This window comes from Siniperca chuatsi, linkage group LG21 (assembly GCF_020085105.1).
Source record: "Siniperca chuatsi isolate FFG_IHB_CAS linkage group LG21, ASM2008510v1, whole genome shotgun sequence".
Classification (NCBI taxonomy): Eukaryota; Metazoa; Chordata; class Actinopteri; order Centrarchiformes; family Sinipercidae; genus Siniperca; species Siniperca chuatsi.
Genome location: NC_058062.1, coordinates 13589606 through 13731996, shown reverse-complemented (window position 1 = coordinate 13731996; position 142391 = coordinate 13589606). Strand labels below are relative to the sequence as shown.

The following is a 142391-nucleotide window of genomic DNA, read 5'->3' as shown; positions in this document are numbered from 1 at the left end:
GGGTCTTAATTAGAAACATGAGAGAAAACGCGCCTCCGTGCACCAGATACCTGTTTCTGTGCGTTAATTGCGATGTGTGCACACGATTGTCACCAAAAAGGCGGGATTCGTTTGAGTATGTCACATTTATAGCGTCAAAAGAGAATGAAACAAGCTAAAACCCGATGCTTTTCTTGCTCTAAAAATAATTCAGCACCACAAGGGTTAAAATGAAGCCTCTAAGCAGAGCTGCAGCGGCCAACCTATTAAATACAGGCACGATATATCTCTGCCCTGCCATATAAGGCAATGGACAAAAAGTGCCGAACTATTGCACTTTACACTCATTAATTCCCGAGTTTTCGTCTTGAATTGCGTGCAGGAGGGGGTTAAGACTCTGTCTGTCGCCAACACGCTCGATTAAAACTGCGTATTTTCGCCCTATTCCTGTTTTTTCCCTGTGCCCTTCAGCCGCGGCCAGGGAGCGAATACGCCCTGCTTCCCTAGCAACAGCATGAAAGGAGAGAGACCGAGAGAGAAAGACAGACCCAGAGAGAAACAGAGAGAGAGAGAGAATTTAAGTTTGTGACAAACAAACGAGCTTTTGATAAAAAAAAAAAGGCACTAAGGAGTTGTCGTTTCTTCAAACATTATTATGTCTGAGTAGATCTTAAAGAATCGAAATGCATATTCAAAAGTAAAGAAGCGTGAGAGCTTTATAGAGCAACATTTGGAGTTGGAGGTATTCACTGTCAGCTCTGTTTACTCACCAGGTACCCAAAATACTAATTATGTATCCTTTTGTGTTTGTACTGATGGGGATGACGCCTGGAGTCTGCGTCAAGACAAGAGATCATCATTTAGAAAATCATCCGTCTCAGCCTGTTTGTGATCTGATCACAGCTCGATCTAATATTAATATATTTGGTAATACTTCCCGAAACCAATAGCTTATATCAGAGTGGGCTTCAATCATGTGGCAATCCTCTAAAGTGAAGCAACGTCACCAACACGCAGAATGGCGGGTTTTTTCCTTAATTAAACAGCTCTCAGGTTGCACATCAGGTATGAAGTTTGAGGAATTAGAAACTATTCGTTCGCTCTTTAAAAATGTTTTTTTCGTCTCTCTGAAATTGGTTTGCTGAGGAGCTGTGTGTGAGATCCATACTGCCCGAAGCACCTTGGTAATTATGGGAAGGTATTCATACCCGGACCAAATCATTTGAAGCACTAAGATACGCCTTCACTATATCTTCTTCTTTAGCTGTGAATGTTTGCAGTGTTGTTGTTCCCAGGTCTTTGCGCCCTCTCAGGAATGCGCTCAGGTAAGTTCATGTCCCCTTCACGCTTGTTCACCTGTGACTTTTACATTCAAGATGCTGATAAACGTCGCTGGCTGGAAATCAGCCTGTTTTCCTGCGAGTTTCGATTGCCGACAGCCAAATGCAAACTCTGCAGGCAAATAAAAGGACACAAAAAAATCAAATGAACACGTATTTAACAGGGCGCTGATCAAAATCGAGGTCATTTGGTTGTGAAATAGCTGTGAAAACTGCTCGATCCCAAATTTAACAGTTCAGAGACGCTTCTGATGTATTTCTTCCCATTTTTATGCCGTTATCTGCGGTGTGAAACTGTCCCTAAATGAACACCAAACACAGATATGCAGGCTACTTTGTAAATGTTTTCCTATAACCTTTCAAAACTGCCCTTGTCTTATACTTTCTGAAATTCAAATTTGTAGACTTCGTTTTTTTTTTTTTTAAATGCTCCATGTAGAAACCTTTCAACGTTTATTTTGCCCTTTCTGCCCCCATCAAGGTCAAATGAGCTGTTATCTAAAACATGAGGATAAACTCAGGGTCAGCCAGTCTGTTTTTTATCTCCTGTTTGAAGGGACTCTTTTCAAACAACCTATGGCCTCATTTCATTTCAACAACAAGCTCGTTTTATGTGCCAATGCTTCATAATTACACATACAGAAAATATATTTCTTTGAGACATGTAAAAGCAGGAAATATAGTTACTTTAACTTTGCAACTTTTTCTGTGAGTTAAAAGGAGATTGATAGATTTGAGTGTGATTTCTACACAGGCAAGGAGTGGAAACAGGATGATTGTGAGTGCATGAAAGAATGTTTGTGGAGCTATATTTATGTGGGTGTAAATGGGTGCCTGTAGGAGGGCCAGGGACAGGTTAAGTCCTGATCTCTGGTCCAGTCTCAGCAGGAAGCACAGGGAGCTCAGCCTTGTGACCTTTTTTTTTTAAATTGCAACACCAATTTCTTCATTCTCCCTCTTTCTGTCTTTCACACACACACTCTCTGCATGCACACAGCTGGCTCGCTCGAGAAGCAATCCACAAAATGGTGGCTCATGGGGAAGCCAGGAGGCCTCCCCTCCTTGGCACCTGCCACCTACAGTGCCAGGAGTGCCAACTGAGGGAATGGAGAGATGAGGGGAAAGGAGGAGGGAAGGGGAAGCTGGGAAAGTGTGATTGATGCAGACGGCAAGGGAAAAGAAAAAGGCGTGGTGAAAAGAGGGATGAGAAGGACAAAAGAGAGACAGGGAGAGAGGAAAGAAAGAAAGAGGGGTAAAGACGTCTGCATCGAGCCATAGCCAAGCATCTGATTCATTCCTCCACTGCGACGAGGAAGAAAAGAGTTGATTGGTTTAAGGGACATAATGCAAGGACAGGGTTTAGAAGAGGAGAAGGAGGGGGTATTACAAAAATGTTAAGAGGGCCCTACAGCCATTCTCACGGCGCTCAGCAGGCGGTCATTAAGCTCCACTATCAAACAGCCTGATGTAGCAAGGACAGATGAAACATGCACACAAATGGCCAGAAGACAGAAGAACCAAGGTTCACACTGTTGCTGAAAACACAAGATGTAAACTGTAAATTTACTGAAATAGAAGCTCTTTAATTAGCTAAATATGCAGTATGATTACAATATACAAGTCTATTCAGGCTAATTATGCTGTAACAAAAGCTATCCCTTTCCAGTGCCTGCATCCCCTTGTGCTTCAGGTGCTAACACAGAAATATCCCCTTTCCTTTGTCTGCCCCTGACATATGTTTAATTATGATAATTGTAACAAATGAAAGCTATTAGGAATCCATTCATCTTGGCGCTGCAAATTTGAATGCGCTATGAAGATGGGGTGTGGGTGGGGGTGTGTGTGGTGGGGGTGGGGGTGGGGGGGAGTGGGGTAGCGGAAATTCCTCCTCCAGTGTCATTGTCACTGCCATTGTTGCACCAAGGCGACAGGTTTGCAGAGAGGGGTGCTCCTCTGCCAGGGTGGGCTCTCCCTCCCTCCCCTCCCTCTCTCCTCTTCCCCTCTGCGCCCCACCGCCTGCTTTGCCTGCAAGGCTGCCGTCGTGTGGGGTTCACCCCCACCCACCCACCACCACCACCATCACCATACGCTTCCCCCATTGATCCCCCCTGACCCAGGAGCCTGAGCAGGAGGTGGGGGGGCTGTGAGAGAGGGAAGAGGAGGAAGGGGGGTCTACACGCAGAGCACCAGGCTTAAAGGGGGGTGGTAGGGGGTGAGAGCCAAGGCCAAGGGAGGAGGAAGGAGGTGGTGCAGTGGAATTCTGGCAGAATGCGGCTGAATACACGACTTGTCGATACTGTATTGAGCTGCAGCGCGATGGAGGCAAGCAGGATAGCGTGGGTGTTTGACCGCTGAGTTCTTGCATGCAGCACAGTGCTACTGTACGTTGAAATTATTTACTCACTGCCATCAATGATGGATACTCTGCAGCTTTGTGCAGGAAATCACAATAGTGAGCTTGTACATGAAGCACAATAGTAAGCACACAATGGTATGCCTCAGACAACAATAGGTGAATAATCCACTGAATAATTGTGTGGATTTTTCTCAGCTCTAAGGCAGAAATGATTCCCTCTGCACGGGACGTGGTGGTTGTTTTCATCGACATGGAGACCTTCGCAGTAGCAGACACAGCTCCTGCTAAATGTGCCTGTGACCCAGTGTTCAGATTTAGCTCCCTTCAGTCTAATGCCATGCTAATGATGAGTGACGCAGGCCCTTATCCTGAGAGCCCTTTCCTCGCTTTCCTCCTCTCCTCTCCCCTCCCTCTTCCCTTCTCCATCTCCCGGGAACAGCTTATTTGCCTGTTTTTAATTGCGTTTTAATTTACATGTAAGCCTGGAAGCACTGTGATGAGGAGCTGTTTTTATTGTTTCTTTTTTTTTTCTCCTTCTTCTTCCTCTTTTTTCCCCTCACCACAGAGGAATCGGAGGAACTGCAGCTTTTCCAGGAGGGAGAAGAGGCCGGATTGAGCAATAACAACCTTGAGATTACAAATGAACACTACAAACCGTGGCAGGAAAACCAAGCGCAGGTTCCTCTTTAAGGGGTCAACACTGGTTCAGAGCCAATCAAGTGTCCAGGGCAGATAGAAACACGACACAGAGAGAGAGCTGGGAGGGGTAAAGGGGGTGTTGGAAGTTGATGATGTAGATGAAATGGCCATCTCTCCATCAAAATGTAATAAGAGGAAAAATGGACAGTGAGCTTGCAGATAGACAAGTTTAATGTGCTCGTCTATCTATATGGAAATTCAGCCACACAGGCGTTCACCCCGCTGCTTCTCTTTTTTTTTATCATAATTCACTTTGGGGTTTTGATTGGCTGTGTTGAGAGCAAAGAGAAGGAGCTTCAGAGGAGGAACTGGGAGATAAAGCAAGCTTTCTTCACTTGAGCAAAGAGCACAACAGGGATTTAAGATTTGTATTAAATTTAGAGAGATAATCGAGCCGCCATGGAGTGAAAAAAGGCGACAATCACTCAGAAACTGCCATCCACTGCAGTTTTAAATCGCAACATAAACAAAGACTTTGCAGCTCAATATTATCCATTGTTTTCCAGCTTGTTGTTCTTATTCCTTCTTTGTTGTTCTTTCTTTCTCAGGCTCTGCATTCAAAAACAAAATTAACTGTCTCACTAGCTTGGGCTGTTCACCCATCTTCTGTGCACTCATAAGTGAATAAAAACATCCCAAATTATAGAAAACTTTTCAGACAATAAGCCGTAACACCCACATAACTGTATAATCACCTCTCACTCCCACACTGATGGCCTACGGCAAGCCTGTCAGGACTCATGTAGGCAGAGCTGGCTGTGTGTGTGTGTGTGTGTGTATGTATGCGCCTGTATCACTCATCACCCTGCCACGTGCACCACACATCATACACTCAACGCAGGAACTCGGTGTGTGTCACAGGTACTGCAGCTCGCCACATCAGAGCGAAACAGGCCTCTTCCTGAACACAACATCACAAACAGCCCTTTGTCTGCTGCATGTCCTGTATTGTCCCCTTCTGCTGCAGTCACTGCACCGTGTGTGCTTACACATTAGAAAGATTTAATGTGGAGAGAATGAATGGTGGAAACACACGAATCATCACATATAAGATCACACATGCACAAACCTCCACATATGAACACATTTACTTGCACATTTACATACAGTATGTTGTACATGTAATTCTGGCATGTTTTCTGTTTCAGTTGAAGGATTTAAAGGCCCCCATTTTCTCAATCGTCTTCTTACTATGAGCAATGCGGATAAGCAGAATTGAGTGTGGCTTAATTAGTGATAAAAATTAAATTTTATAGAGACATACTTACGATTTTTAAATGTTTTCAGGGGCTTTCATGTTTCTTCATGGGCTGAAAAAAGTACCATGTTGGGGTTGGTTTAAATAAAAATATACTTTTAAACCCATATACACAAACTCAAAAATGTATGACTGTCCGACTAAACACAAGCTTTTACTCATCAACACCCAGTGAGCATTGATTTGTTGATTTGCAAGTCAAAAACACATCTATGCTTCTAGTTTAAAACTGGGATACATTTGGTTTACTCACGTGCCCTTATGTGTATTGAAAGAGCAATTAGTTGCTGTAGTTGTTCCTCTTCTCCATACTGGCTCCAAAGAGATCCCTTCCTAACAAAATACAGAGCCCTCATTCTGTGCAAAAATGCATTCTTAAGTTTTGCCAAAGCTAATATAAAGCTTCAGCAGTCTGCCTTAGTCAAATCAAGTAGGTATCTTCAATTATTTTTAGTGAAAAAGTCCCTCTTTTGCTTCCATAGACTGTGTTTCCTTGCTGAACTCCAGTGGAGGGATATTAACACAAAGAGAGAATATTGTTCTAAAAACACAGTAATTTTGGAAGATACCCATTTCAGACTGCTGAAGCCTTTAATTAGATTTGGCTGAACTTCTAAATGTCTTTTTGTATGGAACAAGGACTGTAGATCCCCATCTCTTACATTGAAATCACATTAGGAACAGATCTCTTCATGGCCAGTATGAAGAGGCGGAACAATTACAGCAACCAGTAACTCTTTCAATGTACATATGAGCATGTTCGTATGTATTGTTTTAAGACAGACTTGAAAAACTGTGAATCTATCGTTTAATTTTATTTAAGTGTGAAGCAGGTCCTAACTACACGTTGAAATTTAGTGATTGAAATGCTGTTATATGACAGTTATATGTAACCTCGTTGTTTAAGAAACTTTCACTTTTCTACCAAGTTTAGCCCACCAGCGTGAACATATCTCCATCTGACCTCAGATAGCAAGTGCACCTTGAGTTTAGATTCCTTTTGTGAAACTACTATTTCCAAGGTCAGGAATGAACTTTCATGCTTGAATGTAGCCCCATTTAAAAGTAGACCAAAACCATGCTTACTGAGTGATATGAAAACATGCAGATTTGTCGTGCAGCCTAAATGTGAAGAGGAAACAACGACACACACAGATCAGGGTCTCTACCAAACGCCTGATTCAGCAAAGCTTAAGATAATTCACCAGCTTCGTCTTTGTCAGGCATAAGACACACAGAGAAGATTGCCTCACTTACACTGCGCATCCCATGTGTTCCAATTCGATACGGTTTCTCCATGATATATCTCTCTTGTCCTCATGTGATGGTTATTTAAAAGGAGAGCCATGGATTTTCTCCCCCATACAACATAATGGCAAATCAATAACGCAGGCCATACAGGGAGAGTGGGCATTTCATAGAGCGGCCTAAAGGATGGGAGGCCAAATTGAACTGGAGTTCTGGCAAAAAATTGATGGATTTTTAAACTACATTATAAAAATAAATGTTTAATCATTCTAGTCATTTATGGAGGTGAATACAAAATGTCTTATAATCATTATGTCACATGTTTGGCTAAACACAGAGAGATTTGCCTTCCGAAAGCAACAAATAAATCCACTGCATCATTTTAAAATGATGCATTAAGTTTTTTCTCAATGGGCTTCCTTTGGCGTATGTGCAGTTCAATTACAGCTGTGGATGTGTATTTAGCGTGTGCTTACACATGTGGAGCATGAGGACGAGTAGCCTGATGTGCCTGCAAGCTCCCTGTGGTGTGTGCACACACACACTTAAACACACTTATGTGTGTTTTTCCCATGGTAAGACCTGTCAACCAGCAGACGTCTGACATCATGCTCTGAACGAGGAGGAGGTTTTCCACTGCCTGTGTTACAGTGTGTGTGTGTAGGAGGGAAGGAGGAAGGCGGTTGTTATCATGACTTATGGATTGGACAGCAGTTTCCTACTGGGCAGAGAAGACAGGAATGGTTACTCAGAGGAATGCTGTTTTTTTTCAGAGCGGGAGGGGGGTTTGCAGGAAGGAATGAGAGGATGACAAGAGAAGAGAATTCAAGGAAAACAAGGAAATGAATCTCCACTGACCACCAGTAAAGACAAAACCACTGGGAGAAAAGAGACAGAAGACGCCCGGAGGTCCTCTGTGTTTACACTTTCCATTCTGTCAGTCAGCTCCACTCCATCGTCTTTATCTCTGACACAGCTGGCAATCCCTCAATGACTCACCACTCTCTGAAGTGCTGCGGACCTGGCTTTGCTAGAGGAGGAGGGGAGGGTTAAGGATCGACAGCAAATCCTGCTTAATCATTCCCGCCACCACCACCATCGCAGCCGATAGCCTTTGGGTATGAAAGGATGTGGATGCTGTGGGTGGGAAATAAGGGAGTAACACTTCACATCCAGATATGGTGACAGCTGAAGTAACAGTTTGTGACTGTTCAGTTTTACCCACGCTCCCACACTGACAAAGGGAAGGTTGTCTTCCTTGTGTCCCAAGTTGGAGAGCCCTTGTCAGGGTGAAGCTCTCGCCAAACTCCTTGGGTCGAGGCAGGGGCTTGTTTTCAAAGGGCCTCTTTTGTGTTCGTGCAGCCTGAGAAGACCGGATGACTAACAAGCTGTCATTGTGATCCAGTTTTCTCAGTTTGAGAGTGTCAGATCAAACCTGATGAGCCTCTTATTCATGTTTTCATTGATCTGTGGGAGTGGAAATGGCTGAAACAAAGCATTTCTGCACATGGACAATATGCTGAAAATAAAACGCCCCCTCCTCCAAGCATATACACAAACAAAAAAACTAAAGATAATACACACACGTAAACCTACTACACACACAAACCCCCTCCACACACACACAAACAAACCACAGTGGCTGATGAAGAGCTGAAGTGTTATTTTAAAGACAGCATTGTGCCCCTTTTCACACCTTTGCAAAAAACTGCACACATACATGTACACTGTGTGTGTGTGCATGTGTGTGTGTGCAAGACTGAATTTATACACACACACACAAAGCCACACACACACACCGGTGCTGGGGCTAAAAGTGAATTATGGAAGTGATCACAGTTTCATGGATGTTTCCCTAGCACACACACACACACACACACACACACACACACACACACACACACACACACACACACACACACACACACACACACACACACACACACACATTTCTGCAGATGCTGTATTGCCTGGGTTGAGTCTATCAGAGCAGTAGATGTAAGAGGGCTGGGATGTGTGATGTTAATCTAACACTTTTGAGCTTGAGAGTGAATGCAGTAGCTGAGCTCACACTCACACCTTTTATCTTCCCGCTGAATCTGACTTGTCACATGCATGCACACAGTCATGCACATAGAAGGGCAATTCTTAGTATATTTGTTGCTCTGGATGTCATTACTAACAAAGACTTGAAGCTAGAAAGCTGAAAAAAATCTTTCAATAATTCCTGTTGTATCTGGATGCTGCTCACTGATTGGATAGAGAGGTGTCTTAGAGAGGTAAAAAAGGACAGCAAAACCTTCAAAACAACACTCCATGGTCCAGACAAAAACACACACATCTTGCCAAACAATGGATGCAGCTACAGAGACACAACCAAGCAAGCTGTGAAAAAAAAGGCTTCATGAATGGGTGCCCCCCAAGATTGGTTGGACCCCTAGGCGGACCCTAGATCACTTATTCCACGAGCCGTTATCAAGTATACAAGTGCAAACACAGACACTTGCTCTCACTAAACACACACACACACCATCCTCTTTATTATACTAGTCATCTGCTCTCTCATATTTCTGCAGAACTGCCAGATCGTGTTGTTTATACCAGCTCAGCTCAGCACACACACACTATGAGCTATGAGCACATGTTTTGAAGCTGAAGAGAGGAAAGAGGTCGTTTAGCGCCGCATACACAATTCTGCTCATTTTCTAGAGTCCTTTATAAAAAGTCAAAGGCTTCCGATCAGAAAACCAATGGATGCTTCATAGTTGTGAGGAAACAGAATGATTCTGCACACATCATAATTATTTCCACACCAGCTCCAGCCAAGTGTCAACATCTCAGTCAAACAGCTTCCTCGAGACAATACCAGCTCTGTAGATGTCTCCCTGAAGTCCCTTAATGTGGCTGCTTTTTCTGTAGAGGAGCTACTTCAGACAAATGATGCTGTTAAGAGCAAAAGGGAAGGTGCAGCTCTGGAAATGAGATTAGAAAAAGTAGGAAATTAAAAAACAAACAAATGACTGGAACGGAGGGATGGAAAAATACAGCATGAGGGACTTGGAAAATAGACTGAGATGCAACATTTTTGTGTAGAATGTTGTAGAATAACTTTTATTATATGAAACTGGCTCACTGGTATCTGCCAATCAGTCATCAGTAAATTTAAGCCAACTGGCATGAAGAATCAAAGACAACTGACATGTTTTAAAATAATCATCAATCATTAGAATCATCTTTAATTTAAATAAAAGCTCTGAAGAAAGCATGTTGATATAATAAAGTCTGTTCCTGCTTTCAATTCTTTAATTATAATTATTATAACACATAATGTTTTCTGCCATCTTTAACTAAATGAAAAATAACTGAATCACCCTCCAACAGGAAGTGCAGTCGCTACATACAGTCTAATGAATGGCCTATTTAACCAACAGATTGATAGTAAATGGCTGGTGTACTCCAGATAGTAAAATGAACGGAGTAACGATGCCATAAAACTGATGTTAAACCTCAAACGCATGACCCAGAGTTTACAGTTCTCTTGAAGGTATTGATTGAAATGGCCACATGAATGATTGCATCAGTTGGATTATTGATGGACACGTGGAGAAAGAGCGTGTAATTAAACAGTCCCCCGTGTGTGCTCTGGTCACCCTGATGGCTATCAGCAATAAACACGAGATGGACAGAGAGGGGACAGAGATCAGTGTCTGAGTCTTCGATTTCAAAACAGGAAATTATGGCATGTGACATGAGTTCATGGAGAGTAAAGGTCCATTCTGTCTTTTGTGTGTGTGTGTTTATTTGAACACAATTTGTAAATACTGGGATGTTAATCTGAAAAGCCAAACTTCCAATTCTTCGTCTTATAAACAAATTTTCTGTCATGTTTTCATGTCACATATGTGTCCAAATCTTTTTCCCTCTGGACCCATATGTGGTGACCTCTTCCATCATCTGCAGCATGAGAATGACTTTGATTCCCATTTCATCACCTCGTCTCATCCATCTCTCACAGCTCTCCATTGTCTGAGGCTGCATTTAAATGACAGTGATACATACGGCACATTACAAAAGACAAAAGGTCGACAAGGCCCAGTTTTTGCTCGCGTAAGAACCGTGACAAAACCTAAGCCACGGCTCGCCCTCGTGGCGCTGCATGAAAAATTCACGGGCACCGGGAATTTATTGGCCTCCTCTTTAATGGCGGCATCCAGAGAGACTTAGCCGGCTGAGGTGTGTGTGAGGATCCCATTAAAATGCACTACAGAAAATGAGATTTGGGGGAGCCCTGTGAAAAACCATGCATGTAATCATCTCTCTTCCCCTCTCAGTTTATCTGTGAAGGATTTGGAGGAGGCTTTGGTTCCCCACCCTCCCTGCCCCTCAACCTCCCCCTGTACCACACATTAATATTCATGGAGAAGATTCTCTCCTTGCTGTCTGTTGCTGCCTGTAGCCCACAGACTTGGCTTATTAGGAATCTAAAATATGGCAAGCAGACTCTCTGTTGGGAGAGGCCTGCGTGGACTGATAATGTGAGGGCGATACATGCCATGAATCATGTTATGACTCCACCGGACTATCTGTGTTGTCGTAATTTTTTTTGTGACTCTTCAGTTTTAGTAAAATATCAGACTTTATTTGTTTAATTGGTCTGTTGTGAATTTCCTGCCTTGTGCTGAGCAATAGCAGGTTCACGGTTCAGTGCTGCAGCGTGAGTTCACAGGCTAACTGGTTGATCTTGTGGCTTGTTTTGGTCAAAGCCACCATGGTGGAGTGAGTCAGAGTGAAACTCAGTGCTACAGTTTGCCTTTCCTGCTTCGGTTCACAATGAACATTAAAGAGAGAGAGAGAAGGAGGTGACTCATGCCTCCCATGAACAGCCTCAATAATTACATGCGCAGAGTCATTAAATCCACCTTGCAGATCTGTGAACAACAAGCACCGCAATGACATATTACAGTATTTCTTCTCCTCTTTTTGGGGTGAATTTTGCCCTTATTTGACTAGAGATAGACAGGAAACAAAACAGTTCACATGCAACAAAGTTTGTGATGACATGGTGCGTGTGTCTCAAACCACAAGCCACAAGGGTGCCCAATCTTAAAGGTTTTTAGGCACACTGGCTAGAAGATGCATTGAAATTGCATGTAATATGATATACTGCAAGGCAGAACCCAAGTCAATAACACACATAGATATACGTAAATGTTGGTCAAAGCTTCTGCAAACATTTGCCTGTGCCCTATCTGACCCTCTTCTCCAGAATACACTAAAGTGAGTAGAGTGCAGTGGAGTGTAGTCTCTCTCTCTCTCTCTAACCACCCTCCTCTTTCACATGTAAATTAGTCTTTAATCTCCGCTGCCCTAATAGACAACCATGGCAACGAAGGCAGGCCTAATGAGGCAGAGGCGCAGGTTAAAATCTCCCCGCATGCTACCATCATTCATACGATCAACAGTTGAAATGCACACACATTCACTCATGCGCAAGCACATATTCTCACATGCACACACACACATCTATGTATACATGCAAACATCGCACGCATGCATATATTCGCTCTTGCATCGCTCTTGTCCAGCACAGGAGAATTACTGTATAAATTAACGTATCTCTTACATCGCTGCATTATTAACAAAAAACAGATGGGAAAGCCCTAAAAGCGTTCACAGCTGTAAATGTTGTAGGTTATGAATTGAGAAATAAAGGGCGATGCAGACAAATTGCAGATCAAATTTAAAGCTGGAGCCTTTACAAGTTATTTGTGTTAAGCAGTTGTCTGAATAATTAGACAATCCATTCAAATGAAGCATGAAATGAATCATAGACTGACAAGAAATCCTTGCAATCTGTATGAAACAAAGCATGAAAAGTATGATAGAAAAGGAATCATAAAAAGAAGTAATCTTAAAAATATGAAAGAAAACAAATACACACACATAACAGACCCTAAACACACTCAATTTAGCTCGCTCAAAAAGCGTGGAAATGAAGATCCTGCACACACACACACACACACACACACACCACTGATAAAGATTTGAATACAGCGTTAAAAGGCACTCAAGTAGTGCTCATTTCCATGTGAGTGGTACTGATGCTTCAGCACTCTGTTGACTGTAATTTACAGCCGTATTAAATCCATTAGACCAACATGTGTTTTCAGAATAGTTCTACCCACAGACAAGCTTTTCAGCGTGCTGCAGTTCCAAACCTCAAACACACAGACACATGCTTTACACAGGCAGCGAGTAAAGAAGAACTTGGGTGGATGTGTGGCCATGTGGCTGTGTGTGTGTGTGTGCTGCATGAGAGCTACAGTGCATTGCAATTCTTTCACAAGAAGATCTTTATTGTTCTTAACCTTTAAATCCTGTTTTACTGGTTGCATGTGGAACATAGCTTTTTAAAATTCCTGACTGTCACATATTGCCTGCCTCACACACACACAGAGACACACACACACACGTTTAAAGTACATAAAGGTAAAGCTGTCTCTGGAATGAGAAACATTACTATATGACATATAATGAGACCAAAACTGACACTGTTTAGCGTTTCATCGCTTTCCATTTGTTTTTTAACTCAAAATGCATTGCTGGTGCCCTGCTGACCAGCTGGAGGATGTGGGTGTACGCAAATGTGGTGGTGGGTTTTTCCCAAACATTTCATTAGTTCAGGGATTCCTCCTGCAAAATGTTCATTTACATTTGCTTGTTTCATCATGACTTTTAAAGACCTGAAAACTGTGTTGCTAAAATGTGTGCAGAAATCTAAAAAGAAGCGTGTATACACAAGTCAAATGATGCAGTTCACAATAATACAGGTAGTTGTTATACAAGCTTCTATGTAAAGGAAGGAAAATGTATGTATGAAAAGGTTTATACAATTAAATATCCTCTCAGTTCTTGCTCTAAAATCTCTATATCGACTGTACTGCAGCAATTGACCCATGAACAAATACCACTGTGCCAATAAGCGCAATCTGTCACATTTGTGAGAGCTCCTCTTTCTTTTCCTACAGACACACAGGGAGCAGATGTTGACACGCTCCTACAACACCTTTCATTGTAATTATTCTGTGTACCGACATAGTGCCATCACCTCACACAGGGGTCTGTTGCTACACCAGCCTAATTAGCAATTAACAGTCACTGTTGGGATTCACTGGGGGATATAGGCTGTAAATAAGAAAATGAAGAACATTTGAACAAAAGAAGTGTATAAATATCTTTTCCATAATGCATATAACATATAATGAGTAATCATTTTAACATTAATACAGGAGATGCAGAGTGTTTTATAACTGTAACATGATTGTGTTGTCTTGACAGAAAGGCGTAGGCTGCTGAAAGACAGAACACACTGTCGGTCTGTCTGTCTTTGGTGCAATGTTATTTTTGCCCTGAGGCCCAACACAATTAACACCCACTGCTGGCTGGTATGTTGTGTGTGTGTGCGTTGTGTTGTGAGTGTGTGTATTCATGTGTGTGTACGTGCATCGATGTGTCTGCTCTAGATACATAAAATGGTTTAATTTGTTTATTTATTCAGGCAAAAATTACAGTTTTCCTGACAAAATGTGTGTTTTGCCATAATTACACATGCTCATACATATAGTATCTGCAGCTGCATCATGAGGGAAATTTCAGTTTGATTGATTTAGACTTTCATAATTTCCAGCTCCTAATTAATTGCTCTTCAGAAGTTAATTTCTCGGTAAATGTAAAATAAACACGCAATAAAGCTGTGTTTAATTTGGCACACAAAGAAGAAAATTACAGCAACACACACACAAACATGCTCCGCTTGCCGTACAGTATCTGTTAAAAAGAACACATATCTCCCCAGATTGATCACTCTAAAGCAAATCAATGACATTTGGACATTTTGGAATGTGTCAGTAAATCAATTCAACCCCCTGCAACAAGAAACAATAAACCTTTCTTCAGTGGTAATAAAAGAGTACAGCCCCTTCCATTAATTTATTGCCCCCCCCCCCTGTGTGTGTGTGTGTGTGTAAATGAAATATGAGTGGATAATCACAGGCCAGGAATTCTTCCGGCGGTCCAGCAGGAAGGTCGGTATGGCGTGTAGAGGAATGCGGAACCTGGAAAGTCAAAACAATGTTGGGTAACAGAATGAAGGAAAAATGACGAAGGACGTGAGGAGGGTTCTGGAGGACAGGAGTGAAGGAGAGGAAAAAAGGAGTGGCCAAGAGTAGGAGGAGGAGGAAAAAGAGGAATGAAGTGGGGAGGTTTTTATCAGGCTGGAATGAAAATATTCCTCCAACCTTTTTGTGGAATCCAAATCTTTCAAAGTAATGGGAGAGCTAGAAGTCCAGATTTGAGGCATAGCTTGAATTTAGACACTCCTGGAGCAAAAAAAATAAATAAATAAAAAATCCACCCTGCCTTGAGTAAACATGCTTTTCAAGAACCAAAATATGCATAAGCTCTCTATTTAGGTGTTCTGTTTATTATGAAGCTCCAAAATCCCTCCATAAAGGGGGTTTACCACAATAATCACTCTTATTCTCCACCTTCTCCCTGCCTCATCCATGTTACAGCCTCCCATGCCCCATCCAGAATCGCTCTAAATCTGTGTAAATAAGGAAATGCTCCCATTTCGATGCACACAGCAGAAGAAAAGATGCATGAAAAGATGCATGAGCCCCGTAACACAATACAATTCAGAGGTGTGGAAATCTCCACTCCTTAATCCAGAAATCAGTGCAGTGGAAAGAGGGATTTGGGGCTGTCACTGCTAAGCTCCTTGTCCCTGGCGTATTATTGGAGCTGTGGCATAGAAGAGAAACACTGGGAGGATGATGCCGCTGCTCACTGCATTGTAACCAGGTTTCAGTGTTTGGGAAATAAGCATCTTGCCATAACCAAATTTCCAGGAGCAACGTAGGAAGAATGATGGCATCGTCGGCAGCAGACGATTATCTCTGTGCTGCATCTGCGTACATACCCAGCTCTGACTGCCGAGCCGCAATCTTTAGATGAATATACAGTATTTGCTGGTGTCTGGTGCAGGAAAAGTGGGAGAAAATGTGTGCAGAATGCAAATGAGTGCAATTATTTATTAGCAGTTTCACACGTTATCATTTTCTTCAGCTCACCTGAGATAAACTGCTGTTAATTAACTGAGAGATGTGTTCACATTATTCGAGAACTGTGAAATTGTGCCTTGAATCTGCACATTCAAACCATTATTAAATACATTATATTGTATGTAAATTGTGCAGTATTTTTTGGAAACTAGGTGTCGTAGCAGAACTCCAGGCGAGTAACAGTAGAAATAGCGCCTGAGAGATTCAACATGCAGGAGCAATGTATAAGACAGCTATGAGCTATGTCAGGGAGGTGAGTGGGTCGCAGCTCCAGCCCTGCGCTATTCATAGACCCTGAAGATAACAGGTTGACTGGTTCTCAGGGAAAGCAGCAGGCAGGGAGGGAGGGGGTAGACGAGAAACAAAAGAGAGAGGGTGCAGGAGAATTCACCTGTAGAAAAAAACTGAGCTGAGGAAGAAATGTTTTAGGGTTGAAGAAAAAGGATGAAATTGTGGATGATGAGGAAGCATCCTGCCATCCACCCACACCTGCACTGCCAGCACACGATAGTTTCACGTCTGATTATCGATGACAGCGACGGAGAAAAGAGGGATTGCCACAGAAAGGGTTGATTAAGATGGAGGGAGTGGAAAAGAAAAGAATGAAAAGTTTCCACCCAAACAAACATCCACAATTCAGTCGCATTTCAGTGTAGGCCTGGAGGAAAAATGTGGAGGAAGCATCGTCCCTGCTCCATCTCTCCTTGTGTATGTATGAAATTAACGGTGTGAAATGAGATAACAGTGAGGACAGACGCAACACGGAGCCACACAACATATCAAACCGGCCTCATTCAGCAGTGGCAGCAGTCACGTTGGCCTAGTGTGACTAACTACAATCATGTCATCCCTAAACCCTGTGACTGCACCCTGTCTGTCTGCAGCTGCAGTTTCACACATACTCTCACGCTCTAATCTCGGACCTGAAGAAATTATGGAAAAAAGAAACAAGAAATACAGAAACAGGTCTTTCTGTCCACACAAGCTACATCCCAGTCTGTCCTGAACCTACAAGCCAAGCTGTCTTCCTTCCTGTTGGTAATTTTTTTGGGGTCACTTTTACTTAAGTAAATGATCTGAGTGCTTTTTCCACCACTGGTCCACGTGCAGTGCAGATCCTGCCGGCTCATCATTTATACCGTCTCACCTGTAGTCAGGAAGTCTAGAAATCCACGTTAGAGACTTTGCTCTGTTGATTTTGCTGGCGAGTATCTCGTCAATCAGTGAAATCACCCAGTGTTTTTTTGGCTCCCATAACTGCTTTACTCCATATCACAGTGTCCATGGTCTCACCATCGAGAAACTCTGCCAACGTAGCCAAGCCCTCATGCCAACGGAAATGGCTGCCTCTAATTTAGCTGAACCGGCTGCATTCCTCGCCTAAAACAAAGCCGTTGCTGTTCACCATATTAAAGCGATCTTGCAACAGATACCAGCTCTATGTTGAAACGGACTCTAATCCCTCTTTTCATGCTGACCTCTTGGTCCTCATCCAGTTGTACTACAATTGACAAATGAACTCCCTCGGGCATATGCAGTCTCATTTTTTTCTGGCCTTAATAACAATAGCGATAATGCATTTTTATAAGTAACACATGTGTCATTAAATGCAAATCTTAAAGGGGAAATAGGAGGGTAGAGCCCACAGTAATCAAAAGCAGGTAAAACAACAGGGAAAAGGCACAATCTAAAGCCATGGGATTAGAGTTAGTGGTTGGCTTTTAAGTGACTTAGAAATACTGTGATAATGTAAGAAATGTTTCAGGATTTCTTTAAATGATTCCAGTGTCTGACGTGCCCTCAGGTGGTCGGGAAGTGTGTTTGAGAGATACAAAGCAGCTCCTCTGGAAGTCAAAACCCCCTGTGGTTCATGTTAGTCCTGGAGCCCTGAACCTGATGGTGCAAATGGAGGTCTTAGAAGTTATTTCCCTCCTTTCTTCATGTTTACATCTTTCTGGCTAAATTTCCCTTATTCACACTTCTCATTTTCCTTCCCTTCTCTCTCCCTCTCCCTCTCAGTCTCTCCTACACTCTCTCTGCCTGAGCCTGCCCTAACCCAGACGTCTGTTCCCTGTCTGAGCTCCTGCCAGATTCCTGCAAGGGCAGGAATGCATAAGAGGGCCTCGCCGAACCACAATTAACATTTCGTCAGTGCTGCGCCCACACCTATGCATGGTGCTTAATGATGGCATATTCATGAAGAGCAAATATTTGCACAGAAAAGCTGTCTCCCAGCGACCGCCGAGAGGTAGGGGAAGATAATTGAAAGGAGCTTGCGGCACAAGGGGAGATAAAAAAAAAAGGAGAGCTGAGATAAATGGAGGGCTGGGCTTTAAAGAGACTGTTGGTAGCAAGAGGATACCCTGTGAGGAGTGTGTAGTGACAGGAGAAAACCCTCTCTGTGGGGGATGGCAGCGCATGCTGAGAGGACACCAGCAACAGTGGGGGAAAAATCCTGGCACATCAATGTGGAGAGAGAGGGAGAGAACAGGAGAAGGCAGAGGAGGAAGATAGGGCGGGGGTGACAGGTAGAGTGAAATATATTTTAGCAGGTTGAGAAATCAGATACAGTAAAACAGAGATATGTTTAAAAAAGAGAAAAAGAAATTCACAGTTGACAAAGGATAGAGAGAAGGAGAGATGATACACTGCACGGTTTTCCAAGAGGAGCAGACTGCATACCGTCCTCCATTTCCCCAAAGAACATCCCTCCCTACTGCTGCCCCCAGCTGGGAGCGCGCACACACACACACACACACACACACACACACACACACACACACACACACACACACACACACACACATCCAGCCCGGCTGTCTGGTTGGGGGAGGGGTACAGTGAGATGCAGGGAGACGGCGAGGGATAGTGATGGAGAGGGGGGAAGAGAAGAGCAACACAGAAGGATGCAACAAGAAGGGGAGGAAGGGAAAGGCTTGGAGGGAAAGAAAGACGGGTTTGGAGAAGAGAAACAGAATGAGCGCAGAAGAGAGGACGTGGAATGCCAGCAGAAAAACAAAAGAGGAAGAGAAACTTTAAGTTACACATTGTGTGTCTGTGTGTGTGTGTGCCTCCATCTGCACTGCAATGCTTACACTGTAAATCACCCACCTGACTCAGCATCCCACACACATACACACACACGTTCAAACTCACACACTCTCTATTCATCATCCATGTTCTCCTGCCCGCCACCACACACACAAAATTCCAACAAAAATCCCCCTGCAGAGAAGTAATTCAGGAGTCAATAACGGTACACATGCACTCACTCACACACAATGCCCCCCCCCCGAAAACACACACATACATGCACTATCCCCCCTCCAAGCACACACATATACACATATATAAATGTACACACATGCACACACACGCAGTCCTAAACTAGACAGCTGGAGCTATCAAACCAAAGCCTGAGAGAGCCAGCTTTCTTCAGATGGATTTGAAATGTGGGCTTTACCGTATCATCTGCCAGCACGCTGCTGGGAATGAGACGTCACATTCATAACAGCCTATTGCCTTATAAGGCAATTATCTCTCTCTTCTCTACTCCTCTCTTTCTCCCCTTCAGTGGGGGTAGGGATGAGTGGTTTCAATTATGTGCAACAAAGACCAAATTAGGCACCTGGCAATTTCAATATGGCCTCTTTCTCTGCATTAAGTTGATAGGATGTGGTTTTGATGGGGAGGTAATGTGGTTAAATGCATCTCAGTCTCGTGGATGAACACATACATTTGTTTGCACAGTGATAAACAAATTGCTTTGGAATTTGTGAATAAGAAGAGAAAAGATCACATTTCCTAACCTTGCAACATTTTGCAGAAAAATGACCAACAATGGACAAAAATTTTAAAAGAAGTTCTTTTGTTCTTATCAAAGAAAACAAACACTGCTGTGCACATTCCATTATGCCAGTCACACAAAGGCTCAGCAGCAGGCCATGATCGATTCGCCCACGGCAGCTTTGAGGGCACATTGAGTCTCTACTCTCATTGACTACTTCACAATCAATAGTAGCTGATTATTGGCTGGAGAAACTAGCTGGGGTATCTGACGCTGCTCTGCTATGCTGCAGTTGTGCACTTGGTTTCACACACAGACCACAATGAACATAAGATATACAAATGCAACCAGTTGCTGCTCTCAAACACCATTTCTCTCTCACCAGCACACATACACACACACACACCACACACTATATAATATACAAATGCACATCCACACAGAGTGTAATGTAGATAATCTCTCTAATGAGGGATGGCAGGTTGCAGCTGTATGGAAGCTGTCATCTGTCGGACTGTGTGGCCTTGCACGGGGCCATGAGATATGGATTTGATTGCAGAAATAGCTACAAATTTTTCATTTAAATTTTCTTTTCCTCAGTTTAGTTTAGCACCATCCAGCCGTAAAGCCAACCATTATCTCCTGACACCATATTTGAACACCCCAAGTCAAGAATGGAAAAATCAACTCTTCACCGTGTATGAGTGCGCACTCAACCATCCCCTTTTTTCCATCTCCATGTATGGTGCTGCTGTGTAGCTGTGAGGGGACCGGCGAGGTTCTCTGTTCCTCTTGGTCTCTACACCTCACAGGCAGCTTGGTGTCTGCACGGCTCTAATCCACTGAGCTGCTAGGGAAAGAGTGCTGACGGTGCCCTTTTCCACCGACTATCTCCTAATCCAGCTGGCTGTGGGTCTGGGAGAATAATCCTGGATTAGGAACTCCTCCCCATGGAGCGGCCATAGGGTCCCTCGTGGGGGCCCCGTCACAGTCAGCTGTGCCTGAGGCGCCGTGCCTTTCACATCGTGAGAGAACATAACAGCCAATCCAAAAACAGACACACAGTGTCTGTGATTAGGATTGAATTGCATCAAACCTCTCCTCTTGTCGCCCTGAGGGTAGCTGCAGTGCTTATTGGAGATGAATAATAGCAAAGAGGGATAATGGGGGATATGTCTTGTGATGTTACAAGTGCTTTTCATTTGAGGTGACAAAGATTTGGATTCAAGAACGGGAAGAACTGAGCCCCCAACGAAGCACTTTGTTAGCACAGGATACAGTCTAATTGGTGCATTGTTGGAAATGACAGCTATTGTCTTAATGAGAACCCTGACGTGTGTGTGTGTGTGTGTGTGTGTGTGTTTTCCCACTTTAACCTTCCTTAACATAAGTATTTTCAACAGAGAAGAAGAAGTGTTATCACAGCCACATATGATCAGCAAAGACACAAGGATGTCAAAAGCGGAAAAAAAAGAAGGTTGCATTGGCTCTAACTGGATCAAAAGCACCCGAAAGAACTCATAACACAGTCATGGTGATGACACATAGCTTATTTACACACATTTCAGACGTCAACATATTTCAGCCCTGAGTCAAACAAAATACCAACATAGCTGGTTCACAAATAAACAAGCTGTGTTGTCCACAGTTTGGGGCGACCAAACTGTCCGCTGAGAAGCCACAAATATTCTCCAGACATCAACATGGAGTGACAAATCATTCGTGTTACACTGAGCTTGATCCAACACAGACAGATATATCATTATCTTCTGACCAAGATAAGTCGTGTCAGAGCCACAGAGAGTAGAGATGTTGTTACATATTAAATAACAGGAGAGTTTCATTTTCTTTAAATTGATCAGTAATTAAGGTGAAAGACTCTTTTCATCATCTCCTATATTGAAACCAATGACTGGATGCCAAGCACACATGTGGATGCAATTAAATACAAATTAATGATACTGGTCGGAGGAGAATTTTCTTGCATTTGTATTTCAGTCACCGTATTAAAGATTGATCCAGAGCTCATCTTGAGGCTAAGAGTCCAAACATTATTAGCGCAGCTAGTCGATCAGTAATCAACAGGCCTTTTCATCTGTGCATGTGACGCCCTCCCTCAGCACACAATCACCAGTTTATTTACCTGCATGGCTGCCCAAGAGAGACTGGAGCTTGCATCAGTGCACATATCCCACGGCCCCAGTGAAGCACAACAGGGAACGACGGGGAGGCTTAATGCACCGAGAGTGTGTGGACACATCATGGCAACATCACTAATGGTTGTCAAGATTACTTTGAGTTCCAAGCTTTGAATTTCATCACCGGTTGACTGTAATTAGAGGGAAAAATTATTTTTTTCATTGTACGCTTACATCGAATGATAAGTGATTTGTTTTCACTTGCTCACTTTTGCAGCCATATGTTATAGATAAAAGGACAAGACTGGTGTTATTCTATATGTTTCTTATTGTCAACAAATCCCATGAACTGATGAAAACCAACAATGTTTTAGTTCATCTCAATCCTTTCTGAATACTTGTCTGTGGCACTCAGCACATTCTTCTTACTGAAGACATAAATCTTAAAAATGACTCATAAATATATAGTTTAATTCTTTAAAAAGGTTCAGTCATTTTCTAAAACAGCTTGGCACTGTAGTTTCTAGCAAATGGTACTCTAACAGGAATAAAGTGTGCATTTGATGGGGACAAGGTTTAAGTAGCAACAAAAAGCAAAATGTACATATTTTTAACATCTCTTCACATACTGTTGAGTACCTCTTCTTGTCTTGCTATTAGAGATTAAGGCTGACATTTTCTATATTTTGTTATTATCAACAAATCTCATAAATAGATCAAAACCAACAATTCAATAGTCCATCTGTCAATACTTTCTGACTTTCCTACCCTGTCTGTAGCACTTAGCCCAAGCCTGTTGCTTCCTACTGAAGACGTAAATCTTTAAAAACAGCTCATGAGCTCATTTTAAGAAAAGGGCGATGTTACAGATGTTACTCAAACAGGATTAAATAGTGCATTTGTTGGGGACTATTTTCAGCTGCAGATTAATACACATTTGGTGCTTTAGTGAGTGTTTACAGCAGCAGGATGGTGTGTGTGTGATTGAATCGAATAAACTACAGTGTGTGTGTTCATCATAATGAAGGAGCATGTCACCAAGTGCAACTATGTGGCTCATTATTGTGTTTTTAATAGTTTTTGGACAACAATGGAGCTCCATGGCACAGAGGAATAAAATACATCAGGCTTTGGATAAACAGACAAGACTTGTTACTAGGATGGATTAATTGCTGGTTTCGGTCTTTTCAAGAAATTTGTTGGTAATTAGAAAAATATAGAACATTGGCAGATTGATTGAAGCACTGTGAAGATCATATAGCTTTTATAATAATAGAACAAATGCAGAGCTGTGTCTTAGTCATTCATTTCCTCCCTTGTTCTGCCTCCACCAAAATATGCAAACACACACACACACCAGCAGAAAGACTGACTGGGGCGAGGGAGGGGATCTGAAACACACACACACACACACACACACACACACACACACAGACACACACACACACCTGCACTCTCTCTTCGTGTGTCTCACACTCACACGATGTAAACCAATTGCAAAGTTAATGTGGCACATACCGCTCTCTCCAAGCCATCATAACACCTGTGACATATCTCAGAAGCATTCAGCGTGGCAAAGACTCAAAACAACCCGTGATCTCTAAAATACACAGAAAGTCACAACATATATCTTCAACCTTGTCACCCTCAATCCTCCGACCACCAGCTTCCCTCCGTCTGCCTGCAGCTATTTTGAGAAATGCCTCATTTTCATTTCAGTCTTCTGTATGAGAGAGCACGGCTGCCATAAAATAACTCCTTCACCTAAACGCCACTAACAGTTGAATAGAGCACAGACGAGACAGGCTCGAAAGAGCGACTATTGTGATGATAAGAGGCCAATTCAATCTATTTGCATTCAAGGGTGAAAAGATATCTATTTTTATCTACATGAATAGAAACGAAGAGAGTGGAGGATACAGATGGCTGTGGTACCATGAAAGCAGTGATCTATGCATGTCTTCACTTCATCACTTAGTATTTTAAAAGATATCAGTACCTACAAGCAAATGACATGCTACACGAAGAGTAGAATTTGTATGAGCAAACTCTAGTAGTTTTCTTTCAATGCTGCATCTTTTCTGAATAGACTGCATTGAATATTACAAGGTATGATCAAATTAAAGCAGATGGAAGTGAACTTAAACAGAGCAATGAGAGCAGATTCGTTCTTAATGCCGTTACAGATCCTGGCTGTGGAGGGACATGGTTCTCATACTTGTTTAAAAGGTCTTTCTGAGTAAATTCATTAGGTGATGACGCCACATTTCCCATCTGTAAACCTGCTCCGCCCATCTTGACTTCTCAATAGATACTCCAGCGTTATAGTATCATACTTCAGTAAAGTTAGTGGACTTGCAAGATACAGATTTTTTAAATTATTGTCAAAATCGACCTTTAGATGCCGCTGCCTGGTTTAAAAAAAATATTACAAAAGGGACAGCACATATCCAAAGGCTGTTCACCTCCTTCACTTCTAAAACGCAACTGGTGTTATTATTCTCATCCACAGGACACTATAATGGTATGTGCACAGTGGTACACATCATGCTGGGTTTATGGTGCTGATAGTATCTCCATGGGAACACTTGCTTTATCATTCATTTATTCAACTTTTTAATGTGTGAATGTGGTTAGTTTATGTTTTTATCACTTGTTTTATGTCTTCAGCTTGGTTATGTGATGTTCAGGTTTTTGTTTTTTGTTCTATGTGAGGTCACCGAAGCAAATTCCTTTCAACTATGTTCAAATGGCAATAAAGCATCGCACATTTTGAATCTTTTAGTTCGTAATATGGGTCAAGCTCTAAGCTCTTAAATTACACCACATTATTCAAACTCCACGTCTCCAGTTTGTAACACGGCCTTTCATTTTAACAAGATCTGAGCCGAGATACTCAAGTAATGTCACTTCAATCATTTTCTCAGACTTTAGAAAGCACTTTGAGAGCCACAGAAAACACTGTAGAACAATTTTCACAGGGTGTGCAGCACTCCTTGTGACTATTACATTAACTTTAAACTATTAGAGCATCATTGCCCTTTCATTGCAATCTGTTTCAATAACTAACCAAATATCTCAGAAATAGTTCAACTTCTTTTTATATATATTTTTATATGCACCTATTTCACCTATGTACGTTTTTTTTTTATTTCTTTGTTCAGCTTTGTTGTCCTTGTTTTTAGCTGTGTGTCTGTTTATATAATTGTTTTGTGTGTAAGTAAAGAGAGCATCTTCAAACCAGAATGATATTCTTTGTATGTGTACACATACTTAGCCAATAAAGTTGGTTGATTCTGATGATCTCTTGAAATTCAGGTCAGAATTAAAAGATTCAAAGCATTGAAACTCAACATAAAATAAAATATATCTATACTGGCGTTAAAATCCCAACAGCGGTGCAGCATGAAGCTCATTCTATTATCAGGCACTGATGGATCAGCCTGCTGACTGTAGCCCTGGAAGGCCCATTAACACCTCCAGAGGGTAGAGCCCAGCCCCCTCCATAAACAGCCCAGCCAGAGGTCCATCCTAATGGGCTAAGCTCATTCTCAGCCTGGCCTGCTCCAGGTGTGGAAGCAGAGCCCTGTAATTGATAATTAGGGGGCAATAACCCAGCGTTCAATGCAGGTCTCACGACAGGAGAGTAGCCAGGCCCCACACTGTCACTCAGTCAGAGTCAGGGGAAACCAGAGAATTGAGGAGGAGGGGAGGGCTGTAATTCAGCAAGGGGGGCTACCGGTGGGTGGTAGGGGATTGAGGAAAAAAAAAATGGTTTCTTGGATGCAATAACACATGGTGTGTGATGCACATGTAAAGCCTGACAGAGCAGAGTATTTGAGTACAACTCTAACACAAAGAGCCTCCACAGAGCTCGAGTGGTTTGCGTAGGTTACTGATAGTGACCGTGGTGCTTGTGATACCGTAGGTAGCAGTATGAGGTTGTAACACACCAGGGACAACAGGTTGGGCATGTCACTCCACACACACACACACACACACACACACACACACACACACACACACACACACACACACACACACACACACACACACACACACACACACACACACTTTTGTCTTACTGTTAAACCACAGACCTTATCAATCATAATGATAATACTAAAAGTTCTCTAATCTAAATGCTGTGTAGAAATAAGCAAAGTGCCTCCAACGAGCACTGCAGTTCTCAGGCAGACTTTACAACAGGGTGATATAGTTTTTATGGTGTTCAGTGGATCCATGTGTTGCTCCATCATCCACATATACAGTCATTTAGTTTTTTATGTGGATAAAAACTGCATTAGTCACTGAAATAACGCAACAAGCCTAAAGATTTGAGTAATGAGAAGTAGCGTTTTATTCATTTATGTATTTATTGTCATTTTCCCTTTATCTTGTTTTCTGCTATAGCAATGCATTAGCCCTCAGAGAAGCTATCAATCAGGGGCTAATGGGTTGTAATTGCAGGCAGGCAGGCCCCCACATCAGAGGCAGCGGGGGTACAAGTACAGTAGAGAATTGCTTACAATGGATTAGGTCCCCGGGCGGTCTCGAGGTATAGGTTAAGGTAATTTCCAACTCATTTTCAAATTGAAAACCATAATTCTCTTCCCAGCGATGTCTTGCATTAATCAACAAGGTTAATATAGTGAGGGGCTAAAACTGAGAGACAAGAAATAAATAAAAGGGAGTTTCAGATGTCACTGGGAATGAAAAACTCCAGACAGTGGAGTCACTGGATGTGACTATACAGTCAAAAAAATACACTCATAATATGCCTGGGTCTTACACAGAAAAATGTTTCACATTTTGTTTTCCTGGAACCACTCCGAGGGACTGTGCTGCCATTCCCCAAAGACTTTCAAGGAGCCACCTGACGATGGTGTCTGATGCTATCTCCACAGCTGTCTGTGACAGTCAGTTGATCGCTGTCAAATGACTGAGCCATCACACACACACACACACACACACACACACACTGTCAAACAGCCACAACAAACAGCAGAGGCTGATATGACTGTGTTAGATCGTTTAGGGTTAAACTCTGGGAAACATGCCATCTGGTTTGCTGCCTTTTCTCATGGGCGGCCTTATATATGTTTGTCAGAAAACTGGAATGGAAATCCCCTGTGAGGCAGAATTCACACCTCATCTTTTTCATCTTTGCAGAGTTAAAGGAAGGCACACTACAAAACAACATCTTATTTTATATTAGCTGCTTAGGGGAGTGTCAGTGTTTTGGATTGGAAGTACCAAAGCTGGTCAGGTGGATTTCTGAGTATTCCATGTAACCACAACTGTATTAAAAAAATTTCCACAAGCTGAGGTAACTGCCGCTACAGACAGAAAATGCAATTGACAAAAATGTGACATTTTCAAAAATATTAGTTTTTGAGGGTGAATCACAATGCCTTGCAGAGGAGAATATGTCTTGGCTCAAAGAACAGTGCGAATCACAAAAATTCAAACCTTTTGTGCAAACACGAGAAAGTCTGGACAAAATAAACCATTATGCACTGTTTGAGCCATATGTGCATTTTGCATCTGTTGGGCCTGTGCATGGTAACAGTCTTTTTTTGTTGAAAAGGTTGAAAAGTTTTTTTTCTTTTTTTGGTCAACCTAGTTACATCTTCTCACCATCTGCTGTGGGGCCAGTACAGGTAAGTTAGTTAGCTTTGTGCTAACACAGCAGTGGTTTTCTGCTGTCTTGCCTTGAGTTCCCTTGGTTATTGACGTATGGGTTGCTAGAAAACCAAGTAAACAGTTTCAGAAAGTTGGAAAGGTCTTACAGCTTACTTCTAGTAAAACTGGTTCACAGAGCTGATGTATTAGTTATGAGGCATTATTGTTAAGCATGTTGTTGTAGTAGTAGTAGTAGTAGTAGTAGTAGTAGTAGTAGTCTTCAATTAAAGGGAAACTCCACCCAAGAATTGAATTTACATATTATTAGTCTCCTTATATGATGTCAGCACAAAAGAAATCCTGCAGCTGCTATTGTGTGTATTATAGAACAACTTCCTGGTCTGAGATATTACTGACATGGACATGGACATTTATTACTTAAGATGCTAGAATGACACAACGCGAATTCTGTTTTTAGGTGGAGTTTCCATTAAGGTTATTGGATGCATACAGCAAACTTTTAGTCACTCGAGAAAATCTGGACATTATAACAGTAAAAATGGGAAAAAAATATCTTTATGCCTACAAAGTAGGGAAGAACAAACTGATCGCCAAAGTATTAGTAGAATTATTATTTTATTATTGCCAACAAAAAAGGTATTGATGCTATAAAATACCTCCATTTATCTTTGCTTCCGTATATTTTTTCATAATTTACAATAAAATCTACCAAACCATATACCACTACAATTTGCCACAATTTTACCATGACTGAGTTATTGATAATTTTTGGTTATTTGGTAATTATGAATGCATTTTATTTTAATTTGTGATTAATGATAATCTATTAACATTTCATAAAATATTTTTATTATAAACATCTTTCTATATTAATCCTGATGCGCGTTTACTTAATAAATTTCAAAACAATACATAGTCTTCACGCTATTACTTGAGCAGTGTTTAATAATAATATTGTATTAGTATTGATGGTGTTAAAAATCCCAGCATTGTTTTTACTTGTTATCAGATCACAATCACAAGTCACGATGTCAAGATGTTTCATGAAAGTATGACTGTGTTTTTATTAATACCAAGAATAAGAATAGGCTCTTTTTTTCTACAATAATACATCAGCATATCATGGAACTTAATAGCAACATTGTACATTCAGTGATGACTGATCAAAACCCCTTTAAATAGGAGTAGTCATTAATTAGGCTCGTGACTTACAGTGCTTGTGCAGACAATGTGATTTCATTGATTTTAATAAAATTCATGAGTTCGTAGAGGCGCGCGCACACACACACACACACACACACACACACACAGTTCGATTACTTCCCCATCGTGCATCTCTGCTCATTTCAACGCAGCCACCCAATCTTCAAAACTCTGCGGGCATTTCCAGCAAGCACAGTGGCACATGATAACTAATAAGGAAAAGGAGCATTGCAGATGAATGAATGTCATTTGCAGAGACTGCTTGCTGAGTGAGAGAGTGAGAGACCACGAGAGAGACAGAGAGAGTGGGGGAAGAAGGCTGATTGAAGGTCTTAATGTTGCATTTTAGCAGCAATTTGAACATGTTTTCACCCCCCAGGAGTGTCACTCAAAAGCTCTGAGGGAAAAGCTTCACAGTGGTGACCATCTTTACATCTGGGACAGAAGCAAGATGCAGATTACTATATATCCCTGAATGAAGCCTAAATCGTCCCTTTCTTCTCCATCTCTCATGTCATTTTTTTCTGCAGAATCCCAGATTTTCTTTCTTCTTTTCTCTCCCAGGTTCTACCCATGATGACTATAATTAAAGAGACTGGTCAAGGGGGGGGGGGGCTTCTAAGCTGTTCTCCAACTCATTACTAGATGTTTAGAGGTCACTCCAGTTTATACACACACACACACACACACACACACACACACATTCACACAAAAGCAACAAAAAAAAAAGATACATTCATGTGGACTGATTCTTAGTGTTAATAGTGCGTTGTCATTCATTTTAAAAAGGTGAAAGTGGAGAGAATGCTGGAGGGAAAAAAACAATAACATTGTGCTGACAATTTTTCACAGAAGACCATCAATAGCTCTGTCAGGAAAAAAACATGATCCATGCTCTCTTTGGCAGACAGCACTGCCGTATCCATCCAATTCCTCAGACAGGAAACTCAAACTATATCTTATGATGGTAATGTGTAAATGATTAAGCCCCTATTGCTCAACAGGTAAAATGAACATCTGCGTCTGCCTTTATCAGAAGGTAACATGAGCCTAGCTTCCACCTCCTGCCTGTTGTGAGACACCATTTTAACAGAGAAAAATTATGAGAATGTCCCTTACCACAATCTGATGAGGAAATATGCGGAGCCCTATCATCATGTGAGTGTCATGTAAACCCATTCTTACCTCTGTTTTGGGCTTGAGTGTTTTCCAACAAACATGTTGTGCCCTCTATACGTCAAGAATCGCTCATGCAAGGATATAATATTGCTAAATATTTGTAACTGCTGATATTAACGCAAACATTCACTTGTTTGAAAATAAAATGAAACAAAACTTTAAAGTACCAGTAATTTGTTATATTCCTATTTGTAGGTTAACCCTTCTTTGTTAACACCAAGGGTTTGGATTTCATGTTAAAAACGTCCTGCTCAGACTTGAGATTTGCACACGTAATTTGATATTCACACAAATGTTCTGTTGTGAGAACATGGGAACATTTTTAAAAGTTCAAGTTCAAGTCCTGTGAATGAATCTCCAGTTTCATTTGACCCTCGGTCAGAGTCTGCACGGATCAGGACGGTTGCCTCAGACCCTGATGTGACCCCTGCCCACAAAGCTCATGGAAGCATGCCAAGTCAGCAGCAGACTCGAACGTGCAGAAGCTCCAGACCAACAAAGCGTCTGGTGATTGTCCATTCTGCTCCAAGAGGAAAGCAGCCTCTTGACTTCTGGCCCATCCAGCAGCAAACCGTCCTCATCGCAGATTCATGTGATGCTGAACATTGCAAGAAAAATTCTGGTAAGGCAGTGTTCCACATTGCAGCACATGAAAGGATCAAGTGACAAAAATCCTCAGTAAGATAGTGAAACTAGAAGCAGGGGCTGTGGAGAGAGGGGGCAGCAAATAGTTCAGGAATTCAGCAGATGGATCCAAATCTTTGCTGCACCAACATGAGCCAAGACCAGCAAAGCTCCCCACCAGCCTCCACCTCAGGACTGTTTCCGGAAAGTGAAAGTATCCCGGGTTTTGGAGCCTTTCTTGCCCACCAGTGGAGGTGTGGGGGTGGGGTTTGGTGAGGGCGAGGGCGAGGGCGTGGATGACGGGGAAGGTGAGGAGGGCTGGGGGGTGGAGGTGCCTCCATAGGGGCAGCTCTGTGAGTCTGGGTGTTCACCAGAACACTCCACAGTGGGGATGTAGCGGCTGTCCCACATCCCCGGGCCACACAGTTTACAAAGGTCGTGTAGGCTGCAGGGGATTCTGGGTAGGAGGCGGAACTGGTAGAGAAGGCTGCGGGCCTGGAAGAGCAGGATGAAAAGTGGCAAGATGAACTAAAAAATGTAAAAGAGTGAAAGGAGCTTTGGAGTGACACGAAACAAAGTCAGTGAATACAAAACAGTTAGCTGCAGATATCAAACATTAAAACATTAAAATAAATCACTACCCTGGACTCCCAGCTAAAAGATAACAAAACAATCTCAAGGTCAGCATTGCGTGTGTTACCTAAAGCTACAAAGCTGGCGTGCCTGCTCTGAGAACAGTGGATGCAAAATCTCAGGCAACAACAAAAGGAGTTACACCAGCTGCATGCTAACATGAACTCACTGCCTCTGGTTGCAGCAGTACTAACAGAGCATCCATAAACATGAGGACGCAGGCACAGACTCAGTAGCAGGGATGCAGATCATAAATCCTCTAGCATGGCATGGTAGCATCCCATTTAGCACCTCAAGGCCTCTGTGGGCAGGTTACAGTATATGAGAGCTGCTTTGCTGCAGCATTGGGCAGGGCAAACACAATACCAGTTTGAATTAAATGTAATGCAGTAGTCTGTGGAGGAATTGTTATGAGCATGAGCATAAGCCACAGACTATTCAGATATTCTGAGATTAATGGATAGCCATGTACTTTGGGTGTAAACAGGTGCAGAGTAACACAATGAAAAGGCCTAAACATGTCATAAAAGCAAGAAAACCCAGAGCATTTACTGCAATACCTTGCGTAGCACCAGTTCTCCATTCATATGCATGGAGAGGTTGCTGAAGTGGAGCAACATTTGGTCAGTGGCAAGCTGCTGTTCTGTCACATCCTCCCCATAGAGAACAATGATGGCCACACACAGGAACAGGTGAAAGTAGTCTGTCTACAAAGAGAGGGAAAGTGGTTAGTGAGGAGGTTATTACTAGAAGACAAATGCAGGAATATCTGCAAATTATCAGTTTTTTGGGACCTAAAAGACAAATATTATGATTCCAAAACCTAATAACAACATGGTCTCTGATCTCTGTATTTAGCTATACCCTTACTGCAGAGTACAATGTGAAGGTTACTATAGAACAAGGAAAGACAAAGAGCAGATATGCACAAAATGAAAATTTACACTAAAATCCAGTTCAAGGAAATTGCTTTTATGATTTAAGATCTCTGTTCTGTTCACATCCTACTTGGCCCCGAGTTATATATTTTACCTCCCTTTTTATTATAAAAGTATGAATTTCATCAAAAAAAATTGTAGAGTGAAGCTGTCAATAATCAGACGCACATATTGATTTCAAACTGCACATACCAACAATATCTTAGTGTCTGTTAGTCTAAACATTTCAGATGACAAGAGCAGTCAAGAACAATCTATTGTGACACAATATTACTTGATGCCTCCTATTCACAGAAAAATCAGATATCAATCAGAAATTCTTGTTTCTGATCCATCTGGTATGTAACATTCAACTGTCTAAACCGAGGTTTCTATCTCCTCAATCACCACCTGCAGACCTGCTGAAGATCAGAACATCTAGCAGGGAGTGTGAACAGATGGCATGAAGCAGAAAGACTGATATTTGACTCTGCCTCGGCGAGAAGAGGTGTTAAGCTCTGTGTCGTGGCAATGAGCACGACACATACAAGTTTACTGGACCCTGATACAAGACAGAGGGGGTGGGAAATAAATATGCTTCACAATGTATCGATTTGAGGTTGGAAAGCCAATCGTATTGACATTTGGAATAGATGCTAAAACTGACTACAGTTCACCTATTAAAGTATTGAAATGTATCTATTTAAAGTGAACTAATTCAAAATGTGGGATTTTATGAAATCACTAATCCCTGTTGAATTAAACCATTAAACCCTTTCAAAACCAAGAAGTAATATGACATTTTATAAGTATTTAGGAGGATTACAATAGTCTGTGGTGACAGGCTTTAAAGGAATAACATGGACTATTTTTTATTGCAGAAAATGTTAACAGTGTGTTCCTACATTCTTCCTGAAAAATCATCCAAAATTTGGTGCCTGTAGTGAAACAGAATACCATTAAACGCCTCTGTGCTCTCATTTATGAAAAGTTTTTCTTACAAACTTGTGTATGCAAAGGAGCCATTCGAACTTTGCCCCGACCTGGTAATGTGCCCAGCAGGCCTCCCACATGCGCAGAGCCTCGGTGTCCGGGAACTCTCGCTTGAAGCAAAGCAAAATCCAGCGATGGCAGAAGAGCAGCTGGAGGCCGTCCTCCCCCAGCCTGGTCAAGTGCTGGTGGAAGCGGGGCAGCATGAGACGCAGCAGCTCCCGCAGGTACATCTGCAGGCAGGTCAGAGAGGGTACACACTGTCTTACAAACACAATGAAACATTTTCTAGTGATATGTTAGTATTCTGAGGCTGGAATTATGCTTCTCCAGGCTGCACGTAAAAGAACATATACGGGTGTAGTTTGGACACGTTTGCGTGTGTTTCTTTTATATTTGTATGGATTGACTGTGTGGGAAACCACAATGTAAAAAAATGGAAAACAAATCAATTTTCTCCTCGGTGACAGTGTAACACGTGAAAGAATTTGGACTTATCATTAAGGCTTTTTTTTGGGGGGGGGGGCTTTTTGCCTTTATTTTGATAGTGCAGCTGAAGATAGACAAGCGAGAGAGGGGATGACATGCAGCAAAGGGCCGCAGGCTGGTTTTGAACCCAGGCTGCTGCAGTAAAGACTCAGCTTTGGTACACGGGCCGTTGGATCAACCAATCAGCTTGCTTGATGCTCAGGTCTGCTCTTCGCGTTGTTGAGATTTGGGAGGTGTGAGCTTCAGATCCTCTGCGAGCCTTTACGACCTACAGTTACCCATAACACCCTTCTCTGCGTAGGTTGGCAAAGACATTTAGGGTCGGTTTTTGCTCGAAAAGAACTAGTTTGTCTGACGAAGCTATTCGAACTATTCAGAGTATACTGGCGCCTTTGTGGGTACATCCGCAGAAGCATAATTCCATATTCCATATTTTTCTATGATATGACCTGACATTTGCCTGACACAAACAGAAACATCTTACCAGCTGCCTCTCCATGTCTTCATCACGCGGTGAGCTAATGAAGATGGTGTTCTCCATCAGACCAACAAAGCACCAGAAGGTGTCGCTTTCATCCTGGATCTCAGTGAGCAGGGGGGCCACCAGGTCAGACATCCCCTGGCAGTAGCCCATGTCTGGATTAAACACTGCATAGTTGAGCAGAATCCGCCTGGGGCAAAAACAGCCACGGACATCTTAGAGCTGATCTCAGCAGAAAACAGAATATCTGATACAAATTAGCAATAGACTCTCATAAATAGAGAATATAATATAGAAATGTTCATGACCCTGCAGCCCAGGCCAACCACTGAAATGTATGGCCACACCCAAACACTCTGAATGATCCAACATGTGTTTCAGCATTGCTGCTAATGCCCAGAAAAATATGACAAGCCCTGCTTTAACAGTTGCTATGCCAACTCCTCTGGTAACTAGGGAGTTAATTAATGATCTTTTTTTTATATGGATATCACTTTGAAGTACCCTGGCAGTCCTCATGCATTAGTAAGGATTGTATAAACAAAGGGAAAACCCTGAGGACATTTTTTATTGTTTTTAGTACAATATTAACAGTAAAAACTGAGTTTTTGGGGAAGCAGACTTTGCAGTAGTTTTGTGTTTGGAAAAGTAAAGCATAAAAATGATAAGAAGATGCCAGTATCTTCAGTTAGAAAGTTATCTGTGTCATATCAGTCCAATAGATGTGAGATAACTGAGGAAGCATGAGGTAAGTGCACTGCATCTGGACATGTGCAGCGCTGGTATCACCCTGCCCCCGACGCAGCATAAGACATAATGCCGAGACAAATACCAGGAGCCTTGATGAGAGTCACTATACTAATATGCTATTTAAATCCTCTTGCTACTCGTTGAGAAAGCCATTAGCTCTAAGTATGCATCAAAAGTGCTCAGACGGCTTAGTCAGAGTCAATAAAGCATGAAACTCATTTGCGGCTCCCCCAGGGTTCAGAATATGAAATGAATAGGTACGCCTGTGCGTTGGACTGAGGAATGGGAATGATAAGGATGGATTGAGAGGAGGTGACAGAAGGAGAGGGCAAAAGAGACAGAGATAGCGATTGGGAGTGGGGAAAAAAAGAGGAAGAAGGGGGAAATGAAGAGAAGTGGTCTGACCTCATGATCTCCACATTGGGGTTATTCTCTCCTCTGAAGAAGTGGTTGCTGCGGTCTGTTCTCACCACGTCTTTATCCACCGTGAACTGGACCTTTCTCCAGAACTCACTGTGCTCCTCCGGGCTCATGGACAATCTGAAAAATACACACACACACACACACACACACACACACACACACACACACACACACACACACACACACACACACACAAACAAACAAACAAACAAACAAAAAGCGGAAACAGGAAAAGTTAGATACATGCAAAAAAAAACAACCTTTTTTCATCAAGACTAGTTTCCAAAGTTAACCAGCTCAGTTATGATGGATTAAAAAGACAAGAGCAAGAGAGTTTAAGAAAGTTTCTACTGCACAATCTCTAAGGAAATTAAGGTAATTAGGATAAAAAAAAGTCTTATCAAATAATCTTTACCTCAAATGTTACTCTGGTGTAAAACACTAATGGTTAGCTGCAAATGAACTTAAAAATGTGGGGGTGGGCAAGCAGTGGACTGAAGGGGTATTTCACCAGTAAGTGCTCCATTGAGGATAATACCACAACCATAAAACCCCCATCTATCCCTCTAAATGTTAGGGACTATATTAGCAATGTACTCTGTGTAATGCACTAATGTACTCAAGTCCTAACAAGCAGAGGGGATTTAATTAACACTGTTTGTTTTCCATGTGGCCCCACCAGGGATAATGAGCGCACACCTGATGCAACGCCACGCAACTGTTTAGTTTCAGCGTTGTGTGTTTGTGTCGTTGGACCCTCCTGAGCCACCTATCTAGCTTTCTCTCTCCTGCTACTCAGGAGCTCAGTTCATGTTTTCATCACTTTATATTTCATAGGCTGGTATGGCTAAGCAAACATAGGAACATGATCGTTTTAGACACTACCAATGCCCTGGACTAATAGATTACCTTTATTCATTTTATTTAATGTTTATTCTTATAGGGACAAGTGTATAGCATGGGCCAATGCCTCATATTACAGCATTTACAGACTAAGCCAGGTTGCAATGTCCGACCCTAGATAGGCCTTTAAAAAACACAAAACGGTACAAACAATGATACAATAAGATTAACATAAAACTCACTAACAAGCCACCAGATCATTTACATGACTGATCCCTCTTTCAACTTGAGTTTAAAATGATTCCCATCCAGGCCAAGTTAGGAACCAAGTTTATTACTTTCTAGCTCAACAATAGAATGTAGAAATTAGAAGATGAACTAAACATGAAACAATAGAAAATTAATCATCAATTATTTTGGTAATTGATTCATCAAAAACTCCAAACATTCTCTGGTTCCAGCTTCTCCAATGTTAGAATTTGCTGGTTTTGGTCTGTTTTATATAATTGTATACTGAATATGTGATTTTGGAGTGTTGGTCGGACAAAACAAGACATCTGAAGACAACACCTCTCTCTGGGAAATTGTGGTGGACATTTTTTCACTACAGACCAAACGATTAATTGAATGTTCAAAAAATAAGCGCTAATTAAAATAATCATTAGTCGCAGCCCTGGTCTGAAACATATGTGAAGGTCTATTTATGAACAAAGTGAAAGCTACTGACAGCTCTCTTCCACAAATCTGAACCAAAAACAGAGCTCTTTTGAATTTCAGTCACTGGTGCAACAAAAATTAAATATAAGCACTTCTCTTCAAGCCAGCCCGAGAGGACATTTTCTTACATTAAGCATGCAGTGTGTGTTACATGACAAATTCAAAATGTATTACTAACAAAAACGTGACTTTCAACAAACCATAAATTTAATCAGTAGCATTTCAGTGCAAGAAAGATTATCTAAAGGCCTCCTACTGACGTTCCAGAAAATATGGGTATGCATCACACATTGCCTGGAAACTAAGTTACCCAACCAACTCTGTACTTTCTGAGGAAGAAATTCAGCTTATGTATGACAAGTATGAGGAACTAATTAACTATTTTGATGTTTTCTGTGTGTGTGTATCTAAATATAGGTTTTTTTGCTTTTGTGTTCTTATTTATTGTGGAAAATCATGAACACCAATAATACATTCAACTAAAGAAAAAAAAAAAAAGATCTCATCTAAAGGCTGCCATTCAGTGATTCTGTAGCATTTTTTCCACATGATAATATCCTAAATATTCACTGTTTGACTGTGGCCTACATCTGCAGTACTCCAGTCTTTGCTTAGTCAAAAGTCTATTTACTTGTTACAACTGCAACACTCCATTTGCAGCTGCTTAGTTATCCCAGCTAAGGGAAGGACACGTGGTTAGTAGAGAAGGAACAAAACCACAGACATGTATCCTTGCTCCTAATGATCAACTAGTGGCCCTGGAGGCTGCGCTAGTCAAATGGTCTTTAAAGGAATCCGCATCAGAGTCAGAACAAGGGCTCTAATTACCTGACTTCGATAACACCTTCTGATGTACTCAAATTGTTAATAGGCCATACTGATGAAACCTGTCCAATTATCATATTCATTATAGACAGAGAGGCCCAACGTGTGAAAATATGTGCACACTCAACCTTTTGGTTGTGGGTTGAAGACAAATAAAGACTCAGGGATGTGCATTTGTGTGTGTGTGTGTGTGTGTGTGTATGTATGTGTGTTTTTTTTGTTCCTTCTGACGAGACAGTATTATCTGATAAGCACTGACATGTTTTTTCCCCAGAGACCTTTTACTTCACACCCGGCACCTCCCCTTAACACTTCCCCGATTGTGCCTATTGATTGCTTAGCGCTTGGCGATGAGAAGCGACAACAGATTCACATATGGTTTAATGTTTGACTGACTGAGCGTTTGGCAGCTGATACTGCAGCCATGTGACAGTTCATCTGCTGTTTCACAGTATCAAGAATACTTGCTGTGTCTTCGTCAGACTTTTTAAAATGAAATTGATTTCCATAATGTCAAATAAACCTTTAAATAACTTTCATTTTGTGGCACAGATGTTATCAGCAGCCAAGAAATCTCCATATTTCTATATAACAACACGCAGTTCCCCACCTCCTCTGCTGGATGTCATGATAGTGCGTGCGTTTTTGGAGTCTCCAGGCCTCTCTCTCCTGGGAGCTGGAGTCACAGCTGTAGTAGTGCAGCAGGAAGGGCCACACCTCACCACGGATGGATGGGTCGATACCACCGAAGAAGATGGCCTGGTGGAGAGTGAACAAATACAGTGAGCACACAAAGGGCAAACAGGGGGCACGCAGGGAGAGATCACTTCTAATGGATAACTGTGAGAACCTGTATATCAACCTGTATGCAAAGAAGATATGCAGGCAGTGGTGCAGATGTCACAGCCTACACTCAGCTCTCATCTTACTGAACTACAGCAGATCTGTTTCATGATTTCATGAGTGTTGCAAAATGCTGTAAAACTGAAACTCCTAAAAAAAAAAACAAAAAAAAAAAAACACTGTCTAATGTGCATGTCCAGCGAAAACACTGCTCTTCTGTTCCAGCATTTGCCTGTTTACTGAGGAAATGTCTTGGTCACAGTTTAACTGCCACTGAGTCATTTCAGTAAAATGGTGAGCCCTCAATTGAGTCAAACCCAGACAACTCATATGACTCACAGGGGGACATTGGCCAAGACCAACCCTCTCATTATTTACAGACTAGGGGTGCTGATTCAAACTGAAAGTTATAAACTGTGGGAATGATTTCAAAATGACTTTCAGTATGTGTGATTCAGTGGAAAAAATGCGAGAAAATGTGAAGCTTGACTGTATGGACAGCAGCAGGTGAGACTGGTGTGTACACTTGTTTATTTTTCAAAATGATCCCTTGATCCCACAGGATTGTAAAAACATGTAGGTGCACACACACAACGCACACACACACACACACATGCACGCACGCACACACACACACACCTTGCGTAGTTTATACTCCTCCTCCACCTGCCCACTGTGGTTGAGGTGACGTAGCCAGGTGGTGACATCCAGCCGCCGATAAAGTCTCTCCTCTGGGTGGGTCTCAGCCGACGGCAGGGTGGGCCTCTGGATGGAAAACTGCATGCAGGATTTCTCATCTGACACCTGGTGGAAAGAGCAAAACTTTGAATTTAAAACTCGAAACGAAAGGCTGAAGAATTCCTTCGTTTCTCAATAAAACTAGATGCCAAAACAGGATTTTGGATTGTAACCTGACCTGGTCTTTAAGCTGAGTTTCCCTGCAGCACTTCCACTGTTGGAAGACCTCAGCCAGCTTGTCCAGGCCAGCATGATGGAAGTGGAGGATCTTATATTGGCTCTCCCTGCTGGCTATCACCAGCTGGCCACTGGTACACGCCTCATCACTGCAACATCACGATAAAGAATGATAAACACAAGAAATTAAGATTGATAAAACCCTTTCCCGATAAGAAATTTGAAGGAATGTGTTAACGTGTTTTTTTTTTTTGGTTTTTTTATTTAAATTGTATCCACAATTTATTTTCCATTAATTATCATAAAACAAACCGCCACCGTCCTGAAACCTACAACACAACGTGCAACATTGCGCAGTAGTGCGACAAGGTGACCCCTCATGACTTCCGGCTAACCTGTAGAAGAGTCTCAGCGACCTCATGTGACCCAGGTCCACCCTGAAAACGCCACACAACTGCTCCAGAGCCAGCACCTTCTGCTGCTCCTCCCACCGCACGCCCTGTGACTGTCCGCTACTCTCAGAGGGGGCGTGGCTGTCCAGACTGGAGGCGGAGCTTGCGGAGTGGGTCATGGACTCCTCGCACAGCTCCCTGTCAAAAAAATAAATAAATAAAAGACAAAGGAGTTTCTATGAATTTCAGAAGTACATTTTTGGAGCTGGATTGTGTTAAAGGGAGTCATGTTTTCCATGAAATTAAAAGGAATCAGACTTCATGGTTTATCCCTTCTGCACAAACACCTCTCCTTTCTTGTGCATTATTCTATGTGGAACATTAATAATAAATATCATGTAGACAGTGGCCAGTGGTGTTTAGCCCAGTGATAACTGTGCGGACATATAGGCTTATCCCCAGCTCAGTTCTGTCCTGTTGTTTTGTGTCTCAATACAGTTCAGCACAAAAAGGCTGAGAATGGGAGGAATGCATGGAGGCTTCTGAGGACACACACACACACACACACACACACACACAGACACACACACACACAAGGAAATCTGTACACACACAAATCACACTGTCTGCCGTCCAATTTCCCCTGTCATTCCCCCCATGGCCAGCATGTTGTTCCCGGCACTGAAACCTGAGCCGAGGGTTCTTCTGCTGCGGGAGGAGACACACTATACACATATACAGAGAAACAAACACACACACACACACACACAACAATACAGAAAACAGACAAAACTATGTATGTGGCCCGAAACAAATACGCATCTGCACTTGCACCACAGCAAACACACACAAGTTTTTTTTAATTGTAAGAATCACTGACTGGCATGTTCATTGTCTTCCTCTCTTCACCCGCACACACACACACAAACACCTCATCTTTGTGAGGACTATCATTGACATAATGCATTCCCTAGCCCCTTACCCTAACCATCACAACTAAATGCCTAACTCTAACCCTCACCTTTACCATAACAATAACCTAATTCTAACCTAACCCATAAAGCCAAGTCTTAATCTTAAGTCTTAACAGCCCTTTGAAGTTGTGAGGACTGGCCAAAATGTCCTCACTTTCCAAAAATGTCCTCACTCTGTAGGTAAAAAAAAGTGTCTCAGTCCTCACTATGTAGCAAGTACAAGTACACGCATACACACACGAATGGACCATAGCTAATGACCATAATGCACTCTCAAACACGTCTCGAGACATGCTAATGCTGAGAAACAGACCAACACAGAAATGTGTTTAAACCCGCTAACATTTGAGAGGACGACGTCTAAATGAAGTTATTTGCTTACTACTTACTATCAAATGCACTTATTATCTATTTAGAAAAATAAAACTAGAAGTCATTCAATGTGAAAACTGAATATTTAAAAAAAGAATCCTACAAGAATTGTTTCTCCCTCTGGTTTGAATAAATTTAAAAGTATCCTTTGTAAAAATTACACATCTTTTCACCCATAAAACTATTTTCTATTTACAGCAATTTTACAGGTGAAGACAAGTGGCATGTTGATACTTTGAAAAGATGAGGGAGGCAGGCCAAGTCTAATCCATTACACCCGAATCAATCATGTCTGGCAAATCATTTCCCTGTTAGCAGATGGGAAAATAACAAGGCTGATCAATCCAAGCTGCACAGTTTCCTCTGCTATCTAGTGATTTACTGCTCTCTGTCTCATGTATCACGCCACAAACCAGACTGTGGAATATAAGGAGACTGGGAGAGAGGTGCAGGGAGCTCTGGTAAGGGAGTTAAGCAATGTGAAATATGGAGGACCCCTTTAAAAAAGGACTACTGTACTGTGCTTTTTCATAACTCCAATGACTGTCAAGCTCGGGGTGTTAACAAGGCCTACGAGCCCATTTACAGCAGACATTTCCTTCATTCTTCTTGCATGCTTAAAGTACATGTGCAAAAACGTTTTTGCATATCTCTGCATGGAAATAAAAGTGCAAAGACCATGGAAAATGTGCTGAGAAAGCACATGGTTCTTGGCATTATAGCATGGATCGTGCGCTATGCTGCATCCAAGCAGAAATTCAACGAGTGATTAACGTCTGTCAGTGTTAACAGCCTGATTCTGTTCATGTACTATAGGCAGCAGCCAAGACATAAACTGTACAGAGAGTACATTATGTAAACAAGCTGTTTTAATGGAGTCAGGCTGCTGCACCCAGCATGTCCCACCAGGCCAGGTTGAGATCAAACTGCCCTGAGGCCCTTCATAACACCTCTCTCCACATACATGAGGCTTTACCCTGGGGGAAGGTGCTGCCAGGTCACCCTGAGAACCAGGACCAAGTGCTATAGGTCTCCAGGGACTCCCAGGCCCTTCAGCTAATCCCTAGAGGGAACAGAGAGACGAGGGAGGGCTCAGGTGAAGAGGGTGGTGTGGGCTCTGCAGGCACACACTGGGAAGTGGTCAGTACAGTTTGTAGTTTGGAGAAAGGAGAAAAACATTATTTACATTATTTTTCTTTCTATTTATTAATCATGTGGCGTTCTAAAGCCAAATGTATTCTTTTCCAGGACCCTCAAAAGATTATTACAGTGCATATAAATGCAGTCACCCCCCTTTTCATGTTTTATTATTTTACAACAGTAATTCCTGATACCTACAATCAATCAAACACCTTGACTACACACAGGTGATCTCCATTTAAATAATGATGTGACTTTTAAAACCAATTGGCTGCACCAGTGATGATTTATGTGTGTTCTATTCAATGAGGGTGAATATTTAAACAAACTAATTTAAATCACTTTGTAGAGATGTCCTTTCACTTTGACATTTTTCTGTTAATCAGTGTCAAAAAAAGCCACATTAAATTTTCTTTGATTCAATGTTGTAAAACAATAAAACATGAAAACTTCCAAGGGGGGTGGCACAATAACAAGATAGGAAAGCAGAAAAGAAAAACGTGTTTCAGCTTCATTAAGTTATTTTTGATTTATTTTGTCTTCTTATGGGTTTTACCTCTTCGGGACTCTAAAAATCATTTAAATACAGCGAGGAGAAAAAAAAAACTGTGGTCAGAATGGGTAGACACACAGTAAAAATTGCTTTGTTTTAAGGCATCACAAGCCAAAAATGTTGGAAACCACTTATCTGAGATATAATCACATGTTAAAATTCTGCAAGTAAAGCCTCAAGAAGGCAGTACACATCAACAGTGGTTTCATAAACTACTGTTAAACTTGAAAGAAACTTGTTAAGAAGCTTGACAGAGATTGCTGTGGATTTCTCTTTCTCGCTCTCTCCCACCACTCTCCTCTTTCTCTCCCCTTTTCATCCGCTCTCGCTCTCCCATACGCGGTTCTTTCTCTTTGAATGATTCCAAGTGACATGTTTCCAGTTCCTGGCCCCTTAACAGTGTCAATTAAAGCAAGAGAGAGAGAAAGAGAGATTGAGTGGGTTCCAGGGTTTTGGCTGCTGCTCTGCTCTCTTCAGTCCTCTAATCCGGAGAGCTGACATTCAGCCCAGCACAACAACCCCGGGAGCACTGGGAATCAAAGGGCTTCACACAGACTTTAGTGAGGGAAGGGGAGGGAGGGCAAGATATTTGAGAGGTGGGAAACAATATTGAGAAAAACAGAGTGAATGAGCAAGAGGAAAAGATGCAAAATAAAGAGTGGAAGGAATGGACGGATAGGGAGATTAGCGGAAAATCTAAGAGAAGAAGGGAAAAACAGGCAAAGGAGAGGATGGATACAAGTGCCAGAGAGCTGAAGAGAGACACTAACAGCGAGTGAAGCACATAGGAACAGAGGAAGAGAAGGGACAGAGTAAAGGTTAGACGCTGTGAAGCTGAGAGCGCTGCCAAGTCACACACTGACTGCACTTACAGCAAGCTGGGGTCTGAGAGTGGTTAAAAAGGCTTAAACACACACACTGACTCACTCTCTCACTCTCCTTGACACACACTGACACAGGCTCACACATTCTGGGCAACACGTCAGGCCAAATAGCTGCGTGAGGAAACAACCACGGAGGGAATCATAGAGTCAAAACGGCCGTGAGGTCCGAAAAGCAACACAATCACTGTCCAGATGGCTCGCTTGATTAGAGAACAGTCTCTGGAAGCACTGAGGTTTTGGGTTTGTGGGATTTGGGGACTTATTTTGGGCCATCTGTGACATTATAAAACATTTAGATTGAGAGCTGCTTTTAAGTAAGTGGAACTATCTTGAACTCTGATAACATTTCATGCCTCTTACTAAAGTCATCTACCTGCTTTCACTCCCAAGGGGGCATTCAGTTGTAGTGCAGTAAGCCACCATGTGGCCTCAGAGTGTAAACTATCCCTCATGCAATCAATTCTTTTCTTTTTGGCTCCACCTTGTGGCAGGTTAAAGTAACTAAAAAGACACATAATTTACGCAGTAACTTGTAACAAATAACCCTATGTGCTACAATAAATATTAGAGCTATAAATTCAAAGTTTCTCAGATGTAAGCTGCTGACATTTTCTGTCTGAAGGCGTGGAAGCAATTAAACATCCTGAGTGAAACAGATTAGGCCAGATGTGAATACCATCTTATGTGACAGTGTGATCAATTCCAGATAAAAATTAAAAAGCATATCAACTGAGAAATGTGTCTTTGGAGTGTTTGAGGAAATTTGTAATATAACTGTAATACTGTAATATTTGTAATATAACTGTAGGAATGTAGGAACTGTAGGATACACACACACACACACACACACACACACACACACACAGATGGCCCACTCACTCTAAAAGAAACATCTGGACACTGTTTCCAGTGTCCAACAGTGTCCAGATGACTACGACTGAAACCTTTTCTACGTTAGAACACTCCTGGAAGAATGAGGGACTACACCGTCTCTAAAAGAAACACACAACCTTTTTACAGACGATTTATATTTCATTGCATTCAGTGGGCTTGGACCTTAGTATTTCTAAAACTCTGGCTATAGCCCTGTTTGCAGATGTAGTTTTTCCATTTGTCTTATAACTCATTTGCATAACTTATTTTTCAAATTTGATTCCATTCCTTTGAAGTTGACATAATTTTTCATGTTGTGTTTCTTGTTATCCACCTCCATTAGACTGGCTGCTGTTGTAATTGTCTACCATCACAATTAAGAAAGCAGACACACAATGATATTAAGTTGAACAGCAATCAGCAGCATGTGTCAGCTTTAACAAAGGTCTGACAATTACAAACATTAAACGATATGGAACTACTAAGTGCATCAAATGCTTTTATATTTGACAGAACAAGCTCTGCTCTTGAGGGTGCTCCTCACTGAATCGAAGTGGCAGTAACAGATACAGCAGTGAGCACAATTAGACCCCAAAGGGCTATACAGGCCAGAGCCCAGCAGATATATCACTGGGATATTAAATACACATAATGCACAAGGCAAGAAGACGCCATCACAAAGTACAGAACTGGAACAGCTGACACCAGAACTAATGTGGTACTTCAATGCATTTCCAAGGCAGCGCAAGAGGTACAGTGGCACCAGATAGTTGTTGACTGAATTGCTGGTACATCACTCAACAAATACTGCAGAATTACGAGATGTTGTCATAGGAATTATAATATGAAAAAAACATGGGGAAACAGCACTCACAAAGAGGAATAGCAGTCACAAAAGTAAACACTCACAAACACTGACTGCAGGATGTTTGCTAAAGAACACCATTAACTACAATTATTTTTAAAGATTATTTTTTGAACTTTTTTGTCTTTATTGAACAGCTAACAGTATCAAGGCAGAGAGGAAATTATGGGAGAAAGAGAGAGGTATGACATGCAACTAATGTCCCCAGCAGCATTGAGGTTATATAGTATGCACCCTAATTACTGGGCTACCAGGGTGCCCAAAACATCCCAATTTTTGATAATATGTGGGTAAGTAGTGGAGGTATGAGTGAGGTGGCCAAGGGACCATAAAAAATAGTCATGTTTTTTGTTGACTTATTTTTCCACCGCTGAATGACAAAACAACGAATAAACTTAACTCTTCAGCCCCCTCACTGACCTGCTTTCACTGTCCAGGAAGACAGAGCCGCTGCTTTCACAGAGGGCCTCGCTGACGGGGGACAAGCAGAAGGGGGAGGAGAAAGTGTCCGAGTCTGAACCCATGGTGCTGTCCCGACTCACTTCGTCTGACAGCTCGCAGGAGCCCTCGTCGCCCTCCTCCCCCGCTGAGGGCAGCTGCTGCTGGTGTGAGGAGGGATCCGCTCCTGCCTCTACCACCAGGCTGTGGCTCTCTGCGGAGGTGCTGCTGGTGATGTTCCTCTCCTCATCCTCATCTTCCTCCTGGGCTGCCGGGTGACGGGAGTGGGGTCTGGAGGCGACGATTGGTTTAAAACACCATCAGTATCATGTATAATACTTATATACAGCTGTGCACTTTATCAAAAATATTTTAAATCTCAGTGTAACTATGGTTTTCATACTGTAACTGCTTGCTTTTAGTGTTCTTTAAGAGATGTATCATTATCATTATAATAATTTACTTTCAAACACTTTCAAAACAATGTAAATCTGAGAGAAACTTAATGTTTGACTGCTAGGATGTTGTGGAAAACCTCTTATTGGTACTGTATGTTTATGTAAAGTATGATTGTAATGAGACTATTTTAATGTACATACATTACTAAAAATTGGATTGTACTGAAGAGCCACAGAAACAAAGATTACTATTGCTGTATAATAATAAACATATCATCAACCGGTAAATCCACTTTGTACTTTACACTTGTTTTAATTTTATACTCCTACCCAGTTGGTACTTAATTTATCTTGCCTGTATTTTAGTGTATTATATTTTTTGCTTAGTACTTCTATTCCTGTGTGCACTGACGTGATAGTGAGCTGCTGTAACAAAACACTTTCCCCTCTGGGATCAATAAAGTATTTCTGATTCTGATATCAGTATCCCATAAACAAAACTGAGGCCGATGTCTCCAGCATATCCTAAATGTCTGCAAGTTGCCTTTCAAACTGAATGTTTTATAACTTCTCTGTTTCTGTGCACCCAAGACTTTGATTTTAAAGACCTTGAGAATACACATTTTAAGAAATGACTTTCCTACCGTCTGCCTCGACGGCGTGCGTTCCTGCGTACAGGGGAGCTCTCTGGCGTGATGTAGCGCAACGCCTCCTCATCCTGCCTCTGGATGCGGGAGTTGGGCACCCAGGTCAGAATCAGGGTGGTGCCCAGGCTCTCATCCTTCTCCGTGTGCACACACAGGTAGCCTGCAGGGGGCAACATAAATCACATTACAGTTAGGAATAATTATGTTGAGAAAAATCAGATAACATAAGAGGAAATTAATGACTTTTTATAAGTAGCAGGCAGCTGCAACCCAAATACAAACAGAGATAAACACAAAGGGATGACGACACAGTGGAAAACCTGAGAGGTGAGTAACAACCTTACAACACACTCACGCAGACGAAAATGGAGGATTGCAGGAGGTAAGAGATGGACAAATTAAGGAAATGCTGTTAGTGTTCATATGAGGGCAAGATAAAAATGTCAACCGAAAGCTGTAAATATGTGTTTTAGACTCATTTTTAATCTTCGTATATTTGGGTACTGTGTACTTGTCATTCTGTATATAACAACAAAAAAAGTGTTTGTGAGTGGGAAGCTGGTGAGGGATTGTAACTTCTACAAACTCAGTACATCCAATGATTTCTCACCTTACTTCTTGAAAGGAAAGCTGGCCTGAATCTCCATTCACACCACAAACAAATACAGCAGAAAAGACACTTCCAGCATAAGTCCAGCCTTACCTGGGTGGTGCTCTGCCAGGCCAGGCAGGGGCTCTGCAGGGTGCACACAAACATTATTTTTGGAGAAGATGATCTCGCCATCCAGGCCCGAGCGCAAGGATGAGCCCCCTGCCCCAGGGTTAAAGGTCAGGAGGTCGGAGGCCTTGGAGGAGGCACGCCGCAGGAGCCGACCCAGAGACATCTCCTCAGGCACTGGGACACTGGGCCCATCCTCTGAATATGTGGGAGTAGAAAGGGGAGTTTTAGAGCAGAGGAGGGGAGGACAGTCTATGTTAAAAAGCAGGAAAAGACAAGTGCAGAGGACGAAAAAGAAAAAGGAAACATGACAATTTGGTTAAATATCTTAAGAACAGCGTGGCACAGCTTGGCACTATAGGACTGCACAGATCCTCACCTACACCTCACCTGCTCTGTCACATGTGTGCCTGTATTTACTGCAGTGTCCTTACTGCAGCGCTCAACCCCACAATCCCTTCTGTACTTGTTCAGCATTTCCCTGTGCCACATTTTCTTTGTCGACACCTGCACCTACTAATGCAAACACACTCGCAGGATCTTTGGATACTGTACCAGTGTGTAACTTAATGTGTCCCACCTTCTGTAAACAACACACACACTGGTGTGTGCACACACAAAGGCATGTTCAAACACACTTCACTCCATTCGTGTGAAATTCCAAGCAGTTATCAATAGCCGACAGATGCCATCAACATCAGCACTGAACTGGGATCAGCATGTCACACCACCAGTGTTCAACTTGTGTGCTTCAGAGAGAAAGTCTTGTGTGATGAGAAAAACTTCAAGTCAAGCAAAAAGAAACTCAGCTCCTTTGATGTTGCAGCATGGTGTGTTGTTGAGGGCTTTCTTTTCTGAAAAGGCTTGGAGGGAATCTTACTTGTCAGGCTCAAAGAACACTAAAAGTCAAACTTTTTTGTTTTTTGGCTCCTGTTCGATCACCTCATAGATCTCATTGATTAATTTCCTTTCTCTTAGCTTTTTCGTGGGTGTCTGTATCTACGGACCCACTTCATGTTTTCTTGGTGGCTGAACACAGACATATACTCCCCACTCCATCTGAGGAATGTTCCCTCCTTTTTCCTCAGAGGGCATGTTTACCTCTGCCTGATTAAGCAGGCACCCCACTTCCTGATGCCAGGCCCCAGACAGGAAGTCTGCTGGCACGAAATCCAGGCATGACCTCGGAGAGTAGGCTGACTGTAGGCAATCATTTGGCTTATATTAAAAAATGTGGGAGTGTGGGTGTTTTTTTGGCCAGAGTTTCACCATTCGTGCAGTACATCTTGTGAAAATGGGCTGCTGTTTCTTGCAGACGTCAATAATCTTCGGCTGTAACTAAGTTATTTTCATCATCTTTTTCGATTAACGGATGAACCGCTTAGTTTATCAGATGTAAAGATGTAGAGGGTGAAAAAAGCAGTTTAAAATGATATAAACCAAACCAAATTAAATCAGAAAATCATTGCATTTAAGAAACTTGAGCCAGCAAACTTAAAAAAAATAATCTAAATCGAAATTCAATTCAATCAAGTTAGACAGCACTGATTTTATGTTTTCAGACTTTTCTTTGTGGGTGGGGGGTTCATGATCATCTAAAACAGGAGGACAAAGTATTTGCTTGCCAAGTCACCACTCCTCTATCCGCAAGCCACACCATTAGACTACAGCTGAATATTAGTGGCCACTGGGCTATTTGCATGCTAACTGCCTCAAATAGCACATGACTAATCCACTTGTAAATAAGAGTAACGCAGTGTCCACATACTCTCTGACTCTGCATTCCTGCGAGACGCACACTCTGAAAAACATGCCACTTGAACATAATGTGCATAATGACAGGCTGGGATCTTAAACATGACACACAGCTGTTTCCAGTAACAGCAATAACATATTTGCTACTGTGCTACAATCTGGTGGTTATTTTGGTCTGTATGTGATTACAGGGTCACTCGGGTCAGTTTGATAGGGTTCGTTCAGGCTGGCTGTTAAAGGACAGAGTCCTCGCCATCCTCTTATCTCGCTTCATCTTTTATGCTGTCAACACCTCAGTGTGCTCACACACTGCCTCTCCTCACTGACCTTTCTCTGTTTTATCCAATGACTCACATCCTCACACATCCTAAACTCTGTCTCGTCTCACTGTGACCTGCAGAATACTTCACTTATTTATTTATTTTTTTTTACAAACTTTTAACAGATTGCCTGCCAAAAACAGAACTTTTAATAAGAACCTGAAACCTACACCGTTGAAATTTAGCTGCGAGTATAGAAACCACAAACTTCCAGGGTCTCAGCTTCTCACCTCTTGGCTACATTAATTAAGTTGTCACGCTGACATTTGAATAGAGCAGCCAATACTGAAACCCCCTTTACATCTGCGCTGTATACTAACGTGCCTGGGGCAGCTGAAAGGAGACCAGCCACAAAGAACCCTGAAAAACAAGGTTCTTGTGGTTTCTGCAAAGGCTGGGTAAGTTAAGAGGCAACTGTGTGTACACCTTTATGGCTTTGCTACATCTGAAGATACATATTTACGAATACAAAACATATTCCTCTTTCAGGAAAAGTGTTATATTGAACTTCATGTCATAAAGTAATAAACTGTGTGCCCTAAAATTTAAACACACCTATCTGAACAGGAGGTTCAAAATAAGCTACATACACATAACCCCTGCAAACACTAGCTGGTATTGAGTGCTGTAACTTTACGTTTATTTGGTGATTTTGATAAGTTAACAAAAGGTGAATACATACTTCTGTTCTGGGAAAAATGTTAAATTGTGCTTAAATTTGCCTTAAATTGTTCTACACTAATAAAACTTACTAGAACCTGATGGATATAAATTCGCTGGGCTGTATCAGCCGATATTAGCTTATCTCAGATATATGAAATCAGCATGTATGTAAACTGATAAACAACAAGAAACTGCAGGTTCAGAAACAGCAACGCCCTGACATAAAACTGTCTACCAGAGAGCACTGACAAGTTTATTTTTCAACTATGAAATGTCCCGCTCAGAACATATCATGGACAGAATTCTTTAATAACTAAATTTAAGGGACCCTTGTTAAAACTGTTTGTTTATGGTATGTATTCATGTAAAAGAATATCAGCCAATATATTATAATATATATAATTTTTAAAACTCTCAAATATCAATATCCACCTAAAGAATCCTGCTACGGCCAGGCAATTTAACTGTGATGTTGTTTTAAACTGCATTTCACTGAAAGGTGTTTCTTTCTTTTACATATGTATTAGAGAAAAGTGTTAAAAACAACTTACACAACAATGCAATCCAATACAAAAACACCATAAATTACAGCCTGAAAAAAAAAATCACCATAGAGTTGGATCACCTCCTCTCTAAGGGGTGCCACCATGAATGGAAAATGTAGGTAGTATTTATGAAAAAATGTTGTATTTAACTGCATTATAATGTACAGGGGGGTACATTTCACAGCTCAGTCAGTCTATACTGTGAATTAAGGAGTTTTGTTTAAACTCTTGTCTACCTAAAATAAAAAGCCTGATTGAAGGTGGCCTTTCCCAGTCCTGCCTCAGTATAGTAACAGTGCAGCCTGTGTAGCAGAGGCGTGCCATAATGTCGGGGGCTCCGTCAGCTATCATTACACTCAGTCTGACAGGCAGCATCCGCCGGACAGGAGGAGAGGGCAGGACGGGACAAGGCTTTTGCCACCACAGCACTATTTACACACAGGCCACATACTAATAAATATATATATATATATATATATATATATATATATATATATATATATATATATATATATATTGTGTGTGTGTGTGTGTGTGTGTGTGTGTGTGTGTGTGTGTGTGTGTGTTTGGCCCTAGAAGGGACTCTGTACCATCTTGAGCATAAATATTTTAGTTTAGCTGCCTAGACCATGGCTGAAATCCTTTTGCTAGTTACACTCCACGGTGTCTACATTTACAGGCAATTTTAAAGTTTGTTTTATACAACAGCAGCAGCACGCTGCAAAAGACAACAATGTTACATTATTCGCTCTTACCGGACAAATGTGTCCTTCTTGGCTGTTGGCATACACCTGTTCCAGCAGCAGAAATGAATGAATAGCAAGCTGCATGTAGAGAAACGGGGGCCAAGAGGCTCACCTTCAGTCCCGCCGCAGAAGTCTACAGCCCATGTCGGACATCCATCTCACCGGGCAGCCGGGGACCGAGCAGCATGTACCGGCGTCGTTTCACCGCCTTTTTTTCCGGATTTAGCTCAGTTGTTACGGGCTGCAGTCTTGTTTGTATCCCTGTGTTTTCCGACAGTGACGCCACACGTTTGACTGCTGCTCTTTCTACAACGAAAACTACACTTCCGGTTGTAACTTTCAACGTAAACCCTCCCTTTTGAGGGATACGGTGCTGGCGCTTTTATTTGTACGCTAAACTTCTCTTACTTCCTATAATTACTTGGTCATGTGTGTCTAGCTTGACATAACAGCTCCAGACCAATCCCCCAAATTTCGCTGCTTCCGGAACGTCAAAAGCTTTTTCTGTCACACAAACCGGGTATTTTAGATTTCAGATTGAAAACACGGAGGAACATCAGGGCATGATTGCACTTATAACATATATAACATAAACAAATATATTTTACATGAACCAAAGTCATCATCCGACCCATCCTACCTTAAAGATCTCACCCTTTTTCATCATAAGTGACGTTTTAAAGGTCACTGGCAAACGCTTGAATGCAGTTGGTCCATCATCTCCACCAGAGCTGGAGTCAGAGCATCTCGTCACACAGCTGCTGGAGGCTTTAACCTGTCCGTTTAAAACCTGTTTTAGTTTAGGCAATAAATAATTTATCTCCTCACTACATTAATAACACGCAATTTACTACAACCTATAAATTGAGTTTTTAAAAATCCTGTGTTTTTACTCAGTATTTTACATTAGTTGGAAATTTAGCGATACAATAAATCATTCAATATATACTGTACAATGATGGTGGTACAGGCAAATTCTATAGTTTGGGGGTGGCTTATTCACACTCATCCACTAAAAACCGTATGATGAAACTGAAGATAATACAGCAGCAGTATCTTATTAACAAGGCATGGAACCTGGCTATAAGTTTGTTGCCTCATAACACTTTAATGTTGTCAAACTATTATGTTGATAAAAAGTAATGTCATAAGTTGGAATAATAGATCTAATTTCAGATCAAAATAAATGAAGACAGCGTGAAACAGTATATACAACATCTTAGGAGAATCATAGTAAACAATAAGCAAATGAAACCTTCTGATGAGCGCTCAAATGCGGTGCTGCACACAAAGGTATCTTTTTTTAAATCTCATTTTTATTTAAAATGCACTTCAGTAACAAAGATATATAAACATGACTTAAAAAATACAAATATTTATAAACAGTAGTCTTGATTCAGTGTAGCAGTTAGCAGCAAAAAATATCTAGCAAGAAAACCTGATACATCAAGATGATGGCTTCCTTTGTTTGATATTATCACATTTTTAAAAACCTGTTGCTTACAAAGTACTACTTTTCAATTTGGACAAAGAGGCAGAGCAAGCATGAGGTGCATCTCGAGCTGTGGGATTGTTGGGATGGCTCAAGGAAATCAGCTGGCGTTTTTAGCAGCAGTGAAAAATGCAAAGGCTTCTTGGATAACAAAGCTCAGTGCATCAGAGAGCCCATTGGACTGTAAACACCTCTGACATGGTCAAGGCCAGGCTGGTCACTGTCAAAACCTGTGGGAAGAGAAAGACAGTAAAAAAGGGAGGACAAACATGGCAAATAAATAAATATACAGGAGGAAACATATAGACAATTATCTGCAGAATCCCATCATTATCATACACCAAAAGAAGTAGTGCTGAGTCAAACAGAAATCACCTTGGTGTCGCTGCGGTATGTGAAATCCCTGACTTTGTCCCCATTGGCTAATACGTATAGAGGGGGTGAGGGCACCCCGAACACCTGTAGCCCTCCCAGCACCAGACCATCCAGGGCCCCATTCAGCCTGAGAGGATCACTCACCACCTGAGACTGAAGTAGAAGTTGAGACATTTAGGGACCATTTATATTTTTCCTTTGTCTAAATATATCAGGACAAGAGACCAGTAATGTCCAGGTTTTTAAGCATTTAAACATAATTGTATCATTCAGTAAAGAGACTTCTGAATCAAGTAGTAGTGTGGAAAAATGCAAAACATTGCCTCATCAGCTTTCCCGATGCAAATATCACCCGTCTCTTCCCTACCTGTCCAGCGATGAAGGCAATGTAACAATAATTTTCCATTTTGAAGGTGTCAAGACTGTCTCCGTCATCCCAGAACAAGTGGCCCCAGGCCCAGCCGCCTGCTGACAGTGCCACCGTCAGAAAGAAAGGGTTTCTGCGTGACGCTGTAGTTGTCAAAGCAGGTTCCTTCACAAGAAAAGGCAGATCGAAGAAAACACGATGAAACGATACAAAACGCACTCTTGTCTCCAAAGTGTTTCAGCTAGTTTTCAGCTTTTAAGACATCAGTCAGGATGTCATGATAGTTAAGTTCAACACAACCTGATGCAACATTTGATCATACGCATCCATGTCACAGGATTAGTACTGAAAACTAAGGTTTCTGCTCAAATAAAGGGGTAACAATTGTGTTTACAAAAATGCAAATGTCCAGTGAAAAATTATTTTCTTCCACTGAACAAAACAATTAATGAACAGCGACCAAAAAAAACTGATTGTTAAGCCACTAGAAATGAATCAACAATGTATATCAATCTAAATTTCAATCTTCTGCCATGGAACTGTATCGATTATCAAACAAAGCCAAACAAAAGGAACTATTATACTACTGATGACAGTAAACTGTAATATTTAAATGAACAGTTACAGTCACTGCTGTGCACTGCTTATTTATTTTACACCGGCCACAAACATGATTCAGCTAAATAGAAGTAGAAATTCATAGAAAAGGTTTCAGTCGTAGTCATCTGGACACTGTTTTCAGAATCAAGACGTTTCGGCTCCCATCCAGAAGTCATTCTCAATTGTGAATGACTTCCGGATGGGAGCCGAAACATCTTGATTCTGAAAACAGTGTCCAGATGACTACGACTGAAACCTTTTCTATGATAGAACACTCCTGGACGAATGAGGGACTACACCGTCTTATTTAGAAGTAGAAATTGTAAGTAGGAATTCTAAGTACTTGTTTCACCTGTCATGTATGGTGGGATTTTCCCCCATTCTCAAATATTTTATTAGTAATTCAACTACCATATTTTGTCTCCAACTGAACCAAAAATGATACAGACAGTGCTAAGCTCAGCAAAATGAGCTGCATATCGGCAGTTTCTCCAGAGTAGACACCCACCTGTTGGGGGATAATGTGTCCCTCCCTCACATGGACATTGATGGTGTCCAGAGGGGCTGGCAGGAGCAGGTACTGACCCTTACTGTAGAAAGGCTGACCCTAGAGAGCAGACCCCAAAGGGAAACAGGTGAACACTTCAGTCATGTGTTACCACAAAAAGCCTCAAACATGTTGGCCTTTAATAGTAAACAAACAAAGATGGATTGAACCTTAGTGGTAATATTCTGAGAGACAGAAAGCAGAGTAGGGTTGAGTGACTCACATTGTGCAGGTTGTACCAAGTGCCAGGGGGCAGGTAAGCGGCCAGCTCTACTGCCCCTTGCTCTAAGACTGGGCTAATGAGAAGTGAACTTCCCCACAGGAACTGTCGGTCTATGGTCTGACTGTTAGGGTCAGTGGGAAACCTAAGAGGGGGATGCATAGACAATGAGCAGAAAAAAGGATAATGTTATGGAAAGTGAAGCATGTGGTCTTAATCATTTCATTTATGTAGGACAATAGAGGATGGAGAGGCGAGGAGAGGACACGTACTCCATGAAGAGAGGCCTGGCCACAGTGTCAGCAGAAGTGTGTGCATGATGGAAGAGTGTGTAGAGGAACGGGAGAAGGGAGTACCGAAGCTTCAATGCACTCCGCATGGCTGCCTGGGCCTTCTGGCCAAATATATAAGGCTCCTGAGGCTGAGAGACACGGACACATAGAAACACACAGACAATGAGAAGATATAGAGTTACCTCCATTCATAATACATGAAACAGATGGACTGCTCTAGACGCAGTGGAAAAAACTACAGGGCAGACAGCCTACGTCCTAAGAAAGACACACAGTGTCTCACAGCATTCGGCTTGTCATTGTGGTTTCTCATAAATGGGTAGAAGGCCCCAAGCTGCATCCATCGCACACACAACTCCTCAGTGGTGTTGCCTCCAAAACCACAGATGTCTGCCCCCACAAGGGGCACCCCGAACAGGCTGAACTGCAGCACAGCTGGGGGGAGACAGGTGCAAAAGGTCAGTCTAAATCTATCAATTGATCTGTGATCACTTCAAAACAGATTAACAAATAAACTCTTTCTGATGGTTTGGTTGAACCTTTTCTACCATCTCAAGCCAAAATCCCAAAACTGAATAACCACAGAAGAATCACATGCATTCAAATAACTGTGAAAACATAACAACAACACAGTATTATGACCTTTCAGAAACTACATCGCCTCACCAGGGATGGAGTATCGAAGCTGCTCCCAGTCGCTCCTGACGTCTCCTGTCCAGACTCCAGAGAAGCGTCCAATGCCAGGGTAGGAGGAGCGAGAGAGGACGAAGGGTCTCTTCCCTCGTACCTTCACAAGAGCACTGAGGACAGCGGCCAACCCCAGGATGAATACAGTATACAGTACAAATAACAAAAGCCTAAGAAAAACTTCAAAATTTTAACTGTTCAAGAAAGTTGTCCTTCTATTCTTTTTACAATATTAAAATACCCAATAAACATACCCTTATAACCACGCAAGAGCAATTTAACTTTACATGAGCTGTACCACTACTTAACACCACCACGTACACAATGTTTTGTTCATGCAACACCTTACCTACGTTGACCTACTTTTGGGCTAAGCTAAGCGTTTAAGCTTGAGCTATATGACTAGGTGGTAAAAACATTTATGACTTCCCTGTCAACTGATGTCAAAAGATTAGACCTTTTGTTACAGTGGTGTGTTATAACTGTCCTATAAATCATTGCATAAAATGGCCATTTTTGCTAAATGCTGCAATTAACTTATTGCTTAATTTTATTCTGCTACTCATAGTGAAATAACCCAGCTCCCGCAAAACTAGCTCTGCAAACTGCATCTGATCGCTGCATGGTCTAACCTGTGTGTGGCATAGGCTTCTGTCAGTCCGTACATGTTGTGCAGGTTGTAGTGAGTGGACAGCTTCTGCTGAGCCGACATACAAAGAGTTCCTGAGTTCAACTGGCCTCCAACTACCCCTGTTTTTATGACAGTCAGAGGGACAAAGGCTACAGCTTAATGCAACATATGTAGCAATGAACTAAGTTATGTATCTATAGTCATTTACATGGTATCTTGTACAATATCCATATATGTACTTTAATATATAAACTGACTAAAAATGTAAAACCAATTATGTTTGTATGCTAGTAAGGTGCAACACTAATCCAGTACACTTACTGGGAGTGTAGGGCGGGTTCTCAAGATCACTGTCAGGACAGCCCTTCACTGAGCCCTGCACAAAACTGGCTGGTTCATTCATATCCTGGGTGGAGCATGGGAGGAAAAACAACAGATGATAAGATATTCTTCATGTGATTTTAAGGTGCAAACAAACTAAACACACAACCACAAAACCATGTGCTTGTTTCAGAACTGAAAACCTGACATACCTGATGTCTTAATGATTGCATCTGTAGCTAAATAACCTGTGCTCTGTGCGTGTGCAAATACTCACAATCCACAGACCATCCACAGGAACTTTAGAGTGAAAATCTCTGATGCAGTCCTCCCACCAGCGTCTGGTCTCTGGGTTGGTGAAGTCGGGGAAGGCTGTTGGGCCCGGCCAAACCTACATACACAATATGGGAATGTGCATGACATACACTCACAATGGGACAGAAAAGCATACCCCCCCCCCAAAAAAGAAGTCTAACCTCCCCTATCAGGATGTGTCCTGTAGCATTTTTAATGAAGACGTCTCGTTTCAGTCCATCATCAAAGGGTGAGTAAGTTCCAGGGGGGCTGGTGCTGCTGATCCCCGGGTCCTTAGAAACCAGGAGAGCATGACTCAGTCACAATTTAAGAAAGTTTTGCTGCCATCTACTGGAAAAAACATTGTTAATTATTACTTATGCTCATTTAGAGAATTACACAATACTATAACCAATTTAAACAACTGATGTACTGGGTGCATGTATTTTTCCTTTTTGAATTAAATGCATTTTTACTGATTGTTAAATCAGCCATTTGTGAGGTATTTTAAACTTAAAGATGCCACACCAGGATAAGGATGTACTTCATGCCTCTCTTATGGAACTCCTCCACCATCTCTGGGAGGTCCCGAAATCGCCAGGGGTCAAAGGTGAATACCCTGCGCTTATTTGCATAGTCCAGATCATTCCACTGCACATCCTGGAGATGAAAAAAATTATCTCACAAAACAAAGTGATTTAATGAGGGGTCTAATTGGATGTCAGCATTGTCTAGTGCTAATGATAACTAAAAGTATCTGAGGATGTCACAGTAAATTTTCACATAATGGTAAATTCACAAAACCTCTCTCTGATTATGGTAACATGTGTATATAATAAATGCACATATATAGGAAAAAGTTTTAATTGTGAGCTTTAATTATTACTTCCATTTTATAGAGCTTTGTGAGTACTTCATTTACCATGGGAAATTTTGCATTGTGCATGCGTTGTGCTACATGCCGGGTTGTATTTGAGGTTGTGTAACCCCAGCGACACAGATGAAAGCCCAGTGACCAATAGGAAGGCATCATAGGATAGCCTGGGGATAGATAAATGACAACAGGGAAACACATAAACACACTCTTGTCCAGGTTACCTCAGGGCTCCTTCAAATATACAGTACACACAGTGACATGCTTTTACAGGTTTTCCACTTAAAAACTACACATTTCTCTTGTTGGTATGTATACATGCCTGTTGCTCTTGCTACCTGGAGATGTGTTATTGAGTGTCAAAACTGAAGAGACATACCAATGACCTGGAGGTACTGTCGTATAACACTTTGAGGGTCAGGACCCAAGAAAACGTACAGGTCCAGGATTCCACCGATAGCCACCCAGGTGAGAGCGGGGGTCGGCTGCAACATCACCTCTACAGAGACATTTGGAAAGATATTTAGCTATAATATTCTCATATGCTAGAGAAATTCATTCTGTATGGAAAGTGAGGACAAACAAAATGGCAGTGGGATGCCATGTGTGTTTTATTATATTATATAACAGCTTGGTACCGATTGCATTGCTGTTGAGAAGGAAAACTCCATGTGCCAAGCCGTCCTCCTCCTGTACTATGTAGAATGGGTGGGAGCCATAGAGGTTAGCATCAGTCTGTAGAGAAAGTCAAGTGTCAACATTTACAACTTGAACACGCAAACAGGAAAGAGGCAGGAAATGACAAAAGCTTAATAAGGACTGTTCTGCAGGGACAGCTAAATTTAGGGATATTTTAATGTACTATAAATTAAAAGGAGGGGATGATTATGTTTTGCATAATGGACATCACTGACATGTTCCATAGACCAGGAGTTACTAAACCTTTTGGCTTGTGGCCCTTTAAAGCGATGCAATGACTGCTCGCAACCCGTTGTCAAAGGTTAAATGTCTTCAAGTTATGAGCAGTTCAATCAAATAATGTTCCCCTCTCAGATTTTATTTAAGATTTGTTTTATTCAGGTTTTTGAGACTGGAAGAGGTTAAACTGTTCAGTATTTCATCAAGATTAAAGAAAGATTTGTTAAAAAACTATTTGTGCAGGGGGAATATGTTTTATATCTTGTTAATTATCTCTTGACCCTTCAGATTTTTTCTTGTGACCCCTTGAGGGTTCCCGACCCTCAGGTTGGGAGCCACAGCAATAGACTCACATGAGGTGCCATGTCTCTGTTCCAGAGAGTCAGGGAAGTCCAGTTAAGATCCAGGAGGAGGGAGGTGTAATGCTCCCCAAGGCCAGACACAAGGGAAGAGGCCAGTGCAGTGGACAGCTGCAGGTACTGGTCAGCAAACAGCAGAGGAGCGACGGTGGTATTCATACTGGACAGGCACAGAAAACAAACATGCACTACATGATGGTCATGATTAAGAAAATCATTTCACACAAACTAAATAATAAACATATAGTTGGATAAATATCTCTCTCACAGTGTCAATCAAACTGAACATTATTATCTTTGTAAAGGTAGAATTTATGGCCGAGCTGTTGTATTGGACTGCATTAGATTTTGAATATACGGTACATAGTAAAAATATACTGCATATAAATACCAAAATAAAATATACACATGTACTAAAATGAATAAATATTAGTAGAAAAACAACCGTAATAACAGGCACAGAAATATACATTATGAATGTAGAATTTAAAGAAAACAATATACTAACTATTAACTGAACTGTATGACAGAATGATCACACTGCAAGTAGAAAATGGGATTATAACAGTGGGAATAGGCACAAGCCGACTAAGTAAGGGTAAGTAAATTGTTGATCATGATGAACACAGGTGAGGCTAAACAGACATTACTTTGACGCCATCTATATAATGCATCCTATATAGCTTAAAACTGAACAGAAATACTCACATCACCCTGTCATTGGATTTTCGCCGCACTATGAAGCCAAATGGGTCATACTGGTATTCAGTGGTATAGAGCGCATCTTGGGTATCAGCTCGGCTCTGAGCAACACCAGCTGGGAGCCTAACTTCATATCGCTGAGATGATGGGTCCTTTAACTTGAGAGAAAACAAATGTCAGCTCAGTTTTTTACCAGTACCACCTAATTAAGAGTTTGTATAGAATTGTAGAGGGTCTAATCTCTTGATCTCAATGGCAAGAGGAAGGCATATTTTACTCTTGCAATACATTTTCCACTCAAACTACATTACAGTCATCTATACTTAATATGCAAATCAACAGGGAAGTCAAGTGGACCCTCCTTCATATCCTTCATCAAGTCTTTTTAAATGGTTGCATAGGAAAAGTACTGGGTACTCACAGTGAGGTGTAAGCAGCCTGCAGTCTCTTCTGTGACTTCTAGGTGTAGAGTGGAGATATCTCTGGAGAGATAGGAGGGGGTGGCACGAGTCAGGGTGGCAGCCTGGCCTCGCGTGGTAGGCGTGAAGGGACCCATTTTATAGCCAGGGTACAAACTGGGGTAGAAGCACCAAGGTGGTCCTGCAGAGTCAGGCAAGGGGGCGTAGCAGCATCCCCTCTCTTCACACTCTCTCTGGCTGAGAAGCCTGTCCTTGGCACAGTCAAACCGATTCTCTGGGGCCATGGTGCATTCATCATATCTGGAAATATTAGTCTCTTGGGAGCTTTCTGGGTGGATTCCTCTTGTCTCCACTGAGTTGTTCTGTGGTTTTGCTGGATTATTATTAACAAGTCTTTCATGTGCTTTGGTTTTATGTTGCTTAGCATAGACTGATCTAATCAGTCTGGTCTCATGGTTCGACAAGTGGTTGATGTACAAATATAATGTCAAAGGAGAGGCGAGGAGGAGCACAGCTACAGTAAAGTTAGCCAACAGACCCATACCCTCATCAGAGATGCACCGCTAGGTCAAAGGGCACTTAAGGTGAACTCTGCAATAACGTTACACGCCTTGGGTTCCGTGTGGTGAAAATATCCAATATTAGAATAAGTTCTACCTATTACAAAAAGCCGTCATGAACATGTAACTAATGGAGAATCATTCTTACTCACAGTTTTGTTCATTTAGTGGATGTTGAACCGGTTTTTTTTTTGGCTCAGTGGCAGCTAGATTAGTTAGCTGTTAGCTAACAGTTAGCTATCGAGCAGTTCAGTGTCGGAGGTATTATTTAGCATTTCCATCCTAACAAATTACGTAAGAGCAGTGAAAACAAGTTGTGTTGCAAGGCAGCGGAACAAACTGAATTTGAATGAAACAAGATGACTACAGTGATAAAAAAAATGTCTATAAAAGACAAAGGAAAGTACAGGCTAAGATCAAACTAGGGCAAGCGTACTGGGACAAAAGTGCTCAAAAACCACTACAGCTGCTACTTATTTCTTCTAATTTTTGTAAATGAACAAATTCAATAGCAATGTCATTTCAGTCATAAAACATTAAAGTTTAATTCAAGGAGAGAAACTATGTAGACTAGAACAACAATTGCTATAAAATTTATTTAAATCAATATGCTCAATGTGATGTTTGGTTTCCTTGTAGACTAATGACACCACATCACCACACATCACACTTACATAGTATGTAGTAGATTTTCACCATTTCAGACTTAAGTACTAAAGACTTAAAGACTTAATCAAATATGTTTTGTGTTGTTGTATCGACCTCAAAAATATTATGTGCTATTAGTTAAATAAAACTATTGAGTCAAACACACTTAATGTGAACACCTGTAAATCTGATGACCACAGAATATGGTAATCACTCACCTTTAGTTATAAAACTTGATCACAAAACTAGTCCAGAATTCTTTAAACTAAAACTAAAATCAGACAGCCACCATTTTGCACAACTTACACTGGTTTTCAGGTCATTTTATAATTTCTAAAGCTACATGGTTTAGCTCCTACATATCTAGTAGGTATCCTGATGAAGAGGTGAACAGACAAAGCTCTTGACTGTGCCCATGTGTAAATTAAAAAGATAATGAAGCACATGCCCTTAACCATTGAAACAATTTTACTGAAAAAAACTAATAATAATCATACTTTTACTTAAACTGTAAAGTTGCAATTGTGAGAATTAATAATTTAAATGAAGGTTGCTTGCCTATTATATTAATACCATGTTGAAACTTTTGTACACACATACACACACACAGGGCATGAGGCTTAACAATTCAAAGTGTTGTCCTGTAGACTTGCTGACTGCAGGGAAAAGTTGATTAGCTGTTGCAAACAGGCTTACATTTATACAAAGAAACAGGGATATCAGAAAGAACATCATGTAGTGAGGACAGTATGTATTGTAATGGCCATGAGAAGAGAAGTATCAGTTGTGGGGAACGAAGCAGAGACTTTGGCAACTTATAGAGGGAGTGTAGGATTCCTCCACTAGGGCGTTGTCTCCACACAAAGGGTGGAATCGTGTGCCAAGAGGCTGGGACCAGCCTGTGCACCACCGAAGGGAGAGCTGTCTAAACCACAGCTCCTCCCCACCTCTGTAGAAACCTTTCAGATAGTTGTACATTCTCATTTAAAACTCTGTAATGTAAAGGAGAGGACACTTTTCTAGGATGTTGGCTACAGACTAACAGCTTGCTGACTGTGGTTTACTGAATAGACAAGATCCTCGTACAAGATGCTTTTGATCCTCCAATGCTTTAATAAATGACAAATTGAGAAATAGACTTTCTCTGGACTGTTCTTCCACAAATAAATGAACATGCTGACAAAATGTTTCAGTTTTTTTTGTCTTTTTAAAGTTACTTTTCTTGAGTTTGCCATATTATGTGCACACACTAAACCGTAATAGTTAACTGATGTTATAAAATATTCAGTGTTAAAATCTATAGTACAAAAACTTGATGTGAAGTGTCATTTGTGTTCATTTTTCAAGTATATAGGTCTAACTAGTCTGCCTTATAAAGTCTGCCAGTTGCTGCACTGTAAATTGAAATCTTCCAAAAAGATTATCACTATCAGTCGAACCTGAAAGGCTGATGTAGTTTGTTTTAAGGAATGACAACATTAAACTAAAATTGAAAAAGAAAAGGGTTTATTTGTTAAGACATGTTAAGAATACTGTTTACAGAGATGCACTGGTATGATAGGTATGCACTGAAGCCCAACTGGCTTCATTTGTAGTTTCATCTTAAGAACAAGTAGGTTTTCATAATTTGTGTAAAGTATATTCAATATCTATACAACCACTAAATTCTACACTTTTTCTGTTGCATATCAATATGTATACACATTCTTCTCCAACTGTACAAAATCTTGTTGTTTAGATTTTAATACATTTATTGTTAAAACACCAATACAGTTCCCATAAAAAATAGTTGCATTTATTCCACTGCTTTCTGCACTGTATCCTGGAAAATAAAGACGAGAGAGTATAAGCTATCATGATCTACTAGAAGTTCATACGTTGAGGAACCAAAATTCATCTTGTGCCATGGGATCACAAGTGCATTTGTTTGAAGCTGACTATGGATAGATTAAGTTCTGAATGCTCACATTCAAGTCACACATCACATTCTGGTCACTAGATTTAAGGTACCAAACAGCCACCACTCGCTTCTTGTAGTATAGCTGAGAGAATCTTTTTTTCTGTTTGGCTGCGTTCAGTTTCCAAATGATAACACCAAATGTGAGCCATTTAGCAAAATCCAAGCAAAAAATGGCCACTTGAGATGCATTTTGATGCCAGGTGTGAACTGCGGTCCATCTGAACTGGATCGACAAACAATCTGAAAATAACAGGATACTAAATTTCTATTTTACGATTACAGTTTTTATTTGAGAAGCATTGAGCTGTAGAGTAGCAAAGCCAGTTTACATTGTTATTACTCTGGGAATCCAGAGTGAATCATGTCATAGTCCATGTTCATATATACACAAAACTGGTTAGTAATTTTTAGATACTTTAGCTGTATTTTTTAGTACACTTACATACGTATATAAGTAAAAGAGGGGAAAATGCAAAAACCAATCTTACACAATACAATACTCATACAAGACCATGTGTCTCAACATTTTCTGTTTTGTATTTTACAGATATTGCCTACTTGACAAACTATCATAAGAAGACTTGAGTGTTTTTAGTTAATCTTTTCATAATCTGTTCTTGCTCTTGGTAATGAGGTGGATACTAGTCCCATGCTTCAGCAAGTTGACGTACAGCCATATGTGACAGGATCATTGTTCAAAGACAAACTATTTTTTCACAATGATGTTGTAGGCAACAGGGCCTCTAAAGGTAAACCCCAGGTAGAACGTGATGTTTTCATTACTATGAGGCACTGAAGGTACATGAAGAGGCAGGATGTTGAACTTCTTTTTCTGAGGGCCTTCAAGGTACACCACTCCATCTTCAGTCCATCCAGACACACTTTTCAGCATCTCTGCAATCTCAGGCTTTTTCCAAGCCTGACCCCTAAACCACTTCATGCGTTTCTCAGAGACTGAGAACACCCTTGTGATGTTTTCAAACTTTCTCTTGTGGACAAATTTATCCAATCCATTCCCACTACCCAGAAAAAAATGGGTGTAAAGCCTTCTCTTACGCTGAGGAAGGTCCTTCATCTTGGTCCGGTAGTCTTTTTCCAGGTGTTCAATAGCCGATTGCACAATTTCATATTTGGTTTCTTTTTCATGATCTGTGTCATGATCATCTGGCCAAAATAGCAAGGTAAGCAAGAACAGGGCACTTGGTAAACATTTCCTTTTATCAGATGGGAACTGATGACAAAGTGCCTGTAGATCTTTCAGAGGAGCTATCTTTTGATTCTGTGGTGACAGGCAGTTCAGAGAAATGTGGGCCACTATGTAATTGACAATATCCCTTTGACTAAATTTAGCCTTTCTTGGATTGCTGGGGTAGAAAGAAAGGATGGTCTCTAACAGAGGTACTGCATTCTTCTGGTCAGTTAGCTTTGAGAGGGTGGATGTTATGTTACCCCCGCCAAGATGATAGATGATCATGCGTTTTTGGAAGGGAGTTAGACTGGCTGGATTTGATTGTCCATGTTTTAGAAGTGCAGTAGAATGAGCTTCACTGAAAAACTTCCCATACTCTGAAGATTTTTTTGCCAGCCATTTCAATGGATGCCTCATCTTCTCCTCGGGAGTTTCAGGGGTCTCTTCTTCATCTCCACCAATGTCTGTCTGGAAGTAACTGAGGTCTTCTGAAATCCATTCCAAGGCATCTTGCATTGTCTTGTGAAGTTTTTTCAAACGGCCATGTAATGGTTCCCAGGCATCTTCAACTTCCTCAGGAATGTAATCTGTTAACAGGTACTTCATACACTCTGAATGGCCACTGGCTCTGTTTGCAAACACTTGCAATGAAGAGATCAGTTTGAGTAGGCTGCATCCAACCTCAACTTCAGAAAAAAACCCTGAACTGTTGAGGTGTTCCATATCTGCTTCAGCTGCTTTCTCACATTCTTGAAAACACTCCAGGGCTTTCAGTGCAGTATCCACAGCATCTGCTATATTTTGGGCTGTCTTTGGTACATTGTCATTGTCAATAGCCTTGCATTTTGCTTGGAACCATTTCCTGTACACCTGCCCTTTTGTGTCGAGTATGTATGAGTTGTTGGGCAGCTGTTTGGCTGCTGTCTCTGCCCAGAGTTTTGCCTCTTCAAACCGTTCATAAGTATAATGAAGACGAGAAAGTTGTTGTGCAAAGAATGGATCTTCATGGAAACACTGAAATGCTTGCTTGAGTAACTCAATTGCTTTGTCTGGGCTCTTCTCATTTTCACACACATGCTCAATCAGAGGAGAGAAAGCACTATCGTCTTTGTCCCCTTTGCTTATTCTGGATCGCCTTATGAAAAGTGCTCTCAAAAATGACAGATAGTCATCCCTTCCAAATCTGTTCTGGAAAAGCACAGTCTCATGGAGCAAATCCTTCGCCAAACTGCTTTGGGTCTTTTGGTTTTCCAAAAGTTGCTGGAGAATTTCCTTTGCAACGAGTGGGTGGATGATTCTGATTGATTCAATGTGCGTCTTGTCATCTCTAAGGTGCAAGAAGACTAGTTTAGCCTGATCACTGAGTGATCTCTCAAAGGCATGATGGCGAAACCTTTCCATGTGAATAGTTAAGGCAAGCAAAGCTTCACAATGGGACTGAGAGATGAACGAGTTTTGAACATAAGTGTTCAGCAGTGCTACATAGAGAATGAGGCGAGTGACAACAGACTGACGGTCAATGCCTTGGAGCAAATGTTCCACAAATTGTTGAACGTAATCCTCAGTGAATCCTTCACTCATCAAAACAAATGTCAGGATGAATTGAGGCTCATATCGTTCCTCAAGCACCTCTCGTTTTCCAGAAAACTTTCTCTTCTCTTGATCAGACAGTTTGTGAGTGACAGACACATTCTGTAATGGAGACTCTTTGCATCTCGTCTCTGGATCATAGGACCGTCTGCAGCTCAACAAAATGAAACAAAGAGTTCCATACTGGATTCTTTTGATGTTAATGGCAACCTCTAGTTCATTCCTGAGATCATCTAGATATTCTTTGTCTGAGTCTTCAATGAGGAGCAGCACGGGAAGACACCTCTGTGGCTCTTTTTCTTCATATTCTCTTAGTTCAACTGCATGTTGCGCAACAACAGCAGCTGAGTATGAAGGCTTCACAACTGCACACCTTAGATCTTTCCTGTTGTTCCACAGCACTTGTCTTGCCACAGTGCTTCCACCACTTCCTGGATGATGGTAGATGTTTATACTATTCACTGGAGTTTCATCTGCATTCCATTTCAAAGCGTCATGGACAAGTTTGGAAACATCACGATAAGCATCTCTTTCAATTACCTCTCCAACATACTTGTGCTCAGCAAGCCAGAAATTCAACCAGCTCACTCTCCCACCACGGTAGAATTGGTGTTCAATGTTTGCTTTCTCCTCATCGATGAAGTCTTTGCTTGTTTCATCACAATGATCGACGGTCAGAATTTCCAGAGAATACATATGTTCCTCTAGGTGTGTTTCAAGAAGACATGTCCCTTTCACAAAGACTGGCAAGTGTTTGCTGGCACATGCTTCAGTGGGTTGTATCTGCTGCAGAGTTGCATTAATGTGACTCATTTTCATCCCAACAACACTGGAATTGTTCACTGTTTCTGTTCCACATGAACCCTCTGCAAAGCTTTGCCACCTCTTGAAGTTTTCCTGTGATTCACAGATGCAGATGATGTCTTCATGGCCTTCCATGTCTGTGAAAAACTCATAAAAGGTGTGCAAGAGTGGTTTCTCAACAGGTGATGTGAGAAGAAAAATGACCTGGAAAGTCCCTTTTGGCAAGATTTGTTTACAGATCAAAGACACAGATTCCCTCAAGAAAGTCATTTTTGTCTTGATCCAAGTCATTTCATCACATGGAGTTTCATTTCCTTTGAAGTCAGTACGCCCATTACAAAAGATCCAGCTAGTTTGTTCAAACAGATGCAATTGGCTTGTGAATTCTTTGATGCTCGTGTCACCAGATATCCTATAGCTCTGCAAAGAATGCATGTTTGCAGCGTGATGCTGGAGGTATCTACTGCAAAGACCCGATATCTTTGTGTCTGGGTCAAAGTCAAACACACAGAATATGTTCATGTTAAGTAGCCAGTCAATGTTGCAAAGGTCATCAGGTGTGAATTTGTTTGTGACGAGTATGAACCATTTCTCCTTTTCAATGAATTTCTTCCCACTGGTCATTAGCATTGTGAGTTTCCTTCCAAGATCTTGGCAGAAGTCTGGAGCACTGAGGAACTGATTTTTCTCAGCTTCTTCTCTGTGAGCATCCCGATCTTTGACTCGCTGGTAAAAGTTACTTAGGTCTTTATCGCTCACTGGCTCCGTTTTTGAACCCACCCTCAGCAGAATCGTTTCTTTCTCAAATTCTACTTTGTTAGTTGACTCTTTGAAGTTTGGAAGACGAACTGCATACACCTTGTTCTTAACAATACTTATTGAAGGCACAATGTCAACCTCTATCACATAACTCTTTTCTGTACTTTCTCGATCCATAACCTCAATGAACCTTGGTGGCCGCACACACTGACGTACATGCTCCTTGTCAGAGGAAAAACTCCTTTCAATGTAGTCCAAAGCATCTACATAAATGTCTTTCTCTTGTACAGGGATACCAATTATCTCACCATGCACGTATCCTGCATCCTCCTTGCTGTCCATCACACCAAAGTGTATTGTGCCATTTGACCTGATATTCATACAGCCAGTTGCAAATTTAAGGACCTCTTTGGCAAACTTAGCTTGAAGTCTTGTGCGATCCAATGCAGCAGCTGTAGAAAGAGACTTAAATTCATGGCATGGAGATGTCAGATTAAAAGCACCCGATTCAGGTTGCAGGACTCTGTGCTTTACATATATGAAATCAATCCCTTCTTTATCAAATGGCCGTGGTCTGCAGTCTTCCTTTGAAGTCAACACACATTGTTTCTGAGCAGTTTGTCTCTCCTTCGAGACACCTTGATCTCTCTCAGTAGTCTGTGCCAGAAGAGCTTCACTTGTTGTAGGAAGACATTGAACTGATTTCTGATTGTTTTTCTCTTCCAACTCAGTTTTTTTTCCACTGGTGAGCTTTTTCTTCTCCTGTGACTTTTGCTTGGGGTTGATGAGATCATCTCTCTTTTGAATAATCAAATGAGCAGGCCCTGATTTCATGTAAATCTTTGTTTTCAAAAAGTCCTCATTCAGAGTAAGAAGTATTTGTCCATCTACTTCTTCTTCATAGAGTTTTTCTATGTACAGTTCCTTCACTCCAATAGATCTTAGCCAGGTGCTTACTTGAGATTCAGTCCAATTCTTGGGTGACTGCTGAAGTTCGTCAGCTGTATAGTGGGAAAAGACAGAAAAAAGCAATATGTTTGATTAGAAATAACAGAATCAGAGAAGCACTATAGTTCTGTTCCACACTTCAGGCATATTTGTAGTTTTTCAAATGTAGAGATGTTTGGTAGTAGCACATACTGTAAATATTCTAAATTTTCCATTTTGTCAACTAATCCCATATAAAGTGTTAGTCTGTATCTCTATACTTTCCAACTACCCTAGGCTGTCTGTGGCACTTGGTCCCAATTAATTCCTATTGAAAACATACATCTTTAATGGAGTAATTCATTGAGGGTTTTTTTCAGCACGACAAGATACACATTTTGCAGAGCAGAAATGCTCCCTTGCGAGGATGCATTTCCGCACACTCACGTGCACGCGCATGGTTTGTATGCGTGCGGGAACTTGTGGTGCACCAGGGAATATTTTAGGTATTAACACATAGGTATTAAGATAAATTTCCCTGCACACAGCTCAAAATACCACATGAAGTATGTAAGTATTAAAAAAAGGGCATATCATAAAAACCAACGTGTGACTCCACTCACCCATGATTTTCCTTTCTCCTTTCGTCACATTATCAACTTTGGTGTTTACCTATCACCTTCCATCTGCAAATGAAAATGTTATAGTTACATTCAGTCCATTATCATCTTGCATACAGATGAATATGTGGTAATGAAACTGGCAGATTTATCACCTCAAACTTTGTGGTGAAACTTTCAAACTGGAATCACAGATAGCTTTAGTTCATTTTATCCCTCCTGGTACAATCATTGTACTGACAGTCATGCCAAACTCCATGCAAACTACTGTTAAATTATCGAGTCACATTTTACACTCCTTGCCAAAATTACTCAAGATTATAACCCCGCCGGTACTGGATTATCGACCAGTACGGATATCAATATTTTAGTTTTAAAAATATATATATCAGCTGATATTAATTTTTTTTTTTTTTTTTTTTTTTTTTTTTTTTTTTTACATAAACACATAACATACACAAAAAATGTATTAATAAGCATTAACCATGGAGTGTAACTTGTTACTACAAAATAGTTCTGTTCTTGTTCAACGTCATGATAGTACTTATTTTATGATAGTATTTATTTTATAACAGAAGAACTTTGGTTACAAAAGTTATATGTAGGGTTATGAAGGTGTTGTGAATTGACATTTCTTCCACAGATATTAACCTATGTGTAGAGTAATGCCAGATGTATAAATATATGCAATTTTAAGTCTAACACAACAAAATGTGGTAAAGGTTAAGTGTATAATACATGTCAAAGCTACTGTAAACTGTGGCCAAACCACTGACCACATTTAAATTTAGGATTAATTAAGAACTACAGAAAGCCACAGGACACAGGCTGAGTGAGTCTGACAGCAGAAAATTGCACAGTATGTAGCCTAGGTAAACCAAGGATTTACCATTTGGGCTTGAAGATGGAGTTAATGCAGTCCAAAAAACAAAAAGCTGAGCAGTACTGTATTTATCATCACATTATATAATCTATCTATCTTTGTTGAGCCACACCCCATGGCAAACTTGTTAGCAAACAGCCTTTTACACATGCAGCAGATATAAAGCAATGTTATCATTTATATGGAGTCATGTGTCTGGTGACCTGATGACTGTAATACCAACAGTGTCCAATGTAAAACAATTTCCCCCTGGCCCTCTTGGCCACTAGATCATAGTTTTACTGGCCCCTTGTATATTTTCACTGGCCCGGCAGCCAAAAACTGAAAATAACTTGTTCCCCCAACATTAAATAAATACAGGAGCCCTATATTGCAACGCTTACTGTAAAAGGACATTTCAATCATTCCCTTACACTATAAGACATTAGATAAATATTCACATTTGAATCTAAAGAAAGAATACAGTACAGTACATTGTTGTTGTTGATGCTGCTATCTGTCCTTGCACATCACCACATTATCTGATGACAGTCACAGCTCATGGAAGTCACATCGCTGGTTTAGACTGCTGTCCATGTTGTTTGAATAAAACTGACCACATATGAAACATCATGACTTATTTTGTCTCTACTTGGGAGATGTGTGCAAAAAACGACGGCCATAGCGCTCGACATTATCACTGAAACCAGGCACAATCCAGGTGGAGTTCATGGACCAAACTATGATACTCTCCCAGTTGTGTCTTCGCTTGGCTGATTTAGTGTACCCAGCTTCGAAGTTTGTATGTGGCTTGCAGTCTATGCTGAAAAATAGCGATACCAAGAAGCTTCCTTTGGTTTGTGTTCATTTGTTTGAGAGAGAGAGAGAGAGAGAGAGAGAGAGAGAGAGAGAGAGAGAGAGAGAGAGAGAGAGAGAGAGAGAGAGAGAGAGAGAGAGAGAGAGAGAGAGAGAGAGAGAGAGAGAGAGAGAGAGAGAGAGATGGTCGAGCAACCTATAGAGTGAATGAGGAGAGGGAGGGCTGGTAGCGAGAAAGCAGGTGAATAAGGGAAATACAGAAATAAAGCGTTATTTTCTGATTGTGTCACACTGGTTACTTTCTAAGCACAAATAAACAAGCCCACACCACTGCACTACCCTGCGGTTAGTCAAAGTGTTTTCTTGCTGAAAACAAATCTCATAGCGGATTATAAAAAACAACTGAGCGCCAAACAGCAACAAGTGTATGGTCACATCAGTATTTTCAGATTTTTATATTAACGTGAGTACCATAGCTGTTGAGCTCAACGCAGCTGGCTACATGGCTAGCTAGCCACAAGTACCTTAGCGTGTCTCATAATAGGCCTAACATTACACTGCTACACGAGATGACACCCTCAATAACAGTCATGTTTTGGGTCTAAACACTATAATGAGCAGATTTGCAGTAGTTCTGAGCCTTAATTTACCTTCGACATGACACATTGGTAATATATTGGGATCCCACGTCCAATCCGTTCAGAAGAGCGACTGTCTTTTCATTAGCAGACCAGTCTGCCACTGGCCCAGAGAGACCAGTGACTGATCAATTATTTTCAGGGCCCAGGCCATCGAGCCATTGGTTTTGTTGAACCCTGACCAATATTCACTCTCCTTTTAGCTCTGTTTTTGAGAAATAAAAGATAGTCCAGAAATGAAAATATCTGGCTCTTTAGCTGCTAAATGCAATTTTGTGTGTCTGCCATTTTGTGGTGGACAGGTAGCACACAGTCCCTTTTTAGAGCTTTTTCACTAAAGACAGCTGCCTGCTGTGGCCAAAAGAGTGTTAGGAGTGAACCAAAACAGTAAAGTTGTGTGCCAAAAGACCAAAACAATTACTTAAAATTTGCTTTAAAGTTCCATAAAGATACTCCCTTTCACATAACAGTAATGTGATTCATTGTTATAAAATTCTTGATTATAGGTGCATTAAAAGGGTTGGGGACTAGAGTCCCCACAAGAAGAAAAATACAAGTGTGTGTGTGTGTGTGTGTGTATTTTCCCTAATTGTAGTTGTTGTTTCCACAATCTTCTTCTGGAATAAAGTAATTGTAATTTAATTATAGTTTTAATGATATAAATATGATATAAATGAATAAACTCACTTGTTTTGATGTGTTCAAATTGGCATCACTGTTTTATCAGATCAGACCAAATTCCACCTTTTGTTTGGTCCTGATTTTGTTTTATGAGCAGGGCTCCTCCCAGGACACATCTACACTGACCTGGAACATCCATTACACCAACCTCCTGTGGTATATACAATCATATACTGTTTTAATAGAAATAACTGCTTAAAAATTAGGGATATATAATAATTAGCCACAGAGAAAAATGAGAGCTACACGTGTACAAAGGTCATTTCTTTTTGTAGGTTAGCACCATTTACTACGAGTTAGGCAAAAACCTAGCAAACTATTAACAAGGCGAACATTGTTATTACCTTGGATAAATACGGAGAGAAATCAGCCCATGTCCCTTATCTGGTCTGGATTTGTTTTGTTTTTAAAACTGCAGTCACAGAGTGATGTTAAACACAGGACTGCTGGAACCTGACTCGACCTCCGTATAATATCGTCTGGTGCTTTCTGATGGGCAGCACCCACTGCGCCTGCGCAGCTCTTCAAGTTTCGTTTTTGAGGAAAACCCGAAATACACACACCTGCGTGAGTTTCAGAGCTGAGTCACCTCCAGCAGATACCACACAGTCAGTCATGGCTGAGCCGAGCGTCCCATGATAACACTACAAAACAATTTCATGAATGAATATAATTTTAATAATCGCGCCAGTAGCCTAGATAACTTGTTAATGCTGGAGGCAACAAACGCCGATGCAAAACGGCCCAATGAGCTCGCTTTTATTTTTATGTGCGGTCAGGCGATACCGTGTTCAAGCCTTTTATAGTCAACAGAAGAAAGTAGCTCAAATTACCCAAAATTAAAGCCGCAAGCAATAAGAGGGTTTCAGGCTTCACAGAGTCACTTCAGCTAGTTTAATTCTGTTTAAAGAAGGAGTGAGACCAATCACACATGGCGCACTTGTGTCTTCGTTATAATGGATGCAGCGGAAAGAAATGCCTAGCCTAGTAAGTTTAATGTCTTTAGCTTGTTCCAGCTCACGGCAAATTGAGCGACGGCGTCAGACAACAAATAATAACCAGTACAAACCCAACAGGGCTCTGTTTGATCCCTAATAATATTCAATTTAAAAGCCCTGCATTCAAAATGAAAAGCACCAAAATGTCTAGCTTTATATAGTTTAGTATAGAGTATTTGTAAGTACAGTGCTTGAATAAAAAGGTACATAGTCCATCTATGGTTACTATGGGCTATTGTTAAAGAAAACCACTGTGCATGAAAGCAGTTATGTAACAGAGTGGGACCACAGAGCCTTTGAAGTAAAAGGGAAGAAGTGGGCAGAAGAAAAAAAGAGCAACTTGTTTTAAAGTTACTACAAGTTAGTTCTGTTTTTGTTCAAGGTCATTACAAAAGTTATATGTAGGGTTATGAAGCTGGTATGAATTGACCTTTCTTCCACAGATGTGCAGAATAATGGCAGAAATATAAATATATGCAATGTTAAGTCTGTAACACAACAAAATGTGGGAAAGGTGAAGTGTATAATACTGTACATATACAAGTACTGTAAAGCATTTAGGATTACTGAAGTTCCACAGAAAGCCTGAGGACACAGTCCGAGTGGGGCTGACAGCTGAATATTGCACAGTACATAGGTGAACCAGGGATTTACCATTTGTGCTGGAAGACACTCAAATGAGAAGAAAAAGGCACCTTAGCAGTACAGTGCCATTTATCACCACATTATATAACTTTGTTGGACCACACCCCAGCATTACTCACATTTACTAGATATAATAGTATGCAAAGCACAGCCGTAGCAGGTCCTTGGTCGTTAAAAGTTTAAATGATACATAAGAAAGAATTTTATAAACCTGTTCTAGACACCACGTGAAGGGAGCCGTGGGTCATCCTTACCAGGTACCTGGACCACTTCTACAGTCTTTGAGCCAAGATATGTTAACACATCCCAAACCTCTCTGTACTGAATGCAGTGATAAAACTGATATTGATCTTCTCATCCGCAGTATATTTCTCATTATGTTCCAGTGTTCCTTTAATTGTTACTTTATGGCTAAATTGCATTTGAGTTAATTCGTATTCATAGGCTTACATCCTGATATGAGAGTCTGGTTTCAGATATATTAACATGTATGTCAGTGTGTGACTTGGAGAGGGCGCAGTGATTCACACACTGCCTCTGTGTTACTGTGCTGCTCCTTTTTGGCAGAGGCCTGCTTCATTTGCTTGTATTAAAATTCCTGCTTTTGCTTGCCAATGCTCCAAGACTTTTAACATCAGACAGAGAAAGGTTATGCCGTAGGCTACTCTAACCAATGTTAAAGGTGGGGTATGCGATTCTGAAGAAATCCAATACCACGGCAAATACCATGAGCGAACAATGACACAGCAAGTAATGTAACTAATGTTAGCTTGGTTGTGGGTTAGCAAACTGTCCCTGCAGCTGCTGCTGCAAAGCTAACACGCAGAGAGGACGAGACGGTTTCCCAGAGCCAGCAAACCAGCTCCAGACAGCGATACTCACAACTCTCCAGCTACTATAGCAAACATCACAACAACAGCATATCCTGGCAAACTAGAAAGTAAGCTGAATGTCCGTCATTTAACGTTACCTGACACACAAATCATGGCTGGAATAGCGTGGAGTGGCTCCTTTGTTTATTTCCCCATTTTCAGAGCCAGGGTGGTGGTGGTGGTGTTGTTGGTGGTGGGGTCCAGGTAGCCACAGTGCAACCTCAGGTTGTAACCCAGCTCAGCGCAGAGGAGAGAAGGTAAGGAGAAGCGAGCTGAGGTAGCAAAAATACTCCACCGCCTGCTCGCAGCCAATCAGCCAATCCGGAGCTCACCCACCCTTTATGTTTGTCATGTGTTTGATTGGTCTTTGAGTTTTCACTTCCCACATCGGAAGTCATAAATTGGAAAATCACAAGAATAACAATGTCTATTACGTCCACAGCTTTTAATTTGGCTTCATTTTAACAAATTAAGAATGTAATGCAACAAAAATCATGTGATGCTTTGTTTACAGGCAACTTTTACCCTCCCTCCTGCTTGTTGTGATGATTGACCAAACTCAGTCTAATTTTAAAAACATACTCCCCTTCCTCCTCGCCTGCCTGTCAGTGTCTCTTCCTCAGTGACTACTTTGTGGCAATATCTGATTTTTGCATGTAACACATTACTGAACAAATTTATTTCCTGATTTTGCATCCTCTTCTCTACACTTTATATTGTTCTTTGAGTTATTCCTCATGTGATAACATTCATTTAATGTAATTAGCCTTTGAATGGAAATATGTTTGTTTTATATATTATATGCATGAGTTCTTGCACCGACGCAGCACTTCCTTGTTAAATCTGTAAAGCACAGATGACATGTTGGTGGATTAACATTTGGATTCCTTGTATTTCCACAGCCCAGCCCGTGAGCTCATGTCCACCCCCCCTCCCCAGAGGAATGGTTCACTCAATCTTACAGTAGGAACCCCCCACTCTCAGGGTGGATCCAGGGGGCCTAGTCCACACATGGTTCGCAGAGGTGAGAGAATGTACATTCCTATTCTGATTATTTATTACCATTAATATTGTTAATATCATGTAATAATTCTGTTTTCCTCTGAAGGCACCAAGAAGCAGGCCCCAGCCCCGCCCAAACAGGCCAGCCCATTTTCCTCCCATCCCAGTACCACCCAGATGCTCAGCTCCCCTCATCACCCACCCATAACCCCCAGACGCCAGCCCAGCAAAGATGGCCCAATCCAGGCAACTTATACTGTAACAAAGAGGCATTACTCTGTGTGTATGTGTGTGTTTGTGTGCACAACATGTGCACTGTATGATTAAGTTTTTCCAATGGAAACTCTCATCTAGCTCCAAATAGAGCAGGATGTTTGATCTGGCTACTTCTGTAATGCTGTGGTGCACAGATCTGACAGTCAGTGGTGGAAGAAATATTCAGATCATTTACTTAACTAAAAGTAGCAATACCAAAATTAAAAATACCCCATTACCCCAAGTAAAAGTCATGGATTCAAAATCCTACTTAAGAAAGAGTACATTAGTATTATCAGCAAGTATCAAAAGTAAAAGTACTCACTATGTGAAAGGCTCCTGTAAGTGTTATACTGTATATATTATTGGCTTATTATTAGAGATACATTCATGTTTAAGTGCCATTTTAATGTTGTAGCTGGTCGAGGTGCAGCTAATTAATTGCTTTATATACTGTTGAGTTGTTTAACCTATAGCAGTTTGTCATATTTTATAAGTTCATGTGTTTAGAATCATAATCTGCAATGTAACTAGTAACTATAGCTGTAAAATAAACGTAGTGGAGAAAAAAGTACAATATTTGCCTCTGACAGTGGTGGAGGAAGTACTCGGAGGATCTTTTACTTAAAAGGTGGGGTATGCGATTCTGGAGAAATCCAAAACCATGGCAAATATCATGCTATAGAGCGAACAACTTTGGGAGAAAAAAACCTGCAGCTGGGCCAGATGTGTTCAGGTCCTCTCACACACTGTATAATTCTTCTTCAATAAACACTTGAGTCGAATAGAGTGCAATGCAATATAGATTTTACTGTAATATCAAAACAAAGTACACGTAAAACCGAGTTGGTTCATGAAGCAAATGAACAGGCTCAGTTGTGCATTCACTTATATTTTCAAAACATGCTCCTCTGACTGTCCTTGAATACATTGGGTAAATATAAGGATATGGTGGTTTTTTGAGAAACTAAAACAGGAGGATCCGGGCAGAGAGATGGGAAGAGTGTCTTTTCTGTCTCTTAATTAGACAGAAAAAGTTAAATCACAAAACTTCCCAGGCTCTGTTCAATGAAATACAAACTTTCATGTGTTGCTTCTGGATCATGAATTCAATGTTTCTTTGATTAAAATAAACCACATCATAAACCTCCGACCTTTGGCAAAACACATCAAAACCCACAGCAGTTGGTATTACGTGTGTACAGAGAGCATGCACATTTTCTTCTCTCAGCTCTCATGTATGTCCATCAGCTGTAGGCACTTATCTATAGTACGTTCTAAAATATATCAAAATAAAGGCTTTGTTACAACACTATATGTATTAATCAGGAAACATATTACTTGCGACCAGAGTGAGCTAATTCATGCACTGGGAACACAGGGAAGGGGAAGGTCACTCTGCCCCGTGTGCTCCAGAGTGTTTACAATTAGGAGTGCCAATGCAAGGGAGAGGCAGAGAGTTTCTTCATACAATGGGCACCCTTCCACAGGAATGTAGGTGCAGTACAAGCAGGCCAGTGCTTTCACTGAGCAACACAACCTGAATGATTATTGAACTTGATTATCTATATCAAGGAAAATATTTTCCACACAACAACACAGCAAGTAATATAACTAACGTTAGTTAGTTAGAACGATATTCGCTGAATCTGACAAAAAGACGTGTATTGGATTAGAATCACATACCCCACCTTTAACTGCAATAGCTAACCCAGACAATTCAGTGCATACCAGCAGCTTGGAGCACCTGAAAATGAAAATATTTGTTAAACGCAAGTTTCTTTTATGCACTGACTGTAGTTATAGTTAGTATATTCCAGATTTTCCCAATCTCCATCTTGAGATGCAGCAAGATCAAACAACAAGCAAAAACTTAGTATTAAAAAAATAGAATTTAATGTGCAAGTCATTAACTTCACTTTGACACCCTTGAAAAGTTATTATACATGAGTTCTGCAGCCTGACCTCTAAACTCATATTTGACTACATAATTACATGAAGATAAAATTACCTACTGTATTGAGATGCCACCCTAAACACCCTCTGGAACAGTCCACTCTTACAGAGTCGGCACAATAGTCTTGATTGACAAAAGAGAAGCAGTCTAGCAGCATTAACTGGAATCAAGCACATTTAGCATAGTCAGTTGTAAAGGTCTGTACCCATACAGCACAGTGGTATTTAAAAAAAAAAAAAAAAAAAAAAAAAAAAACATCGGCCACAAACGATTTATCATCAATGATCCAAATTCTGAATCAGTCTATACAAAAATATACATATAGTATCTGTGCAGTGAACAGGCTCACTGAGAAATACGCCATTGCAAAGCTACCTAAGTGTTCAACAACATCGAGACATGTTTCCCACAACAGAGGACAGATATTTTTGGGACCAACACTTTTTTGGACATGCTGTTGTAAAATAAAAATAAAAATCTCTTTGCTCAGTCCAGCTACAAGACAATGTCCAACAACACCCTGTTGGTTATCTGACTTCCTCAAAGCAGAGACAGACTACAGTTCTGTTGGGAAACAGTTTAACCCAGGTGAGTAGAAGGCACTTAACTAAGGGCCCAGCTGCTGCGCCTGGCAGTGGATCCCAGGCACTGCAGGCCTGGTCCTCACCAGCTCACGGTGCAGCAACTGAGTCCCAAGTGGTGTCCACTCTTGAAGGCAAATGCTCCCATCTGTGCTGGGTCCACCTGACTCTAGTCCAGTTCACACTGGTTCATTGTCCAGTGTAGGAGGATCTGGCAGTGTGTGCATCTCAGACTGACTGGATTCTCTTTGCCTGAGAGGAACTGTAGGTGATTCTGAGGCAAATGTGGGGTTCACTGTTTGACTGTGCAAGTCAGTCGGTGTGGACAGTGCTGGCACTGCTGGCTGCACTGTCTCAACAGGCAAATGTGAGGATATAGGCTCATCTGGTGATGTAGAGGGCACTGAGTCAGCAGTTGTTGTGTGACAGACCTGCACAGGCTGTGCAGAATGTGTAGGTTCCTGGGGTTGTGAGGAGGGTGATGATGTGTGTGTTGGCAGGTGTTGAGTGCATGGCTCATTTTGTCTTTGTGGCCCGAGGTATGTGTACTGGGCCTGTGTTTTTGCAAGCTGCACTGCAGTGGAGTAGTAAGGCAGGAATGACCTCTCAGGTGCACAGGTCCGCATGGCCAGGTAGGTGTGCATCAGCAGGTGGGGGAAGCGGGAGGTGAAGTAGGAGACAAAATCATCAGGGATGGAGCCCAGAGTCTCCTGTACCTCAGCAGGTAACTCTCGGTAATGGTGTTTCTGTTGAAGGAAGGTCAAGCTTTAAATCTAACAGTAGAGACCAGTGTCTTTTAAACACAAAAGATGAGAATACATCCCTACCTTGTTTCTCATTGCACGCAGCAGGTCTCTGACTGACCCACCCTTATAGGAGCGAAATTTTCGCAGATCTGCCGAAGAAAGAGAAAACCTCATGCATCACCCACAGAATGAATCATTATCCAACAAGGAACCAGTAAACAGGAAATCCTGAAATGATACAGCTGTCTTTTTATTTTATATTGTTACTGAAGTACCCAAACTTGGACTGATTAATCCAATTTTGGTAACATTTTCCCCATGTTTCATCAAAATAACATCGGGGGGCCAATCGTTTAAACGATTCATACGCACAAAAACGCCATTTCCAAACGGTTATTTTTAAAAGAAGAAAGCGCAGTGAGAATGTGCGCTCCTCACACAGACTTCAGACCAGGCGCACAGTTTTCTAGAGATAGCTACAGGTGATATGAAAAGGTGGACATGAAATACAAGGTGAGACTTTACTTTACTTTACAGTAAAACATTGTTTGTTTAGGTTGTTTGCCAGTTTCACTGATTGTGTTATTATTTTTGCAGTCCACACAGCGTTCTGTAAAATGTCAATCAAATGCGCATTTATAAACTTAATTTAAAATTGAGTGATAAATGTATCAGTTTTTATTTACATCTGAGCCATTATTTCCCTGTTAATGATCTCTTTTTAAATTCTGTTACAATATAAGCTCTACAGATCAATCACTGATCATCCTCTTGACGTATAATAATGATATAATAATAATAATAATAATAATAATAATAATAATAATAACAACAACAACAACGATAGCAATATCACTGCGGATGATGGTTTACAGGTACATGTAATGAATTAGTGGTACAGGCGCTATAAATAGCCATCGCTATGCTGACAGCTGCTCTGCTGCGGAGAACCTTGCAGATGCGACACAATCTGTTAAGTTGCGCTTCTTCTTTGCTGTTCTCTCTGACAGGTCTAATGAGTGCTGGAGCGGGCACAGGTATCAATATTCAAATGGTGTTTAAGGGCGTTTCTACATCCATTTCTGCCGATCCGTGGGAGTGGAAATGAGGCATTGTATGCCCGGTTCTACAATGACATATTTATAAAAACAGAATCAGGCGTACATGTAGCTTTATAAATATACCGAAAAGAATGTGCATGTGTAGCACACAGATATATATATATATATATATATATATATATATATATATATATATATATATATATATATATATATATATATATATATATATATATATATATATATATATATATATATATATATATATATATATATATATATATACACACACACATACATACATACATACATACATACACACACACACACACACAACACAACACCAGAAACAAGAAGACTATTTTACAACAGGGAGGCCAGGAGCTTGTATTTGACATGTGTAAATTTTAGACAGTCTCATACCTGTCTGCAGTGGCACTGTGATATGCTCTCTCCAGTCACCCTTGACAACAGCCCTCCCTCCTCTCTCCAGCTGTCTCACAATTGGTCCGTCCAGCGGTTCCTTTTCTATTCTGTCGCTCACATCCTGCGAGCAACCACAAAAAACTTCAGTGAATTTTAACTAATATGCCAGGTAGCTTGCAGTCTTAGTCTGATTCAGAAAATGAATATATGCAAACAAACTCTTATTTTAGAACTGAATGGGTCCAAGCACAGTCCACTACGATAGAGTGTTTGGATATGACTGACAAATCTATTACACAGTACATTAATGAAGTTCGGCAGGTTCATATGACTGTAAGGACTTGGTGGATGGTTTTCATACATCCTAAAAGCATTTAGAGTAGCTATTGCAAATAATCAGATCTTTATGCAGTCCAATACCGACAACCTTACTTCCCAAATCACATTAAAATAGCCTGCATGTGTACGCATGTTTGCCTGTATGAAGACGTTTATTAATGAACAATACAAGCAGAGCATACATGTGGATTTATACAATTTCAAAGATGCCTGAGTGTGTGCACAGACTAATCTGCTTACTCAAACCACATCTTAGTGCAGTACAGAGGTTTAAACTACATCAGGGGCAGCCTAAACCATGTGATCTTTACAATAAGCAGTGAAACTGTCAGATAAGTAAAATAGCTGACCTGAAAGAACTGCAACTCCTTCTCCAGGCTCCAGAAGAATGGGTGTTTGAGAACGCTCTCAGCTGAAGGCCTCCTATGGGGCTCCATGCTCAACATCTGCTCTATTAAATCTCTGGCGACAATGTCCCCTGATAAATGACACAAACATGCTGGTTTTGACAATATGCTCATGAGGTATGATCACACGGCATACAGTGTTAAAAAATAACTTTTTTCACTTAACAAAACTGTAAATAATTTTTATTCATAAATTGTTGTCATCAAATTAGAATCCCCACAGCTGTACCAAACAACAACCAACCAATCACACAATCATGCACACCACTCTCTCCACCTGCCCTTACTGATCTACATTACCCAACAGCTACATTACTGTTGTACACCTCTGGAAGTGATTTGAAAAAACAAGAAGCAACAACTCACCATGTTTGTCAGTTTGCAGCTGGTCGAGGTTGTATGTGCCCAGTAGGATATTTGCTTGCCTCTGCAGAGACTTGCCAAAAGGGTGGCTTCCCTGAGACACCACGTAGTAGAACACACAACCAGCAGAGAAGATGTCAACAGCACAGGTCTACAAGGGACAAGAGAAGGAAAGGATGGAGGCATGTAATGAAACACACATTTATATAGGGTATCAAGTTATGTATGTTAGTGTTGGTTTATTTAGTTAATTAGGTTAAGCTGTTTGCTATCAGACAAATGGTTACTACAACCTGAAACAAACCCACTCCAATAGATGCCATTATGTGCGCTATAAAGTAGTAATCCTTTGGTTGTCAAATTAGCTCAAGTATCATGAGGTTTCAAGTGGGCTCTGTGAACACTTTAAACGTCCCTTAATTCGCTTTTATAATTGAACTCTCTGATTTTTTCCACATTCACCCTATGGACAGTTTCTAGTGTTGTGAACTTTTGGGTGAAAGCTTCTTAGATGCTTCTATTGTTTTGTCAACTGCAGCTTGTTTTTAAGAGTTGTATCCAACTTCTAAATAAGGTGATTGCACACCTTTTCAAAAAGTGTATCATTTTGTGTTTCTGTTGTGAATTCTGAGTACCAACAATACTTATAACCTTCATGAGAGAGCTGCTACTCTACCACTGACTCACCGGGTTGTCTTTGCAGTCCTCACTGAGTACCTCTGGGGCAATCCAACCCTCAGTGCCCGGCACTCCTGACCTTCTACTGAAACTGTGGCGGCCCACTGCCAGCTTCTTACACAAGCCAAAGTCTGAGATCATGGCCCGGACCCGACCGTGGGCATTGGGCATAGACACCAGGATGTTGTGGGGTTTCAGGTCTCTGTGGACTGAAGAAAAGTATGAAGGTGAATGGAGAAAAACAAGCTGTCAGTGACTTTAGCGGTGTAGATGTTGTTACATATATACACAAAAATACAAAACAGGTAATAACAATGAGACAGTGATTTTGTATTCAGTGATGGATACCTATGTTGAGAGAGTGCAGATGGGCCAGTCCTGACATGGTCTGCTGAAGAAGCATAACTGGCTCTAGTCCATGACGGTCGAAATCCTTCCTCTCCACATACTAGAAAGATGAAAGACAGTTAGTGTAGTCGAATAACTATAACAAGGTGTCTCATTTTCACATAGTTTGAAGATGTGTAAAACACCAAATTAATTTTAGCATGGGGAGTAATGACACAATGACAAAGAATCCTGGCTATTTCTTCCACTTACTGCTGAACTTTAAAAATCAGATGGTACACTTACACTCACAGTAAAACTGTATGCAAATGACACAAACGTAATGCATCATTAAGGAAACAATTAAAACTGGGCTGCTATTAGCAAAATACTTTTTAAAAACACAATTAACTCAACTTTTCCCAGACTCCAGAAAATTGCCTATGTGATCTATTAAACCATTCAATACCTCCTGAAGTGAGGCAGCACACAGCTCAATGGCTATGTACTGGAACTGACGATCCCTCTCGGTGCAGAAGTAGCGGATGACATTTGGGTGCTCGTCTGACTCCCTCAGCAGCTGAACTTCCCGGTCTGCAAAGCTGAAGCACTCTGGGAGAATTCTCTTCACTGCCACTGGACGGTTGTCAAACTGACCCCTTGTGGAGAAACAATGGAAATACAGCGTTGTGATATTTCTTCAGTATTTTACAAATTTAACAGAAGTTATCAAGAATAATTGTCGACTGGTTGTTCAGACTTACTTGTAGACAATGGTGCCCTCAGCACCATGACCCAAGACCTCTTTGGGACGGAAAGTTATGTTGCCCACTCTGACAATATTGGAGTCCTCCTCTGATAAGACAAATACATAATTTCGGAAAGTGAAAACTGGGTTAAAATTGTTACTCTAGTGTTGAACAAGCAAAAAACAAAGTGCTTGCATGTAATCTTAACTTCTCAATCCATACCTCCATCTTCGTGCTCATTGGCAGAGCTTCCCAGCTCAGACACAGAGAGGTTGGAGTGGTTGGAGGCACGGGGGGTGACATTGGGGCTGCTGTGGTCTGAGCATTCAGAGCGAGTGCGGGCCACCTCCAGATAGTCACTGTCTGGGACCAAGCCCAGGCCCACGTCTGCGGGGGGGAACGGCTGTTGTCTCTGGAGCAGCTCCAACCTCTCCTCCATCTGCCTCTGGAACTCCTGGTGCTGCAGCTGCTGCTGCTTGTGAACACTCTGTGGTGAGTGAGGAGTGTGTAAGACTAAGAATAACAAAACTGTTTATGGAGTTGTCAGTACGTTGTTTGATCCATCCAACACTTTGATATTACAGAGTGTATTCAGCACCATATGAAAGATTTTCTGTCATGACTCGTTAGTTGCAGACACTCAACAGTCCACTAGGTGGTGTTGTCTGACTTACTTTGGGGTAGGTAATCACAAATGCCACCCAGCCAGCCAGAAGGAAAGTGGAGAAGATGATGGTGGCCATGTCTTTGAGCATAGTGTCCACAGGGGCCTCTGGGCGCACAGTGCGACCACTAATCCCAGGTTCTTGGATAGATGTTTCAGGCAGAGGAGAAGGGGGGCCATCATCCATGCCACTATCATTCACCTTCTACAAATGGGTCGAAGAAGTGAGGGCAGGGAGGAAGAGAGTGAGAAAATGTGCAAAGATATTTTAATATCTGAACAATCTTCCAAACTAAATATCTCATGGGTCACACACACTGACACACACACACACACACCTCCTCAACTTTCTTGTCAGTAGTTGGTGGGATGACGTTGCCTTGATTGCGAGGGAAGCTGTCAGGAAACTTCTCCAGGATCTTGGTGTGAGCTTCAGGGGGCGTCTCATGATGACCTGAAATGCAAGAGTGAACTTTCTAATCATCATCATCAGTATCATGGCCATTCACCACTGATTTCAGTTGTGATACTTAACAGTATTTATAGTTTTCTGTTTATATGGCAAGGAAGTACTGCATAATGTTGTTAATCTTATATTCACATGATTCATTTCATCATCCAGCAGTGTGCAGTCTCAGTAAAACACAGTCACTAAAAGTGCAGTGGACCATTCAAGGCCTTGGACTTCAAAATGTGGTGAACAGTACTGAGAGTGCCCTAGCGCATGAACTGTTAATGAAACTAAGACTTCTTCCTTTTTAGGTGGTGGCCCTGAAACCCTCTCCCTCACTGTACTAGGAAAGGTCACATTATCAGAGTAGGTAGTTTAAACCAGATATTACTTTGTGATTTATGTACCTATGAGAAGCAGGTAGTTCCTCATGAAGTTGATACGGTTTCGCTCCCGGAGCGCAGCATTGAACTTGACACTGGTGCTGGGTGTGATGACACACTCCTTGTCCTCTTCGGTCTCCTGGCTGTCAGGACCCTCCAACATGGGGAAGGTGCTGCCCCGAGGCTGTGCATACACATACACAAACATTTTAAGGAATTTAGATGAATTTCCTATCAGATGCCTCACAGGATTACAGAAGAAAAAACTCTAAGAACAGTTAACTATGAGCCAGGCCAGTGATGCAAAGTGACTTGAGCTGGGGCAAGCTAAGACACGACTGGAACAGGATGTATTCATACAAACTGGCATACTTGGAAACCACTAACCAAAAATGAAGACTGATTAAGAAACCATGTAACAAGTAGATAAACTGCTGGGAAAGTTTGACTCTATACAAAACATGCACATATTTTAACGGTAAACATACGTATTTTATGTTCATGTCTTACTGATAAGGATTGTGTTTTGCCTAAATGAAGATATACATGTAACCGTCACTCACCACCACAGTGACTCCATCGTGCACCAAGGAGGGAGAGGCATACAGACTGGTGGAGTATTTACCCACATACAAAGTGGCCCTGAAAAAGCAAAAACGCAGTCAAGCAATTGCCTGCTTGCTTTTGAAAATAGTGACAGAATACAATCTCAAGAACACATCTGGAGTACATGTACCATTACAGATTCAAAATGGGGAAGAACTTTCAGAGTTCTCCATCATCTCCCTAAATAGGTGAAACTTTCACAGAGGAATGACCACTGAAAGTCCTGTTTGTTCTTTGCAGCAGAAGCAGGTGCGAACGCAATATATAAAAATAAAAACAGCACTGCAGTGTGAAACCAGAGCTAAAACCAGGCCTGTCGGCACCCACTTGTTAGATATTATATGTCTAGATTCCATCACAACAGTAAGCAATCTCACATCTTACAAACGTACATCTTGATTTCACCCTTTTAGTAATTTAAGCCCCTGTGATTAATAGGCAGAAGGTTCCAACATGTTTAAAAGAGTGTTGTGGTTTGATGCAATGCTTATTCCAAACTCAAACCAAATGAATCCTTTTTTAAAAATCTAAATGAGAAATGTCTAAGTAGTAACAGTCACAGAAATAAAAGCCTACAAAAGTGGACCATGACAAAAAGTAGGGATCAATCAGTCATTACACTCAGTCCGCTTACATGAACTTGTTCTTAGGCTTATTCTCTTTGGGAAATGGGTATTTCCACTGGGTGATGCGGCCAACCTCTCCAGACATGAAAGTGAGGTAACGCAGGGTTTCCACGGCCACATTAGTGTGGGCAACTTTGCGGAGGCCCTCGCGCTGCCAGATATACATGGCCACCACTGGAGAGTTATAGTTCTGCACCCACTGAACGTCTCCCGAGTCGCTGTCCACAGTGACCACGAGGCCATCACCGTTGGACACAAAATGAGCCATCTCTGTGTGGAACCAAAGAGCAGACAAGTGATTTGCACCATTTGTCAGAAACTAAACTAAACTAAACAAAAAGAGCCGGCGTGTCAGAAGTCTTACTGTATTTGGTGTCGTCGTCAGGAAGGGTGGAGGCGTAGTCAGAATAGGTGGCATTCCAGCGCAACTCTCTGCTTTTGGTGTCATACATGGTGATGGTATACTCTAACAGGGAGATGAACAAGGCCATATTCACACAAGAAAAATGTGTGCATTGCTTTGCTTTCCTTTCCTTATGTAACATACACAAAAGGCATTGAAGCTTTGAGTATCCATTTCGGGGTGTAAGTGCAAAGTGGTGTTGAATTTCCTTTGCTTAAAAAAAAAGTGGGATTCTTAAAAAGGAAAATGTAGCGACATGGTGAAACAAAATCCAGCATATACACTGTTGGGTGACAAAATGAGCTTTAAATTGACACCAAGTTAAGGATTTATAGCTAGTATTTTATTTGCAGGGCTCTTATGCTCTAGGTCCTTGCCTACTATTACTCCATCTTCTCAAGCCTTAAACACTGCTGGGACAGACTGGGGGCTGGTCCTGCTGAGGCGAGGGTGGGGATAGCAGTAGAGATGAGCAGAGGGTAAATATGGGCTTGCCAACACTTTGGGATTACAGTATGCAAGACAAATAGGCCTGCCGATTAGCCAGATAAAATCACCAACTGAACGGGATTGTCTGCAATGATGATGTGACTAAGATAAAGCCGGCCATGTTAGGAAAGAAATGGCTGAGCTTGTGTTGCTGACTGGTTTTGTTTTTACCTGTGCGTCCCAGATAGAGAAGAGATGAAGAGGGACACAGCATCTCAGCAAAGGAGGAAGTCAGGGTCTGCTGTTTCTCACCAGTCAACAGATCCACCACATACCACAAGTCCTGCTTCTTACCTGGACATGAGCACATTCAAACAAAATTGTTTACTGCCGTGATTACAGCATTTACATTTCTCTTGGCAAAAGCACAACATATATTTCAGTTTCATAATCTTATCTAATAATAAAACGCTTTATATTATTACATTTAATATTATGATCTGTACTTTATAAGTGTGTGTGAAGGGCCTTTTGGGGTGTTTTAAAAAAAGAAATCTGAATGGAGGGTCTAATGACAAATTTGTGATTTTGGCCTATCTAAAGAACTGACTGACTTGACTATTTTACAGTAAATTGTCAGATTTACCAAAAAGGGGCACCGGTGCAAACTCAGCCAAGCAACATAACATGCAGCCATTTAACCTTGATGGGTGTTACCATTCTATCATTAAATGACCAACCCATCATAGCTTCTTTGTACTAGCATTCTCACCTATTTTGTCAATGCAGGGAGTGGCAGTAATAAACCTAATCATAAATTATTATTAATAACTATTAATTATTATAGAAAGCAAAAACCAAAACTCAGGAAATGGCTGCTTCAATTCAGAGAATCCAGATGTTTCCTGCAAACTCTACTTGGCAAAAATGTCATACATGAACAGATTTGAAGAGAATTCGAGCCTGAAGCACTTTCAGACCTTTGCATCTCCAATATGCTTTGTGCCAGCAGCAGCTTCAGTTGAATGAAAACAAAAGCTTCACTGATAATGACTGTGGGGAGGCAAATGTCACCGGCTTCCCTTTAAACAGACACGCAGTCACCATGGTAGATTACCTTTCCTTAACTGTTGTAAATGCAAAAGAGCACAGGCTACGACCACAGGTTGAGTGGAACTGAAAGGTACTGTAAGATATTCGGTTAAAGCTATATAACACCAGCTCATTTAGGTGAGGAGACACACTGGGACATGGACTGCACACGTTTATGGATAAGGAAACAACGTGTTTTAATCAAAAAGCATTATATAATTCCTATTTGAGAATGAGCCTTACCCATGTAAAGGACTCCATCAGAGCTGCGACAGGGAGAAGCTTGGACCAACTCAGGGATAGTGAACGGTAATTTCTGTTTGAGCAAAATTAATGAATGAACATTAGATAACCATAACATGCTGCCCTATGACCTATGTCAATATAAGGGGAACATCTTGCATGCACCACAGCTGCAACTCAGAGTGAGAACGCATTACTTTCAGCATGACTTATAAACACATATGTAGTGAGATGTTTTTCTATAGAACAGGGAACTGAACAGCGTGTTTCTCATAAACGAGGGGAGATTATAGTTTGTGATAGAAGTATTTCCTCTTACTGTGAGGCCTTCGTTGTTCTTTCCTCCCATAGAGTACAGGCTGCCATCATTGGGGTCAGGCAGAAAGGCAGGTCTAGAGTAAAGATTTAAGAAGATGCATCACATCTCGAGACCAGTATGGGGAGTGACAGCTAAGACAAGCTCAACAGGTTACCATATCATTTGCATTCACCATCTTTTGTTATAGAAAGGTGCCGTACACAAGGAAATATACACATACACCCTTGCAGAAAATAACTCCAAAGGTACGTACTCTGCCACATGTGTGGGGACCTGAAGAACTGGATCTGTAAGGAGAGAAAGTGAGACAAGATGCAAGTCAGGACTGACAAGAATGGAAATGATGGCCAGTAGCTGTTAAGTAAGAGAATGACATGAACTTCAGTGACATTCAAGAGCACAGAACACAAAGTCCAAATGAAAACGAATTCCCCCGGGGCAAACATGAAAGGCAAACAGTCATGTCTGCAAACAGCTTTCCGTGAATAAGTTAAGCATGTAACACCAATGATGGGAACAAACATTTTTTTATCATATCCTCTAAAAGTTGTAGGGCATATTAACCTGTTGATGAACCTTTATGGTACCAAATATCCATCTAACAAACAGATTAAAGCAGGGGGTTATCCAGGAAGAAGATTTGACTCTTAGCTCTTTATTTAAATACTGGAAATAAATATGTAAAAATTGCACGGTAAAATTGATCTTTCTATGCTGTGTATTTCTCTCCCTGAAATGCCTCCCAGGGATATGCTTAAAAGGAGCATATCGTGTTTTTGCATGTTTAAGCTCATTTACTACAAGTTTCATACATTTTACATTACTGTCTACCAAACATGTGTCCTCCCCTCTGGGTGGCGATTAGCTTCCATTCAGTGGAGAATGAAAATCAGTTTGGTTGAAAATGAACTTGAGAGACTGGAATGTTGCTTGAGATAAAGTATGTGATGCATAACATTGAACATCATGTCTACTTTATTGTCAAAGTTATATTACTGTTGTGTTGTAGGCTAAGGAAGCACACAGCATGTTTTAAAGTCACTGCAAGTTGATTTTCATACCACGTGGCATGACTAGCATCTAATAGTTGCCTGGAAGGAGGGAAAAATACATAGAAACACTGTCTGGTTAAGACACTACAATAGCTCTTTAAGCCATGAGCCAACTGCCATTGGTACTAGACAAACACACACCTCCCTAAAGTGTGAGCATACAGGGCGTGGACCAGATGGTGCTGATCTGTGGAGGTGCCTGTAAGGGTCAACAATAGCAGGGGGGAGGCGTAAGATTACCTGAAGGCAGTCAATGACTAATGCTGAAGAAGCATCAGCGCTCATTATGTGTAATTGCAATTGTACGTTCGCAAAGTCAACAGAGAGTGACAAGCAAACAGTGAGAGCCTAGGACATTCATGTGAGCTGAGTTGTACTGTCTTGGTCCAAGATTTCTGCTTCCCCCTCATTATGTGGGTGTACGGTTGCCTGATCAGAGCAACAACAACAACAACAACAACAACAACAACAACAACAGGTGTGTGCAGAGCCTGGTACAGAACTGGTCAAATTTATATTCAATAGCTCTTCCAGAAAAACAGATGATGCGGAGGAAGCAGCCTCTGCCTGTGATTATTAATGACTTGGGTATTGGGAGGACCTAACAAGGACTCATAGGTTCCAACCACAGTAGTTTTAATATCTCATAAAATGTTGTAAGCCTTACAAAAACTAAGGAAAATGTGAGAAGATGTATGTTTATAAGAGGAAAAGATAAAGATCCAGAAACAACAGTAAATGTATTTTGTCAGCACAAGTTTTCCAATAACCCTTCAGTATATCTTATCTAGTGTAACTCCCAAGCATATAGTGCACCTACATTAACATGACAACCATAGTACATGCTGTGTGTGCATGTGACACTACACCAAAGTTGCTTACCCTTGCCCACTCTGACCTTGATTACAGGCTATATTTGCCCCTCTTGGTTAATAATTAGCCAGTTTCCATGCCTAACAGAAGATCTCACAGCATTTTCCTTGGCTTAATCCTAGAAAACATTTCCTATAAGTCAATAATACCAATAAAAAAGCCTTATCAGATTTTTTTGACCAAATTAATTACAGCTATATGCTTTTAAATAATCTGAGTTAATGTTACAGATTAAAAAAGGTTTTCTTTTTGTTTCTTAACAATTGAAAATACAGGCCTGTTTTACTCCCATGTTTACAAGCATTACTGGGGTAAGCAAACTTTAAACAGCATTACAAAGTATTGGGTTTCATTCTTGTCTGTATTCAAATCTGTTGGTTTAACTTTTGGTGGTGCATCACTTTAAATACAATCAATAGACCAATTCAGATAACAATAAAACCAAGAGGCAGAGCCTTGATATGGCATCAAAGTTTCACATATGGCCCCCACTCTGTTGAGTTCTTAAGTTAAATAAAGCATTACTGTTGTGCTCCACAATACCCGTTGACATAAATTAACAGTGAAAATGACAAAAGCCAAAATCACAATCACAATTGTGGTTCAAAAAACAGCAGTGGGATCTCATTGTTTTCTCTGTGGCAATACACAAAAGTACTTTGTTTTTGCAGATGTAACCTGAACAAGGAACTGCGCCTTGAGAAAAAGGCATACAAACAAAAACCTGACAGAGTTACACTTGACTCTAGTGTTCTCCTCTTACCTTCTTTCAGAGTCCATTTGATAGAGCCTGACTTCTTGCTAACAGCGTGGAGGTTTCCATCCAGGGTGGACACAAAGAGCAGGCTTTCAGGAAGGGAAACTGTGCTGGCACTGCAAAACCCCTACAGAAACACAACGCAAAAATCAACCACATCTCTACTCCACACTAAAATATCGGAAAACCGTATTTATAATGCACATGAATCAAAGTGATAACATGTTATGGTCAGACATTAGCAAGTACGCATGTGTGAACATGTATGCTCCCACTTAAGTCCACAGGTTAGGTCAAAATGTGTGCTCCTGCATTGAGGTTGTGAATACTAACTTCAGCCACTAATCACACCTGGACCAAACATTAGTAATGTGTTGAAATTACAGCATTCTAATGAAATTATTCACACGATATGAAGAAATCTGGCAGAAGCTGATCCGTTGTTACTGCATGGGAAAAAAAGAGGCCTGTTTTCATCATCACCCCGGTATAGTGAGCTTTTTGCTGGAAGGGGGTGGGATGGTGAGTTGCCCCAGGGTGTATGCCACCTTGGTCTGCCTTACAAATCAATGAACTTCAAATCAATACCTTACAATGACAGCTAAAGAACAAAGCAGGAGAAGGCTGACTAGCTAGGTAACTGAGGGCAGGCCTCTGTAGCTCTCAGAGGGTTCAAAGTAACAGCCAGAGCAGAGGGTTGCAACGTGGAGGAAAGTAAACAAACTGGCTGGGCATGTGTGCATGTTCTACACTTCAGCATTACACTCGTCTTACAACCTTATATCTCATAAGGTTAATTTGGCTTTTTTTAATGGAGAGCGCTACGACTTCTCTTTGCACAGATAAATAGTGGGCTGACAGGCCATATGGGAAGCCTTCTTTCCAGAACCTTTTATCCCCACTAAGAAATATAGGGGACATGAACAGATATGGGAACACTTGGATCGGTTCATTATATGACAGACGTAGACAGTGCATGTAACAAAGAGGCAATACAATGACAGTCAGAGACAAGTCAGAGAAAGGAAGATCCAACGAAGATGCAGCAAATCCAGTGAAAACAATTGAACCCAAAACCACAACAGCGGCTAAAACGACCCAGCCTCATGACTTGGCTTATGCCAGAATTAACAACACTGTGGGTGATGTGTGCTCCACTCACCCACTATGGAATTCTAAAAAACGCCACTCTTGAAAACCAAGCCGTGGGCTTCTTATGGTTTTTGGCACCAATGTGCAGGAAGAGGTCCATTGGGGGTGTTAGAGAGCTCTGACTGCCCGCCAAACCCAAGAAGACCATATAAACTCAGCCTAACCAGTCCGTGTACTTGATATAAACTGTTCTTCTACAAGAATATATGCAGCTGGTACAAATTACTTTTCTCAGTTTATCTGACATAGCTCATCAGCACTTGTCAGTGGCCCACTATCAGGGTCAGACTGGAAATGAAAAATCTGGGAATGCCACTAAACCTGCCATCTTTACCACAGGAGTCTTAGAAAAGCTGAGCAGCTGAGACAGACCTCACTCTCCTGCTGAACCACAGCAGTATTGATCAACATTCCCGACTAATCTCCCTGAACAGGTCCCCGGGGGGCGGAGCAAAGAGCCCCTACATATAATGCAGATTACCAAGCTATAATTACTAACACACTCTTCTGAGCATTTAGCTACTTTTGAGGAGATTAAAAAAAGGTGGGAGTTGAAGTGCTCTTAAGTCAGACACAAACAAACCACCAGAGCCAGTAAGTCAGGCCTGGGCATGTGGTATGGAGAGCAAATGAATACACTATCACCAAGTCACTCAGGATGTTCCTCTTGGTCAGACAGCTTGCATTTCCTTACAAAACCAATGTCCTAAAAATGGGCAGTGCATGACAATCTGTGAGGGGCAAGCTGTTATTTTACAATTCTCGTCACTCACTTCCCTGTGTGTTCTTCAGCTTAAAAAAAGGGAAAATACTAGCCTGTTATAACTGGCCAAAAAGAAACCAAGGCCAAAACAACCCCATAAACTAAAAGTTTCACATTTGCCTACTAAGCCCTTGCTGTAGTCTCACATCCTATACAAGCATTTGTGTCAATATTGTGCACCTGTGACTGTTCCCACTGGGCTGCAAACTCACAAGCATCACATAACTGTACTGGGAGAATCATAACTAACTTGTTTTTGGGCCCCCCGTGACCTCTATCAGGGTTTTTGGTTTTGCAAGCAAATTACTTTCTTAACATCTGTTGAACTCCTAGTTTTGGATGGACACTGTTATTCAACAATTGTTGAATATTCTACAGTGTGGCTTCACGTACATCAGGTTCACAATGTCTCAGAGTGACTGAGGAAGTGAGTTAGTGAGTAAGCTTTTTAGAAGCCTTAAACATCGGGGCATTCGCTCTGATTTCCTCATTCTGTGTATAACACAGAAACGTTTAGTTGTTGCGTAAGTGAGTTGCATAATACTACAGAACAGGGCCAAACAAAAGTCTTGGCAAGTTCTGAGGTCTTCACTTTCTCTTCTGCAATGAGGCCAGATATGGCTAAAAGGGAAATGGACTCTTGATATCACTGGTAGCAGGCTTGAGTGTCATTGTGACACAAACACCAGACAGACAATATTCATGGTGGGACTCCATGAACAACAAGTGTGTGGCTGAATTACCTACAGCCAGAGGAATTGGTAGTGTGATCTGAAACACTGATGGAGTCTTCTGTTTGGCTGTCTTACTGTGTGTCTGTGAAACAGACACAATGATTTCCATTTATCGTTTAAGGCTGTTATGTGACCATTTAGAGATGCATGCAGGGGAGAGAGGACAAGAATCTTTAAGATAAGAATCTTTAAGCTAAGGACATGGTTGCCAAATGTAATGAAATAAGAGAATGTAAGTAATGAATCATTTTTGAAATTAGTAGTAGCAAGAAAAATGTATTAATAGTCTGAAGTGGTGAGTCTAACTACTGATAACATGGGTAAAAGACATTCTGTGAAGCAGTGGCTTTTGCAGGGTCACTTATGTAGGAGGTTTCTGTGAAAATGTTTAAAAAGAGAAAACAATCAATTGGTATCGGAAATTCTAATGACAGTAAATGACTCATGTGGGCCCTAAAAGGCCTCCCTACAGTGTGTCTGTGTTAACAGGCAAAAACTCGTATTTGCAGGTGAGGTATTACTAAAAGTTATCCTCGAACTCTGCAATGTATTAATTGAGCCTAAACTAAGTTACCGCTTTTCTGTTGAAAAGTGGAACACTCTCCTACCACCAACTTGACTGCAGCAATAAGCAGTCTGTTTGCAGCTTGCACACAAAACCTAACAGGAACCAAGATAGAGCCTACTTATCTCACACCTGGTTACTTGGTATGGGAAGTGCAAAGTCATCAAAAATATGTTTTGAAAGTCAATTAAGAAATCCCTTCATGCACATGAGGAAATGTGAGCAACATTGCATTAAGAACAGCCTGATGATCCATCAGTCTTGAGTCAGTCTACATGAAAGTAGTTATTAGAGGTTTCCCTTTAGGGCTGTATAAAGATGACACAGGCTTGGGGATGTTTGATTTTCTTCACAGTCTCAGACACCAAGGTGTATGGTGAGTACCTATGCCTTGGGGAGAGAACTGTTCAAAAGTCAATGTGTTTCACATTTTAAAATTTAGTCGAGATCACTGGTAAGACATTTTAGCAACCTTCTTTGTCAACACAGTCTATCAACTGCTCTCTGCATGGTGTTGCTTCTGTGGGGAGGATGTCAAGTGTTGGCCCTCGTTCAGGCACACTCAGTCAGCAAATCTACTGGTGTGATGAGAGTGTAAGATCTCAAATCAGCCTTTCTTAATCAATTTAAAATCATGTCTACAAATAGGCAAAAAATTTAAGAAATAAAATATGGTCACAGTGCCAGAGCAATGGAACAAACTGCAGCTAAGGGACATATTGTAGTCTATAAGGAATATTAGTTTTATTATTTTTTATTATTAGTTTTTTATTCAGCTGGCCTTAAAAATAACTGAATTGTGAAGAAGAGACAGTAAAAAGAGAGACATGGGTCTTTTCTCTGTTGCTCTTTGATTTGTATCTCTCGCTCTCCCTCACACACACACACACACACACACACACACTAGCCTATCATTTGTCACCCCCACTACACTAGCAGACTGTCTAACAGGCAAAGAGAGGAACCTGAGACATGATAGGGGATTATAAAGCTACTTTAATTTGCTGCTTAGCTTTAGTGGTTTACTAGCTTGGTAGCCAATGTCTCTGCCTGGAGACTTTCTAGGGATCTGGCTCAGTTTCAGCAAGTTAGCTGGCTCCCTTTTAAGCCAGCTACTAATAATATGGAATGCATTCTGTTTACAATTTCCTTTGGTAAAAATGTATTAGATTACACTGCATCACTACCAGATTTATATTTTATTTCAGCCTTGCAAAGTTGTCGATACTTTACAGCCATGATGATTGTGTATCACATCATATTGCATTTTGATATGCACAAAGTGATGTTTATGTGGTTATTTTGTATTGGCCTGGCACCAGTTGAGCATGATTTAATCAACCTCACCACAAAGATTCATCATGCATAACAATGCCATGCTTTGCCGTGGAACTTTTAAAATTACAATTATACAAGTGTGGATGACAGATATTGGTAAGAATCATCCTTCAAACTTAATCCTTATCTTAACCCAACAAGTCAAGCATCTATTTTTACTGTTTGATCTAAATGTGTCTCCTGTTTGGAGTGTCTATTTAAAGTTTTTATGTCTACAGACATCTATTGGTGAGCTCAATGTCACAGACCCAAATTTCACCAACACATCAAACCACCCATCATCTTGCACTGCTTGGTGTGCCACCTTCGCACCATACACTAAGCACTATACTAATACTAAATACTAAATGATTAGTTCTTAGGCTGCTGCTGATGAGCAAGCAAAGGACTTGTGTTCAGTCTTGTGAAAAGATATGGAGGTGTTGCGTTAACATGCAAGCAGTAGAAATATTAGCATACCACCAAGCCTCAACAACATCAACACACTGACCTTAGTATGAGGTATAAGGCTTAAGTTTAAACAGCAGTAATACTAAAATGGCTTTTCTTAAATTAACTACTTTGCTAATGTGATGCTGAGATACTTGGGGGGAGTTCGTGAAAAGGAAAATATTGAGGAGAGCCTAGCTTTCCTTGATTTGTGACACTGGACTGATGGACTGGAAATGTTCTACGTTGATAATGAAATGTTGGTAAAGTTAACTGTAGGGTTTCTAAAGCACATATTACTTAAAAACGAGTGCTTTTAGCAAGCTAACAGTGATGCTAGCTTACTTCGGTCATGTCAATACAACACGCAGCATGCAGACAGAACTAAAGGTTCACTGGATGACACATATTTAAGTTTGGACTTGTAATATTTGTGGCACTAAAACACAGAGAAATCAAACGTTGAGTGAGAAGTGTAGTTTAGCCAGTAACTCCGAGCTAAGCCAGCTTATCCAGTTAGCCCCTCTTACCTTTTGTGGGAGACCAGCGCAGCAGAGCAACGCCAAAATGCACCACAGCCGGGTCCGACTGCTCACTGTCCAGTCCATATTTTCTGGTCTCAAACCGGGATGGACAGCTGGTCCGGACTGGCCGTTGACTACATAGAAAACGTAATTTGGCAGCAACCAGATGTTTTTTTATATCAACGTTATAACGTTAAAGGCGCTGGGCCATCGGCAGCAGGAACAACGTTAGATCCGCTTCTTCCTGAAATGAAAACCGTGGGTGTTGGACTTTGGGGATAGATTTCCACGGGAGTGGAGGAGGGGAAGTGAAGAGCCAGTATGAGCCAATGATAACAGGCCCACATACACCGGATGTGGTATAAAACACATCCGGGGGACATTTTCTACAGAAGTGCACCACTTGAGAGCATGATTTCTGTAGTCGGACCAGTTAGACGCGAAATATTTGTATTTAACATGGCTGGGGAAAAGCTTATTAGCTGCATATTTTCGACTCAATATTATGATACATGACGTGAGTTCACATGAAATTTCCTCCCAATTTTATAAAACATGAAGATGCGTATTGGAGCAGTGTGACTAGGCCTCATCGGCGTGGAAATGTGGAGGTAAATTAGATTTTTTTGTAACATAAAATGGCAAATGCAATAAATTCTCCTCTTACTTACAGTATGTTGTGCCGTCCACAGGGCCGGTGATAAACGCAGGTCGGATGCAGTGTTTTTTGAGGTGATCGCACATCCACACGTGGTCAGAAGGGTGTTGCACTTTCAGATGAAGGTCGGCTAAGGCCTCCATGACATTATGACAGTGAGTTTTTCTTAGAAAACTCTCTGTAAATCTTTTTTTTTTTTTTTTGGTTCATGAATGATGATCTTCGTGCGTTAGACTTCTGATGTGAAAATGAAGTCAACATATTCAGTCTGACTTGACCCAAAAACACCAGTCTGGTGTGTGTGTGTGTGGTTCAATAATCAAAATCACGCAGGCATTTTTTTATTTTATTTGCAGGAATACAGTAAATGGGGTTTGGTGTGGATGGATCCCTGCAATATCAATATAGTAAGTATCCTGAGTGAGCAGAAAGTGGCTTATAACGGTTGTGGATGATGATCATGATGCGTTAGACTTCTGATTTAACATTGAAGACATGTAGATCTGACATAACCCACATACTGTCTTTAATGGATGGTGTTTCAATGACTGAGTTTACTGAGTTTAAGTTGTTTTCTTCCACAGCAATCGGACTACAATGCTCAAGAAATGTACATGCCACTGTAAATTACAAGGTGACACCATGACTCATAGATAATCATGCTTTTGGGTTTCCTGTACATGCATTTTTGAACCAGAAACATTTTACAAATATATATGTATTTTTAAACTGTAGGATGTAACAAATGTCATCTATGAATAAAACATTTTTCAACAAATACAGTATTGTTACTTTTCATTCCACTAACTTGACATGCTTTGGTAAATTGATTTTTAGGCACTATACTTTCAACCTGAATGGCCTTTTCCTTGGCCATTCGCACGAAGAGTAGTGCGAGATCATATCATGTCTTGTCATAACTGGAGTTTCTTGGCAATTTTCACCAAGTCTCTCTTTTAAAGCAAGACACAGAATCTAAATGCGGTTCAGAACAATAACTGAGAAATTTGAAGGAGTAAGTATTTACAATATAATAAAATGCTGCTGAGATTGTTTTAACTCACATTGTATTATAACTCTACTACATATGAATATAATTATCAAAAGAATAAAAATTACAGCCCAATAGATAATGGAGTTTTTCAAGATTTTAGTCAGAAAAATCTAACTATTTAATCAATATAAAGAGAGCTGCAACGGTTAGTAAATCTTTGGATTAGTCAATTGCCAGAAAATTGATCTGCAACCATCAAGTTTATCCATGAATCATTTTGGTTAGTTTGGGACATCTAATGATGTCACCTTTAAGATCTGTGATAGACATTTTTCATTATTTTCTCACCTTTTTATAGACAAAATGATTAGTTGAAAAAAAAATAATCTGCAGGTTAGTCGACAATGAAAATTATTGCGAACACAAACACGATTTAGAAAAATAAAAAAATTGATAGACACAGATGGATGCCTTCTAATGAGAATCCTCTAATTTTCCTCCTTTTCTGTTATAACCACAAAGCTGCACAAATTATTTTGAAGCAAAAGGTTTTATTGATCCACAACGATCAGAACCATACCATTCTGTGACATCACTGAACACAACAGCAATGTTTCATATTTTCATCACTGTGTAAATGAACAACACCGAAACCTGTGGAAACAAAGGGCATGTCTTGACAGACACAGTAATGGCACAAAGATGTTTTCTCTATCCTCAACTGATGCAACAAATGTGGTGGCTCACTATGGAGGAATGTTTGATTATTTTAAAGGCACTTTCTGCCTCATACACTTTGCCAACACATATATGAACATAAAACATGTAAAATAATAGTCTCCTGTAACACAGCCCAGGTGTCTTGGCAGATTACAAAGTTACTGTTGTTCTAGTTTATTGGTGTTATTCCTCTTAAATGCATACAGTACAGAAAGAACAGCAAGTCAAATAATTAAACAAAAAAAGAGCATTCATTAGCTGGATGTCTGCTGACAACATTAAATAATATGGCTGATATCCAGTATGTTATTTATTCAAATAAAACAGGAACAGTGGGTATGTTTCCCGCTATTTTCACCTAAAAAATGCAAGGTTTATGTGTGACACCCCCCCTCCACTCCCTGCTGATTATCTCTATATCTCGTGAATTTCTAGCTACAATTATCCAAACTTGGGCTGTACATCACTGGAGCAGCCTCAATAGGAAAACAAGATCATTAACCGATTGCTTATTTGTCACTGCTTACCTCATACAGTAGCCTTCAATACGACTGAAAGATTGCTTTGGCAATAAAAACAAAGTTATTACTTTTGCTCAACTCTGAATATAACATGAAAAGAAGTCTTGAAGCATGTTGCTTAGAAGCACGTTGTCAATATATGAGCTATTCCTTGTGCAGCTAGAGAGCTGCATTCCTATTTATACATTCATCAGACCTAGGCAATGTTCAGCTGCTGTGTTTACAGATATGTTTTATTTCACCCCTCTAAATTCAGTTTTAGCTCTAATCCCTACCACACAGTTAAAAGCACACAGGCTGTATGTTATGATAGTGTCCATGTTGGATTTAAACTGACTGAGTGTCTTTGATGGACACAGTGCCATTGATCTGTGTGCGTAAAGGTGCCAGGAGGCTGACACAGGCATTTACGGGCGGTAAATGAGTCTTGATATCTCTGTGAAATGTGTATTAATGGACGCAGGGGCTTTCACCAAAGTCATCTCCAAATTTTTAGGATTATTCCCTCAAACGTTTGCTCACTCAGACATACACACTCTTCATTGGTGGCCTCAAAGTTCTCGTAGAGTTATAGCAACAATAAACCACTTGATTAGAAAGGTCGCACAAAAAGTTTACACTGTACAACTATCGTGTTTGGTGCAGCTGTACATCACAGGTATTATGGTTCTTCTGGTTGAATCTGATGGCTATTTGTCGATCCACATTTGTAAAACAGTTTCAACATGCCCCATGAATTGCGTTTCATCAGAGAATTAATCTTAAAATGTGATGTCACACAAATAAAACTGTGTGACTGGATGACAATCGATGAGTCACAATTCTCTTCTGTTCTGCTTTTAGTTGCCACAGGTGATTACAAGCTCGCCAACGTTTCCAGTTTTGTGAGTGCACTTCATGAGTGGCCACAGACTGGTGCACTAATGGGACTGGAACACGGGTAAAAATATTGGAGTTGGCCCAGCTTGTTGCTGCACCCTCGGGTCTCTGAGGCGGGACAGGGTCTTGTTGTATTGCCGCAGTGATAAAATGTCCGTCATTATACACTTTCAACAGCAGTCTTCACATTTCCGAGACCTCGGACTCCTCGGATTCTGGGTCCTTCAAGGCATCATTTGTCACAGTAACCAAGCTGGCATTTGAACGTGTGTCCATGGCAGAGTGCATTATGGGTAGCCATATATCATCCATGTTTGGCATCACAAATATTTTCTGTGGGAGGGCAAGCACAGTCATCTTAATTTCAACAATAAAAGAGAAGGAGGATACTGAAATTCAAAAGCTATTGTGAGTGTCTAGTGAAGGGAATGGAGCAGAAACTACTGATTAATATGCTTTAGTAACTAAAAATATACCAAATAAAGAGTAGAGATTATATCTGTTAACATGAATTGCAGACCTGAAATATATCATCCCCTGTGCATCCAACCCTACACTGTTGTGTCTGGAAACCATTGAGGCCTGAGTTCAGCATTTGTTGAAAGCCAGATGTATACACTCACTCACAAATGACAGTGTGAACTACAGCACTGTATTTTACGGGAGGCATGGTTGAGGGGGGGGTGGTACATAATAATAACCCCCAGAGGAGTCAGGCAGGGATAAATGTAGATGTGTGGTAGACCTGACAGGGACACAGTAGTTTGCAGGTGTGCCTCAGGGCGCTTATCTAGCAGCAGGCGTATCATTACTTTGGATACATATGAGGGGGTTGGGGGGGTCCACAGGCACACTGCTTTGAAGTCCATGTGGGTGGGCAGCCATAAATGAATCCTCTTTTATAACCTTAATTCTCACCCTTACACATTTGGGGGGGCATTCTCTTTGTCCTTAGGTAACCTGTCAGCCTCTCAGTCAGGCCAAGTGAGGTCTTTAAACCACACAGAAGTTGATAAACAGCATAGTATATGACATGACCTAACTACAGTACAGTATATTGACATTGTAAATAAACGGTATTTATGACCAAACATTTGCATGCACAGTTTCCAGTTTTTCTCAGCGTATACCTGGAACTCCTGGTCCAGTTTCTTCTCAATCCAGTCTGTCACATGAACTAAAGTGACCTCCCTCTCACCCAGTTTAGGCCGCGCTTTCAGCTCTAGGTGAGGCGGACTCCGGAAACCATACCTGGCAACCAAGAGGAAACATTGATGATAAAAATTATATAACCTGAATTGCAGTCTGAGTTCTCAGACAGAAAACATGAAAACAGGCTTTTCTTTTTGTTTATTCTACTAAATTCAATATGATTTTCTATTTTACAACACAAGGCACTTTATTGAGGAAAGGTGCTACACAAATTAAGACCACAATGATGCTGGAGATCTTTTTTGGTTTGTGACCCTTTAAAAAGAGGCAGATTCTACTCCTACTTCTTCTATGAGTTTAGAGCAGTTCAGCCAAAGAGTGATTTGATAAAGAGGTGAAAGTATCCAGTACTCACAAGAAAAGAATTAGGGGAAAAAACAGAAAAATATACATAATTTTGTGTAACAGAAATATATGATTTCTTTCTTATTCTTTTAATGATCTGGTGACCTGTCAGACTTTTCTTGGTACCCCTTAAGCGGTCCCAACTTAAAGGTGAAGAACCACTGCTGTAGATGCTGATGAAGGTGATCATTATTATTAGATATTCATTATAATTAAACTTATAAAGCACACAGTGTGCACTTAAGGATTTAATATTCCACATCTTTAATGAAAATACATACCTTTGTGCTCTCATTTTCTTAAATGTTAAGTATATTTAGTTCACTGGTGATTAAACATTTTTATTCTTTCACTGTATGTATGTCTGTATTTGTCCAGCAGAGGGAGTTATATTCTCAAGCCAGGATTCCCATACATTCACTGACTACATCCCAAAGTCTTCATTGCACTCCTCCCTGGAAGTGAACGTACCATATCCTGTCCGTGGGGGGAGGTGGGATGTTGACAGCCAGCGTCCCGCGGCACTCTTGCACCTCCACGGTGAGCAGCAGGGGCGTGTTGGACACCTCCTCCATCTTTTTCTTAATGAACTCCGTCTCTGTGGCTTTCTGGAAGTACTTCGACTTGGCTATCTTGTCCACAAACCGCATAATCTTGCTGGGCCTGTGGCCTCCCACATAGCTATGTGAGCAGAGGATGGAAATGGGGGGAGGAGGAGGTGAGGCAAGGAGTGAGTCAGGTTCATCATTTATTCATAACAGCATCTCTTGCTACTTAGCACCCACAATGGAGGGGAGTGACCAGGTGCTACATTAAATCAGCAGCAAGCTTTCAAACGTGTGGGACTGAGTGGGTGAGTACGTGGGTGGGTGGGTGGACTGAAAGGGCAGAACATTCTGCTTCAACACATCAGTGTGAATCTGTTTCTGCCCGTTTTCAATTCAGATACGTGATGATGTTGTTGTAAAGAGACATTTGCTCACCCCTCGCCTCCAGGAAGAATGGCTTTGTCACTGAGGAGTTCTGGGGGATCCTCCTCATCTGATGAGCCAGCACTAGACGATTCCTCATCACTGTCTGCCAGACAGTATGTCCGTGGCCTGGGCCTGTCACACACACATAAACACACACACACACTCACTCTTACAAAGTCAGGCTCTAATGGCTTTGCGCTGAACCATTAACAATTAAAACTAAGTCCCATTAAATGCATCCCCTACTGATATAAAGGAAATTAAACAGTGATTTACTCAAGAAAAGAAACTATAATCCAAAACAAAATGTATTGTTTCAGTGGCAGGCATCTATGGCCATCTATCCCCAAACTCACCAGTCATTGGACAAGTCCACAGTGGTAAGCGTCCAGAGTGAGGATTAGTATATTAAGAGAAAGGAGGAAGAGCCAACAGAAAAAGGGTAGGAATTGTGAAAAAAACAGATGTGACAACTAACATGTTTCTGAATGCAAATCTACCCAATTAACATCCAGCTCATAGCTGTTTGTTTAGCAAAAAAGCTAATCCTTCAAACATTGCCTATTTAGGCCTACTCGATGAGAATGTATTATAAGACAATAGCAAGAACAGACATGGAGGAGTGAGGACAAGCTGTGAAGGATCACTCTCAAAAATCTGTAAGACATTTTAAAATCTGACTCAGCTTCATTACACACTTTAAAAGAGAAAATTACTAAATGTAATTGAATGCCTCACCACTCTTTTCCGTGCTCCCCGAGCCCCTCACCCTCCTTCCCCAGACGGGCCAGGTTCATCTTGGTCTCTAGTGTCATGAGGAAGGAGCCCGTGTAGGAGATCTCCAGGTCAAACCACAGACCTGGACAGATAGTGAGGGAAAGACACCAACATATTATGTTTCAATATTAAAACCATGCTACTTTACATCCCCAACAATACCACAGCAGCATCAAAAGTGGCCAACTCTGCATGCTATTTCTGTTAATAAACAAGAACCTCCTGCCTGGTGTCTAATTGCTGTAAGGTTCCCTGCAGAGCTGCCAGGAAGAAGACCTATCCTCAACAAACACTGAAAAGGTCAGCTCTAGGGCAGCAGTGCCTCCTTATTGGCTGACTTCATCAGGGTACTTCCTGTTTACACATCCCACTTCTCAGGAGGCGACGTGAGAACGATTCAGATTTCTATCCCCCTGCTGTTTGCCTCATGAATCCTAACCTCTACAACTGATAAGTGTTGTTTATTAATCCTCTGCCTGGCTCCTTTGTCCTCTTCATTGTCCACTCTGTAAATGCTGATTGATTTGTATGTGTGTGGCAGCAGTCTCAAAGAGAAGCTAAATGACAGCACTAAGTCAGAACACGTTAGACAGTCGCTTGTTGTCTCTGTCTAGAACAAGACACACAGGAGGGAGAGACAGTCTGGAGTGCCTGATTAATTTTGGAGGAGTCAACATATCTGCACCACTGACATAAGCATGTGTGTTTCTAGATAGAACTGGGAAATATATAACTATAACAGCAATATTATATGAGATAAGATATTACCTTGAATCTAGGTTATTGTCATATATACTTTATATATTGTTTTCTACTTGAAGTATGGTGAAATCAATTCATGGAACTGATGCTTGGCCATCATATCCACATTAATGACTTTTAATTATGCTAGTAATGTTGCTCTATGGACGGCAATGTCGATGTGTTGGCCAGTCGGTCAACCATTTTGGTCCTGACTGAAATATCTCAACAACTATTGGATGGATTGCCATGAAATTAGGAACAGGTATTTATGGTGCCCACATGATGAATCTTTATGACTTTGGAGATCCCCCCAACATTTTCTCTAGTGCCACCAGCGGCTTGACATTTGTGGTTCAGAGTGAAATGTGTTGACTGTTGTACGGATTACCATGCAATGTGGTGCAGACAGTCATCGTCTTTGTGAACTTTGGTCACTTTTCATATAGCACCAGTCAGCACAAGTCTGTGTCAGTTTGTGCTATACTTTGGTTTACGACCAAATACCAGGAAAATGAATGACATTCCCATCAGCCTCAGCTGTACTTTGTGCTAATTAGCAAATGTTAGCATGCTAACACGCTAAAGTAAGATGGTAACAGTGGTAAACAATGATGAAAACACTGATGATGTTTAAACTGTACAGAAATGACAACCATCACTATACACATTATACACTTCATGCCCAAAAGATGAAAAAAAGACTATATTTCTTATATCTCTGTAGTTCATATTTCACATCTTTGCTCACCTGACACTGCAAACAGTAAAAATCTGTGAGGGCTGCTTATACCATCCTCACAAATAAACTATGTAATACTGTCACACATATCTCTTAACATTTTCATGCTCACAACATGATAAACCCTTCTGATACAAGTTGCCAAATGCCTTTATTCTGACACCACCCTCTGGCCATATATTCCATTTACTTTACCATAACTACTAGATCAAAAACTAACGGACTGGTTTTCTTTATAATGAGCACTCTCACGTGACTGTAGACCCTTTTTTCTCCTCAAACACTAATATTACCAAACCCTATTTTATGTCCAATCTTATAGATAGTTTAGTAGATTTGATAGTCATACTAAACATGGTCACATTATCAATGTCTAGGTACTGAATAAAAAATCATATTTTATTATGTAATGCTGAGCTCTACTCTGCACTCTGCTTGTGTGCATTTAGTAGCTCTTGGAGCACAGTATAAACATTGTAAATCAAATCATGTCTTCCCAACATTAGGGACTCAGGAAGCACTCTCACTCTCCTTCTTATCACCATCACAAGATAAAATAAATATGTACAAGACATGAAATTAGGTATGTTACTATCAAAGCAAATGCATCCTGCTCAGTTCATGCAGATTTACAGAACAGCACTCCTAGAGATTCCATTCCCCCAAGACTAATTATGTGCTGGGATCAACTGATGATGCTTTGTGAGTATATATCTGTGGGTGTATAGGTTCAGACAGAACACATTAATGAGCATTGCAAACTCAGCTGTGGAAATGTGGCTGACAGGAGAATGTCTCACGGCTGGCTCCTTCAACTGAATAGCAAAATGTAATACCTTGTCAGTTTTCTTATATCTTTAGATGCAAGATCAAATTAGACTCAACAGCCTTTGGACAAACCCAGACTATTTCAAAAATTAGGACAGAAAAATATAAATATGGCAATCTACTCATCCCTTGCTCTGCTTTCTACTTAAAAGCAGCACTAAGGATTGAAACGCACCTCCCACAACTTGTTTCCTTTTTTCCCGCTTCTTAAGCTTCTCATTTTCTCCCTCAACCAGCCTCCTCGGTAGGAGTTAATATGCCTCACATCTCTGTATTGTCTCTATGTGTTCCAGTCCCATCCCAGTGCTGGGGCTCAAGGCAGGCAGCAGGCAGGGCGAGTCAATGTCTCAGTAATGGGTGAGGGGGACCCAAGACGTGAAGTTTAATCACTGTGGCTTAATAGAGCGAGGCACACAGAGGGGCTAGACTCCAGAGGAGAGAGGGTTGGAGGGAAGGGGAAATGTCTTTATCCAGAGAGAAGAAGAGCAAAGCTTAGGGAAGATGGAGGAATGGTAGGAAAGGGAGATGAAGGAGATGGATGGATTGAGGGGGAAAGAAAAGTGAGAGCATGTCTCACTAGTCTGTCAGAAAGGCAAGAGGGAGATGGATGGATGGAATGGATATTGTAGCAGACCATCCAGAACAGTGTGTGAAAAACATGACATACCTAGTGTAGCTTCTCTTCCTACCTTGGTGGTCCACAGAGGGTTTGGAGGCATGGAGGATTTTAGGAATGGAAAAGCCCATGTCTAGCTCTGTCAAAGTCAGCTCATTCATAACATATGGCAGCTGAAACACAGAAGACAGTTAAAAATGAGATTTAGACTAGCTGAGACAAAAAAGGCATGAAACACAGCCATCAGAGACACAAAATTGTCTCTTGAAATGATCCCACTGGAACACTGAGAGACATTTTTCTGATTTTAGTTATACTGTAGACGTATATTTGTGCAAGCTAGTACCAGTACCCACCCTGATTTTACTGAGCTTCATTTGGATCTTTTTGGAGACTACATTGGCCCAGTACTTCTCTCCCAGGAAGTCCCAGAATGTCCTTCCCAGAAAAGCATTGACCCAGGCCTCAGGCTCCACAGTCTCCTCTGAACTCCTGCGTATCTAAAGGACACACATAGAGGTATGCACTGTATCTTTAAGCTTTTTGACATAAAATTAAGCTAATAGGTTCTGGTCAAGTATAATTACAGTCTATATCAAGACTGGGTTTGACCCAGGCTCCGTCTACTTCCATGGCGGGATTAACCTGTTAGGGGGCCACAGGGCACACGCTTGCTGCTGGGCCCCCTTTGACCTCCCCTGTACAAATGCACAATATAAACTCAAATAATTATGGTCTAAAAAATAGATTTTTCTTGTACACAAACAAGAACAAAGTTCTGGATATCTTACCCGGATAAGCATGTTCATGCAAATTGTAAATGCAATCCACACAGTGTGAATATATTCTTAAATGACGCCCGTCCATGGCATTGCTTTCCTTAACCTGGGACATGCCATGTTTGTTGACAATCCAATCCAATTACAATGCAGGCAGAATGGAGATAACAAGAATGCTTATTAATGCCAGGTGTAAATGCAAATTTCCATGGATCAAATGTCATTATCCAGATAATGTATCCAGATACAGATCACGTGTTTAAAGAAGGTGTAAATTTCTTCTCATTCCTTGTCTTTGTTGTCGCATTGCCAAGTTTCTTTTGAGCGTTACCACCACCAACTGTCAAATCAGCGGAATAACAATACAAACAAAACGGTGGCTCACTCAGAAAAACATTGCTCCACTCTAGTGGTCTAAAACTCCACATGGTACCACAGGAGCGGCTGTGGCTTAGTGGTAGAGCTGGTCGTCCACCAGTTGGAAGGTCAGCGGTTCGATCCAGCGGTTCAAAGAGTCCTTGGGCAAGACACTGAACCCCAAATTGCTCCAGAGGGCCGTGCCTTTGGTGTGTGAGTGTGTGTGAATGATTAATTAGTTTCTTTGTACTGATGAGCAGTTCTGCCAACAGTGTGTGAGTGGTCAGAAAACTAGAAAGGCGCTATACAAGTACAGTCCATTTACCTTTAAGTGCAGGAACTGATTTAGTTGATATTGTGCTTTAGAGGTGCTATTTCCCTGACAAGTCAATTAATCAAATTACCAATGGCCAAGTGACATGACCAGGGGCCACACATAGAGCCCCAAGGGCTTCTGGGCAGATGCCCACTGGTTGTCTATTTCTTTTCAGCCTTTCATGTGTCTCTGTCTCCTACCTTTTTGGTAGTTTTGGGGCTGCTCTCGGGGCTGTGTCCAGGGCTGTCAGTGGCAGTTGGGCTTCTCTGTGGTGCCTGGGGGTTTACATATTTGGCCATGTAGACATTATAGTCCAACAGCATCTTCTGTTTCATCCCTCCAGTAGAGCCACAGGAGAGAGCAGAGGAAATCTCTCTGTGGCGAGACTGAGGCAGCTCCTCCAGGCTTCCCCGGCTGCTGCTCCTGCTGTCAGCCTCCAGGCCTCCACCAGATTGGGTGCTGCTACTGCGGCTGTGGGAGGGCAAGAAGGCTAAAAGTGGAGGTGGGCGGGGGGGGGTGCAGGATGTGAAAAGTAAGGTGATGTTAATGTGACACAATTATGCATCAACAACATTTTCAGTGATTCCACTCAATGCGTCATATTTCACATACATAATGCATGCTCAAGACTTAGCATCTATTTTTTATTAATTCCTCACAACATACTGCAACACTCTGAATCAGCATGCTTTACACCGGATGACACACTGCATCCTCTCTCTGACACATATTAGCACTGAAATAGTCATTTTCAACATAATTGCTATGTATATCCACAAAACAGCTTGATATTTAAATCATCATCTTTCCAGTAATCCTGTTCACCCTACACTGCCTTTATCAGTGGACCCACACAGTGCTAGTGTTTCCTTTTGAATTGGGACGTATCCTTGCAGGCTTATATCCCACAGTGGAGACCAATGCTATAATATGCTGCTTCTCTGTGCATGTAATCGTGCTGACCCATTCACACTCATCTGTTCGCTCAGTTGAGGGGATTGGCAGTCCCTAAGCTGGGGCTTATGCACAGATCTGATGGCTATGCAGTTACATACTCAAGAGAATGGCTATTCTGACTGTGGGAAGTGATGTGTGTCTGTACAAATACAGTATGTGTGTGGAAAGGATGAAAGAGACAGATAAACCCATATACTGCACATGGCTGTTTGCATCTTGGTCTGTGATACTGTAAATAGCTCAGTCTCAAACTCACCACTCTTGCAGATGCCAGGGAGACTGCCACCTCTCCCCTCTGACTTCATTCGGGATGCTAGAAGAAATCTCCGGAACCACTCTTCCTTTTCCCGACCCGTCCTCCCAAACAAGTAAATTGTCAGATCCCCCCCTCCAGAGGTCGGCCTTTTGGGTTCCTCTGCTGATCCTGATACTTCAACTTTCTCGCATTTTTCCATTCGTTCTAGCTTCTCACCCAGCCCTGTCAATTTGTCCTCCCCAGCTTCGGGCTTCTCTCCCTGGGCCTTGGACATGAAGTCCTCCTGCTTGGCCAGCTCAATGCAAATGGGATACTTCTTGTTCCAAACTCTCTTCCTAGCCAAGCTTTGTGGCACCAGCTGGATCTATGGGGGCAAATAGACCACGTTCATATAATCAAACACATGAAGATGATGATGTGAAAGTGTTGTGTTGTTGTTGTTGTTTTGGGGGCAGAAGAATGCCCACATTGGAATGAGGACAAACCAAAAAAATGAGGTAAGTCCTACAGCAGAGCACACTGAAACTACAAATAGTATGTGGCAGACTTGCCCCAGGGTGTGAGTAGCAGCAACTGGGGGTTTAAAACATTTTGAAAATAGAAACCAAAAGAAACAATGCAGGGAGGAATACAAGTGCAAATGACTCATCTATTGTGTATTTATATTTATCCAACCTGAAGCTCAATTTGTCTTTGACCAGCAATGTAAGAACATGTCCTTTGTTTTGTTAATGATGAAAGTAGCTAGAATAGTAGCTAGCACTTGTCATTATTCAGTGTTGTACAGTGTGTTGTAATGGTTCATGCAATTTAGTTTACATTCATTCAAGCATAAATTCTTGCTCCAGCTTAACACAACTCTTAAAGTAACATTGCTAAAATATTAGCATCACATGGTTGTTGTGTTATCTGGGGGTGTGTAGCCATGTGGTATTATGGTATGGGGGAGGTATCAGATCTCATAATAGTTAAAATAATCAGACCATGACTGTGTGAGCAGAAAAATGCCCTTTTCGGGGACACTATTATGTGTAAACTTGCTTCTATAAATGCAGGTAACATTCAAGACTAGACTAAACATCCACAATAATGATGGTGAAATAACACTTTAGTGAGCCATTCAGTTCCAGAAGAGGGAGAGTAGGGTAGTTGCATGATGAGGACAACCATAATGACCCCTTTGCTCCATGATACGCTGACAGGATACACTTACTGTCCAGCCTTAAGATATTACAAAACCATCGAGTCAGCACACTTACACAAGACATAAAGTTGTGTGTACAGGGTCAGTGACCTGTGATATTCACTCCATGTTTACACACAGTAAGTGACTGAGTAGTTTTGTCACTGAACATGACCTATTAGCAAGCATGCACTCAGGCAAAGGAAAATATGAGAGGACGTGTGCTTGATTTCACTATCTGTTAATCTCATCATCAAGCACACAAATATAATGGGAAGCCGGCAGAGACACACACACACACACACACACTTAACACATTAATATCCCCCTCATTTTGTCCTTTTCTCACAGACTCATATTTCACAAGCATACACAGAAACACGTAATTTGAGCATCTCTCTTCCATTTGTCATTACCCACATACACCCACAACCACCACACCTTGCTGTCAGTCAGGTCATAGATCTTCTGGCTGATGTAGGTGACGTCAGGTTTAGGCTCGTTGTGAGTGGCACGGCGGGAGATGTTCCGGTTGGGCTTAGACAGACGCAGGACGGAGCCCTCTAGACGAACATAAATGGAGTGGGTCAGAGTGGCGTGGTACATCTCCGGGTCGTAGTTGTGGATCTCATTCATCCAGCCCTGAGAGATTGAGGGGGAGGAGAGGGGACACGTTTTACTTGACACTGACTCAAAATGTATTCTCACAGCACATATTCACACATCAGACTCCCAGTCAAACACCAAGGATTTTGGGGTATAGGTTTACTCAATAGTTGCACTTCCTTAGGTCCTCAATACACCCACCAAGTGTGAAGTCGATTAGATGGTTGTCAAGAAAATCGAGCAACATACATGCATACAGTACATACATACAGACAGCGACTCCATTTGATTTAGATGACAGAAGATATCATCCTTTAACCTGTATATGAAGATTTAAAGTCATTCAGGTCAAATGGATATATTGAAAAAGTAAGCGAACGACAGTTAAGTGTAAGTGAAAGAAAACTGACTGACTTGCTGGTTGGTGTTGAAGATGTTTTGCCACTCATCCAAGAGGTTTGATTAGTTAATGTGGAACTCCCCACTAATGAGTAGAGCCAGAATGATACTGGAAGTTCAAGGCTGATACTGATGTTGATTGCCTGAGAGTTTTAAAAAATCTAATGGTATATCACCAATTATAAATTTTTTCACATAAACACATTTTAATAACATTTTATAAGGACCCCTTAAATTTTTGCAACCATTTGAATCCCACTCGCCTCACCCTCCTCTTCCAAGCGTGCAGGAGAAACTACGGTGACCACAAAAGTTCTCCCTGGTAAACAATTAAACATATTTTTTTTTACAAACTATGTAATGGTGACTGCAAACATATCTTTGGCATTCTCTGTACTGCAATTTCTTGTTACTTATCGGCCAACATATATGCCAATAACCAATATATCCGTGATTACCTAATATCACAATGTATAGTTGGGCTTTACTCTTAAAACATGAAAAAATGTGCAGGGATACAACATTGTTTTTCACCAACTGTTGTCATTAATATACACCCCTCTTTGCAGTATTTTCTAGAATCATAACAAAATCACATACCAGTATATTTCAAAACAAAATTCAACAATACTCAGAGATAACAAAAGATAAAATGGGGCATCTGAAACACTGACTCTTTGTTGATCCTCAGAGGAAGAGAAAGATGAAGAGAAAGATGAAAGTTTGTCCTCACTGCAGTTTCCCTGCACTTGTGTGCTTCAGGGTCTATCATTCGTATGAGTGTTCATCATGTTCTGCACAACCGCAGAGCTCCTCTTTTGGAACAGCTGTGCCCTCTAGCCATGAGGCTCCCCTGTGCAACAGCTTGGTACCCACTAAGGCACACACATACACAAGTACACATGCTTTCATAACTCCCTCAAACTACTAAACATTTCTCTTATAGAAGAGTTTCTACAGCACTGAGTGAGGTTAACTGAGAACAGGGGCAAATGTGGTGGTGCTCTCATTCGAATGTTTGGTTCAAAGCTAAACTGTAGCTGTCACTGGAGAAAAAGTGTAATATAAACCCAATATGTTGCTGCCGGTCCCCATGAGGCTGTATAGAGTTTCATTCTCATCCAAACTCCCACCTTTCAGTCCCAAAGGAGGCTCTGTAAGCAAAGCCAATTCAATTGAAACAACAGGGGAAATTTCAGTGCTTGGCTTGTGCGAAAGGATGTTAAAATGATAGAGCGAAGAACATATAGTCTAAAGATACAAAACAAAGCTCGTGGGGACAACAATCCTGCCTATTACAATTTAGCTTGATGCTTGATAGTAAACAAACACAGAAGTGTTGCATTCTGAGCAATATATGGCATTCTCACTTAGGATGGTTTCTCCAGGGCATGGTAAGATAAATGCAGTGCCATAGCCATATGTCATACTAATGCTAATGGTGTAAGGCTAAATCTAATATAGGTTATCTTGACTCTTGGCTATATAGAACAAGCTGTTTTTTGCAAGTTTGCATTAAAATCTGTGATTTTCCTGTAACCACCAAGAAAGTGTAAATCTGTGCGGAGCATGCTGCTTAGATGTGAAATTGATAATGTTGTAGCAGACCTTAATGGTAGTCCTAGAGCCAGTGAAGCAAGAACACCTGCTTGAAAAGCCAAGGTCTTTGAGAACAATATCCAAACCCCTACACAGAGTTGGGGAAAACAAGTTTACATTTTAAAGTAATATAGCAACAGGCCCAAACTTGGAGATGCCATGCTTTGTCTCACCTTGAAGATTCCTGGTTCTTTGATATCCAGCTGAGCCACATTCCAGTGCTCTATCCTTCGCCTCCCTCTTCTTGTCCCTGATGAGGAGCGTCGAGGAGAGGACAGCCAAAGGACTAGCAAGGCCAACATGAACCCAGCTACTATCCCATGCACCACTGCACATACATATGGTGACACCGGGAGGACTAAATACAAGTACACCAACTGTGTCAGGAAGATGAGACCAGTCACAGGCAACGTCTTCAACTCCTCCTCCTCCTCTTTCTCCTCCTCCTCTGTGTCAAGTTCACTACACAACCCAGTGCTACCAGTATGAGGCTGCCGGTACCCGAGACGATCCCCATCTGGTGTTTCTGTATCTGTACATAACTCAAAGTCTTCGCTGTACAATTCACAGAAGTCCTCATCTTCCTGTCGAGCTACCAGTGCCGACATAGAGCAGCGGCCCAGAGTGAGAGAAGGAGACCTTGGGAAAGTGGATGAGGAGGCCTGGATAAGGGCTGGGGCTGGTGCTAGTGATGGGAAGGAGAAAAATACAGAGTCAGGGCCCTTGCCTGTGGGGGTTTCTTCCTCTTCTTCGTCTTCTTCCCCTTCTGCCACTTCCTCCTCCTTGATGCTATAGTTGTTACCTTCTGCATGTCCGTTTACCGCTGTCACTACACTGAGCTCTGATGCACTGGAGGACAGCGATTTGGCACGATGAGTGGCACTTCCAACAGCTCCCATGCCAGACTCGTCCCCCATGATCTTACTAAAAAGCTGCAGGGGGTCTGACATCACCTCTGACAGTCGTCGCTTGGTATCTTCTATCCTGGCCTCCACCTCTTGGACCTTGAAGAAAGACCTCCCATCTGGGGACATGATGGGGGAAGAGGGGGCTGTTTTGGAGTCCCCACCTGCTTGAGTGACAATGACGGGGCAGGAGGATAAGCGAGGCTGAGAGAACTGTTTGAAGAGCTGCATGTTGCGAGGTGGAAGCCGATGGGATGGCTGTTGCTGATGAGGGGGATAATGAAGATAGTGATGAAGAGGTCCTTCCTGATGTTCGGCCATTGAAGTGTCCGTGGAAAGAGACTTAACAAAAGATTTCATTAACTGACGGTGGCGTGCGTGTGATGGTGCAACAGTGGTAGGCGCAGGAGTGGTTTCTCGAGACTCAACGTCATTCGACAAGGACCTGACAAGGCTGAGGAAAGGTTTTGAGGATGTCAGCGCTGCAGACTTGCAAGGGGAGGAGGAGCTGGAGCTTGTGGATGGGGGATTGGCTGGGGGTCTGTCAGAGGGCCAGGAGGAGCTGGCGGGAGGGTTGGAGCTCAGGTGGGAGTGGGTGGAGGTGGGGATAATAGTCATGGCTGGAGAGGGTTTGTGTGGGTGAGGGTCTGAGGGCTGCACAGACAGGGTGGTGGATGAAACAGGAAGCACAGCAGCTCCTGATGAGACCTCCACACCAGCAGATTCAAACAGCAGCTCCTCTTTTGCCTCCAAGCCTTTGCTGACAGACTGGTCATCAGCCCCTGAAGTTTCTAGACCTTGAAGTCCCCCTGCATCAACAAGTCCAGATCTAGCCCCAGCAGATGCAACAGGTACCCCGTAGAGCTCCTCGTCCTCGTCATCTTCCTCCTTTCCCAGAGCAGAGAAGTGGATGGTGATGGTGTCACGAGAGAGGGAGCGCTGCACCTGCAGCTTGGGTCCGGGGGCATGACGAGGGGGAGGAGTGTCAGCATGCTGGCCACTTCCCCTGCTGCTGCTGCCCTGACTGCTCATCACCACCCTGCACAGGGCTCACAGCCTGGGAGAGATAGATGGAGACAGAAGCAGTACACTGTTAATAATCACAGACACATTAGTATGAAACATCGGTGCAAGGAAGGAGGTTGAGAAATTGCAGTGCAAATGAGCAATGTGATTAAATAACTTCTGAGATCCCCACATGCTCCACACACTCTCCAAGCACACACCCACACAGTACATAGGACACAAGAGAACAGCCTCAAAGCTCTTTATTCATTCTAATGTGAGTAGACTGGACAGGTATGTCCATGCTCCCCAACCCATTAGCCCTCATTATGCAAGGCTGTAGCTGACTGACTGAGTTGCTCTCAGGCCTGGCCTCTCTCTGTCTTACCAGCATCCCACTCACTCACTTACCCCCACTATGGCAACATGAATAATGGGTTACTTCAGAACACATGAGCCTTGAGGAGCAAGGCTGTATTTAAAGATTATATTGATTACATTTTTACGTCTAGTTACCTAACGTTATAGTTCCCTCAAACAATGTAACGTTATAACGAAGATGCGTATCAGAGGGGATTTAGAAGTGGGCCAGGGTCTGACATAACCAATGACCCAAGGCCAGTACAAGTTTATGCAGGGCACCTTGATTGACCAGTCACTGGTCCGTCCGGGCCAGTGGTTGGTCCGCTTATGAAAAGACGGTCGCTCTTCTTTTTAGAACGGAGTGGATGTGGAATCCCAATATATTACCAATGTGTCATGTCAAAGGTAAATTAAGGTTCAGAACTACTGTAAATCTGCTCATTACACTGTTTAGACCCAAAACGTGACTGTTATCAAGGGTGTCATCTCATATAGCAGTCTAACATTAGCCCTATTATGAGACACTTTGCTAAGGTACATGTGGCTAGCTAGCCATGTATCCAGCTGTGTTGAGCTCAACAGCTTTGACTAATGTTAGGTCAATTCTACGCTAACACAACTCTAGCTAACGTCAACTTTTACTGTAATGACGAGCGCTGTGGGTTTTAATAGCATCCCTACAATGTACTGTACTGTAGTCTTTGACTGGATTAAAATATTTACCAAATGTCTTATAGTGTAAGGATGATTATGATGTCATTTTACGGTAAGTGTTGCAATATAGGGCCCCTATAATTATGGGGGAAAAAGGGTTACCTAAAGCTAGCTAGCCATATGCCATATAAGCCAAGATTATCATAGATAACATTACATGAAACACCACCACACAAAGTAACCTAAATCTATAGCTATATGTTGCAAAATTCATTACTCTATCACGAATGATTCATTACTTGATATGACTGAGTCTGAGTCTCCCTCCAGTCAACCATGATATGCAGGTTGTGCAACGAACTGGCAACCACTGGAATGGAAGGGGTGAGGGGAGTGCTTCATCTAGTGGGTGGATGTTATCAGTGTTATCAATAGCACCTTTAACTCCACCCTCCATGGGGCCAGACTGCAGCTGACTAAATGCTGTGAGGAGAAAACAAAGGGAAGGCTGCTAATCTGACTAGTGGATGGATGAAATTCTTTTGATCATTTTAACTTAAATCTGCATTAATTGCTTATTTTGTCCACTTGAGGGCAGCGCAACAAGCTGAAAACAACACTGACATATTATCACCTTACAAAGATGATATGGCATAATGTGTTAGCAAACAGTGGCTTATTTACACATCCAGCAGATACAAAGCAACATTAACATTCATTAGGGGTCATGTTTATGGCCACCTGGTGAAAGTCCAATATTCACTTTCATTTTATCTCTGTTTTGGTTACCACCAACTCCTGAGGGAAATATGTGGATCTTTAATGGCAAAATGTTATGTTCACCTTTGTCTGTCAGCCATTTAGTGTGGTGAATGTAGCTGTTAGCATACTGTTGGTTTATCAGAACCTTTTCATTGAGCGCTGCTGCTGGAAATGGTGATAATGAGAGCGTTGAGACTTAACCAAAACAGTAGAGGGCCATTAAACCAAAACAATGAGCTGAAAGATGCTAAAATGCTCTTTATAACTGAGGGGAACTGCAGAGTCAGATGATTCTCTGTGGGTTCGTCACTTCGTCATATAACCCATTGTTTATATAAAAATATGAATCAGTACAGCTTTAAACTGATGTGGTTAAAAAGGTGGAGATCTTGTGTGTACTAATTCATTTAAAATTATAAATCTCAAAATGCACAGCTTTCAATCAACAAAAATGCCTGAGAGGCAAGTATTCTTATTTAGTCCTTTTATGTACTGATGTTCTGATACGGCTCATTTCATTTGTTGGGTATGTCATTTAGTCCTTAAATTTAGTCTTTTACCAGGCTATGACTGTCATGTATTGCATTATTTCTGTGCTTTATGAGGTCCTAAAAACATAAACATATACATAAAAATAACAAACACTCCTTCCCCCACCCAAGCATAACAATATGCAGGACATAATCACACAACAAAGCAGCTGTTAGGCTCCAGTGATCACAGGAACAAGGCGTCTATTGTACAGTCTCAACACAGCAGAAACAAAGTCATTAATCATGCAGTGATTTCACTGAATGAGGCCTCAAGTTGTTATTGAGTTATTGTGCCCGTTTATTCTTCCACATCGCATAGAGTCCATCATCCCTGGTTAGCATTATCAAACAGGCAGAGCGAGACAAGCACATACACACATATATACCCATGTATAGAACAACACGTACAAACATGCAGTTTGCACACAAAGACAGAGTCACTCTGGCTTTCGGCTGTTTGATAAAAATGACCTGTAATAGAATAAGGAGGGATGGAGAGAAACAAAAGAGCGGTTAGCTTGAGTGATTGTCTTGCATTTCTGAGAAAGCCCCAGCGCCCCTTCGGGCTCTCTGGTTGGCACCGCATCTCCAGAGATTGTATTTGCTGGGATGAAATAACAGAGCATTTGACTTTCCCAGCCAGCCATTCACTTGGCTGTGCTACAATGGGGTGTATGTGTGTGTTATTTTGAGTATGTGTGTGTGTGTTTGTTGCTTCTGCCATGGCTGTGCTAGGGGCACAGCAGATCGAACAAAAACAGAGACAGAAAAAAGAGCAACAAAAAGAAGAAAGATGAAGAGCCTCGGGGGGTCTGTAGAGGCTGCAGACGACCTTTCAGAAACAAGCTTTTGAAGTGAATTCACTTAAAGATGGCAGAAAGGCAAAGATGGAGAGAGAAAATGGGGAGGATGATACAGACGAGAGAAAGTGATGGAGAGGAGAGAGGAGGGAGGAGATGAGTGGGGAGACAGAGCCATGGAGATGGAAGTGGTTGTTGTTGTCATCAAAGCCTGAAGGACGGACTAAAACATTGCGGAGGTTGATGGGGTGAGCAGAGAAGAATGGTTCCAAGTTTCAAGGAGTCAGGTTTTAGGAGGGCACAGCCAAAAGACAAAAGAGACACAGCATCTCTTATTGATGAATAAACCTCATATTCTAAAACTGTCGTGTTGAGTGTGTACTTATGTCCACATGCATACACAACTGAAAAGGTACATAAATAGACACCCAGATTCACACATAGGGATCAACGGAGCAATTTTACACTGATTTCGATCAAGATTAAATTTATCGGCAACTATTTTGATGAAACATAGATGACATGTTAGAAACACGTCTAGTGCTTTTCAGGTTGAATAAAGTGCAACCTGCACAATGTTTGCTGACACACCCACAGTTTTAGTTATTTCCTCTCTCAATGCACCACTGCCATTAACAGCCTTGTGTTTTTTTAGATGGTTGGATGAGGAGGAGAGGAGAGGAGAGGAGGAGAGGAGACAAGACTCATCCAATTAAACAAAGCAAGCAGGGCCACTCTAATCAGCTATAGCCAGCACACTGGGAGACGAAAGAGGAGGGGAGGGAGGTTAAAAGCAGCAGGACACATGAGTGATATAAGAGGCTGAACTGACAGTGAGGGAAAGTGAGTGCAAATTAAACATAGGAGACTGGAGAGAAAAGCAGAAAATGGCACAGAAAAAGCTGTGCAGTGAACTACTTCTACATAAAAAATGTTTTTGGAATATTAGATATCCAAAAATGAATACATTTTCTTATCCACAATCTGTATGTCCCACCCCAAAATCCAGCTTCAACTCAAAATGTACATGTATCTTCATAATTGGACACAGAATGGGGGAAAACATGAGAACGAGAGGTGAAGAATAGGGAGGTACAGACTGAAAGAGAGATGGAGATGTATTTATGGTCAACAGTTTGTGCCACCTTCAGCATATCATTTCTCTCTTCTTTCAGTTGAATGAACCACTGAAAACCACCAATTTACTCAAAATGTTCAGAGCCAAGAAGCACTCTTAATTGATTTTAACTCCTCCAGCTGTGCCTAAAAAAACAACATTTGCTACAGTTTTCTTTATTTTCTGCTCATTTCATTCCTACTAAAACCGTAGCTGATATACTGGAACAGATGCTGCAGCAGATTCCATATGCGCCTACTTTTCAGTCTCTCTTTCTTTCTTTTTTTGACAGACACTCACCTGATCGCCCCCTCCTCGCTCTGCATTTGATGGATGGGTAGATACTTCTGGACTGTCATACACCCTGACAAATATCAGGCCCTGAGGAGGCATGTGGATGGGAGGGGTGAGTGTGTATGTGTGTTCCTTCTTGCCCTGTGAGGACCCACTGTCCTTATACAAGAGTCAGACAGCACCAGGGAGCATGGACTGGGGTACATTTTCACATTTAGAGATTATGGTTGTTGTGCAGCAATGTACATTTTTTATACATTTTTTTCATTTTCAAACTTGTAGTCTTGTAGTCCGATGCTGACTCAAGTGACATCACAACAATTTATCAGACTTCATGCAGCTCCCTTTGGAGCCACAAAAGGCTTTATACAACTTTTTTCTCATATGTTAACAGACTTGAATGCGTAAGTCTTTTAAAGTCTCTTAGCACAAAAGGGCCTCAATATATCTGTATTTGTGGGAGTTATGGAGTTAGTCATGGATCAATAACAATGACTCAACAGTTATTACAGCAGGTGCTGAGATTTTTGGCTTTTAAAAACCCACTTTCAAGCCTGTGCTCTGATTTGGAAATAACATATCCACAGCCTTGCAATGACGAGGAGGATGTGGGCTGAGCAAACCACAGTCAAAGTGGGATTATTTGCATCATGATATATTTTGCAGTTGGATTTTTGCTTGCTGTATTTGTTCAAATGACAACTTCACCATTCTGTCTACTTCACTTCACCCTAATCTGTGCCAGAATCTTGTCAGTGTAGTTCCTTGGCTGCACTCGATAAAAATCCCAAACTACTGAATACTTATCTTTAAATAACAGCGTGCTGATGTGATTGGATGCGTCAGCAGGTGTCGAGGACAGACTGACATGACCTCTACTGAAGGATGTTAAGTTAGCATGCCAGATTTCCACAGAGAGAAGATCAAATAGAAAAGTAAAGCAAGGAAAAGAAATGAAGGCTGCCGTCAGGAGCATACTGAGCGGATGACTGTGTGGAAAAATTTAGCAGGAGGAAAATGGAGAGCAAGTCAAGTAAGAAGCAAGTCGGAAAGCATTAAAAGGGGAGGGTGACAGCGGGAAGATAGATCTGGTGAAACAGAGAGATTGGAGCTGAACACGGGACGCACAGAGAGAGAGGCTGACGGAGCAGTCGACTGACACTAACAGCCCACATGCACAGAGGCATGCAGTTGCCTGGATGTGTACGTATGCAAACAAAAAAGGGAGGATGGACTGAGGGATTCAGGTAATGAGCAGAGAGCTCCTAAAGCAGGTAGAGAGAAATAGAAAAAGACACAAAGGCTGAGGAGGGTCCCTTGTCCTCCAGCACACTACAGGCCAGTCACAAAACAGCAGAGAGCAGGTAAACACACCACAAGCCTTTTTTCATGCTCCACTGCTCTCTCCAGGGAAGATTGGTCCCAGTTGTCACTAGCACTCTGGTTACACCACACGCATATACAGTACTGCACTCTCACATATATGTAGATGTACTGTACACCTTTATAAAGGAATGCAGCAAGGGAATAAGGGGAGAAATGACAAGAAAGTAAGATTTTCACCGGGTGTTTCCATTGTTTCTTTTAAAAAACAATGAGACAAGACAGGAAAATAGACAAGGGGCAGGAAGAAGAGCTTAGCATAGATGTAGAAATGGCAGGTTCATTGTCACATCACCTTTACAAGGCGACATGTAGGCCAAACTACACCCTCTTTGACTTACCACAGAAGGAAACTCTGACCTGACACTTGACAGTGAGGAAGCGACACAAGCAGCAGTTCTTAAAATAGCTGTCGAGGTGTTAGTCCCATAACACCGGGGCCGGCCACTTAAAGCACTTGCTGGAGGACAGATAGACGGAGGAATAAAGGGGTGTGCATGGAGACAAGAAAAGGACAGAGCCTCAAGGGAAATGACTGGCTTTCCAGGAAAAGGCGAAAAAGTGACGCAAGCACAAAGGTTTTGAGCATGACTGCTCTCTCCACAGTGGTATCTGCCGTACACAAGCCAGTGCTTATTAAGGTTTGATCAAAACTGTATAAGCTTTTTTTTATTAAGCTGCAGACGACATTTATATGCCAATATTCAATATTAGGGCTTGAACTAGCAATTACTTTCTTTAACAATTAAAGTGACAATTGCTTTTCCATTAATCAATTAATTGATTATTCTATAAAATGCCAGAGATTTGTGGAAAAAAATCACAATTATCCAGAGCCCAAGTTTTATCTGACTAAAACCCAAAGATATTAATTTTATTAACATAGAAGACAAAGAAAATATTTACATTTGAGAAACTGGAACCAGTGAATTTTGGGCACAATTAATCGATTATTTAAATTGTTGCAAATTAATACTCTCTTGATTAATATGCATTCTGTGTTTGTTGCCAATTGATTTCCTGTTGATTGACTTGTCAGTGGACTAATCATATCAGTTCCATTCAATATCGTTGAATATTAACATATAATAAAACAGTGCAATGTTTCCTCCAGAGTTTGTAAAAAATCCTGTGAAACAGCATGCATGACATAAGCCCTGTTGTAGCACACCTATTCAATGTTACAGATTAATATAAGAACCTCCACTGTTGAATGTCTTTGGCCTTTGATAAAGAATGATTCATATGAAATGCAATAAAAGAGTCAAATAAAAAAAAAATTTAAAAAGGCAAAGAAAATATACTTTCACAGCCGGCTTTACAGACTGTTTTGATGTAGCTGTTTCAGTAGGGGACCTCCATCATATTGACAGTGAACAACACTGACTGCCTGAAACTCAATATAATGTTTGATGTGTCAATATGCCTGTTAGACAATACATTTGGGTAACAGACATGCACTCAAACCTCCAAATGCACATGTGAACACTCAAACTGTGTGCAGAGCTGTTCCCTGAGCACATCGACTAGCAGTATTATGAGCTCCAGCAGCATCAGAGGAAACACTGAGCGGAGGTTTTGATGGTGAGCATCACTGCTCTGAATCATGCAGCCCTCTCTTAATGAAAGGAGAATAAAACAACAATAAAACAACAGCCAGGGAGATAAAGCGCACTCACGCAGCTGCGCTGGATCAAACCGTTTTCTTCACCTCGCTCTCTCTCTTTCTAACTCAGAATCCACCATCAACACGTCAAACATCAAACCTTGCAGTGCAGATCATCTGGTGGTTGCCATGCCAACAGTGAAGCTTTCATCTTGTTCCGCACTTGTGTCCTTTTGGTTGACAGGGCAGCTCCTCCTCATTGTATAACCTTGGTCTCCTAGTGAAGGGTTCTTAGTGTGTGTGTGTGTGTGTGTGTGTGTGTGTGTGTGTGTGTGTGTGTGTGTGTGTGTTTTAGTATGCATAGGCGCTAAACCAAAGCACAAAAAATAATGGAAAAAGCTTAGATCTAGGCCTACCTCTTTGAGAAGGGTGAAAGACAGAGAGAAAGTTTGTGTTTGTACATCATTTAACTGTATTGGGAAACATCGTCTCAAAGATGAAAGAGTGCCTGATCAATTAATAACCTCTAATTATGGTTGTCAACATCAATACAGGTTCTCCTGACAACTTTAGCTGTTGACTCCGATCTTCTCTATGAGCGTTGAGACATAAACACGCTCGTTTTCATCATTACAAGCTGCTGATTTGCTCAAGTAGTGCCATATGGGCTCCACGTCGATAAATATCGATGTCTGGTGCCGCCTAACCTGATTTGGACAGTTTCGAGATCAAAAGGTGGATGAACACGCAGTCCTGACTGAACACACACACAAACATGCAGGCATCCAAATATATTAAGCAATTTATAATTTTAATTTTATTTATTTTTATCTGTGTAAAAGTTGCTTGACAGCCCGCAAACAGCCGGAGGGTTTGGTATTACTCATAATCCACCCAATCACATGATGAATGGAGTGATGGAGGGAGGGAGACGTGGGCGTGCGTTATGCTTTTATCCTTTATGGCCACCAGGAATAAGTGGCCCATGTTACTTTTAGTAGTGCTGTTTTGCAGAATTTTAAGAGTGCAGGGAATACAGTAAGTCTGATTAGTGATTGAAAGCCATAAAAGGAAGACTGTGAAAATGAGGACGGGAAGATACTAACCTGTGGCTAATAAAAATAAGAATCTTAAATATAATATTTGAAATTAGTATTAATAGATCCCTGTGTAGGGTTGTTGCATGTTAACAAAAAGAAACCCTTCAAATGACATTTACATTTATGTTTGTACACCGTGTTTACCCAAAGTACCTCTTGCTAGAGGCAGCACTGCCAGACCGACATCATTAGAAGATTCTAGGCCACTGAAAGCAGCTCAAAATATCTAATCCACTTATATTTTTTCCCCATTTTTGACAGTGATGTGCCACACAATAAAGGCATCAGTGCAGAGACTGAGCAGAATTAGCATATTAGTTACACAATCACACAAAGTCATCAGCGCTGGTGGTAAGTGAGAACTGGTCGATAATTTCTGAAATATTAGTTACCGAAAAGCTCCTTTTCTCCATCTTAAGTAGAACAAACATGAAACAGTTATCGGATAGTATCATCTTAGGTGATTTAAGATAAGGCTGTACATGATGAATCTCACAGAAGCCCACCTGTAATAGGTGAAAGGCCCACTTACTTTGTATAAAACTTACATAGACGCAACAGCATTGCGGTAGCATACACTTTAGCTGAATTGTAGTTAACTAGGTGGCCAATACTGTACATCGTCAACTAACATATAACTAGGAGTCATACCTTAAGTGTCAAGTGTGTACTGTGTGTGTTCATAAGATAAGACAAATGCATAATGTAAGGAAGCATAGATCATATCTGATTCCTCTGTGGTAATACCAGGCTGATAGAGATAAGGCTAGCGTTATTCTATATTTTTGTCAACAAATCCCTCAAAAAGACCAAAACCAACAAGCATGTTGGATCCTACTGAAGATGTAAATCTTTTTTAAAAAGGGGGCAGCTGGGTACTTCTTAGCTTTTAGCAAACGAAAATACTGCATTTGTCTGGGACTATTTTCAGCCATGGATTAATACACATTTGGTGCCCTAGTGCCCTCCCTTCCTCTTCACCATCTACACCACGGACTTCAGCTACCACACAGAGTCCTGCCACCTTCAAAAGTTTTCTGATGACTCTGCTGTGGTGGGAAGTATCAGCGGTGGTGATGAGACGGAGTACAGGGCTGTGGTGGGGAACTTTGTCTCATGGTGTGAGCAGAACCATCTGCAGCTCAATGCGACAAAGTCTAAGGAGCTGATTGTGGATCTACGGAGGGCCAAGGCACCAGTGACCCCAGTTTCCATCCAGGGGGTCAGTGTGGACATTGTGGAGGATTACAAGTACCTGGGAGTACACTTGGATAATAAACTGGACTGGACCAAGAACACGCAAGCTGTTTACAGGAAGGGCCAGAGCCGCCTCTATTTTCTGAGGAGGCTGAGGTCCTTCAACATCTGCTGGACAATGCTGAAGATGTTTTATGAGTCTGTGGTGGCCAGTGCTATCCTGTATGCTGTTGCATGCTGGGGCAGCAGGTTGAAGGTAGCGGACGCTAACAGGCTCAACAAACTGATCCGTAAGGCCAGTGACATTGTGGGGGTGGAGCTGGACTCTCTAGCGGTGGTGTCAGAGAGGAGGATGCTGGCCAAACTACACGCCATCTTGGACAGTGTGTCCCACCCACTCCATGACGTGCTGGTCAAACAAAGGAGCACCTTCAGCGTAAGACTCATCCCCCCAAAATGCACCACAGAGCACCACAGGAAGTCATTCCTGCCTGTGGCCATCAAACTCTTTAACTCCTCCCTCTAAGGGTTAGTCTGTATGACTCCTCCCTGTATGATCTCACTAAACTGGACATTGGATCATTACATCTCTGCTATACTTGAACAATTGTGCAATATTCTGTGTATTACTCCCGTGCAATATTTAGTGTTCCTATGTTAGTTTTTCCTATTTATGGATATTGATATTATATACATCCATTACTGCTGTGCAATATCTTAATAATCTCAACAAGCTACACTTAACTCGACAGTACAGGCACCACTACTTATTACTTATATTATTACATTGTATTATTATACTGTATTATTATCATCATCAACCGGTAAACCCACTTGGTACCTCACACTTATTTTATCTTATACTTATACCCACCTGGTACTATAGTGTTTTTATAGTGTATTGTATTATATTTTTTGCTAGTACTTTCTTCTGTGTGCTTCTGTGTGCTTTCCTTTCGGGAATCAATAAAGTATTTCTGATTCTGATTCTGATTTACAGCAGCAGGACAGTGTGGGATTGACTCAAAATAAACTCAATGACGTGTTTTTAACTGTTTTTGAACAATGGAGCTCTATGGCACAGCAGAATAAGACATACCAGGCTTTGGCTACACAGACAGTACTAGTAGAATTCATCGTGCATAGGTGAAGTGCAGGCGTGTATCAGTTAACCTACACTTAAACTGCACTGCATTCACCTCATACATAAAACTGGCTTGCATGCTGCATACCAAGGGTGTATTCAGTGTGCAGTTCAAATCTCTGTGTGTGATCTAGTCAACAAAGACTTCCTCCTTTCTCTCTAACCTTAACTTCCTGTTTGGCGAGATAGCCGCAACAAGAGGAAAGCACCACCCATTACTCTCTCGTTCTCTCTTTAGTGTAAAAAACAGATGTAGCTTCAGCAAAATTACTTCTTTTTCCAGCTGCAGTAAATCACTGCTTATAGGATAGCTCAGCTGGGGAGTATGTGCTTCAGTCAATGTGCTTTTATTAAATTCATATACTGGTGAAAAGCTGGTCATAGAGTACGCACACACACACACACACACACACACACACACACACAGACATGGCAGCGTCAGAAGCCATTAGCTGTGACACTTGTGGCTGCTCGTCTTAGTGACAAGCGTCGAGGACTGCTCCACTGGCTTTTCCATTTAAACAGTGAGTGTTGTGTAGGATAATGTGCATATACAGTACATGTGTGAATGCATTCATGCATGCGTGTGTGTGTGTGTGTGTGTGTGTGTGTGTGTGTGTACGTCCTCCTGTCGTGTCAGAATAGTACTGCATGTGCGTTATCTTGCAAAGCAATCCATAAGCAAAGTCACACTTTCCGCAGCACTTGACATCACAATCACATTCATTATCATTGTGGCTTTTTCAGATCACATTTTGCATTTTCTTTTCCAGAACTCTGACCACAGATACACTACATGGCCAAAAGTATGTGGACACTCATAAGTGCTGTTTGAACATCTCATTCCAAGTCAATGGGCATTAATCTGCCATTATAGCAGTCACTCTTCTGGGAAGGCTTTCCACAAGAGTTTGAAACCTGTCCAAGAACTTGCATCCATTCAGCCACAAGAGTGTCGATGAAGTCGTGCTCTGATGTTGGGCAATAAGGCCTGGCTTGCAGGTGGTGCAACTCATTCCAAAGGTGTTGGATGGGGTTGAGGTCAGGGCTCTGTGCGGGTGAGTCAAGTTCTTCCACCATTACTTTATGAAATTTGCTTTGTGCATGGGGGGCATTGTCATGTTGAAACAGGAAAGGGTGTTTCCTAAACTGTTGCCACAAAGTTGGAAGCACACTATTGTCTGAAATATCATTGTATGCTGTAGCATGAAGATTGGAAACTAAATTGGAACAGAGGACCCCAAACCCTGAAAAACTGCCTCAGCGCAAAGGTATAGAAAAGTATGTGTCTACATACTTTTGGCGGTGTACCTCCAGCCTAGTCAGAGCAGTTAAAAGGCAACAAATTAATGCCTGTGGGGGATTAATACTTAACAACTTCACCGGGCTGGCACTGCCCATCATCTTATCATGCAAGGATCTGCTATCAACCTTAGAACAAGGGAAACAGATTCAGTTACACCTTTGAGGACAAAACCCCTGTCTTGTGAACAAAATAAGAACTGTAGCAGAGTGTTATAGTACATAGTGTGACAGTATTTACAAATTAATTTTGATATTTGTAAAGAGAAGTTGAGGTCTAACAAGAATGAGCTGAAGCACGCACATACAACTTTACTTCTCAAAACTCTTAACAGAAACAATACACATATCCTATAATCTAGTCTTCTATTCTATATTCTCTATCCTCCAGCATATCTAGAGATACATTGTTTTATCTGGCTCAGTTTTGTATCAGTTGACATCCTACCTGAGTAGCAGGAATACCCCTGGTGATTACTATTATAGAAATCTAATATGTAGTGAGCTACAGGGGCTGCCTCTAGCACCTTCCTCTTGTACACATTACTACAAACATTGGATATGTCACCAAATTCTCTTATTTCCCTGTCTCCTGTTGATGGTACAGCATCATTGTAGTCAAAGTATATCACTTTGAATGTCATTAAGTCATCACTATACAATTAGAATATTGTATTACTGACCTCACTTCTCAAAGTCGTCTTTACCTTAAAAGCTTTAGAACTAAAACTGGTTCCCAGATTGAAATAAGTACAACACATGCACATATAAACATGTACACTGTCCTGACCTTGACCAGCATGGTGTGGATCCATGTGGGCTTAAAGTTTCACTCTGACACTGGTTCAAACCATGACAGGGAAGTATCAGGATCGGCCTCTGACTCAGAGTCACCTCGTAAGACAGCCTCAGGCTGAATTATTTTAACTTTGCGTGAAATGTTAACTGCAGTTCAACTTGAAAGTTCGCAGCCTGCAGAACACACATGTAAACACAGACACATGGTATACACACAGACGCATCCAATAACATCCACTTCTTCAGCGTTACACTTACACACAAACATCAATGGTTTTTTAGTTATTGTTGTATTTTGGCTTTTCTGTGAATCTCCAGTGTTACAGAATGAAGGCCTTGTGACAGCCCCCTTTTTTATTCACAAACAATAGCTTATTCAGATGGTTCAGCTGCCACTGTTTGCTTTTCCCCTCACAGCAATTTGTCTAATTAAGCTTAAGCAAGAGTATTCCCTTTAGACTTGCCGACACAAGCCCTCTTCATCTACAAACACACCTCAGTGTGGGACACAGATGTTGGTGTAAAAAAAAGTCATAAATGCAGCATGTGAAAATGTAAAAATATATACAAAAACACATCTTTGCTTTCAGACAGGAGCCATGTGCATGTGTAACACTAAGGATGTGAATGAGGTTTGGGATTGAGTGAAGAGAAGTCGAGATGATGGAGACACAATTTAAGGAGAGGAAAGTGAGGCAGGGAGGAGCCGTTCAAGGCCATGGATCAATTCCAGCGCTACCACCTCCCACACACACACATACAAACACACACACAAGGTCAAAGGAGGAGAGGAAAAGTCTTACCTTGAGATTTCAGAGGCATTCAGTCTCCTTATGCAACACAACTTGCACTGACACACTGAACACCACAGCCATGGATCATGGTGCTAACACGCCTAGAAACACAGAGACAGGGAGATACATTTGTTTAATGGGTATTGTATAGCTGTTATCCATCATATACAACATCTGATGCTGATGTTGTGAACTTGTGTCTTGCATGAAACTTGATGTTTTAAACAGCCACAACTTCAGATGTAAGTGGGACATCAGGGTGGGCAAGTGGTAGGTTTTTAACAGTGATAAAAGCTCAGTGTCATGCAACATCTTACTGTTACTTCTACAGGACGTGGATCTAGCCACTTTTTAAACATATTTTCACACACTTCTGTATTAGAAGCCACATTACAGCTCCTTGGGAAGAAACTCCCTCTAAATGATCTGATAAGCAATGTTACACAGGCCTACAGTGATCTATCCCTGGAATAAAGAGGGGATTTGACGCAATTAGGTGACACAGAGATGAAAGTCTGAGTGATCAATGTTTTGTATGGCTGTGATGCTGTGGCCTGCTAGAGAGAGAACCAAGAAGGGAGGAGAGGAGAGGATCCAGTAGCTCATGTACAGTTCACAGCAGGCTACATGGATAATGAGCCACAGTTGCCCCACAGATGCATCAGACAGTGCCACTTCTTAGAATAAATAATCAGCCAACACAGCTGTAATAGACAACATGATCCAAATGTGCTTTAATAGAGAGGTTTACCACAGTACACTGGGCTGTACTGTAGCATCCTGACTGTAATGTAAAAGGAAGGGGACATTTCTGCTCGTGCATTTCTTTTCTATTAACACTAATAATCTAATAAAACATTTTTTTTAAAGCTACATCTCCTCTCTCAATCCGCCCCTTTGTCCTCCTCACATCTTGTCTTTAGCTGTGCGCTGGTTTATATCTGAGGGAACCAGGCTGCAACACATCCATGGACCCAACAGCTGATTCTTAAAGCAAACCGACAAAAGAAAAAAAAAAAGAAAAAGCAAAGGTACCTTTAATCTTACCGTACTTATCGCATCTTCATGTGCAGGCCACTTGGTCTCGCTCTGCATCCAGCGCTTTGAATCTGCGTAATGCGATGAGGATCCCTGCGTGGAGCGCTTTTTTTTTCGCAGCCCGGAGCCTGCGGACGGAGCACGGCGGGCTGTCGAGGGGCTGGCTGGCCTGTGCATCCAGCAAGTGTCCACAGCAGACAGCGCCACAGTGATCAAACCAGATCCCCGGCACGGCTTTTTTTCTTTTTACGCCACAAATGCACGAGCTCTCTGGGCGTGTGTTGTTTTGGTGAATGGGAGACGGTCAGCGCCACACCCCCTCCTCCTCACCATTTAAATGATATTTACACCCACAGAAGAGGCGTCCCTCGTCGGCATTCTGGCGATTCATATTTTATTGTGTTGCAGCAGGAGTGTGAGTTGCGTCACGGCGTTGCAGTATGCCTATAAGACGCGGATTCCCCGCCACAAACAGATCTGTCTCCTTTTAATAAAGGCTACAATGTGATCAGCAGGTGAAAACGCTATAGCTCAATAATAAAAAGTAAAAGCGGCGCACACAACCTGCCCCTGGATCAGATCCACCAGGTGCACACTGTGTCCGGTAGCCGGCAGGTCCATCCGAATTTCGGCTCGTTTAATCTGATTATTTTCGCTTGGACAGGCCGCCACCTACCGGGCTGTGGAGATTACATCAGGGGAAACAGTCCACGTGAGAGGTGTCTCTCTGCGCAGCCGTTTCCTCTCTCACCTGACATCACCTGTAAAATAGCCTATTATTTACAGATCCTCCGTTTTGATCGATCTACAAATGTTGATCGACGCATCTGAGATGATTCTCGGCAGCAACATGAGAGCAGAACTCCCGTCTGAGTGGTGTAGGGATCCATCTAGTGGACACTGATGCGTCAGCCACGGATAGGCACACAGTAAATCTCACATATGACATATTCATATTCGCTGACAGGAAATATGCTTAGTAATTACTTTCTTCTTCTTCTTCTTCTTTCTTTCTCTAATTTTCTTCTTAATCTTCACATAAAACATTCAGCATCTTATTGTAGTGCACTTGATTTGATGGTTTGGTCACATTTGATGTCATAGTGTTCATGAGCAGGCTACTTTTAAGATGAAAAAACAATGTATGATAATGATGATGTGTATATTATTACCAAAAAGGATCAATTTCTCCTTGAATCATCATCACTTTCTTGTTCCAGTGAATGTGTTGAACCTATGAAAGCCCTTCATTTGAGCGGTATTACAACTGTTTACAAAATACTATACATGTCATTAATACAAGCCAGGTATACCTTTAAATTAAGTAAATAAAAAATATATATGATACTGATAACTGATATCGAATATATATTAAATATAGATTCATAAATTATGTGTCCTTTTAGATGCATTAAAGATGAGTTTATGGTAGTTTGTCAAATGATTGAATCTCATTTAAGGCAGTTGTATGACTGCAAAGTGAACTATATCCAAATCCATATATAAACAGGCAGTATGTATGATCCACTGCAAATCACCTGAATACTTTCTCTAGTGTGATTTGACTGTTGGATTAAGTCTGTAGTCTCCCTGTAGTTTTCCACCGGAGGATCCTGCTCATATTGGGGAGAACATTGGTAACTGGTGCACATACAAGCAGCACCACCTTCAGGCCATAGTGAGCAATTAAGGCCAGTTGTTGTGCCATAGATGTGATATATAAACCATAGAAAGGGAGAGCGATTTTTTTTTTCTGCAGTTAAACTACTGACTTTTTACTTACTGACGGGTCAAAAGGAAATTAACCCTTGAATCTCTGAAGGAGGGGTGCACGGTGGCAGAGCGGCTAAAGCTCCTGCCTCCCAATAAGGAGATCGTGGGTTCGTGGGATCGATTCCCGGACCAGACCAACATCACACAATCTCTCTGGGTGGAGTCTGCATGTCCTCCCCGTGTTACCGTGGGTTCTCTCCGGGTTCTCCGGCTTCCTCCCACCGTCCAAAGACATGCATGTGTAGGTTAATTGATAACTCTAAAATTGCCCGTATTGAATGAATGTGAGAGTGAATGGTTGTCTGTCCTTGTCTGTGTCTGTGTTAACCCTGCGACGAGTTGGCCACTGTCCAGGGTGTACCCTGCCTAAGGCCCAAAGTCACTGGGATAGGCTCCAGTCACCCGCGACCCCTAACGGGAAATGGATGGATGGATCTCTGAAGGAAAGAAGCTTTGACAATAAGTTGTCTGTGACTGACCTGTGTGTTGATCATCCACTGATGTTTCAGGATGTAAGCAGGATGCTCTCCTGATGTCCCGCATCTTCCCACCACTGTCCCTGTTGTGAACAAAGACTTTCTATCCACTCCTCACAGTGGACACTTGCTCCACCTTGTTGTGAAAAGGCGTGATCCCATCAAAACTAAATTAAATACAAAATAGCCAACATGGTATGTTGGAGAAGAGTTGAGTTTCATTTTCTGGTCTGCGCTTATATGTGTGTTCTCATTTTTAAAGCAATTTTATCCTTTATTACAGAGAGTAGAAGAGAGATGACATGCAACAAAGGTCCCAGGGCAGACTTAAACCAGGGATGTTGCAGTCCATAGATAGTGTCTTAATCCCAAAGGCCGTAATCAAAACCAACGCTTCTTCTTTCATCCCATACCAGGATGGTGACATTACCTAAAACACCTTGTTGAAGAAATGAATAACCAAAGATCAAATTAGGCATGCATTATTTAGGCGTCATGTTATATTGAATTTCAAAGGTCATTCGTGACAACTGGGCAAACTCCATCTGTTGATGAAGATCATGTCATATGATCAAACACTCCAGAACAGCTACTTAATGGACCATGTGACAGTTTTTGCAACGGTCATGTCATGTGAGAGAGAGTGATGTTTTGATACAATTTTTAGAAGACAGCTGGTCTGCAATGTGATGCAGAAATATGGAGTGCAGTTTCACAGTGTACCTGAGAATGTCTACATAATGGGTACATTTTTATTCATCACAAATGTCTCAGTATTGTTTACGTTGACATGTACTTGAGGTGTAAAAAAAGAGGAAATTAAGAAAACAATACTGGGTCAGTTATCACTTATATAACCGGGGCTTGGCCTTTTGTAAGGTTTCAGTAGCTCCCTCTACCTCTCAAAAGTTGTTTAACAGTATGATTCACATCAAAGCACTCAGGACCCCTGCTGCTAAACTCAAAGGCCAGACAGCCCATCTCCACGCTGACGCTCTAATAACCATCCCTTTATGAAGTTCATAAAACCCACTCCTCACTAGATCACTGCAGATGGTGGGCCAGGCTAATAGATGGAAAAATAGCACAGGCCGCCACCTCGCTTGGACCCCTTTGAACTGATCCGTATGCAGATTGAACAGGGGGGCAACCATATGCATGTTTCTGTGTGTGTTTGAAAGGACTCATTCTCTTGTGTGTAACTGTGGGTGTGTGTGTGTGTACTTGTGTGTCCTCATCCTTATCCTGTCACAGTGGGGGAGAGACATGAAAGCCTTTCTACAGTGTTTGGTAATGGCAAAGACCTCCGTTATACCTAAACAGCATAAGAGACGACAACCTCATCAGGACACGGTCGAATCCAGACATCAACACACACACACACACATACTGCATAGATGTGCACACACCTTTGGGGCAGCTGACCAATCAATAGTCTTGACTGTGTAAAAGTGCACAGAAGTGTGTACAGGGTGCTTTTTCTTTTCCACACAGGACATTCTTTGTTGTGTGTAACCTTTTGATCTAAATGAGAAAAAAGGGGCTTAGGTAGGCCAATGTGTTTGAAAGGGGAGGTTATGCTAAAAGTGGAGGGGGGGTGGTGAGTTGCCACCTTTTCATCTTACCTCTCTTCTGTTCAGCTTTATAACGAATGTCAACTCTGATAACAAAGCCTCATTTGCATATCATAATCCCCATCTCTCGACCTTCTGATCAGGTGTACATGGAAGCGCGGCTGTGTTCTTTCAAAAACGAGAAAAAGATAGAGAGCAAGAGAGGAAAAAACTCTGTTCACTTTGAAAGCTCTGTGCCAGAGTTCAAATAACACTAAAACATGTGCACGGTATTGAGTGGCTGATTTGTATTTAAAAGAAGAAAGGCTGAGGGATGGAGGGATAAAAGGAGGTCAGGGAGGGGAGACTGAGGGAACTTTCTGGAGCTAGAGAGGTCCAAAATCCTTTGGATCTCATGTCACTATACATACAGAGGAGGGCCCTTTTCTATTCAATGAACTTAAACATGATGTGTTAAGTACACTGACTGCTACAAAATTATGTAATTTTTTGCCTAAAATTTTGTTTTTTGGCTATTATTGAATGGCAAGGAATTGGCAATGAAACGTTATCTAATGTTATCTTGATTTTCATCATCACCAAAGCAGCTTCTTTCCTTTCCTTTTTGTCCCATTCAGGCTTCACACTGACAAACAGCTGAGCAAAACTCCTTCAAGCTCGAGCTTCAAAGGAGGTGCTGCTGCTGGGTGATGGCAGAGCAAGAAAAAGAAGCGTGCACTTGTGGCATGGCTTACTGCAGAGGTCAAGGTGTGTGTCTGTGTGTGTGTGTGTGTGTGTGTGTGTGTGTGTGTGTGTGTGTATGAGTGTTATTAGCCACTCTGCATGCCATAGCAACAGATCCAAAGGTCACGGACCACCCCAACTGTGTGTTCACACACTTCATCATCTACCACCACACTGATCAATAGTGGCTGGGCTGTTCATACAGGGCAGAAGGTTTGGATGGCTACCAATACAATGTGTTTCTGCCTTCTCTCTGTCAGACACTCCTTCTTGGCTTGTACACGCTGTTCTCAGCAGCCTATGGTTTCTGAATCCCAGTTGTGAAGACCAGACGTCCTTTCCCATGAGTGAAGAGGGCCTCCAGCAGAGCTGCTTCAGCTCCTCCACATTCTCATAGTCCTCCGTTTGGCCAGAGTTGTAAAGCTGGGCCCTGGGAGTCGCCCGCCTCCACTCTGATCCACTCAGCCCAGCTCTGCAGCAGAGGCTGTCCTGCCAGCTCCTTTATCCCAGCTACCGCACACCCAGGGCGGGCAAAGCCAGACTGACAGTCCCCCGCTGCCTCCAGAGCCTCGGTCTCATTTCGGCACACCACCCCTCTCAGCTTTTCAGTCTTCGAAGCAATTAGAAGGAGATCCCTTTCTTTTGTCGTCTATCCGTAGAAAGAAGAAAAGTGAGAGAATGAGAAAAAAAGAAGAAGGAGGGCCAAGTTGTTGGTGGTGGTGGAGCTCAGGCCTAGCCAGGAGCCACTTGTGAAGCCCTGGGTATTAGGACTCACATGGTTTGTTTGGAAAGGCTTCTCCAGGGGCCAAAGTGGGATTACGTTGCAGATTGCAAGTTCCCATGGAAGGGGCCTATACCAGCGAGGGCTTTGGTGGGTGGGTTTCAGGTTGGGGGCCATAGAAGAGGTCTTTATGAGTTTGGGGTCTGTCTGAATGGAAAGGGCCAACTCTCAGCATGCTAGCCCTCCATATTAGATGGACACAGAGAGGCTATTGAAGTTACCCAGACATCCCCCCTTTATTTCTGTCCTTTTCTCTCCCTCTCTCTCTCTACTCTTGAAGGCTTAACTGTTTGCCAGTCAAGAAAAGAGTAAAAGACTGTTCTGGGGACTGAAATGATTCTTGTGTTCATTTTTAAGATGAAAATACCATCTGTGATTTTGAGCAAACATAATATGTTATGACTGAAGCTTCAGTTAAGTTTAAACCACAGTGTCTGACATTAAAGCCATGGTTCTTAGACCACAAGGAGATCACCTTGAATTATTTCAGTTGAATTTAGCTGGGAATTATTGTTGAACATTTTACAATTACCTGAGTGAAGACTACCTTTGAAAAAAGAATGAAGGAACTTTTATTCTTAAACTATAAATACACACTGGGAAAATATTAGTTAGAGTTGACCCCTCAGTAATAAAAAAAATGCTGGTAAATAGACAATAATAGAATATTACCAATCAGCTATAATTTTCTCTTACAGTTAAGCATGTTTTTGAAAGGCAATATTGGATCACAACATTTCAGCAAGAATAATCAGCTAAAAGGACCCTAAATGAACAACAGACAATCATATGAAGAAAGAAAGAGGATGAGAAGGACCCAAGGGACCCTGGTGAGGCCTTTGAAGCTGCATCATACTTTTTTCTAATGTGTGATCAGATATTGGCGAGCATCATTTCAAATTGTCAAGGAAATAGCAGAACCCCAACAGAGAGCCTTTAACGTGATCATTTTTGTGGGGGTGGGGGGGGATGATTCACTCAATTTGATTGCTAAAGCTCTGCATTTAAAATGAAGAAGATGGAGTCCAGATATGGTGGTGTGTAAGCCTCTCACCTCTGGAACAACATCTTGACCCCTGGTAGACTAGGACTGAATCAAGTTTTCATTCCTGTGTTAAAGGAGAGAGACCATCAGACCAACATCTGGACCCATTTTCTGATTTGGTGTTTTTTTGTTTTGTTTGTTGAAATATCAAGATATAACAAAGTGAATGTCAAAATACCAACGTCACCACCAACAGAAGCCTTTAATTAACCAATATGCAACTCACTCTGAGGATGTGTTTTGAGTCAGTGAGGCAACTCTCACTGAATCTCCACTCAAGAAACTCTCTCTTTGTTGTTGTTATTGCTTTAATTTCTTAATGCAAGAACTTTAAAAAAAATAAAAACCATCATGTCTGGCACATCAGCTCTTTAAAATCAACAATCAACTTGTGGCTGACACAGTCAATCAATCAAACTGTATAGCACCTGTCATGCAGGTTAGTACAATTTAAGGTACTTCACATGAGACTGGAAAGCTAATAATAAGACAGTACAACTATAAATAGTTAGGTTTACAAAATAAAATGAAAAGTTTTTTATTTACCCCCTTTTAAACAGTGTAAAATCAGTATATCCATAACTCTACCCTCTAGTGTTGAACTTTTGTTACTACACAGTGTTGCTCAAACTGAACTACAGTAACACAAGTTTCTTTTAAATCAGCAGCTCAGTTTTCATACAGACAGGTATTATTTTGTATTTAAAACATTTTAAGATATGATGTGCAATTGTAAGTACAGAAAAAATAGTATAAATAATGGGTCAAATCTAAGGCTACAGGCTACAGTTTGCTAATCACAAAGATAAAAGATCAAAACATACAAGATGATGATCCAATACACTGATATACACACCCTGATTTTGCGCATGACCTGCTCTACTCCACATATTAAGCATCCAGCTTCTTTACTGTAATCATAATCATAACTTTAGAGAGCAAAACAGTTTCAGTGCCAAATGAAAAATCTTCGTGAAATTATGATGAGGACATTTCACTTAATGTAACTCAATACTTTTAGTTTTGAAATTAATTCCACACCACCACACTTCTGGAAGAATTGAAGCAGTAACTTATGAATCAGCATCATCGCTCTCCAGATGTCTCCCACCCCTTACCCTCCGCGCCCTCCTGCCCTTTAATCTCTCCTGTCACCTATAGACCACCCTCCAACCCCCCATCACCCCATCAGTCTCTGTCCCCAAACAGCCTCACTCCCCTTCTACTCTCCCCCAATCCCCTCCAGCCATATCCCTTTGAGTTGTGCCGCCGCAATGCATAAATACATAAATCTGGTGTCAGTGTATGCGTGTGTGTGCGTGTGTGTGTGGTGGGGGATGTCGACATATAGCTGATGGGCCGGCAACCCCACAGGCAGACCCCTTTCATGTGTCACCAGATCACAGATGCTCAGTGTTTGCACACCAGACCCATCCAGACCCCCCCCAGCCCCAACTCTGCCCCTGCCGTGTCCCCCAGAACCTGTCACCCTGGCTGGGGAAGCTCGGGGACAAAGGCTGGGAGTCAACCTGGAGGTGGTGGTGCCAGACTGGCTCTCTGATCTGTCCGGCTGCTGCAGACCTGATGGGAGATATGGCCGGAGGTCAGAGGTCAAAGAGACTATAAAAAAACCTCCTGTAGTTTGGCTCCATCTCAGCCATCCTCCCCCAACACACATAATTTAAAGTTGCGTAATTACAGCGATTTGAATGTCAAGTCATTGAAACCTACATGGTTATTGAGCTCAATCTGACAGTGAAAGTCACACCCCCGAAAAGCATCATTATTCCAGTGCCAGTGTGTGATTTCATAGGCAAGAGATTCATTTTTCACAAAACACTCATCAAAACACAATCATTACCATCTTCAAATTACAAACTTCTCAGAGCATAACACAAGAAACTAGTAGTAATAGATGGTAAACGGAAAAATGTGAGCACAATGATGATTTGTGAGTGAGTAAATGAGTTTTAAAATGCAGTCAACTACTTTCACACATGAAAGATGTATCTCTCCATCAGTGCATCACAAAAGTGATGACTGAGAAAACAAGAGAAAATGATCAAATCAAATCACGACAGCGCCGTATAAAGATAACATCTCCACAGATTCATTTTTGCTTTCCATAAAACAGCTGAATTCAACTTCAAGTTCTGCTGCAACAACCATGAATCCTTTTCTTCCTTCCTGAAACAAAATAAAGGTAAAAGAGAAAATGAGACAAGAGGAAAAGAGCAGAAAACAACAAAGCTTAAGGAAGCATTTCTTTCTGCTGCATTAAATTGGGTGTGACTATGACTATCGGAGGCCCTGAAAAGGATGAGAAAACACACACACACACACACACACAAAACAAAAACAAATTAACATCTAAAATGCTCCGGCTCGTTTCAACCGTTCACTTCAAACCGTCATCAGGCCTCTAATGGGGGCCAAGTTCAAAGCTTCACTAGACTCCCACTGCTTTGCTGAGATGGAGGAACAACACTTCCGTCTCCCTCTCCCTCCCTGTTTGTTTATCCTTTGCTTTGCTCTCTTTCCACCCTCTCTTTCCCTGCTTCGATCTCTCTTTCATTGCCTCCCTCCCTTATTTTTCATCCACCTTTTCTTTCAGAAGCCCCCTCACTTTATTTAACATCAACTCCTCCTTTTCAGCTTCTTTTTCTTTGCCTTTTCTTCTGCTCTTGGCTCGTCTCCTTCTCTTATTTTATTTTCGATATTTGGTACATTCGGTTCTCTGCAGCCCTCTTGTTCTCGCGTTCTCCCTCTTTGTATCTCAATCTGGCTTTCATCACATATGCCAGTCTTTCAAATCTGACAGACATTGATCTGCACGCAGCAGTAGGGATGCTGTCCTGGTGCAAGTTTGTTCAGAGAGCCCCATCTAACACTTGATATCCAAACAGAGCCTTAAACAGTGAGTTCTCAAAAGACAACCACCGGTCCGAGATAGACAGTTGCTCAGCACTGCCCTGCAGATATCTACCATGATCAAAAACCCTTCCCATCTCCCCCCTCTTTCTCTCCTCTCGCCTCTTCTACTCTTTCTCTCCCTCTCCCCCCTTTTCTCTTTCGAAGATGACACTTCCACAAATGTTTAACTCCAGCTATCTCCTCATTAAGAGGTCTTCAAAGCCTTCCATTGATGTAAAAGCATCCATTTGAATTTGTAATCACCCTTTGCTGTATGGCTGCTGCGCTCAGCGTAAATTTCCCCCCGGATTTTCTGATAGCCGACTCAAAGAGCTAACAACCCGTTTTTGCCTCTCTGAGTAGCGGGAGAAAGGAAGAAAAGAACTTTATCAAACTTTTGGAAGCAGGGAGGTGTGTATTTGTGAAGGCCTTGGGTTTGTTTATATATGCTGACAAAGAAAGTAAGAATATATAGAAATTCACTCTGCCGACAACGCTCACAAGAAGATAAGAGTGGTGAGAAAAACCCATGAGAGCCGGATAAGGTTTGTTTGAAGATTAAAGTTCTGTCGTCATCATTGAACAGGCTATTTTCTTTAAAGGCACTTAAATTGCCCAAAAATAGGTTTCTCTATAGGGAGTGCCTTTAACTGATATTGCCTCTAATGGTGGGGGTTTTTTTTTATATTCCACCACACAAACTTAAAGGTATCTGAGGCTGTGAGAAAACACACTTTACCCCCATGATACATTTTAAAAGAATGCCAAGCAACACATTCGGTAGCGACCTGCATGCATATTTAGCTCAAACATCCTCTGTGTGTTGAGATGATGGAGAGCCAAACTCCGTCACTCCATCATGACACTAAGAAAACTAAAAAAAAAAGGCAGAAAAGGAAGAAGAAATCTGTCAGATCCTTAAGGCAAAAGAACATACCTTTACATCTGGATTTCCTCACAGGAAGGAAGTGTTTGAAATCTAATACATAAACATTATTCCCCCGGCTCGCCAGTTTTCCCTTCACCTGCGGAAAAAGAGGCTCTTCTTCTGAGCCACTTTGGGGAACTTTTCCACAACACAGTCCTCCTTCAGCAGGTTCAATAAGAGGGCTGACTGGGATTTGGCTCCTGTCATGTTTCATCAAACACACTTGTCTTCAGCCATCGCAGGCCTGTCTGTCAGTCAAACAGCTCCTCATATATAGCACTTTCCTCAGGTTTCCACTGTTGTCTTCTGAAATGTGGATATTAAATGAGCTCTGTACAAGTTAAAATAATTTACTGTTGAATTCTCAGGACTCAGAGCTAAAGACAACTGGGAAATACTTAATGGCTTACAGGCTGCTTATGCTAATATAGAACCACTAATACTACTGCTAGTACTCATAACATTAAAGGAAAACTATGGGTTATTACAACATTGGTTTTCTTTTTGTGGCTTGGTTATGGTAACATTGTACTCATCAAAGTAATTGCTGAGGTCTTGGGGCAACAAACATGAGCGGTCAGGCGATCATTCAGGTTTCAAACATACCCCCAAACTAGTAAAATTTGTTTGGAAAAGAAAACAAAGGTGAACGGTCAGATTACAACCCAAACTGTCCACAGTAAACATCCATCACAGTTTATGGGAGACCCTTGACAGACCATTACGACCTGCAAGCCAAGGCGAGGGTCAAGTGACTGACGAGGGTAGCCAAGCTAGCATTACCGCTACCTAGCTTTGCTAACATGCACTGCCAGCTGACCACGCTGACTGAGAGTTTGACAAGGTTGTTTATTTTCTTTAAAGATGTTAAATAAATACATTTCAGTGGGAATAGACAATGATATTTTGCTTCCATTATAATAGGTTTACTACACTAATTCTGACACAAATTCCAAAGATAAATCTCATAATAATGCTAATACCCATGAGTAGACACACATTAATGCAAATTAATTAATGCTTGGGATTCTAGTTTCCATACTAATTTTAATACTTCAGTGAAACACTAGTACTAAAACTAATGCTTAAAATAATAAAAAATATTAAAACTAAGCTGATGCTAATGCTAACACCAGTGTAAACACTGATGTTTTCTTTTGGTTAATCTGTAAGATGGTGATTAAAAACTCAACAATTTGTATATTTATTTGTGTGTGTGTGTGTGTGTGTGTGTGTGTGTGTGTGTGTGTGTGTGTGTGTGTGTGTGTGTGTGA

The 142391-nt window shown here is 41.5% G+C and overlaps 5 protein-coding genes and 2 long non-coding RNA genes across 18 annotated transcripts; 2 read left to right on the top strand and 5 right to left on the bottom strand.

The window, feature by feature from the left end:
* Positions 1-28604: 28604 nt before the first annotated feature.
* On the bottom strand, positions 28605-52058 carry tbc1d16 (TBC1 domain family, member 16). Of its 3 annotated transcripts, none has more exons than XM_044180941.1 (13): positions 51801-52058; positions 47645-47911; positions 46939-47101; positions 45879-46187; positions 39801-39995; positions 39407-39554; positions 39130-39294; positions 38258-38406; positions 35245-35379; positions 34093-34279; positions 33173-33352; positions 31773-31919; positions 28605-31074 (listed from the first exon to the last, which is right to left on the bottom strand). In XM_044180941.1, the coding sequence occupies exons 2-13, from the start codon at positions 47823-47825 to the stop codon at positions 30769-30771; spliced, it is 2265 nt and encodes a 754-aa protein (XP_044036876.1). In that variant the 5' UTR covers positions 47826-47911; positions 51801-52058; the 3' UTR covers positions 28605-30768. The 3 variants fall into 3 exon arrangements, with proteins under 3 accessions (XP_044036876.1, XP_044036875.1, XP_044036874.1); XM_044180940.1 differs by having other exon boundaries at positions 47645-47857; positions 51698-52057; XM_044180939.1 differs by having other exon boundaries at positions 47645-47857; positions 51801-52057.
* A 926-nt stretch (positions 52059-52984) lies between these two features.
* gaa (alpha glucosidase) lies at positions 52985-61902 on the bottom strand. 2 transcript variants are annotated; one of them, XM_044180936.1, is made up of 19 exons: positions 60790-61902; positions 60375-60526; positions 59661-59826; positions 59028-59124; positions 58769-58888; positions 58438-58556; positions 58044-58175; positions 57698-57808; positions 57499-57612; positions 57222-57306; positions 56902-57019; positions 56249-56382; positions 55866-56017; positions 55562-55710; positions 55293-55434; positions 55031-55129; positions 53923-54087; positions 53556-53708; positions 52985-53410 (listed from the first exon to the last, which is right to left on the bottom strand). In XM_044180936.1, exons 1-19 carry the CDS (start codon positions 61327-61329, stop codon positions 53345-53347), a joined length of 2814 nt encoding a protein of 937 aa, XP_044036871.1. In that variant the 5' UTR covers positions 61330-61902; the 3' UTR covers positions 52985-53344. The 2 variants fall into 2 exon arrangements, with proteins under 2 accessions (XP_044036871.1, XP_044036873.1); XM_044180938.1 differs by having other exon boundaries at positions 60375-60520; positions 60790-61896.
* Positions 61903-63484: 1582 nt separating this feature from the next.
* On the bottom strand, positions 63485-75596 carry samd9l (sterile alpha motif domain containing 9 like). 3 transcript variants are annotated; one of them, XM_044180928.1, is made up of 4 exons: positions 73186-73493; positions 72848-72992; positions 69848-69910; positions 63485-69298 (listed from the first exon to the last, which is right to left on the bottom strand). In XM_044180928.1, the coding sequence occupies exons 3-4, from the start codon at positions 69849-69851 to the stop codon at positions 64662-64664; spliced, it is 4641 nt and encodes a 1546-aa protein (XP_044036863.1). In that variant the 5' UTR covers positions 69852-69910; positions 72848-72992; positions 73186-73493; the 3' UTR covers positions 63485-64661. The 3 variants fall into 3 exon arrangements, with proteins under 3 accessions (XP_044036863.1, XP_044036861.1, XP_044036862.1); XM_044180926.1 differs by lacking the exons at positions 72848-72992; positions 73186-73493 and adding an exon at positions 75455-75596; XM_044180927.1 differs by lacking the exon at positions 72848-72992.
* On the top strand, positions 75407-78795 carry LOC122868709. Of its 2 annotated transcripts, XR_006376163.1 has the most exons (4): positions 75407-75424; positions 75519-75613; positions 76259-76380; positions 76465-78795. It is a non-coding gene; the product is annotated as an uncharacterized LOC122868709 (long non-coding RNA). The 2 variants fall into 2 exon arrangements; XR_006376162.1 differs by lacking the exons at positions 75407-75424; positions 75519-75613 and having other exon boundaries at positions 75620-76380.
* ern1 (endoplasmic reticulum to nucleus signaling 1) lies at positions 78487-97904 on the bottom strand. Its single transcript, XM_044180935.1, has 22 exons — positions 97657-97904; positions 92152-92272; positions 89717-89750; positions 89464-89536; positions 89145-89217; positions 88041-88163; positions 87342-87443; positions 86986-87247; positions 86309-86387; positions 85770-85929; positions 85250-85365; positions 84922-85116; positions 84470-84734; positions 84263-84353; positions 83968-84157; positions 83520-83619; positions 83181-83380; positions 82497-82644; positions 82074-82201; positions 81382-81505; positions 79979-80046; positions 78487-79897 (listed from the first exon to the last, which is right to left on the bottom strand). Exons 1-22 carry the CDS (start codon positions 97732-97734, stop codon positions 79331-79333), a joined length of 3297 nt encoding a protein of 1098 aa, XP_044036870.1. The 5' UTR covers positions 97735-97904; the 3' UTR covers positions 78487-79330.
* A 132-nt stretch (positions 97905-98036) lies between these two features.
* Positions 98037-99086, top strand: LOC122868708. The gene is made up of 4 exons (XR_006376161.1): positions 98037-98261; positions 98343-98463; positions 98665-98715; positions 98893-99086. It is a non-coding gene; the product is annotated as an uncharacterized LOC122868708 (long non-coding RNA).
* A 747-nt stretch (positions 99087-99833) lies between these two features.
* tex2 (testis expressed 2) lies at positions 99834-131768 on the bottom strand. Of its 6 annotated transcripts, none has more exons than XM_044180932.1 (13): positions 130914-131761; positions 129876-129967; positions 114283-116071; positions 111947-112147; positions 110323-110686; positions 109310-109599; positions 108014-108157; positions 107731-107830; positions 104692-104812; positions 103963-104079; positions 103451-103660; positions 102553-102673; positions 99834-101755 (listed from the first exon to the last, which is right to left on the bottom strand). In XM_044180932.1, exons 3-13 carry the CDS (start codon positions 116044-116046, stop codon positions 101606-101608), a joined length of 3582 nt encoding a protein of 1193 aa, XP_044036867.1. In that variant the 5' UTR covers positions 116047-116071; positions 129876-129967; positions 130914-131761; the 3' UTR covers positions 99834-101605. The 6 variants fall into 6 exon arrangements, with proteins under 6 accessions (XP_044036867.1, XP_044036865.1, XP_044036864.1 ...); XM_044180930.1 differs by having other exon boundaries at positions 103963-104085; positions 130902-131760; XM_044180929.1 differs by having other exon boundaries at positions 103963-104085; positions 130914-131760.
* Positions 131769-142391: the final 10623 nt, after the last annotated feature.

What these genes read in the sequence shown, in the direction of transcription:
- tbc1d16 (XM_044180941.1), bottom strand. Translation starts at nt 47,825, where the DNA reads ATGTCTCTGGGTCGGCTCCTGCGGCGTGCCTCCTCCAAGGCCTCCGAC. An exon ending in CCTGGCAGAGCACCACCCAG is followed by an intron (nt 47,102 to 47,644) that starts GTAAGGCTGGAC and finishes TGCCCCCTGCAG; the next exon opens with GCTACCTGTGTGTGCACACG. An exon ending in AGGAGTATAAACTACGCAAG is followed by an intron (nt 38,407 to 39,129) that starts GTGTGTGTGTGT and finishes ACTCTCCACCAG; the next exon opens with GCCATCTTCTTCGGTGGTAT.
- gaa (XM_044180936.1), bottom strand. Translation starts at nt 61,329, where the DNA reads ATGGGTCTGTTGGCTAACTTTACTGTAGCTGTGCTCCTCCTCGCCTCT. An exon ending in TCTCAACAGCAATGCAATCG is followed by an intron (nt 58,889 to 59,027) that starts GTACCAAGCTGT and finishes ATGTCTCTGTAG; the next exon opens with AGGTGATGTTGCAGCCGACC. An exon ending in GACACATCCTGATAGGGGAG is followed by an intron (nt 57,613 to 57,697) that starts GTTAGACTTCTT and finishes TTGTGTATGTAG; the next exon opens with GTTTGGCCGGGCCCAACAGC.
- ern1 (XM_044180935.1), bottom strand. Translation starts at nt 97,734, where the DNA reads ATGGACTGGACAGTGAGCAGTCGGACCCGGCTGTGGTGCATTTTGGCG. An exon ending in ACGATGGAGTCACTGTGGTG is followed by an intron (nt 85,930 to 86,308) that starts GTGAGTGACGGT and finishes GTGTATGCACAG; the next exon opens with CCTCGGGGCAGCACCTTCCC. An exon ending in AGGACTGCAAAGACAACCCG is followed by an intron (nt 82,645 to 83,180) that starts GTGAGTCAGTGG and finishes TGTCCCTTGTAG; the next exon opens with ACCTGTGCTGTTGACATCTT.
- tex2 (XM_044180931.1), bottom strand. Translation starts at nt 116,046, where the DNA reads ATGAGCAGTCAGGGCAGCAGCAGCAGGGGAAGTGGCCAGCATGCTGAC. An exon ending in TGAAGCTCAGTAAAATCAGG is followed by an intron (nt 107,831 to 108,013) that starts GTGGGTACTGGT and finishes TCTGTGTTTCAG; the next exon opens with CTGCCATATGTTATGAATGA. An exon ending in CCCCCCACGGACAGGATATG is followed by an intron (nt 102,674 to 103,450) that starts GTACGTTCACTT and finishes CTTGGTTGCCAG; the next exon opens with GTATGGTTTCCGGAGTCCGC.